At 39.9% G+C, this 141,014-nt stretch overlaps 12 protein-coding genes, 1 long non-coding RNA gene and 2 other non-coding genes across 20 annotated transcripts; 4 read left to right on the top strand and 11 right to left on the bottom strand.

Annotated features, from left to right (window-relative positions):
* Positions 1-52: 52 nt before the first annotated feature.
* Positions 53-5,131, top strand: pcyt1bb (phosphate cytidylyltransferase 1B, choline b). The gene is made up of 8 exons (XM_058415798.1): positions 53-227; positions 2,706-2,805; positions 2,919-3,035; positions 3,824-3,975; positions 4,094-4,172; positions 4,267-4,409; positions 4,518-4,706; positions 4,810-5,131. Exons 1-8 carry the CDS (start codon positions 150-152, stop codon positions 4,927-4,929), a joined length of 978 nt encoding a protein of 325 aa, XP_058271781.1. The 5' UTR covers positions 53-149; the 3' UTR covers positions 4,930-5,131.
* Positions 5,132-5,233: 102 nt separating this feature from the next.
* pdk3b (pyruvate dehydrogenase kinase, isozyme 3b) lies at positions 5,234-12,956 on the bottom strand. The gene is made up of 11 exons (XM_058414889.1): positions 12,718-12,956; positions 11,088-11,229; positions 10,470-10,541; positions 9,644-9,828; positions 9,031-9,120; positions 8,842-8,919; positions 8,228-8,304; positions 8,027-8,128; positions 7,786-7,899; positions 7,588-7,701; positions 5,234-6,663 (listed from the first exon to the last, which is right to left on the bottom strand). Exons 1-11 carry the CDS (start codon positions 12,818-12,820, stop codon positions 6,523-6,525), a joined length of 1,218 nt encoding a protein of 405 aa, XP_058270872.1. The 5' UTR covers positions 12,821-12,956; the 3' UTR covers positions 5,234-6,522.
* A 1,526-nt stretch (positions 12,957-14,482) lies between these two features.
* LOC131369276 (organic solute transporter subunit alpha-like) lies at positions 14,483-18,933 on the bottom strand. The gene is made up of 8 exons (XM_058415833.1): positions 18,293-18,933; positions 17,585-17,736; positions 17,424-17,497; positions 17,124-17,282; positions 16,876-16,987; positions 15,558-15,704; positions 15,120-15,225; positions 14,483-14,781 (listed from the first exon to the last, which is right to left on the bottom strand). The coding sequence occupies exons 1-8, from the start codon at positions 18,363-18,365 to the stop codon at positions 14,612-14,614; spliced, it is 993 nt and encodes a 330-aa protein (XP_058271816.1). The 5' UTR covers positions 18,366-18,933; the 3' UTR covers positions 14,483-14,611.
* A 3,262-nt stretch (positions 18,934-22,195) lies between these two features.
* taok1b (TAO kinase 1b) lies at positions 22,196-40,138 on the top strand. The gene is made up of 20 exons (XM_058415222.1): positions 22,196-22,809; positions 28,673-28,901; positions 29,066-29,137; positions 29,573-29,674; positions 29,765-29,810; positions 30,409-30,505; positions 31,399-31,512; positions 31,601-31,692; positions 31,778-31,871; positions 31,997-32,078; positions 32,757-32,924; positions 33,021-33,224; positions 33,473-33,610; positions 33,792-34,028; positions 34,129-34,257; positions 34,754-34,957; positions 35,106-35,345; positions 35,548-35,760; positions 36,064-36,246; positions 36,318-40,138. The coding sequence occupies exons 2-20, from the start codon at positions 28,770-28,772 to the stop codon at positions 36,822-36,824; spliced, it is 3,054 nt and encodes a 1,017-aa protein (XP_058271205.1). The 5' UTR covers positions 22,196-22,809; positions 28,673-28,769; the 3' UTR covers positions 36,825-40,138.
* LOC131368958 (protein ABHD15) lies at positions 38,967-43,885 on the bottom strand. Its single transcript, XM_058415223.1, has 2 exons — positions 41,767-43,885; positions 38,967-41,113 (listed from the first exon to the last, which is right to left on the bottom strand). Exons 1-2 carry the CDS (start codon positions 42,684-42,686, stop codon positions 40,459-40,461), a joined length of 1,575 nt encoding a protein of 524 aa, XP_058271206.1. The 5' UTR covers positions 42,687-43,885; the 3' UTR covers positions 38,967-40,458.
* A 101-nt stretch (positions 43,886-43,986) lies between these two features.
* coro6 (coronin 6) lies at positions 43,987-57,471 on the bottom strand. Of its 2 annotated transcripts, none has more exons than XM_058415225.1 (11): positions 57,222-57,471; positions 52,653-52,852; positions 49,342-49,464; positions 48,156-48,285; positions 47,863-48,041; positions 47,216-47,335; positions 46,988-47,092; positions 46,754-46,899; positions 46,045-46,102; positions 45,702-45,929; positions 43,987-45,426 (listed from the first exon to the last, which is right to left on the bottom strand). In XM_058415225.1, the coding sequence occupies exons 2-11, from the start codon at positions 52,848-52,850 to the stop codon at positions 45,310-45,312; spliced, it is 1,404 nt and encodes a 467-aa protein (XP_058271208.1). In that variant the 5' UTR covers positions 52,851-52,852; positions 57,222-57,471; the 3' UTR covers positions 43,987-45,309. The 2 variants fall into 2 exon arrangements, with proteins under 2 accessions (XP_058271208.1, XP_058271207.1); XM_058415224.1 differs by having other exon boundaries at positions 43,988-45,432; positions 57,222-57,469.
* A 2,345-nt stretch (positions 57,472-59,816) lies between these two features.
* ssh2b (slingshot protein phosphatase 2b) lies at positions 59,817-91,889 on the bottom strand. Of its 3 annotated transcripts, none has more exons than XM_058415220.1 (15): positions 91,680-91,889; positions 85,655-85,698; positions 70,446-70,564; positions 70,252-70,316; positions 70,000-70,121; positions 69,847-69,912; positions 69,693-69,758; positions 69,405-69,599; positions 67,861-67,954; positions 66,879-67,007; positions 66,703-66,749; positions 66,449-66,595; positions 66,087-66,287; positions 64,698-65,580; positions 59,817-62,033 (listed from the first exon to the last, which is right to left on the bottom strand). In XM_058415220.1, exons 1-15 carry the CDS (start codon positions 91,740-91,742, stop codon positions 60,738-60,740), a joined length of 3,537 nt encoding a protein of 1,178 aa, XP_058271203.1. In that variant the 5' UTR covers positions 91,743-91,889; the 3' UTR covers positions 59,817-60,737. The 3 variants fall into 3 exon arrangements, with proteins under 3 accessions (XP_058271203.1, XP_058271202.1, XP_058271204.1); XM_058415219.1 differs by having other exon boundaries at positions 59,818-62,033; positions 64,698-65,583; positions 91,680-91,887; XM_058415221.1 differs by lacking the exons at positions 85,655-85,698; positions 91,680-91,889 and adding an exon at positions 76,033-76,213 and having other exon boundaries at positions 59,818-62,033; positions 64,698-65,583.
* Positions 91,890-94,141: 2,252 nt separating this feature from the next.
* nsrp1 (nuclear speckle splicing regulatory protein 1) lies at positions 94,142-98,487 on the top strand. The gene is made up of 7 exons (XM_058415226.1): positions 94,142-94,210; positions 95,762-95,849; positions 95,936-95,992; positions 96,176-96,304; positions 96,419-96,626; positions 96,807-96,909; positions 97,323-98,487. Exons 1-7 carry the CDS (start codon positions 94,188-94,190, stop codon positions 98,011-98,013), a joined length of 1,299 nt encoding a protein of 432 aa, XP_058271209.1. The 5' UTR covers positions 94,142-94,187; the 3' UTR covers positions 98,014-98,487.
* Positions 98,488-99,590: 1,103 nt separating this feature from the next.
* LOC131369241 (uncharacterized) lies at positions 99,591-100,543 on the bottom strand. Its single transcript, XR_009207247.1, has 4 exons — positions 100,452-100,543; positions 100,209-100,264; positions 99,835-100,002; positions 99,591-99,726 (listed from the first exon to the last, which is right to left on the bottom strand). It is a non-coding gene; the product is annotated as an uncharacterized LOC131369241 (long non-coding RNA).
* On the bottom strand, positions 100,090-100,166 carry LOC131369671 (small nucleolar RNA SNORD65). Its single transcript, XR_009207319.1, has one exon. It is a non-coding gene; the product is annotated as a small nucleolar RNA SNORD65 (small nucleolar RNA).
* Positions 100,336-100,411, bottom strand: LOC131369668 (small nucleolar RNA SNORD49). Its single transcript, XR_009207316.1, has one exon. It is a non-coding gene; the product is annotated as a small nucleolar RNA SNORD49 (small nucleolar RNA).
* Positions 100,544-102,785: 2,242 nt separating the features above from the next.
* On the top strand, positions 102,786-118,374 carry nup98 (nucleoporin 98 and 96 precursor). 3 transcript variants are annotated; one of them, XM_058415344.1, is made up of 33 exons: positions 102,786-102,947; positions 106,306-106,412; positions 106,615-106,710; positions 106,845-107,030; positions 107,117-107,253; positions 107,352-107,459; positions 107,541-107,703; positions 108,054-108,211; positions 108,314-108,442; positions 108,542-108,668; positions 108,749-108,841; positions 108,936-109,079; positions 109,219-109,349; positions 109,554-109,741; positions 109,830-109,949; positions 110,091-110,368; positions 110,472-110,585; positions 110,662-110,800; positions 110,902-111,079; positions 111,233-111,391; positions 112,062-112,289; positions 112,485-112,614; positions 113,253-113,670; positions 113,899-114,131; positions 114,301-114,570; positions 114,678-114,835; positions 114,921-115,061; positions 115,367-115,518; positions 115,631-115,852; positions 116,184-116,425; positions 116,567-116,721; positions 116,826-116,937; positions 117,088-118,374. In XM_058415344.1, exons 2-33 carry the CDS (start codon positions 106,334-106,336, stop codon positions 117,288-117,290), a joined length of 5,391 nt encoding a protein of 1,796 aa, XP_058271327.1. In that variant the 5' UTR covers positions 102,786-102,947; positions 106,306-106,333; the 3' UTR covers positions 117,291-118,374. The 3 variants fall into 3 exon arrangements, with proteins under 3 accessions (XP_058271327.1, XP_058271326.1, XP_058271328.1); XM_058415343.1 differs by having other exon boundaries at positions 108,314-108,454; XM_058415345.1 differs by lacking the exons at positions 116,826-116,937; positions 117,088-118,374 and having other exon boundaries at positions 108,314-108,454; positions 116,499-116,625.
* Positions 118,375-120,075: 1,701 nt separating this feature from the next.
* LOC131369321 (olfactory receptor 52N5-like) lies at positions 120,076-121,196 on the bottom strand. The gene has a single exon (XM_058415907.1). It carries the CDS (start codon positions 121,114-121,116, stop codon positions 120,178-120,180), a length of 939 nt encoding a protein of 312 aa, XP_058271890.1. The 5' UTR covers positions 121,117-121,196; the 3' UTR covers positions 120,076-120,177.
* Positions 121,197-126,938: 5,742 nt separating this feature from the next.
* On the bottom strand, positions 126,939-127,877 carry LOC131369324 (olfactory receptor 12D3-like). Its single transcript, XM_058415910.1, has one exon. The coding sequence runs from the start codon at positions 127,875-127,877 to the stop codon at positions 126,939-126,941; it is 939 nt and encodes a 312-aa protein (XP_058271893.1).
* A 6,998-nt stretch (positions 127,878-134,875) lies between these two features.
* Positions 134,876-135,814, bottom strand: LOC131369316 (olfactory receptor 4E1-like). The gene has a single exon (XM_058415887.1). The coding sequence runs from the start codon at positions 135,812-135,814 to the stop codon at positions 134,876-134,878; it is 939 nt and encodes a 312-aa protein (XP_058271870.1).
* Positions 135,815-141,014: the final 5,200 nt, after the last annotated feature.

Raw genomic sequence — 141,014 nt, 5'->3', positions numbered from 1 at the left:
CTATGTTCTGTATTCAAGGTGAACTTTGAACTTTGCACATTTGCTCCATTACATGGCTCACTCTAGCTGCCTTCACATGTGTGTTCCGACTCATTGGTGTATTGTGGCTGTGGAGGTGCCAAGCTGGGCCTGGACAGAGCCTCTACAGCATGTCAAAGAATAGACGCAACGGATCCCGTGGCCACCAGGCTCATGGTCATCAGAAACGCAGACCTCCAGCTGCCAAGGTAAGTGCAGCTTAGCTATAGTTTAGTTGTAGGGGAACAAGTCAGATAGGGAGTTGCTGCTGAATATATAGGTAGTTAAATGTGAAAGTATGCAAAGCTGTTACATGCTGTTACATACAGATGTTTGGGCAGAAAGTATATATAGCTGTTAGGGTAAGAGTAAAAATATATACAGCTGTTATGGTAAAAGTGAAAACATACAGCTGTTAGGGTAAGATTGAAAATATATACAGCTGTTAGGGTAAAAGTGAAAATCTATACAGCTGTTTGGGTAAAATAAAATGTATACAGATGTTAAGGTAAAAGTGAAAACATACAGATGTTAGGGTAAAAATACAAAATATATATAGATGTTTGGGTAAAAATAAAAAATATATAGATGTTTGGGTAAAAGTGAAAATATGTACAGATGTTTGGGTAAAAGTAAAAATATATACAGCTGTTTGGGTAAAAATGAAAGTATATACAGATTCTTGGGTAAAAGTGAAAATACAGCTGTTAGGGTAAGAGTAAAAATATCTACAGATGTCAGGTATATACAGCTGTTTGAGTATATATATATATATATATATATGTATATAGATGTTTGGGCAAAAGTGAAAATATATACAGATGTTTGGTAAAAGTGAAAATATACAGATGTTCGGGTAAAAGTGAAAATATATACAGATGTGTGGGTAAAAGTGAAAATATATACAGATGTTTGGGTAAAAGTGAAAATATATACAGATGCGTGGGTACAAGTGAAAATATACAGATGTTTGGGTAAAAGTGAAAATATATACAGATGCGTGGGTAAAAGTGAAAATATACAGATGTTTGGGTAAAAGTGAAAATATATACAGATGTGTGGGTACAAGTGAAAATATACAGATGTGTGGGTAAAAGTGAAAATATATACAGATGTTTGGGTAAAAGTGAAAATATACAGATGTTCGGGTAAAAGTGAAAATATATACAGATGTGTGGGTAAAAGTGAAAATATATACAGATGTGTGGGTAAAAGTGAAAATATATACAGATGTTTGGGTAAAAGTGAAAATATATACAGATGTGTGGGCAAAAGTGAAAATATACAGATGTTTGGGTATAAGTGAAAAAAACCTGACGGTGCCGGATATTTCATTTAAGTGCAAACACACGTGGCCTCTAATACACAGTCTCTGTACTTTGTGTGTGTTTGTGTTTGTGACTGTGAGAGATATTTGCACATCCCCATTGGCAAATGCTTATGCTTTATATTATAAAACTTGGAAAAAGTACAAAGCAGACAACCCACAGTGTTTCCAAAACCTTCTTCCGGTTACTCCACTCCAAAGGTTTTGCCCTCTTTCACCTGTCAACACACCTACACCAAGTCACCAAGTCAACAAGTACAAATGCATTTGTTTACAATAAGAATATTATTTATTTATTATCATTATTATTTTTGCTAGTAAAGTGTGTACAGTGCTCATAACCTGTAATAAGATATATATAACCCTATAATTAAGTGTGTACTGTGAAATGCATATACAGTACCATACACTCTCCAGTGCTTCCAATACTGCTTGTGAAGCGTGTTTCAAACTAAAATAACTGCACGCTATAAATATTATGTCATTATAACTCTTGACTCTGTGCTTCACTGGTCATTCCGTGAGCGTACTCCGAACAGCTGATGGTCCAAAGGCCACAGACAACATCACATAGATTGCATACACATACATTCTGTTTATTTATTATGCATTTATGTAGCAATTGCTATTGCAGGTTCTTATCTGAAGTCCAGATAGGACAAGATTGATAGAAGTGAACACTTCATGTAGGTGAAGCAAAGATTGTTCTGTCTGTGTCGGTATGGAGAGCGACGTTACTCACGTTACAACATTGTTCCAGGCGATGAATCAATTCAAATGATTATTATTTTATTATATGTACAGTGAACTATATTGCCACATTGTCTCTCTCTTTCTCTCTCTCTCTCTCTCTCTCTCTCTCTCTCTTTCTCTTTCTCTCTCTCTCTCTCTCTCTCTCTCTCCAGAAATTGACACTTAACAATAACTATTATGTAAAGCATTCTCTGTAACTAACACATGTTCATTTGTAATTTTCCTGAAAGCGTTTCAACAATTTCATGCTTCTGAAACTTTATTTTTTTATACAAAGACCCAAAGGTGTGCTTAATGGTACTAAGCTTTTGTTACCCCATTTATTTATGGTGCTGATGAAAAATGTCTGGATGCATTCTAAGAAACAGAATATTTTTATAGTCAACAAAATGAATGTTTAAAATATGGTTGAAATTATTTTTGTTTGTTTTGCTTGATATACTAAGAAAATCCAATAGTTCTTATGACAGGGATCTATGTTGGCGAACAGTAATCTATTTAATATTTCCTTCTAATCATTTTCTTTTAAAGGATACGAATAATTCTTACAGTGAATGTACATTACAGTGAAACTGCATCTGTTAAGATCTATGTGTCTTTCTTACAGACTCTAAGGGAACCAGCAATCTTTGCTAAAGATTCAGGCACTGATTCTGAAGTCCCCCATGATAAGGTTACTTTAGCCCAGGCCCGGCGTGGCACGCCTGGTAAGACATCCTTTTGTGCGTTCATAAGAAACAAATCAAACTTTCAAATGAAAGACTGAAATGATGAAGTGTTTAGAGAACACAAGCCTTATGTTTTTTATTTTCTTCCACAGCTCACCGGCCTGTGAGGGTCTATGCTGATGGCATTTTTGATCTCTTCCACTCTGGCCATGCCCGTGCCCTTATGCAGGCAAAGAATCTGTTCCCCAACACATGCTTGATTGTTGGAGGTGAGCTTCAGGTGCACAGGTACACTCTTAGACACACTGATCATAGAAAAGAAAACATCCATCTTCTATATCTCATACGGCAAGCTGTGTATGTGAGCAGCAGCGTGGAGCAAAACTCTGACTTGAGTCATGTAGTATAGAGGGAGGAAGGCAGGAAAGAAATAGATTCCCGGATATACTATTGTAATCATACCGGGTTTTACCCCCAACCATGATATAGCATAGGGAAGGAAGAGGAATGGCATAGCGCAAAGCATGTGTGTGTGCGCAGGGAGGATGTTTGAATCCCTGTCAAATTATTAATAATACTTTTACAATACTTGCCCATCTTACTTGTAAGGCATGGTTTGATGAGGCAGGTGAACATTTAGTGTAGGCTTTAATACGGACAATCCAAAAATCGTAGTCATTGAGTCCTAATGTGACTCAAAACACAACATCCATTTTCATAAATGATAATGGCAGAATGGAAAACTGGGAAACCAGAAAAAGATCCACAAAAAAAACAATGCTTAGAACTGCTTGATACACTTCACATCGAGAAGAAGTACAATGAATAGGCAAACTTAATTTATATTCAAGACTGTTTAACACAAAACAGGTGAGAACCATGGAGTAGATAACCAGTGACAGGATAGAGAACAAAATCAAAACAAGGCCACATTTCAAAACAAACTGTAGCACAAACGCTGTATAGTACAGAGGACAGTGGCAAGCAGATGAGAAAACTAGAAAAGAAATTGGAGACATCACTTAAATATTTTCCGCTCACCATTTGTGTTTTTCAGTTTGCAGTGACCAGCTGACACTCAAGTACAAAGGCTACACAGTAATGACCGAAGCCGAACGCTATGAAGCTCTCATACACTGCCGCTACGTAGACGAGGTGGTCCGTGACGCCCCGTGGACCATTACGCCTGAGTTCCTGAAGAAACACAGGGTCAGTAGAAAGTGACCCAGTCATATTCCAGTTAAAATCCAAATCATTTCTTCATGAATACTTTGTTTAAATGTTCTTTGCTGCAGTGCAGACATTAACCAATAGCTTTGTTATGCAGATTGACTTTGTGGCCCACGATGATATCCCATACACTTCTGCAGGATCAGAAGATGTGTATAAACATATCAAAGCAGCAGGTATAGCCAAGCACAACATAGCAGAAACATTTATTACAAGCAATTAGCATAATGTATTACGTGAACTGTGTTGAGTTTTTTCTGTGGGTTTTAGGAATGTTTGTAGCCACACAAAGGACAGAAGGGATTTCTACCTCAGACCTCATCACGCGCATTGTCCGCAATTATGATGTCTATGTGCGAAGAAACCTGCAAAGAGGCTACACAGCCCGGGAACTGAACGTCGGGTTTATCAACGTAAGAAGACGGAAGGCATTAGGCATCTAATTCTGTGCTGTTTGTTTGCTGCATGATTTTCTAGACTTTTCTGCAACATAATGTGTCACTTCCTGTCTAACCGTTCAGGAGAACAAGTATCGTCTGCAGAACCAGGTGGATAAAATGAAAGAGAAGGTGAGAACCGTGGAAGAGAAATCTAAAGACTTAGTGCACCGTGTGGAAGAGAAAAGCCACGACCTCATACTGAAATGGGAAGAGAAATCCCGCGAGTTTATCGGAAACTTCCTGGAGCTCTTTGGCCCTGATGGACCATGGGTAAGGGTGTGAAGCATCATTATAATCCGTTATGAAGTGGAAAATAGAATCAAAACAGATTGAATTTTACTTTAACAAACACTGTGCATTCTTCTCCCAAAAGCATATGATCCAGGAGCGGAGCGGCCGTGTGCTGCAGGCTCTGTCCCCGTACCAGTCGCCCCACACCTCGCCCAGCAGCAGCCCCACAAGAGGACGCTCTCGCTCACCTCCGGCTCTCTGATTCCTACCACACCCCTGCACCTTCTTCAGCCAGCAGCAGCAAACGGGAAAATTTCCATCCACCATCATCCACAACCACACAACTCACATACTCAAGAAGTGTAATTCAACACACACATTCTTACCAAACTTGTCAAAGCCTGTCTGCTGCATTCCACAGTTTAGTTTACAGGCTGGTTGCAAACTACACTACAGTATTTGTATGTCATATTTTATATATATATATATATATATATATATATATATATATATATATATATATATATATATATATATATATATATATATCAAATAACTTACAGAAATAATGGTTCGATCTGTACTGTAATGGTTTTCCTGACTCTTCCAGAGACACCATAAAGCTTATGTGGACAATCCTCTGCTTAATCTTGTAACCATTATTTTATTACCAGTTATTTATTATAAAAAAAAAAGGGATAGCCCATGTGCATTCTTACGCAATATTTAGCGGTAATAAAAAGTCAGTGTCTTTCGAAAAGCATTTTTATGTCAAATGTTTGGAGTCACACTGGCCACAGCAATACATATAAATGAATTAAATGTATTTCTCCAGCATTACCCATGACACTGTATTGTACTGATTCCTGTGTGACCCACTTGCATAATTAAAGTTTTTTTTATAGACAGAGGACCTAAAATGAGTAAGTAAAGCTAAAAACCATGACGCTGTCAGCAGTGTGGCCAGGGAAAATGGGGTTCTTGAAGAAATTGTGACATTTTCTACTGTATACAATTTTGACTGTACATTTTCTTGAACTAAAATATTGCAAATGAAGTTGGGTTACACCCAAAATTACAAAATTATAAAAAAGGTTCTTTTCTGCTACAGTGAAAGACACCAACACACTGACCGCTAAAAGCAAATGCTATTTATTGATTTGGTTTGCATTTAATTTAATATGTACTGAATGAAATATTTTGAAAACCTTATTTTATATCTATGGCTTTTGGTGGCATTTCCATCCATTATCAATTGTTTAAAAATATTTAAATATACAAAAGTTGATTCAAATCTATAATCATTTCATATAAAAACAAATTAACACACATAGTGAATACAAAACAAATACAGTTCAGATTCTGTTAGATCTTTGCTGAAAAAAGGCCTTTCAACATCTATGTGATTTTTAGCTACAGAAAGAATTTTGACTCATTATATTCAGTATTTCTTGACCCAGGGCTCAGCTATAAACAATGGTTTAAAAAAAATAAACAAATAAGTAATGTATTAAAAAAGTCCATCAAGAAGTGAGTTGGTGCGGCTCAAAGCTCCAGAGTTCCTGATTGTCTGAGCTCACCTTTCAGTGAGCTTCGCATGTCTGTGTAGGTTTCCTCTGGACTCACTGGTTTCCTCCGAACCCCCCAAAACATGCCTTTAGGTGGATTATCTAATGAGGGTGTGAATGTGTGTTTGTTTGTATGTGCATGTGCACTTTCCACTCGATCCAGGCTGTATTCTCACCTACGCACCCAGTTTCTGAGATCCAGATTTTACTCCTTGCTCGGTTTGTGTTAATTGTGAGTAAAACACTCTCCAGGTGGCATTCACTGATACACGGAAAGTGTTAGTCTGTTAGTGTGTTTTGAATGTGGATGCGTCCCGAGGGTCGCTGCTGGGGTTGCTCCAGTCATCTGCCTCTGGCCCTAACTGATAATGTCTCCATGCTGACTTGTTGAAGATTGGCAGTCGCTCGTAAGACTCGCTGGACAGAGCCTGTGGATTATAGATTAGACACATGAGTGTTTCACTTCTAACATGAACTGATCCTCAAAATTCCATGATTAGTGGAAATCAAGTTGCGTCCCAAATAGTATACTAGTGTACTACTTATGCGCCATTTTGTAGTAAAGTGAGTAGTGTGTTCACATGGAAGGTTCCAAGAATAAGTGCACTTCAAGTACCCAGATGAGGCATTTATTCAACCGGAAAAATGAAGTGTGGAATGTTTGATTGCACTTCAAATGCTACTAGCTTTGATCATTTTCAAGAAGAGGGGCGGGGCTACCAGGTACTGAGACTGGATGAGAAAATATTTTAAGATGGCCGATGAAACACTCTGATGGAAAAATTTCTTTCAAAATTGCTGACATTGTGTGATTCATTTTTCAATATTTTAAAAATATCACCATTTTAACCATAGCTAAAGCTAGATGTGTTGTGTCTGAAGTCATGTACCATCGATTGGGAAACAGCTTATCCTTCAAGTTAGTAAAAAAATTCCATTTGGAGGCGATACGACCATTCTAAAATGAATACATTTAGAAGCTAGAGTATATAATGCATGGAGTAAGTGCATAGTGTGTAGTACATCATTTGGGACACAGCTTCAGTGTTTAATCAAGTATACCTGCTTCAACTTCTTTTCATGTATGTACATCCGTATAAATTACAGAACATCAGAGATGTTATATTTTATATCATCTTAAAAGTTTTTGGGCCTGAGACTTAATAAGTAACTTAGTAACTTTTACATTTAATACAACTAATACATTTAATATAATAATATTACATAAACATATTTTTGTATTTAGATAGATAGATAGATAGATAGATAGATAGATAGATAGATAGATAGATAGATAGATAGATAGATAGATAGATAGGGTAAATATCACAACATAGTGTAACACAACACACCTTCAGATAGATGACTGCATGAGTGCCTACTCCCTCTATAGAGTAGAGGCATAGATCTCCCTGGAAGTAGCGTGCATACAGTCTGGAGATGGGCAAACCATAGCCAAAGCCAGCCTGCGTTAAGGAAAAGTGTGTTACCTTTGATATCACACATGCTACCTCACAAACAGCAATACACTGCATGGTGGGCGGAGTTACCAGCGGCACAGCATTTTCTGAAGGATTCAGGGTTGGCGTCGGAGCTGTGGAGTACATGTAGTTGAAAAGGCGGTTAATCTTCCTCAAGGGTACGCCCCCTCCACAATCACTAATCTGGTAACGACAAAGAAAAGTATAGACGATTTTTAAAACTGGTGTTACCTTTACATATGAAGATCCATTGAACATTATGAATACTCTAAAGTGCTTGTGTTGTGCCAGTATTTCTTATGTCATATACTTTTATGGAGAGATCTTCTTTTCCCAGAGTTACACAGACTTTCACAGGGGGAAGTCCTGCTTCGTTGTCCTCATGAAGCTCCACCGTAGCTCGCATGGAGTTCTACAAATAAGGGTAGTATTTATTAAGCGTAGTTAACATCACTGTCCAACAACAGACCAGAGTAACACCAGACCATGTAACCAACCTGAGTGCACTTGCCTTGAAGAGCTCAAAGAGCATGTGGAACAAATGCGACGGCACATACACCACCTGGATCGGCTTATCGGGGTTCTTGCCTTGAAGGTTTCACGTCACAGGGATACACATGGGTAAATGTTTAGAAGAACTTTGCTCATTTAAAAAATATTTATTTTTAAAAAAAGTTAGAGACAGAGTAGATCATAAAAACAAGTTCTAAAAAAACATTAAAAATGTACACGTATGTCAAAAAATAATTTGTACCATACTGACTATTCTCTTTAATACATTTTATAAAAAATGTTATTTCTTCCTTGACATGTTTTTCCTCAATAATGATGTTTATACAACAAAATAGTGAGGAACTGTTATGGTGTCATGATGTTATCTGTTCTACTAATTTTCTCTCAAATATTGCAAAATGTCAAAATGGTCAAATCTGATTGGTTTTCCCAGACCAATGCAGAATCAGGGTCTCATCAAGTTGTAGCTGTATTAAGATCCAGATAAGATCATTGTTGTCATTTCAAAAGAAGAGAAAAGTGCAGGACAGAGCTCATACAGTATATCACATGTTAATAAAAATTATATGATAATCAGTGTAATAATTATATATTCATGTATCACAAGCTCACTGTTGAATTCCTGGATGTGTAGCTCAGGCGCTATCATGTAATACTTTTCACAGAGCATCTTTGCAGTCTCGTATGCATCTGAAACAGGAAGACGACAGTCACATGTAAGAAGTCAGATACGAGAACTACACAACTATCAGCGGATGTTCTAGCGGTTTTAGCTCGGTGCCTTTAGTGAGAAGCTCATACCTCTTACTACCTCGACTACGTTGCAGGCTGGGTCAATGCCTCCGATGTGCTTGGGATGGGCGTGGTTGATGCCGTCACTGAAGAGGAGAGCTACAATAGGATCTTCTCAGTATGTGATGTCATAATACACAAATACATGTAGACTCACTGGCTACTTTATTAGGAACACCAGCACATTGATACTGTTATCCAATCAGCCAATCACATGTCAGCAGTGCAGTGCTAAAAAGGGATTGTAACACCCATAACAGCTTTTATGTGAATGGGAGCTCTCTGGTTCAAGCTGAAAATAACCACTCTTTACACATGTCCTGAGCAGAAAAGCATGTCAGAACACACAATTCGTCAAACCTTGAGGTGGAATCTGTAGCTAAGGCAGGCACAGGAAAAACTAAACCGCTTGGGACTGAAAGGAAAAGCTCAATATTTGGGAAGAACTGTGATGTTTTTTTTAATCATCATAATATATATAAGATAAGCAGGTGAACAGGTGTTCCTATTAAAGTGGCCGGTGAGCCATTACATTACACTATATGTTTTAATCACGCATTCACTTCGTTTGTTTCGCCCTACTGAAGCAGCATGCAGTTGCCAGGTGTATGAAAGCACATACTATGCTGGTTGATGAGCATGCGGAAGGAGATGCGGCTGGTGTAGAAACGATCCAGGAAATACTGCACATTGCTGCTGATGAATGGGTCGAAACCAAACTTCTCCTTGTATTCGATCACTCCCTGGGCCATGGTGGGAACCACATCGTTGTGTCTGTTCCGGATCTGGATAAGGAGGTCTAAGAAACTTGATTTAAACACGAAAGGAAAGGAACCGTGATCCATTTGAAGGCTTTGAGTTAAGCAGGAGTATCTAAGTATTATGTCTTGATGGTGAACGGATTTTTCTACATGTGTCAGCGTGAAGCATTTTACCTACATAAGAAACACCTGTGAGGTAGTCATTTTATTTCACATAGATCTTTACATATATCTTACGATCATACTGCTCTAGAGTATGCAGCAGAATCGATGTCGCTCCACTTGACTATTGGTATGTTTGAAATCTACTCAAACTCAGTCAATAAGTTTACATGCAACCAAATGATCTGTTAGTAACAGGTCTGATAGCTCATTCAGATCCAAAAGCATTCATGTAGACACCTCGATCGATCTGACTGAGCTTGATCTGAATTAAAATTGTGTGAAATCATATGATAAATATGAGTATAAATAATGCAAATGTAAATAAAAATTTGAATCAAATTGCAATGCTTAGTGTAAATTTAATAAGCAAACATTTTACAGAATACTTATGAATTTACGAAGGTTCTACTCAATCATACGCGATATAATCGTATAACTAAAAAATATATATTGTCCCTTTGGTACTTTGGTTTTCCTTAGGGCTCTGTCAGCGAGAAAGCACCTGATGTCATAAATACTCACTCATTAAGGGTGTGAGGATCCTCTGGGCTCCGGTTTTCATAATTTAACAGCTCCTCAAAGCTCTGGCTGTACCTGAGCGATCAAATAAACCATTTTGAACATACAGACATAATAAAGCTACTTCACTATAGGATAAAATAGTCACCGGATTATACTATGCGCACATACGCACATAAGCACGCACAATAACAAGAACCTCACAGGGATCATCTATGGCCTTCTCAATATACAAGCAGCAAATTTGAACTTGTCCTGCTTGGCTTTCAGCTGATTATTGAAAACATATCAAGGTCTAGCTCTAATCTGATAGCGCTGTAAAATTGTACTTCCCTCTAGATGGCGCTCAAGGAATATCCCTAGTGTCTATTCCAAGCGAGCACCTAGTATAAACCCTACAAGTTATGTTTTCAGCAGTATCTACTAGAATATCTGAGTTTACAATATCAGGAATATTGCTGGTCATCATCTCCAGACAATAGGATATTGCGCTACTCAAGTGTAGGATAGGTGTACATCTCAGCCATTGTGAGGTTGTTGACAATTGTGTACAAGCATGCAGTAGGGGAACACTGGATCCCACTTATCATCATTCTGCCCTCATTAAATCCCGCCTCTCACCAGCTCTGGACCAGCTGGACAGATGGCTGGTTTATCAGATTGCCAGGCAACAGAGTGACTTCTCTCATTGTATTGGCCAAACGAACAGGCAGTTCTTTCCTCAGGAACATATAGGAGGTTTTTTCACAAGCATTCTCTCTACCTGAACAAGAGAAAGAGTGCATGTTGGTTATAGTCTAATTTTCTCAAGTTACATTCCACGGTATGTGCATCTGTCCCCGTGCTGCCCCTCTGTTTCCCCTCAAAGGTCAGTGCCCAGTGGTCTTGCCAGGAAAGTGTTCCACATTAAATGTTGGTATCAGCATACACTTTTACTATCTTTAGTTTAGTCATCTGCCAAGACCACATACAGAGAAAGAATTTAGATTAAAAACAATATCACTTTCATCTACACACTAACATCACGAGGGTGGTAAATGTCTTGAAAGCATATTCTATCCCCTTATTATTAGGGTTTATTTTTATTATAAACAGATAAAATCAACATGACGTATGATTCTACTCTTATATATAGCTTTCTTTACCACAGTAGTTTTCAGTAAAGTAAGCCTCTATCACAGTCATGAAACCATGCAGGGCAACAACTCTGCAGGAATGGACTTGATAAATCCTCCATGTGGCAACTTGTATTTTATGCAAATGAACCTCTATTACTTGGAAACAGCTTGAAGGTGCAAAGGTAGCATGTTCTGGGAAAACAACTTGTGGATTTTACAGGTTAATGATGTGTAAACGCTGGCTGCATGTTATTGAGAACTGTGATTCATGCATACAACCAAAGCATACTTAAGAGCATACCTCATATAGAACAAGCATATTTTCAAGATTTATTCCAGATTTGATTCATTCAATACACAGCGGAATACAGGATAAAATGTTCAGTGAAATTATGTGAAAACCTGCAACTTGTAATGATAATTTTAAAAGCTTTGTCATACGTAAATAAGTACATATTTTCATTTCTAAAACTTGCACTTCCAAAGATATACATTTATTGACTTTTAAATTATATTTCAGGTAGTTGTAAGGTTGAATAAATATTTTTCTAGTACACTAAAGCGAAGGATCTCACATATTTTAAAAACAAGTGAGTAAATATATTAAATCATTCTAGCCATTAGGCCTTTTTTTCCCCCACACTTCCTGAACGTAAGTAAAATGGCAGTGGGTTTAAAGTTAATATTATTTGTGTATTTTTTTATTTTTTTGTCTTGAGTTTCAGATTGACATCTTTCATTTCAAAGAACCGATCCATTACTCTTACTACTATGATAACTAAATAAGCCCAAGAGTGCTAATAGTTGATCTCCACCAAGATCATACTGTAATGGTGATAAAATAAAAAAAAAAGCAAACTTATTTGAAATTTAACACAAAACCCACCAGACTAATATGCCATCATGTAACAGCATTTTATCAATAAACCTAAATGTCTAACTCTATGCTCTTTGCATTTCACTGCCTGCATGAACTGTGCGTAAAAATAGCTTCACATGCCTAGGACCCCATAGGATTCATGTACAGTATAATAAGTCTATAGTAAAGTATTTTAAGTCTACACCACTCCTAATATCCCTGCCTGTTGGCTTTAACTCTTTATAGGACAATCCTGTGCGTCATCGCTACTCACCGAAATCCAAAAACTGCTTGATGGACATCGGCGAAGGAGAGAAGCGTGAATAATACTCGATTTTGCGCGTGACGTCTTTCAGCAAAAAGTTAAACAGCTTCATGGTTACAGCATATTCGGGACATTCAATCACTAAAAAACAAATATATTACTTTCTGTTTCCATCCCGCGAGCGCGATTTAATAATCCTTTACACGTGATATGACACTGTGACGCACATGGCCAGAGGTGGCGCTCTTCACTAGACTCCTATACTGTACACACTCTATATATACTGTACACACTGCTTGAAGAACTACAGGACCTCAGTCTCAGTCAGAAAGGGTTCTGTGCTTTTCCTTATCACCCACAGCTTTGACAAATCACGGGTTTATCCCAATGCATTTGATCTAATACATTATGGTTTCCGTATAGTAACCGGTCATTGTCATTTAGGGACTTGGACAGTGAAAGTGCAACATAGCCTGAATTAAAACATGTGTAATTGTTGATATGTTGATAAGTTTTCTGTAAGACTTTTTCTCGAGGGTAGAGCTGTAGGACTCCATCCTCCCAGTCTTATCGACTTATTTGCATCTCTACTTGAAATTTCTCCCTCTTGAGTACTGGTCTAGCTAAATATTGCTTTGGATTTGACTGAGAGTTGGTAAAAACAAAATCATGTTTTCCTTTCTTGTCACATTCATGTCACAAGCTTGATTCTTTCTTCTGAAAAAAGAAGAAGAAAGAAACACCATTCATGCAATGCGAGAACGAAGATAATTTGATGGTTATTGTTCATGAGCTTTAATATTGCCTCAATCTCAGCTGGGACTCTTGTCTTGTCCGTGTATCAATTACACAGACTTTTAAGGACCACTCTTGTACCTTTACTTCACGTATAGAACAATATGTTAAATGTTAGAAGAAGAATTGTCATCTCGATTATTCTACAATCATTTATCTCATTTCAGGAACATTTTGCATTGACATTTCGGTGAATGTTTAGTGGAAACTGAGTGCAGACACACACACACACACAGTGTGACATCTGATAGATGACATTTGATGACATATATAAGTGTTTCCTTTTCTGCTGCCTGTCTACTTATAGAATATAAACTTAATGTAATGTCTTTATAAGGGAAATTACTTTAATCAAGATAGTACTCTAGTAGCAAAAGGATTAATAAAATTGTCTTTCAGATAGGTATAGCTTTTGTCTGTTTAATGCATAAAGAAACAAATGTATAAATAGCAAAAAGCATTTCATGGCCATTTGTATTGAATTCTGTACTACTGTGAATGTCTGAATTAGTCAAAAGAATAAAAAAGCCAGATTTCTGTAGTATCAAACTCGCCAGGTTAATGTTTAGTGCTAATAACTCAGAAAGCTCTCAGAGGCTGCTTTTGGCCATTTGGAACTTGGTGCAAAGTCCTTAAACTTCGGTGTATTCTGGAATCTTCATTACTTTAGATTAATGTTTGTGCCAAATCAATCAACCAATAAATAAATATCAATGTGAGGAAAAGCCAGAAGAATTGGAAGTATCTTGGTAGTAGTTCCCGTTTCAGTACTCTCTTGCTAAAGATGACAGAATCAGTAACGTCTGTAGTTACAAACATTTAGTAAGTTTTCCTTTAAAGTAGTTTCCCTAAAACATAGTGACTGCAGCAGTTTTTAGATCTAATGCACTTGTGCCTGAAGCACGTCATCTCTCAGAAAATGGCCAACAATTTAATAGAAGAGGTAGAGGTGAAAGGAGTGAAAGAGTCTTCTCCGGTCTCTGTATATATATATTTTTTTATTCTACTTATATACTAAATATACACCAAACATGAAGTGATATATGAAATACTGTAATACAAATAAACAAATACAAAAGGCACAGAATTATAAATATATTCTTTCACATCAGGCAGCATGTTCCTCGTCTAAGGCAGTGTTTAAGCTGAGCATAACATCCAAGTTATTTTCACTCTCTTTAGGTTCCAGCTTGACAGGCTCGTACGAACGTCTGTACAGTGTCCATGACACCAGCGTGATGATGAACATCTCCATAATCATCAACTGCTGACTGAGCACTAGACAGAAACAGAGGTTGTGGTGTTAGATTCATTTGGCACACATATTTTGGAGTATTTTTTCAATCGTCTACACTACAGCATTGCCAAATTATTGTCATATAAGAAGAATAAATCATTCGGGGGCTTTCTGCTATGTAAAAATAATCAACTTCATTGTGGTAACAGCAATCCGCCATTATTTCATTAATTATTTTCCCTTAACTGCACACCACGTTACGCTGAATATGCTTTATAAAATAATATAATCGATAAAGTAAGTTCCTTGGCTTTTTTGCTTAGGGTTTTACAGTTATTATTCATCTCGTCTAATCACTAATTACGAGAAAGATACTTACTAGATCCTCGGGCTGCAGATGAGAAGGGCGGTGAGCAAGCAATTGTTCCGTCAAGTGACAGGATATTAATAATAGCTGACTGCAGCTGACTCAGGACCAAAACCAGCTAAAATCACATGTACACGAGGATTAATTCATCTGATACTGGAAACATTGCACAAATACTGTAAGACAAGTTAAAACTAGCATAAAAATTCTCAGAATGGTTACCAAACCACATCGTAACACATGTTCAGGTATACCACATAACTTCACAAAGAGGATAAGAGTAAATGAGGCAACACTACAGTAGCAGTTAAATTATCTGGTTAAAACTGATAATGTTCAGTACTTAAGACCCCAGTGATAAGGTTACTACTACATTCACACGACTACATAAACTTTAAAGAAGACAATAACTAGAGTCACTGTCACAGAGCAGTCAGTAAACATACTCACCTGATACATGGCATACTTGGGGATGATCTTGATGCTGCGCAGTGTGTTCCTTATGTGCATGAACATGATGCCTACTGGCCACAAGGAGATAATAGTCAGGATTCCTATGAATGGGTTTATCCATATAGTGGCACCTGTTATATCCAGCTGTGTGCAAATTTAGACAAGGAAAAACAAGTAAGCATATATCCATGTACATGTACATACATATATAACACATGCTGTACATTACAGTGCATCAGTTAACGTTCAGAACAGACATGAGAACGGAGAAATTAATGTGATTTAGTATTTCAGAAATGGATGAACTCCTGAGAATTTCCTGTCTAAAAAGTATGAAAAAGTATCCAGTGAGTGGCAGAAAAAATGGCTGAAACAACAGCTATGGTGGCGGTAGCTCAAGTGATTAGGGCTCTGGGTCGTTGACTGGAAGATCAGGGTTCAAGCCCCCGCACCCCCAAGCTGCCACTGTTGAGCCCTTGAGCAGGGCCCTTAACCCTCTCTGCGCCAGGGGCACTGTATCATAGCTGACCCTGTGCTCTGACCCCAACTTCCAAGGATGGGATATGCGAAAAAAGAATTTCACTGTGTTGTAATGTATATGTGACAAATAAAGGCAAATTAACTTAAGTAACTACTCTATGCATGTTCTGCTCACCACAGTTGTAAAGAGTAATTATATGAGTTACAGTACAGACTTCATGTCAGTCTCTTCAGTCTTTTATGACCTGTAACAAAGAATTTCCTCGATTACACCTTGTTATGTATTGACTTGTTTGCAAGCCATGGACTTTCAAGAAGTTTCTAGCTGAAGAATGAAATCAGGGTCTAGTTTTAAGCTAAGGAGGGACACTGGATGCTGCTGCTTTAAACATCACTGGTAAAGCAGATGGCTGTTATGCAATACAGCATGCTCTTTATATGCTTTTGCACAAGGTTGTCCATATTGTTATATTATAATCACTTGAAATCAAATATGTCAATAAAATGTCAGAATCTGTCATGATAAATCTGATCATCTGATGCTTATGATCAGGAACAACATACTGGCTATGCGGTATAATTTTTCACCGGGTCATCTGGAGGCATTTTCTGTCTAGATGGCCTTTGTGCAGAGTTTGTTGCTGCTACTTGTGTGGTAGGAGGATGCTGTAGTACACCCTCTTAATATTTTCACAGTGTGGAAGTGCAGTCTGACTCATGCACAAACCATTCAAGTAACAGACAAAAGTCTGGTTTTGATTTTAGAATTTTGGCTTCACATTTTCATGCAAGAGATTTTGATTGTATGCATGCACTGGGTAATGACTTTACATACATTAGTAAGATCGAAGATTCCATTGGTCCACAAAACAACGGAGAAAACAGAGAGGGCCGTCTTCATAATGGCATATTGCAGCGATCCCAGCTTTAGCAAAAACAGCATACGCCTAAACAAAATTAGTGATATTAATGTTTCATAAATGTGTACAGCATGTCATATGTCAACAAGATGTTTATATAAGCATGTGACTTCTTTTAGACAGAAGTGGCTCTTTGGGAACCCCAGATTTGACCAGAGTTTACCGTGTGATTGGCACTCGGGGAAGGCAGGGGCAACAACAGCAACACGGTCCCGTGCTGATCCTGAACGTCTTCTTCTCCGAATAGCTCAAAAAGGCCTCGTCACCGCCACACTCCTCCAGCATGAGGATCAGAATCTTATAGATCACAACTGCAAAATATCTACACGCAGAACACACGTCATTATGGCTACTGTAGTAGTAACAGTCCTCTACAAATAATAAATCATAATGACCCGCCAATAAATATTACATTCTCCAGGTCAGTGACCTCGATTCTAAGGAGTCAGAGTGAGTGTCTTACGAGTTAGACGTCATATCTGTGATCATGGTGCTTCTTGGGATCCACATTCCGAGGCATGACATAGTAGCAATGACCTGCAATGAATTGATAGCAAAATATAATATATCATACCATATCATATCATATCATTGTATAAATGATTACACCATTAAAACACTTACTGGTGCAGCACCGCTGACCCAAATGATGGTGGTTTTCTTTGGGTAGGATACGTTTTTGTAGACGTACACACACTGCTCCAAATACAGAAGTAGTGACACAGTAGCCATGAATGTCAGGATGGAGTATAGAACAATCCCAAAGACATCCAGCTCTGTGAATAATAATCAATCAATCATTTATTTATTTATTTATTTATTTATTTATTTATGTATGTATGTATGTATGTATGTATGTATGTATGTATGTAAATTGAATGACAACATTTTTTAAACTTTTATAGAACAGCAGTAGACATAATGCCATTATGGCAGAGCAAATTTGTGGCTTTCAGAAAAGAATATGGTAAGGATTATGAATATGTTGCACAGTAGAAATAACAAACTTCAACAATAACCCTGAATTTAATTTGCTTATTTTGTGTCCTGTCATCTTTTGTCCTGTTTTATTACAGTATGACTTAATGCTATTTTTATTTGTTAAAAATTGTGTATTAAAATTCATCTTTATAGACTATATATACATTACAGAGTTGCAACGTGCATCTTTAATTCATTCATAAACATTGATAAAAAGAATCTATTTTATCAAATGAACGTAGTCTGAGTGATCAAAACTAATAGCCCATCCATTTCAAAACCAATCACTGTGAATTACTTAATAATAATAATAATAATAATAATAATAATAATAATAATAAAAACACTTACGGTTAATAACATCCATAGCCATAGGTGGCTCAGCTAGGCATCTGGGATCAAATGTTCCATTCAGATCATCCATGATTAATACTGAAATTCATACAACACTCAGAGAAAAAAAACAACTTCCAGTAAGTGTGGTGAAAAAATGCTCTCAGCTCCAGTGTTAGCTAACCAAATAAAATTCCAAGAAGCTCCTCCTCATCAGATACCTGATGTCACTTCGTGGGCCAATAAAAAAACACAAGAGCCAGTGTACACGTAAATATACAAATCCCTACCAAAAATCATCACAATGTATGTTTCCTCTGTTCAGTTATAAGGGACATGACATTCTTACTAGTTACACTACAAGCTTCCTTACATGTCTTGGTTAATATGTCAGGCAGGTTGAGTCATCACATAGTTAAAGCAATGAACTTTGAAAGGGAAACTAATTTGCTGAAAATCCGGTGGCTATAAAGGTTTCATATCATAAAGGCAAAGATGGTGAATTTGAATGCTACCATTATGTGTTATACAGATGGTGAAATGGTGTTTCTCCTTGGCGGTTCAGAAAAACTCAAGGCTATGTTTCAAAGAAAACACCAGCCTGTGTTAGTGTTTCATCATTCTCCTTGACCACTATGGTCAACTTCTGTTTCTCTTAGCTATACAAACATGAACTGACCGTATAGCTGATTTTTATAAACACTGGATTCAGCCCAAGTGACTAAAATATATAAATATATATATATATATATATATATATATATATATATATATATATATATATATATATATATTAAAAACTGGATGTCATAAAAGTCTTTTCAAAATTTAGATTGGAGAATTTCTTCATTCATAAATAAATTGCATAATGTGGTTTCTCTATAAACTCATTACATTTGCCAGCCAACGTGGTAGTTTGCTCCTTCCCCACATCAAGGTTTAGTACATGGTTTTAAGGTCATTCACCCTTTGCCACTCCTTAGGAGTAGCTCGTTCCATTTCTAAAACATTGCTGCTCACCAGAAAAAATAGTGGCACCCTTACCACGCATCGACTTTAAAGATAACCGGGGAATCCGACACAGTAAAAAGTGGCCATTGATTTTAAAAGTAGACAAAGGTCAATGTCATACCCATTACAACTATAAAATCGTTTATGTTTGCTGAATGTTTTATATCAGTTCAATTCAGTTTATTTGTATAGCACTTTTAACAATGGACATTGTCTCAAAGCAGCTTTATAAAAATATAGAAAGGTAACAAGTCAAAATGATGAAGTTTAGGGTTAAGTTACTATTTATCCCTAACATTTATCCCTAATGAGCAACCCTGAGGCGACGGTGGCGAGAGGAACCTTGAGAGGAACCAGGCTCAGAAGGGAATCTCATCCTCATTTGGGTGACACTGGAGAGTAAATAATGTCCTTTCATCAACAGTTTATAGTTGGATCAGAATATCAGAATCTTTGTCAGGGCTATTTTGCTTTCAAGCATGTTGGCTATCTTGTTGAAGGTCCCCTAAAAATTCCCCAAACCAGTTTACTTCCAGGTATTATCCCTTGCTTCAGTGGATAGTCTTACCTGGATATTGTACACTTGTGCCTTAGAACTTAAATGACTCATACTGAGCAATCTTTCAACACATTTAAAGCGGTTTAATTTAAGAGTATAACCATTTATATTTCCACTATTGGGTGTCACCTAGAAAAGAATGGGTTCCTTTTAGAGTTTGGTTCCTTTCAAGGTTTCTTCCTCGTGTCGTCTCAGGAAGTTTTTCCTCACCACTGTTATCTCAATCTTGCTCACTAGATATCTATCTACTATCAAATATAAATCTCTCTTTTAATTTCTGTAAAACTGCATTGTGACTCTTGTTAAAAGTATTATACATACTAAACTGAACTAAATAGTTAAAATGGTGGAAGAAGCAGTAAGGCTGCTATTTGACAGGACCAGAGCCCCTGGTTCGATTCTGAGGTTGAAGTGCAGTAAGTGTGAAGTATGAGATGTCCTCCTCATGTCCAGTTAAGTTACCTCTGGGTTCTCCAGTTTCCTTTCACTTCCCTCAAAAAAACAAACAGTAGGTGCATCGGCTAAGATAAATGTTACCTAGAGTGTGTGTGTGTGTGTGTGTGTGTTACCCAGTGAAGGTCAGGGGTTGAAGCCTCAGCACCACCAAGTTGGAATTGTTGGGCCTTTGGGCAAGGCCCTTAACCCTCTCGGCTACAGGGGTGTTGTATCATGGCTGAACATAGCTTCCTAATAGGCTGGGATATGTGAAGAAAAGAAAATTCACTTTGCTGTAATGTGTATGTGACAAAGAAATGCTTCTTCTGTTCCTCATAACTCATATCCAGTGTTCCTAGAATAGACTCTGGTGGATCTGGATCCAAAAGTTTTTTCTATTTTTCCACCAAAGTTTGGTGATGACTCTGCAAAAGACAACTCATTCAAGTAAGTGATTTATTACCAGGGTTAGTAAGTGGGATAGTCAACAAAATTCAACCAGCTGTTCTGAACTCTATCACTCTAGTGCTGGACTCTAAAGTAAGGAATTATGTGTAGCTTTATATACATTGGATAAGACTGAAGAGTGTAGAAATAATTTCTTCATGAAAACGTGAATCTACGATGCTGAAAGCTGATTAAGTAGTTGGCCTCTATTTTCATGACAATGATTAAGCTTAACCATGTTTAATTAAGAAAATACGGACTGAATATGCTGAGGTAGCTTTGGTAATTATGCCAGTGGGAAACTAGCATTCAGACACAATCAGATCTTGGGGAAAATAAAATTTCTTCATATAATGTCGGTCATCAACATTAAGGTCCCTGACCCCACAATGAATCATAATACATTGTATGTGCACCAAGTTCCTCCTGTGACATTATTCAGTGGCTGTTAATGGTTGTTGAGAATGTCTTTATCACTTTGTTTTATAACGTTTCTCATTACCACACAGTCATGAATGGACATATAAGGCTTCTCTTGTCTTCCTTCCTAGTCTAAAACAAAAAAACCTTACTAGCTGTTAAAAATTTTGAGGACCAAAATTAGATATTAGACCTACATCTTAGATCATATCAGTTGATCATATCATTATTCAGTGGATTCATTAGAACTCCATTCATAATACATAAACTACTTTTTGCCTTTTTATTTGGTTCGGTTAGATCTCACCAGTTTTACTGTAGACTATTCAACCCCACCAAATAAATCTACATATTTAAATTGTTTTAGTTTATTGGGTCAGAATGGGCTCGTTGATACGTTAACCTAGAGCTTGAGGTCATTAAAGTATCAAAAAACCTGCCATAAATTTTGTTTAGAAAAAAGAAACACCCCCATTAGCTGGCCAGTTTGTTGCTAACACTACTGTTGCCCTGCGATAGGTTGGCACTCCGTCCAGGGTGTATCCTGCCTTGATGCCCGATGACGTCTGAGATAGGCACAGGCTCCCCGTGACCCGAGAATAAATTGGATAAGCGGTACAGACAGAGAAAGGACATGAAAATGAAATATATTCTTGTATTTACATGTTAAATGATCACTCAGATAGAGAAAATGGCAGGATGGTCATTATTTGTTTTGTTTTTTTTTCCTCACACAGCACTCAGTCGCTGTCTGGGTAATAAAATCACAAGTCTCATTTTCAGTCAGGGATGATTAATCTAATTATCTAAGGCTTTGCCGAAAGTCACAAGAATTGTCAGATTGACAAAACAAATGAAAAAAAAAGAAAGAAGGAAAGTTGCCAAAAAAAAATATATGCCCACATATTAGCGTGATGGCCACGTGTTCCTATACTTTTGGTCACCACTACATCAATGATTATTCTCCCATTACATGGCGCACTGTATCGGCTGTGGTTGCTTTTGGCGCCGCCTGGTGGCTGGCAGCGGAACCGCAACCAGTGAAAGTGAGGAGAATAAAAAAATCAGTGCCTGGCTGCTGACAGCTCAACGTAATTCCCATGCATGTGGAACTTTTCTAGTTAGAATAGCTTTCGTGTCCTTGGGACCATGACAGCTCTGTTTCAAACAGTGTGGTTAGGAAGCGTGAGTGGATTTTACTCGTGTTTTGTCACAGAGGGGAGGAGGATGTAAAAAAAAAAAAATAGCAGCCGCCATCTTTTGGAAGTGACTGGGAGTGGGGAGTTAACGTTAACATTAACGCTAGCTTTCGAGCTATTCACGTCCACTGGCTTGTTTTTTTTTTTTTTTTTTTTGGTATTATTATAATTATCTCAAGCAGTCATCACATGAAGCGCAAGAATAAACACTAACGATTTCGGACACTATTAGGGTGAACGACTTGGCAGCGAGACAAGGATTATCGAGGGGCTGAAGGAATAACAAACCCGTCCACAGTTGTGTCAAATCTCTGCTCCACTCCTCTGTGGCTTCACAGGCCAGTTGTTTGCTGCCTGCTCTTCTTCCCTGGATAAACTGCGTTGGAGGCTAGCCGAGGTAGCAAGCCTAGCTAAGATTTCCCTCCCTGATTCCTGTTTTCTGTCAAAACTGGCCTGTTGGACGGGTGAGCTTTCTCTAAACACTTCTAACACTTTTGTGCACCATAACGTTGAATTGTGTTGCTGTGTGTGTATCTCTCTCTCTCTCTCTCTCTCTCTCGTTGTTGTTGTTGTTGTTGTTGTCATCTTACTGGACGCTGAAATCAAAATAGATTAGCTAATACATTACATTCAGCATGCTAATGCTAGCCATGCGGACACCTCAGTGAGCTAAATCGCTGCCGCTAACTTTTATGTAGCCGTGGAAAAGATAATCTTCACACTACGCTAACTAGTCGTGTGGTCAAGTTTGGATTAATTAAAGAGCCACAAGGTCAGTCCGAGGACTTTTAATCCGTGTGGTAAGGTGAGATGAGATGACATGGCATGACTTGACGTTTGTAGTTTAGTGTTTGAGTTAAACTGCTAGTTAACTAGTTACCGGTCCTTCGTTATGGAATAAACTGACTGAGTGAACCGGGTGAGGTTTGTTACATATATATATATATATATATATATATATATATATAAACGTGTTGGATTAAAAGGTTGTTAACAAAGATGTGCTGTTCTGTCACGGTTAATCCACCAGCACACCTGTCTAGGTAAAAATCTGTGTTAAAAAATTAAACTAGTTAGTATTTAGAAACGCTTGTAATCTGACAGGAATTAAACTAGCGACTAGTGACAGGGTTGTAAATGGTGGTTGCATTGCTGAGGCACTCCCTGCTCGTTTCTCTGGCACTTGGACACGCTTTCTGTCGCATTGAAGCCTGGTCATGTTTACGTCTAAAAGAAAAGAGAGCGAAGCGTGAAATTCCGCCGCTGAGAAGCCTTATAACGCGTTATTACGATATAATAAAACCCCAAGCGCAGTTTGACGTAAGCACAAGGGGTTTAACATTGAGCAGGCGCTGCATTCCTCATCTCTCTCTCTCTCTCTCTCTCTCTCTCTCTCCCCTCAAGCGCCTTGCCAGCTTTTCAGCATTACTGTTACTCACAGTTATTCACAATTATTCACTATTATTCACTATTATTCATCATGAATCTCTACTACACATCAGACAGTCCGAGCTTTAGTCTTAACAAAAAAACCTTCCTGAGCAGACATGCATATTGTCCAGACCAGGGGCAAGACATTTAAAGATGCAATAGCCATTTTGTTGTTTGTTTGTTTGTTTTGTTTTCATATGAAAACAAGATCAAAAATCTTTTACGTCAAAGCGTCAGCACAAGTGGCTGAGAAAACAGGTCCAGAATGCTTGTTTCTGATTAGATGAGGCTCTGGTCAGTCATTTTCAACTTGACAGGACGTTGGACATCCTGGGGGCGGAGCTTCCTGAGCATGTATGGGAATTGAGGCAGGATGGGCTCAAGAAAGATAGAAATCAACACTACCTCCCTAATTATTAGAGACCTAATAAAAAAAAAAAAATGACATGACTAATCCCATCCTTAAATATAACAAGAGCCATTTTTAATAACCTCTAAGATATCTAGAACATAAACAAACTTCCATTAAGTCTTTAAAGAGCCCCTGAAATCATAATAGCTATTATTATTTTTTGATGATGATTCATATCTAGTCCAGTGTTGCCAGGTCTACTTAAAATGACCAGCCCAGCAACTCCTTAAAAGACCTGCAGAGTTCTTTAGTTCTATTTGGATTGGATTAGTTTATCACAGAGACGTCAGTAATGCATTCGATTAAAGTCTCGCATCTGGGCAACAAAAAATATCCACAGGAAAAGCGAGTTTCTAGTGGGTTTTATTTTCTCCAAACGTAGATGTGTGCGTCACGTGGTCATACACGCAGTCGCGCTTCACTGACCGCTCGGACGCTATGTTGGGAAAGAGTCGCTGGAGTGGTGAAGAGACGCTGGGTCTTATTTCAGTTTTGGGGTGAACTAAAGTTCCAGCAACAATTTGAAAGCACTGGAAAACAATAATCACGATGTGTACAAGAAGCATCTGGTGTTTGGGCGATTGGGAAACTTTCTATCTGGGGTAGGGTCACTGATGAGCGTTATGTCACTAAATACAGCAAATTAATTATTTGTCTTCTTAACACAAGGCAACGTCATCATAGAAAATCACAGACGTGATTTGTGCCATGGAAATGTATAATTTCTACTGAAATAGGAAATCAAGGCAGGACACATCAAGTGGCTCTGCCCCCTTTTATAAATAGCCAATCGCTTGGCTTGGGCTAAGCCGTATTTGACATTTAGTTGGGGCGGGACAATTAAGATCCTAGAGGACCTTTGATTGGACAGACATCTGATGAAAAGCTGCATTATGATGTCATCAAATTTGCTAATCCCTATAGGTGGTATTGAGAGACTGTTTATTTCTGAAAGCCACAAAACTTCATTCTGTGGGGATTTTATATTATCAGACCACCACTGAGATTAAGGAACAACAGTAAATAATTAGTCCTGTAATTTACAGAGAAAAACATCAACATGGTTGATCGCGATGGAAATAAAGTCCCAGAGGAGTGTATGTAATATAGGAAGCTACCCCAGGATCCCATGTAAATTTGATCCTGTCCATATGGAGCTTTTGCACTTACTCTTTACCTTTGTAGCCAGCGATCTTGGAACAATTAATAATCAGTGAAGGTCTTGGTGACTAGGTTGCCCAAAAAATAACCAACTTGCAGCTCGTCAACTCAGATTGAGTGAGAGAACGACTCTTTATACACCATCTGGGTTTCTCTGTTATGAGACGAAGTAAAAGGTCTCTCCTTAAATGTTTATTTAGCTAGCTCACCAAACTACTGTTGGGTTAGTTTAGATTAGGAGGCAGTGTGCCGTATCTCAAACGCTATTGGCTGTTCACGCAGTTCAATATGACGTCACTCTCACTTCAAGTCTCAGAGGGAAATATGTAAACATAAGGAATCATCACAACTAAGAACGGATATCCATCTTTCTGTCTCCTGATTGGCTGTGGCTCCTGCCCGTCACTCTGTAATTGGACTTCTTCAGTGCCAGAATCTGAGGTTTGAAGACATGTGACTTTTCCGAGCTGATGTATGAAACAGATTTCCTTCTAAATACGACTCTTGAATGTAACCAAAAAAAAAAAAAATCCTAAACTCTATTTTGCGCTTGTAACAAATGTGGAAAAAAGCAAACTATTGTTTAATCTATTATATAGCCTAATATTTTGTCGATGTGATCATGCTGGAATCTCTTCAGGACAAACGAATCCAAGGCGGCGTTGCCAAAACAATTGATGAAAAATCCAAGAGGCCAAAAGAATTTCTCATCAGATTATTGTGATGGAGCTTTTAAGGTCATAAGGCTTGCAATCTGTTCATCGTAGCAGTAAGAATGCTAATCATGTACCTTTTTTCCGTTCCTACTGCTTGTTATTCTTTCACTTAACCTTTTTTTTTTTCCCCCCTTCCCAAATTGTTGTCCTCTTGTTAGGCTGTAGTGTGACAGCGGGAAGAACTGGAAGGATAGATGAATGGTGGAAAAGACGGAAAGCAGAAATCTGTCAGAAAGTTCTAGATGTGTGAATGTGTGTACAAACTGTATGTGTATGATCGGAACGCATACCACAGATTACTGAGATGCCTCCTCGGCTTGTAAAAGAATACCGAACGATCAACCATGAATTCCGAGCGACACGACAGTGCCTTTTGATTTCTCGAAAGGTGTTATTTACAGCTTTCACATCGCTTGGTTTTTCTGAGTATTTATTTGTTTTTATACCTTTGACTGCCAGTTCTACAGGTAGCTTATACACAGGAACTCCTTCATCCTCTGATGGTTGATTTGTGATTCTGTGTATCTGGGTTTGACCATTTGAAGGATTCACAACGTTCACAAATCTTTGCTCCCAGGATCCACCGAGGTCCAGAGAGTGTCTGACCGATATATGTATATATTTTTTTTATCACGTCCTAAATATCCTCCAGGTTATTTGTACAGTAAGAAATGAAACAAAACCTTGCAGGTCAGTAAGTACAGTACAACATTACTGACATATTTTAGTAATGATAATCAGCTAGTCTCTCAGGAAATTAAGCAAATAAATGAGCAAGATGATTCTGTACATACCTGTACTGATATATACGTCATACCTGCATTTCGAGCCGTGATTTGTCTGAAATAACTAAAAACTCCACAAAAATGATTGTGCGCACATGAGGGGAGTCATTATCTGTGTATCTCTGAAGGTTTGAGTCTGACTCGAAGGTTTCAGTGAATCATCGACCATCTTTTTGGGATCGACTCCGATGTGAAGCAAAATGGACGGCAGCCTGATGACAGACGTTCATTAATAAAGAAAGACAAAAAAAAAAAGGATGTTGGTTTATGTCGCTTTATAAGAATAGTTCAACCTACCAGCCAATCATAGCCGTCTGTGAGGTTGTGAATGAACAAATGAACAAATTCTCTGATCCACTGAAACAGACCGAGGGTCTGAGCTCCAAAGTTAATAGAGCTAAACCGCCCGTTTTCCACAATGGTGTCGATTGAACGTTTCAGAAGAGCTGCTTTCACCTGTTTGTATAATCATCGGAGGAAGAATCTTGTTGAAATCAGTCAGTTTGTTTCAAAAAAGAAGAAAGAAAGCAAAGTGTTTCGTTGTCGTCGTTAAGTAAACGAGGTGTCGACTGAAAAAACCCACATCAGTGAATTTCCCTAATCGATTCATATCAGCAAATTTCCATAAGCGTTCTTGGATTTTTTTTTCCTGTGTCTAATAGAGCAGATGAAGGTTTGGGACTGTGTGATTTTTTATTTTTTTTTTGGTAGTCACCCTCTCTGTCTTGTGACTCCAGCTACTCACATGTCTCACTGAAAGTGCTTTTAGTGCCCAACACACACACACACACATACAGAGATATTCATTATTGATACCAGGACTCCTCTTCACTCTTGCTGTTATTTGCACACAGAGGATATAAAGGTTGAAGTGTTACATGAACAGAGCAAGATGGTAGAGTTGCTCTGAAGGTGTGTTGGGTATCAGAGACCGCGAGAACCGCTGCATTTGTCTTGCACTCTGTGCAAGGAGGACCATCCTGTCTGCATCAGCCCAGCATTTAAAGCCGCATAATGAACAAGAACAGACGGCACGCCTGCGTCACATGCCTGCTGCCGTAATAAGCTGGCTCATTCGAACAGACTGCTAACTCACTACCATGGTTGATCACAATTTAACAGATGACTCCATTTAGCCAGCAAAAAATGGGGAAGGTCATATAATTTTTGTTCATTCAACCACACTATACACTCTTCGATTAAACAGGAAACAGCGTCAGAGCGATTAAAGGCGACCTGGTCACAGCACTTATACGGCCACGTCACCTGGACCAGTCTTTGGTCGTTATGCAAGGTTTAGAGGATTAAAGGGATCATGTCATGTCCAGTCTTCCACAAAGTACTAAATATTATCCTGTAGAGAAAGTACTCACTTATATACTGTATGTAAATACTTTTTTTTTTGTAGTTGCTGTGAATCAAATGATTAAAATGATCTCAACAATTATTTTTCACTTTCAAAAAGTTGCAAGGACTCTTTTTCTATCCATTTAAAAGTCGTGTAAATGACACTGTCCTAGGTTAGAGATCAGGTCGTATATATTACAAACCTATTCACAGATCATTATGGATGTAGGAGGACTATCAAGTTAATTTCCACTCTTTTTTTAATGATCTGGTCCATAGAGTGCTGATGAATGGTTGTGTTTGAACTCCTAGAGCTCAGTAAGTGTTGTTAATCATAGCTCACACCCTTTGTGAGACGGACGGACCCGTGTAGGATTGTACCATGTTTCTCAGTATATTTAAAAAAACCCACTTCATTAAGTCACACTGATTAAGACCATGTGTTTCATTAATAAGCGTGTGTGTGTTTCTACAGGTCCCTATGCACACGCTGCCATTCTCTGGCAGATGAGTCTTCATCGGGGGCTTGCGCGTCGCAGTCGCACGGCCAGATAGTCCCCTGCGAGCGCAGCATGCCCTCCACCAGCAGGGCAGGGAACCTCAAGGACCCCGAGATCGCGGAGCTGTTCTTTAAAGAAGACCCTGAGAAGCTCTTCACTGACCTGCGCGAGATTGGACATGGCAGCTTCGGAGCTGTGTATTTTGTAAGCTTCCATCACTCTCTTGACAAAGTTTTATTCAGGGCTTATAGGAATGGTTTATAATAATACTAATAATAGTAATAAATAATATGATTGTTCTCAGTTCTTGAATATGCGAAGATTACTAGTTGTCTGATTTTTTTTTTCCCCCCTGTGTCTGGCTGCAGGCACGTGATGTGCGGACTGCAGAGGTGGTGGCCATTAAGAAGATGTCCTACAGCGGAAAGCAGTCCAATGAGGTGAATCATTTTGAGCTTAGCAGTGACATCTGTCTGGTTTCTTTCTTTCTTTCTTTCTTTCTTTCTTTCTTTCTTTATTTAATGCAATGCTGCAAAGCTTTCCACTCTGCTTGGAAAAATAGAAAATCTCAATATAAATTGAAGCAATAACAGCTTCTCTGTAGTTTTATATTAAAGAAATTTCTTGGTCTGTGTTTTGTTTCTTACTTTAATACTGAATACTGTTGAGGATACAAGATATCTCATTAGCTGGGTGCGGTGACTACATTGCAAGGACTGAATTCATTTCCTGTATTTAGCTGCACTCAGATATATGTCTGAGTGAAGTGATGAGGTCATGCATAGCTCCTCAGCTGCAGGATTTCTCTTTCTTATAGCATATATCTGAGTGGCTAACCATACTGCCTTTTCTGTTTACATTCCGTTCTCCATCAGAAATGGCAGGATATCATTAAAGAAGTAAAATTCCTCCAGAGAATACAGCATCCTAACAGCATAGAGTATAAAGGATGCTACCTACGAGAACACACAGCATGGGTAAACCCTCTTTGTTCATCTCCTTCTCGAAACAAAGTCATTTATCCGACTTTATCTCTAAATATGTCCATTCTCGAATTTCTTCTCCAGCTTGTGATGGAGTACTGTTTGGGTTCAGCTTCCGACCTCCTTGAAGGTAAGCTGCTAGGTTTGACCAGAAAAATGTGAAACATGAATTTGCAGCAATTCCTCCTCCATGCCGTACGTAACTAGAAGGCTTACTTGCAAGTTTTCGCATATTTCTGTCAAATCAACCTCAAGATCAAGATCATTTCTTTGAGCTATTTGACAGCTTTGAGATATCTGGGGGTATGTAAAATTCAAATGACTCTTTAGTAGCGTAGAGCATCAGCAAGCCTTTGACCTTATTAAAAATGAAATATTAAAATGGAAGAACATGAAAGGAACTAGAACAACAGCTGTGTTTTCATATCTTTATCTTTAAATGTGCAGCATTCATAGGTAGGAGTGGGAACAACGTAATCTTGTAAGAGTAAAATTATCAGAGTGTTGTGTAGAACCTGGCAAAAAGGAAATGTTTATTTCATATTTCTAAATATTTGTTCATGCATCACACCACAAAATACATTTTTTTCGCCATGAAGATTTTTAAAATTGACACATCCCCGAACTCTATTCACAGGCATTACAATAAATATCATTAAGATTCATAGTACAAGTTTACTAATATAGAGTTTTCACATTTAGTTATTTGATTCATTTGTATTTTGCAGTTCACAAAAAGCCCCTTCAGGAAATCGAGATTGCAGCTATCACCCATGGTGCTTTGCAGGGGCTTGCCTACCTTCACTCTCATAACATGATTCACAGGTAGGTGAACATGTGCAATTTTACAAAACATGAATGCATTACTTGGATTGGGCAGAGAATACAATCTAAATGAATTCAGGATCAGATGTAAATCGTGCAGTGTTAGTTTTCTAGTTTTCATTTCAGTGAAAGCTTTCCTGGGCGCAAAAATAGTCGTGCGTTATTTATTCATACCGCTTTAAGCCTTAAACATTCACATCTGCAGCAATTTTAGTCACCTCCTCCTGGTTGTCATAGTAATAACTTCTCAGTAAGTCACTATAATAAATCCAGCCAGTGTGTATCTGCATCATATCCTACGAGGTAAAGGAGAAGCAGTGCATGCTCTTTGCCACGGATCACACGCGCTCCACTGCTTTCACTCCCCTTGGTAATTGCTACACCAAGTTGCTCCATATTTGCACAAAGTTAAGCTTTTCTCAGCTTTGTCACATGACTGAACATGCCTACATCTAGTCACATAAGGTCGCCGTCACTCATGTCGCTAGAAGTCGGCAGCTCTCTTTGAAAACGGTTACTTTGCTGTATCATTATTGTAGTAGATTCTTATAGTGTGTTCACTGATCAGTGATCCTCAATACATCTGATATTATTAAGTAGCTATTCTTGTCAACTTTAAACAAAAATTCCCTGATTTGGGAATGACTTTGTTGCTAGCTTAGTCAGACAGAAATTATACAGAGAGCTTGCATGAGGGCGTCTGACCAGCTGAGGACGTTCAAGAGTTAAATAAAGTTCTGCAGATCGCTATTTGTTGTTCTAACTTCCCCTCAGTGTTTCCATACTGATCCACATCACTCCTTCAGTCAAGACCATGCTTCATGTTTTAACACCAAACACAGATAAAGATACAATTCAAATGATCCCTTGTACTCTGCTCTTGCACTTCTCAGGGATATCAAAGCTGGGAACATCCTGCTGACTGAACCTGGCCAGGTCAAACTGGCAGATTTTGGTTCTGCCTCCATCGCTTCTCCGGCCAATTCCTTTGTGGGGACGCCATATTGGTGAGCACAGAGCATAATGCCTGTGGGGATTACACTGACATTATTTAAATGCATCATTTCCATTGTCTTCTTTCCTTCCTCCTTTCAGGATGGCTCCAGAGGTGATCCTGGCTATGGATGAAGGGCAGTATGATGGAAAGGTAGATGTCTGGTCCCTTGGGATCACCTGTATAGAACTAGGTAAGATGGCTCTTGGCTAGATTTTACATACGTTATATAACCGAGTTAAGAGTGAAATCCTTGATCTCGTCTTTGTCTCTTCCAGCTGAGAGGAAGCCCCCTCTGTTCAATATGAATGCAATGAGTGCCTTATACCATATAGCGCAAAATGAGAGCCCAGCACTGCAGTCTAGTGAATGGTGAGTCTCCAGTGTACAAAAACAGTAACAGTTCTTGGCATCTATGGTGCACCAGCAGTCCTCAAGCTTGTTGGATATGAAAATTTGAATGTGAAGGCAATTATGGTGTGTTTCTGTTTTTTTAGGACGGATTACTTTAGAAATTTTGTTGACTCTTGTCTTCAGAAAATCCCACAAGATAGACCCCAGTCAGATGATCTGCTACAGGTGACCACTACTAGTAGAATTTCAAACCAATTTGCTTACACATTGTTCTACTAATTGTGCAAACTTGATTGAGGTAAATGCTACCATGCTGAGCAATACAATATATAGAATATACAAAACAATACATAGAAATCACTAAAGGATCCAGCTACATTTTTAAGACATAAAATACACCATGGGGTGTAAAAATTAACCCCATACTGATACATAGAATTTCAGGTCTTTTATTGGATCAGTGCATCATTAGCCATGGACGGTTCATTCCAAGGGATAACCAATTAAATCAATCATGATTGACTTAAGACCAGTACAACATAATGTTTGAATGTGAACATTGTATTATTTTTTTGTTTGTTTATTTTATTTATCTGACAAAACGGGAACATAAATTTTATCACGCCTGTCTTTAATTTGTCCGTTGTAACTTTATTCAGACATTTTTCAAACACTCATTGGTTTTAATCTTGTGGCCTTGTTTCACGTTATTCAGTAAACACCAATACTGTTCCTATAAGATTTATTTCAAACTCAAAACCAACATAATCTCAATTAAATCAGTCTGCTTAATTAACAAGATGACTAGATTGGTCAGCATGGTCAGTGGTGTAGAGAAAATAACATTTAATTAGTATATAACTAAATAACTAGCCTAGTTTAACTTACCTGCTTTGCACACAGCATGCATTTGTTCAGCGAGAGAGACCAGAAACTGTCCTGATTGACCTGATCATGCGAACCAAGGATGCAGTCCGGGAGCTGGATAACTTGCAGTACCGCAAGATGAAGAAGATCCTCTTTCAGGAGGCCCACAATGGGCCAGCTACTGAGGCCCCAGAGGGAGATGAGGTCAGGCTAGTGCACTAAAGTATTGCTCTGTGGTGAATGCTGCTTAGACTTTAGGGTCTCAGGAAGTTATATGTGTGTGTGTGTGTGTGTGTGTAGGAGCCTGAGCATGGGGCTGGGCGTACAGGCACGGTGAACAGTGTAGGAAGTAACCAGTCCATCCCCAGCATGTCAATCAGTGCCAGCTCTCAGAGCAGCTCTGTCAACAGCCTTCCTGATGCTGCAGATGATAAGAGTGAACTGGACCTGATGGAAGGAGACCACACCGTGATGTCCAACAGCTCTGTCATACACCTCAAACCTGTACGCTCACTTCATTCTTCCTCATTACATTGACTTTAAGTGTTTTAAATTTACGATTTGTCCTGCATTTGATACACCATTTCGATCTAGTAAATGTGTCATCTACCTCTCATTTTGTTCATTTCTATCTCAAATAATAGCTTCACACTTCACTTCAGGTTTGTGAGAACTGAGATATTAGTCATGTAGTCAATGTAGTCAATTTCTGATGCAAGTCGGTCTCATCCTTCCTTTGTTGGTGTTGACAGGAAGAGGAAGAGGTTTACCGAGATGACCCGGAGGCACGCAGTCATCCCTCCGAGGCCCAGGCAGCTCCAGCACAGCCGCCCCCACGCAAATACCACCGAAACCGCGAGCACTTTGCCACCATCCGCACAGCCTCACTGGTGAGTCACTGCTCCCTTGTTCAGTCATGCTGGAAGAGGCTTTTGTATTCCTCTCAATAGAGCATATGATTTAATGATTATGTAATGAGGAGCTTCTTGATTATAAGAGCAGGAAAAAAATCAAGACAGAGAGGATGGGATATTTGTACTGGGTGTGGCTCACTAGGTCTTTGCTTTCTAGGTAACTAGGCAGATGCAAGAACACGAACAGGACTCGGAGCTGAGAGAGCAGATGTCTGGCTATAAGCGCATGAGGCGGCAGCACCAGAAGCACCTGATGGCCCTGGAGAACAAGCTCAAGGCTGAGATGGATGAGCACAGACTGAAGCTGGACAAGGAGCTGGAGACTCAGCGAAATAGTTTTGCGGCTGAGATAGAGAAACTGGTCAAAAAGCACCAAGCAGCCATGGAGAAAGATGTAAGCAGGCATCAACTCAGATCAGTTTCTGCACATTCCTGTTCAACTGACCACAGAGGTGTTATGTGTGATTTGCATATTTTATTTCATGTTTTTAAAGGCCAAGTCATTTGCTAATGATGAGAAGAAATTCCAACAGCACATCCAGGCCCAGCAAAAGAAAGAGCTAAGCAGCTTTCTCGAATCTCAGAAACGAGAGTATAAACTACGCAAGGAGCAACTGAAAGAGGTTAGCAGCAACTAGAGCAAAAACAGGAACATATAGTCTCTCACAATGTTCTATTTTGCGATCCTTAGTGTGTAGTAATTGCACTGATCTGTATGTCCTTGTAGTTACATTATATGCACATGAATGCATTATGCTAAATTGCCCACGAGGACCAAAACAACCCTGTCCGTCACGTTTCCACGTCGACCTGAACAAATGTTAAGCAATTTCATGCCACGTTTATCTTCGGAGCAGTATGGAGATGTTTATTGATATCTTAACCAAGATCTGGTAGTGTACTTTTGTTGTGATGATCGTTGTAAGGTGCGTTGTAAAAAACTGTCGTTCAAGAAGATTCCTCAAAACCGGTATGCAAATCCGCCTTCAATGTAGGCAGCATGAGAGGATTTGTACGTTTAAACACTAACATTAACCGGGTATAAAAATGGTTTAATACTAAAGAAACAGAATATGTCTAAGCGATTTAAAATACTGTGTCATTTACATGGCACCTCAGGAGTTGAACGAGAACCAGTCCACACCCAAGAAGGAGAAGCAAGAATGGTTGTCCAAGCAGAAGGAGAACATCCAGCACTTTCAGGCTGAGGAGGAAGCAAACCTACTCCGTCGACAGCGCCAATACCTAGAGCTCGAGTGCCGACGCTTCAAACGCCGCATCCTCATTGCCAAACACAACGTAGAGCAGGACCTCGTGCGAGAAGTACGTCAGCATCTACCGTAAAAAAGTTGCAGTAGTGTGATAACAGCTGCACAACTTTCTGTGCTTGTTTTAATTGATATACTAATACAGAAATGATTTTGTTACCGAGTATGATTTCATTTTTTATTTTCCTTTGCGATATTTCCAGGAGTTGAATAAACGTCAGACCCAGAAGGACCTGGAGCACGCCATGCTGCTGCGTCATCATGAGTCTATGCAGGAGCTGGAGGTGAGGCAGTTAGGCACCATCCACAAAATGAGGACCGAGCTCATCCGCCTGCAGCACCAGACCGAGCTCACTAACCAGCTGGAATACAACAAGCGCAGAGAGAGAGAACTGCGCCGCAAGCATGTCATGGAGGTCCGGCAGCAGCCCAAGAGCCTAAAGGTTGGTGGGACTTCAAGGCATTAGTTCATAACAGCTGCCATTTTATTAACACAAATTGGCTTTTTCTTTATTCTAAATTTCATCAAATGTCCTTGTCTTGCTGTTGTTTTTGTGCTGTCTGTTTTCTCTCTCTCTCTCTTTCTCTTTTCCCCCCTTTCTCTTCTTTTTTGCTGTTGCTTGTCTGCCTACATTTGTGTCTTAGTCCAAAGAGCTACAGATCAAGAAGCAGTTTCAGGACACCTGTAAAATCCAGACGCGGCAATACAAGGCCCTGCGGAACCACCTGCTCGAGACCACGCCCAAGTCAGACCACAAGGCCGTGCTGAAGAGACTCAAGGAGGAGCAGACGAGAAAACTGGCCATTCTCGCTGAGCAATATGATCACTCCATCAATGACATGCTCTCCACGCAGGCAGTAAGTAAAGATGAAGGTGCAGCATTATAGAGTGTCACAGAATGCACAGAATTGTGTCTGAATACGATGGTTAACATTTTTGTTTGTTAACATTTTGTAAATCGATTGTTGAGTCGCTGGGAATAAAATGTGTCCAGTATGAAAATGCCACTGCTTCAAAAATGACCTTGCCATGAACTGATATATAAGTGCAGGGTCAACACAAATACAGAGGAGAGTAACAAAAAATTACATAAGACACAGCTAGTAATGAATACAGTTTTGTCACCTTGTCTAAGTCTATCCTCTGTCATGTTTTCTTAGTTGCGACTGGATGAAGCCCAGGAGGCGGAGTGTCAGGTGCTGAAGATGCAGCTTCAGCAGGAGCTGGAACTGCTGAATGCATATCAGAGTAAAATCAAGATGCAGACCGATGCGCAGCATGATCGTGAGAGGAAAGAGCTAGAACAGAGAGTCTCACTGCGCAGAGCCCTCCTGGAACAGAAGGTATGTATGTTAAGCATGTTTTCAGCGTAAACATAAGCCAATATTTTAATTTCTTTTTTTGTTAATCTCAGATCGAGGAGGAGATGGTGACCTTGCAGAACGAGCGTTCAGAGAGAATCCGCAGCCTGCTGGAGAGGCAGGCGCGTGAGATCGAAGCCTTCGACTCAGAAAGCATGCGTCTAGGCTTCAACAACATGGTGCTGTCCAACCTGGCCTCTTCCGACAGTCACAGCCACAGTTTTCCAGGTATGCCAGGCGCATGGGGTTCACCACACAGTGCCGGCTCACAGGGGCCACACTGGGGCAGCCAGCAGAGCCACCATCACCACCACCACCACCACCATCAGCACCATGCCAGCCAGAGCGGCTCCATCCAGCAGCCCTGGGGACACAGCGGGCATTCTCCCTGGGGCCATCATGGTTCAGGCGGCAGCCAGCGGTCCAGTGGTGGCGGGGCACGGAACAGCCCTCAGGCGTCACGGAGAACCTCAGGTGGAGGTCGCAGCGAGCAGGGAATGAGCAGGAGTGCCAGCATCGCCTCTCAGATCTCCAACGGCTCGCACCTGTCATACACATAAGCCAGCCCGCTCTAACACTCCACCCTCAACACACACACACACACACACACCCTGAGAGGGGCATGAGGTACACCAAGGTCAGAGAGGAGACACAGAGCCCTGAGTGGTATTTTCTTTCTCATTCTCCCTCTTCCACAATTTAATTTTTGCAGTTGTGAAAATGCTTCACTAAAAAAAATGCACCTTATATTTCGAATCCTCATTGGAAAAGCCTCACAGGTTCAGATATATGTGTGAATATCATCAATCTGTAGAATGCACTGTATATGGAGCAAAGTCATTTTAACAGTGCGTTAATATGAGAAATGGAACGCGAGTGTGTGTGTTTACGAATGTGTTTAGGATAGAGAGGCTTTTTTTTGAACGTATATATATATAGCAGGGGCACATCATGCATCGTTTTTTTGTTTTAACGTTTTGCACATTGATGCCCACGATGAAAGAACGCAAACCATGAGGACACGCTAGAAGCACTATTGACCCGATGTGATGGCGAGACGGAGATGTACCTCGGTGTGCTTTGTTTACATCGTGGTTTCAGGGTATGTAATCGATCATGTCACAGCTTAATCAATAACTTGTAAGCACACGGCCCCTTGGTGTGAATGCGCAAGATGCCCTTGTATATGGAAAGTTCTTTCTGTTAAGTGCATTCGATTTGCTGAGACAGGAAGTTACAGCAGGGTTTTATCGTGAGATGCTTCTTACGAGGCTTTTTTTTTGCAATTTGATTCCTCAAAGAATGTATAGCCTGTTCATCTTCTCAATGAGAACCATTGCAGTGAAGCAGTATGGTTTGGTGATCTGAGATGATCGATTTTAACGCTAAGGGTTTTAAGGAAGGAAACAAAAAGTGGCACAGGATGCAGAAGGAAATGGTAATCGTCAGTGATTTAGGAAGCCAGTTAAGTATTTCTCCAAGTAATTAGTTTTCTTTGGCCACAATCTTGATTTTTTTTTTCTTTTTTCTTTTCATTAATGCTGTTCCTTTAATAAAATTATTAGCAGCATTGATTGCTTTTAAAAGTTAAACACTAAGAGCTCTGAAAGATGGTTTTGTTTCGTCTGTGCTAGCTAACAGGGTTGGTGAGAAACCTGAGAACTACCGATACTTGCTAAGGTTTTTCTTTTTAACAAAAGTGGCACACAAGATGCGAAAGGAAATAGTGATGTTCGAAGCCAGAGAGTATTACATCTGAGAGATTCTGTAAAAACTACATCATACAGTCATAGTGTGCCTCACGCTGAACGTCTCAGCTCGTGTACAATCGCACAAAAACGGAGCCACACGATTACATTTTATTTCGTTTCAGGATATTTTTGTACCTTTTGCATCGATGTGAGAATCCTAGAGAGAAATGTAGCAGTGATCTTATTTATATGTCCACACTAATTCTTAATACAAGCACAATAGCAACTGGGTTCCATGAATTGCCTTGGAATCTTGTTGCTTTAGAAAACGGAAGCATTTATTTTACCGTGTTGCAGGTTGTTTAATGGATTTGAAATGCTGAAAAAGGAAATAAGTTAGAAATATCTTGAAAAAGTGAGCATAGTGATGGCTGATATGGGTAGAAAACGAAGCTGTGTGTGTGTATACTTTCTCCTTGCTTATGTAGGATGAATAGAAAATATCTGATTATCAGTCAGATATTTGATTCCTATTCAAAATGCCAAAGTTACTTTGATCCCAGCTATGCAAAGAGGAGGTTTTTAGCAGCTGCAAAGACAAAACTAATCATCATGTGCTGCTCTGTGTCCTCTCTGTGTCTCAGACCTACGGTGTGTTCTCTTCTGCCCCTCTCCCGGCTTGGCGTCAGGGCAGTATATGTGGGTTTGGGGGTGGGAAGGTGTCTTTCAGGCAGGCTTGTGACCGGTGAATGTTTTTGCTGGGTGAGTGCGAATGGGTGCCGCTGCTGTCACCTCTGATCACCTTCACGCTCATCCCAGAGCCCCGGGCAACTCCTGCCCAACATCTTCCCTCAAGCATCGTTTCTAATTATGTGTACAAACAAAAGATTAAGAAAAACAGAACGGCAGAAAGCATATATAACATGTTTTTGGAAAATAGTGAGGAGACAACTTTAAGCGGGATGTATAGAGAAAGTCTGTGTATATTGTACAAATAGAAAATGTTTAAAAAAAAAAAAAAAAAAAAAGCTATTATAAATCTATGAGCCCAAGAAATACCCAAATTTAAAACCCAGGTATAAAATTAGCTGCTTGAATATGTAGGGAATAACAAAAACCCAGCTGTGTCTAAACATATATTGAAAGCAGGAGATATCATGTTAAAGGAAAATCCAACACCTTGCATCCTCCCTGACGCGAATAGCGTTTTTGCATTTTCCACGTTGTTGCTCGTCAGGCTTCTGCTGTTCATTTTACCGATGGCAACGGAGACCTTTTGGTGAAGCTTACTTTATCACATGATCCAAGGAGGTCTGCCTCATGTTCTAGTAACTGCCCCCCCCCCAAATGCATCCCAGACTCTCAGTCCCTGAACGCTTGTCTTTGCGGTCATTTAGCGAACAACTAGTGTTGTATATGTTCTCTAGTGTTCTCATGGCATCGCTGGTCATGTAGAGATGTCAACAAACTTTAATTTAGCTTATATGTTACAAGCCGACTGAGCCATTGCACTTTCAGGCCTCAAAGGATTGGGGCCAAATTAAAAAAAAAAAGAGAGAGAGAGAGAGAAGCTAACATGCCAAAATCACTTCACAACCTCATAAATGCTCGATTGGAATCCGGAGAGCAGCCACAAGACCCAAAAATATAACAGCTTATTCCACCTGGACACTGGTTAAGGTCGGTCACTCTCCTTTAAGCTCCAGCAGCATGGAGAGGACAGAGGTGCGTCTTCTTGCGGAAGTGTAATCTCATGCGTCCCATGGCAGCCCGCTACGTCCCCCTGTTTTAATGATCCCTTTAAAAGCGTGAGAACGAGGGAAATGGGCAATAACAAAGCAAAGGGGTATGTATGTACAGTTACAGTGTGTTCACCAGTATTCCTTCAGAATTATCAATTATTTTTCCTTTTTTTTTTTCTGCTTCAACATTACCATAACAATCCATATATAACCTGTATTAAAATGTATAGATTGTGAAAAGCTGAATGTCATAAAGATTATAACAACCAGTTGTATGGCTATTCACACGAAGAAGAAAAAAAAAATCCAATTAAAATGTAAACGAAAAATCTGAAAACTTTATGGGGACAAATGTAATGTTTTGTTTGTAATTACTCCTTTTGTTGGCAGAGGGCTACTGGATTAAAAAGAAATCATCTGTAATAAAGTAATTTTAATATACACTGGTCCTGATGTATTTCTTTGTAGTTATGGGAGAAGATTAGAAAGTAATTTCGATGGATGGATGGATGGATCATTGTGTGTTAATCCAGGAAATGAAATATGTTTACTCCAAATTTCTTTTTTGAACAGATTAGAATGAAAATAAAAGTTTAAAATCTTAATAATAAGCACTTTATAAACACTTGACAGTTGTCAATTACATTTCCGTTCCCATCAACTTTTCTAATCGCCGTTTACCTCTTCACTCTCACCCAGGTTTCGGTCAAACCTTGTAATTTTTCCCCATGTCCATTTCCACCTTTGTTGCAATTCCCACGTCATCGAGTGTACGATCTGTTCCAGGTGAACGCCTCTTGCTCTTCGAAAGTGACCAGTCTTGATTGAGTTGAGAGTTGTCTTTGTGAACCCAAGACAGGTCTCTCTGTCCTCACCATGGTTGGTCTCCTCCTCCTGTGAGCCACGGCACCTGTTTTTTGCCTGAGCCCTTGGGCACTATCCCATCCAACAAACCCTTCCATAAAGCATTTTCTTTCCTCAGCTGTGAAGAACTCGGTGACGACCTGGAAATATTCCAGTACTGCTTCATGGCTCCATGAAGCATCGTTCTGAGGATCCTGCTGTAAGAAGCCACAATGGCTTCCCTGGGACGTCAGAGCCAGAAAGAAATATGGGCTGTACTGGAAGATGGACATGGGTAAGCTGGAAGCTGGAGGTAGTAAAGGGTCATCAGTGCTGCATAAGCAAAGCACAGGAACAGCAATTTCATCAGCATCTCGCAAAGGTTCATTACGTTCCCAGTAACCTGCCCAGTTAGTCTGTATAGATCCAAGCTCCATGCCCTGATCCAGTGTGTCCTTCTGACTGGTGTCTAGCAATCTGACTGAGCAGAATATCGACTTCTCCATGTCTTGAAGAGAACGACAGCTGAAGATTTCCTTGACATCCATTACTGAACTGAGAGCAGTTGCGTACCTGTGTATAGGGACAAAGTTGTTGAACTAGGGTTACCTTTAAAAACCAACAGCTCTAGCTATAGAAAAACATCGTTTTCTATTTATTATCTCTGATGTTGTTACTGGGTTCGGCTCAAGAGACTCTGCTTGGGCGGGGCTTATTTAATTTTATACACATCTTTTTTCAGCAACATATCACTGAAAATGAGGCCTTGCTAATGTATAACTTAGAGATCAGGTAGTGATGGAGGTTCTAGGAGTAGCTTTACTACACATGAGAAACCAGTGAAAGCTGCTTAATAAACAATGCTTCAGCGAGTCTTCAATTCCACAGTGTACGTCTAAACATATGGGGAACAAAACAACAGTGGCATATGAGTGAGAATACTCTCAAGGCTGCGCTGTACAGATTTTGCAGCCAAAGATTTTCAATGGTGCCTAGAAAATGGGCTTTAGAGGAATTAAAACCTGCTCATTTTGTTATGAAAATGACTGGATTCTGCTGGCAAATAAATACCCCCATTTCCACCTTACCAACAAGGAGTATGACAACATGGGGACTAAAAAGTTCCTGTTTATATTTTGCACAAATATACTAACATTTATTTCCACCCTCAAGCCTTCTTTTCAAGCTTAGGTGATTAAAAAGCGTAATCGTGAATGTTTAATTACCTGCTGAGTTGCAGCTTGCGGTAATACAATGCTGCCTCATGATATAATTTTGGGAAAGGCGTCTCAAAGAACTGTTGTCCGTGGAACACTGGGGATATACAAGCGGCTGCTACTAGGTAAGAAGATGAGCCACGCTCCCCAAGGTACGACAGTAGCAGACCAGACCCGGAACCTTCACTGACGGCAAACAGATCCGAAGATGGATGGCGGCTCTGAATATACAGTACAGCCTGCACCAGATCAGAGGGATCTCCAAACTCCTGGTAGCGTGGAGTAGCAAGCGGACAGCCCCCGTGACCTCGACGATGGAAGACCACGGGGTAGAAACCCTGCTGCAAAGCCAAGCCACACAAGCTTAGCAAATTTCGTGTGATCTTCCCCAAAGCGTTAGGAATCAGAATGATAATGGGTGGAGTGCTGGTATGGCCGCCTGGAGCTCTTTCTCCTGGATAATATTCCCTCTTAGCCTGAGCATCCTGGTCTTTTATCCTGACTACCCAATCCAGGGCTACAATTCCGCCATCTTGTATCAGTAAATGATCTCTGGTGAAGGTGATTCCACAGTGTCCCTGTGCATCTTCCTCAATGGGCAATATGAAATTGAAAAAAAACTGTAAATGAGGGTCTGCTTTTGGCCACCTAGCCAATGGAGCACGTGCGAGAGCTTTACAGTTCTGTATGACGTAGCTTGCCAGAGCTGTCGGTTTATAGATCAGCTTGATTTTTGCATCCTGGTCCCCAGTGGCGTACAAAACGCTAGGGTTCGGAAGCTTCAACATCGTGCAAATGATGATCCATATTCCCCGAGTTAGCTTCCTCGTTCCTTCCTCCACAAGACAGTGAATCCACTTTGATTGATAAAGCACTGCAACTGAGAACAGAAGCATGGAAGGTGTGAAGCAGAAGAAGAATCCCCACATGACTTCTTTCTAAAGCCCTGGAAACAGTAGAAAGCGAGCGCTGTTTTATCCTGGTCAGGTCCATGCAGCTAGAGAAGCTAACTGTGGGAAGTGTTGAAACCTAAAACTCACAGGGATGAGCTCTTCAAAACTAATTTGTCTCCTCCTTGTTTATTGTTCAAACAGGATACTTGTAGCTGAAGGATATGAAGTGGAAATCAGATGAAACACGTCTTGCTAGCTTGAATGAGGTCAGTCCCTTGACGTTTCTCATTACAGAGCTAAAAGATGTGACCAGTGCAAACCACTAGAGAGCTGGAGCAGGGCAAGGACCTGAAGGGTACTGCATCTACACAACCTTTGGACCTTGACAGTTTGTTTATGTAACCAGAAGGTATTGTGATCTTGTGTAAGCTGATGTCAGTAAAAAATGATAAGGAATGAATTTGAATTTAATACTGTACTACGGTTGTTGCGAGACTTAACAAATGATTAAGTAAAAGTTTAATTCATCGTTTGATTAATTGCAACATGTTAATCTGGTTAATCTCATACACATGCAGTAGAATTATATATCCCACACCTTTAGTGGTTCATGAGGCACAACCATTCTGTAACCTGGTAAAATAAATGTGTTGTACATAGGGCTTTTTTCTGAAACAGATACATGTAGAGACATTTTTCTTAGTTATTACATCTCAGATGGACACAGTGTTATTTTACTGAACTACGTATACAGTATACACTGATCAGGCATAACATTATGACCACTGACATGTGAAGTGAAGACTGATGATCTCCTCATCATGGCACCTGTTAGTGGGTGGGCTATATTAGGCAGCAAGTGAACATTTTGTCCTCAAAGTTGATGTGTTAGAAGCAGGAAAAATGGACAAGCGTAAGGATTTGAGCGAGTTTGACGAAGGGCCAAATCGTGATTTCTAGACCACTGGATCAGAGCATCTCCAATACTGCAGCTCTTGTGGGGTGTTCCCGGTCTGCAGTGGTCAGTGTCTATCAAAAGTGGTCCAAGGAAGGAACAGTGGTGAACCGGCGACAGGGTCATGGGTGGCCAAGGCTCATTGATGCACATGGAGCGCAAAGACTGGTCCATGTGATTGCTAAAAAAGTTAATGCTGGTTCTGATAAAAAGGTGTCAGAATACACAGTGCATGACCGGTCAGGGCTGTTTCGGCAGCAAAAGGAGAACCAACACAATATTAGGCAGGTGGTCATAATGTTATGGCTGATCAGTGTACATACATATGAGGAGTGGTGTGTGTGTGTGCACATGCAAAAACAACTAGAAATATATTTTTTTTTTTTTTACAAAAAGATGTTTTTATTGATATCATTCTCACAAATCCTTTATAGAACACACAAAACTCAACTTTTTTTTTATATTCTTTGGTTTTGATATCTTACTAGTTTTGTTTTCTTTAAAGAATATTTACATTTTGAGAGCCCATGAGATCTTTCATGTTGGTCAATCATGGACGAGTTAGCGTAGGAGCTGGGCAAGTGGAAGGGCCAGTTTTTTAACACATCACTGTAGGAGCCACAGACAGAAGACCTCACTGTGCCTGAGGATTAGTCGGGGTGTAAAACCTCAGGATAAGATATAAGATAAAAATTTGCTTGTTAAGGCGACGATACAATATGTACAACAATAATACTGAATATGTAGGATACGGTCAATTCCAATCAATATGTGAACAATTTTGTTCAGATTCTGGTGAAGGCCTGCTAATGATGTAGAGAACGATTATTTTAGGGATCAAATTCACAAGCAAAATACCTTGTTAGCTGTGTATTGCATTAGAGTTGTACTGTTTTTCAGTAATAATCAATACTCGTTTCATTTCACATCTCTTTTTTAACCCAATTTTGATTCCAGTTTGGTCATTTCGCCAATTCACAATCTAACTCTCTCTCAACCTGTGACTGATACTACCTAGGAAGGGTTGGAAGGTGAAGTCTACTATGTGAGGGTGTTCATACCGTGGCTCCTACAGAGGATTTGACTGTTAGCCTGATTAAAACCTGCATAAATATAGACTCACCAGCCACCTTAAGAAGAACTCCTGCGCATTTATCTACTCAGCCAATCCAGTGAGCAGCAGTTCTGAAGGAAGAAACTTCATGAAGAGGAGAATGGTCAGACTGGTTTAATCTGACAGTTACTCAAGTATCCATTCTTTACTACCGTGGTGAGCAGAAAAGCATCTCTGAACACGTCAAACCATGAGCAGAAGATCGCATGAGGTTCCACTGAATCGGCACAGGTGATTTTCCAAACCTGTACCTGCATTGCACTGTTGAAAATAATTGGCTGATTGGATGTGAAGGACGATGGGTGTTCACATTAAGGTGGCTGGTGAGTGCGTATCATTTTTACTGAAGCTGGCTCGAACTTGCCACATGTATAGCAAATGTGCAATAATCGCCCCTTTATATTCTACATTCGGGAACGATATAAGGCATTCGTAAGTAAAATTGTACTATTGCTTATAGCCTCGTTAAGCGAAGTCATGAATGCACTTGGGTGAATGCTGTGGTAATGAGGAATATGTATGTGCATATATGGAGGGGTCAGGGTGGCTGGGCAGTGTGTACAAGGGGTGATTGTGCTTTACTGAATCGCTCAGACAGTGCCGTTGGTGTACTTGGAGAGCTTATTCTCTAAGTCACAGATTCGCTTTTCTTGAGAGAGAACGGCGGCCTTCAGACTCTGAATCTCCTCTATAAGTTTTTCCAACAACTGAGGCTAGCAAGAAGAGTACAGGAGGAATAGCAGAGAAGAGAAAAAAATGATATGGAGGGACAGTCGATAGAAGAAAGAAGGAGGGGGGGTAGAAGGGGTTGGGGTAAAGGGATAAGAACAGAATAAAACAAAAAAGTCAGGAAACAAGAAATGGAAAGCAGGTAGGATAATAAAGCTCTGAAGGAAGGTTCTTTTTGAAACTGAATTGGGTAACAGGGTGAAGAGATGATGAATGGAATGGAATAAGAATGAGAGATGAACAGTGAACTCACTGGCAAGGTGCTTCCGTCGACAGACGACATGCTCCTGCGCGGTGCTGGCCTGGTGTCCAGAACATTCTTCTTAGCCACCTTCAGCTCTCTGTTCTTTGGGGGAATGTAGCCATCCTTTAGCGAGACTAGGATAGGGTCTTCATCTCGCCCTTCCAGCCACTCTTCAGGCTCCAGCGCAGGATCTGGACCTGCTGTGTCCGGATAAAGGTCGTCCTGGAACAGATCTGACTGGAGAGGAAGAAAGAAGAATCATTAGAACTATCCTAGGAATGTAAACTCTCTATTTATATGATTACATTAATCACGCTTGTCTTGTGAATCATACTGGAACAAATGTACGTACCTTTCTGGGGACTGTCATCATGATAGGCTCACACTTCCTCTCATGAAGCTTGTATAATCTGAACACACAAAATCACCAGACTGAGTGCTAAAGCTTCTAAACCAACATACCTGACATCAACACAAGATCTTTTTTTTCAGTTTCTCTTAAAGAGTACAGTGATATCATGGCCATGCAACCAGCCAATCGTGTAGCAGCAGTGCAATGCACAAAATCCATGCAAGAGCATCAGTTAATGCTCATATCGTCACATCAGAATGGGGAAAAATGTCATGTGGGCTTTTCACATTACACATAACAGTCTCTCGTACAAAACACAAAAATATTTAATGAGCATTAAGTTATTTGGGAGGAAACATCTCGTTGCTGAGAGGTCAGACGAGAAAGACCAGACTGAATAGAGCTGACAGAAAGGCTACGTTAACTCATTGACTCACTGTAACCACTCTTTGCAATCATGGTGAGCAGAAAAGCACATCAGAATATATAATACATCGAACACTGAGATGGACAGAATTAGGTTCCTCTTCTGTTAGCCAAGAACAAGAACATAAGGCTACAATGGACCAATAAAACTCCATCTGGTCTTGCCCTGCTGCTACATGATTAGCTGATTGAATAATTGCATGGATAAACAGGTGTACAGATGTTCTTATTAAAGTGGCAACATCTAATTCAACCTATATGTACTCACTCAGCTCAAGCTCACCTGGCAATCTCACACTTGCTCACATCAACTCCTCTCTTGGGCATGAAGCCCATGCCTCGCTGTGGCTCCTTGCTACTGTATGTGCTGAGGTAGTGCACATAGGGTGGCTCGTCTGTGATCTCAAAATAGCGAATGCTGCTGTCCCCCTGGAAGTAGAGACGAGGAAGTGAGACTCAGCCCTGGGAAACACTGCTGAGTATTGGGATTAATATCATGCTTAATGGCTGCACATACCTTACCACACAGATATACCAGACTGGTGTCGGGATCATAAAACGGCAATAAGACCCCATTACTCGTGTCCAGCTCCAGAAGAGCGATGGGTTCCTCAAAATTTGTCTGCAATGGAAAAAAAAACATTGGAACATTGGATTGAAAATGAACAGTAATGCTATATGTTGTTTTTATTTTTTTGTAGGACTAAAAAATCAATACAAATAAAAGACAGATTTGTCTTCCTACCGGGTCCCAGAGGCCAAGCTCCCTCTGGCTCATCCTGGTAAAGCCTGTAGTGAAGATGTTACCCTCTCTGGTGAAGATGGCTCTCATGGGCCTAATGCCTTCATGTGGCGCCAGTCTCTCCTGCAGGGATAAAAAAAGACATCAGATTGACATCTCCAACTAAAAACTGAAAATTCTCTAAATGCTGGAAAAGCGGTAATACAGGCAAAGAGGGTATAAGCTATACAGGGAATGCAGAGAAAATTCCACAAATCTGAGAAGAGAAAGTCTAGGTTATATAAAGGCACGGTGTATGACTGGTACATTAGAAATCTGGAGATTGGGACAGTGGACAGGTCCTGTACCTTAGAACCATGTAAAATGGCTGAGAATCATGGGAGATGAAGCTATTGTCTGGTGCAAATCTGGATATGGCCAGCGTAGTGTAAGGAGTAGCTTGATAATGAAAGGTTCCAGTCTCCTTGTCTTAATGAAAAACAAACGCTGATTTGATATTTTTTAAACATACAATCATTTGTACACAGAGAAATGTCTTTTTTAATAATGTGAGATTTTGGAATCCTGCTTTATGGTGATCTCCAGCTTTCGTGCTCAGCCTTGTATTGTCGATATCCGAAGGAATTATCTGGATCTTTCTCTATACTCACAGCCACCACCTCTCTCTTGCGCGGGTCACAAACACGAAGACGCCGATCTTTGCAAGTTGTGCAAAACAGGCTTCCGTTGTGATTCCAGCTGACGTTGTAGATGAGGTCTGGGTGATCTTCCATTGTGATCAATGGCTCTCCGGTGCCCACATTCCAGATTATGATCAGATTATCACTGCCTGTGAGACGCACACATAATGGACATCATGGATCAAAAGACAGATGCTGACACCTGACATGAAAATGATTTGCATGGAGCATAGAGATGCATAGGAGTGGTGGAGCTTACACACCTGCAGTGAGAAGCATGTTGCGGGCAGTGGGGTGCCAGCTGACGATGCCCACGCGTTTGGAGTGGCCCTCCAGCACCACAATGGGCTCGCTGATTGGCCGAGCTAGAGTATGGTCTGGTATCTGCCACACCTGTCACACAGTATCACTAAATTAAGTATACACATGTAAATATTACAATTAAACATTTAGGATCTATATTTTTCCACTTGTTTCCATCTAATAACGGGATGACAAAATTTCACACCGTGGTGTAAAAACCTGTGTAGACCTCATCTTAACATGATCTGATCTCTTGGCCTATGAGCTCAGAGAAAAAGCGTACCATGAAAGAATCAGGTCACAGTAAGGCTAATTAGGAGATAAATATATGATCTAAGCTTAGCTGAAAATAACCACGTGTTACATGAGAAACTTCTTGTAACAAGACTATAGATCCATTACACAGCCAGCATAGATAATCCCCTGTGCATAGATATAATGTAATGCTGTAAAGCAAACATGCCTACAGTTATTTTTGAGAATATTGGCTGGTATGTTTATCTGCATGTCTCACAATTTCTTCTATTTTCATTGGAAATCCCTGACAGCTTTCGTTCTAATTCTTTTATATATATATATATATATATCAGGAAAGATATTGGAGTTAGAAGATGTGTCCAAACTTTTGACTGGTAATGTATATATATATTACTTTTCTAACATAGGAATGTTTTTCTATTTTGCTGAAATAATGCAGAAAATATCAAAAAGACAAAATGTGTGTTTAAAAAAACTGGTGCGTAAGATTAAACATAGTATGTACATCTATTTTATAATGTTAACGTCATCCCTAATATTTCAGAAATGCTATGTCAGTGTTCTTGAAGTATCAACACACCCTCACACCCTCAGCATATGGCAGCTGCAGCGAGTTCTCTGCACCAGACGTGCATGCCATGCATGTTTGTAATGTACTATTACATATCCTATATATGTATATGTATATATCACTCTGTATAAAATAGCCCACATACTTAAACATTAACAGCCATATCATCATGACCAAACACAAACGAACATCTTTTATGTACAATGTGCATAGGTTAAAAAAGGGGGATTAGTATGTACTGCGTGTATGTTTCCATGAAACATACACATTAGAGAGAGTATATGAGACATATAGATGAAGGCAGGATGAAGGTTTACCATGGCAGTGGTGTCTTCAGAGCCGCTTGCCAGGATGTTGTCATTGTGGGGACACCAGTCAATGTCCAGGACAGGACCAGAGTGTCCCACCACCAGGGGGTAGTTCTTATCCACACGTCCCACCTGTAATGTGTAACAGCAGCGTTAGCAATGTTCAACAGCAGAGAACAATGTAGAGCAAAATAAATCCAGAGTGTCTATCATCTTGATTCCGACAGCATTTAGCATTTTATTTTGTCCCTAAATGGAGTCACACAGAATTCTAGAAATGTTCAAATGTCTCTTGATCACGGTTCTATGCAAACACTTAGAAGGGTCTGTGTGGACACCTGACCATCACTCTCATGTCTTTGTATTCTACTGCATTATAATTTCTCTTCACTTGAACTACAAGTCCCAATCCTGCTCCAGCATGACAATGCCCCTGTTCACAAAGCCAACTCATGGTGTGCCAAGGATGGAGTGAAAGAAATCTTCAGCCTCTTCTCCACAGAACACGTTTGGGATGAACTGGAACGCTGACTTAACCCCGGACCTCACCTGACATCAGTGTCTGATCTAACTAATGCTCTTGTAACTGAATTAACACAGCTATGTTCCAACATCTAGTGGAAAGTCTTCCCATAAGAGTGGAGATTATTATAAACAGCAAAGTGGAGGACTGCATCTGGGATGAAATGTTCAGCACCTTAGGTCAGGTGATGGTCAATAATGAAGACTATAAAATCTATGCAGTGACCAGTATTCCTCATGAAGCTTTGCACACTTCGCAAAAAGCATTATAAAGAAGGGAGTTTCACCCAGGATTTTTCATATTCACATGTTGGCAGAGGATTGTGTTTTGCATGAAAACTACTTGTTTTGGGAAATTTAATTTAAAGTAACTTATATTTTAATTCAGAAATAAATTCATACTTAGACTTTAAATACACTACATACATTTGTCTTAGAAGCTACTATTAACCATAAGCCTTCATTAATGCCTTTAAACCTGTGGAAAAACTTGTATTCTTTAATGGATTCTTTAACACTGGCACTATACAGAAACCTTGCAGTAGTTCAAACTAGCACTTACAATTCAATAAACTGAAATAAATTATAAATCGGTAACATTTTTAATCTGGTATCAGTTTTTGGTTCTGTCTTCGCCCTTGTCCTCACTTTATTCCTCTGAGTGTAGACGCCTGTTCCTTGCTTCATGCTAATGAAGATATCAGTTTAAACCCTTGTGTAAAGCTAACGTTTAACTGTGAGTTTATTTGTTAAGGCTTAGGTCCCATTTGTGGTTTTGGCTTTGATTCAAACCACATGGTATAAGACTGTACATCTGGTTTTATTACACTTCTAAAGCAAACTGTCCTAATTCCAGCGATTCCAGGTTTGTGTGTCTGTGTGTGAGTGAGGTCCTTTCCTGGGCTGCTCCTGCTGCTGTATGCTCCTTGCTCCCCTGGTGTGTATTTATAACCCTGTGACGAGGCGATGAAAAGGCAGTTTTTACACTGACCTTTCTGGAACTGGGCCGGGTGAGAAAGCAGGCAGGGTATTTATAGGGTGTCTGTTAAGCCCTGCTGCTACATGCTCATGTGTCTGTGTAATGAGTCTGCATACTGCATTCCCAAAAAACAAGAAGAACTGTATTTATATTCCAATAATACCCGGTCATCAGCCTTACTTAATGATGGTCTTGATATGGACACAAGGTTGCGATCACAAAATAGCAAGCTTCCATATATGGGATTGTAGAACAGTTTCTGAACTCGGTGATACTGACTTATGATGTTCTTATAAAGATATACAATATCAGTATTTGGCAGACACCTATATCCAGAGCGACTTACATTTATCTCATTTATACAACAGAGAGTTAAGGGCCTTGCTGAAGGGCCCAGCAGTGGCAGCTTGGTGGTCCTCGGATTTGAGCTTACAACTTTCCGATCGACCTTAACCACTGAGCTACCACTTCCTTAAGTGCTCGCTTACAGATTTCTCACTGAAATAACCATCTGGTGTTAACAGGATGGAGGTATGTGTGGTACAGCCTACAGATTACACATTAGACCTGAAGGAGTGCTGGATGACAGGCATGCGTTTCAGTATCGACCTACTCTTTTAAGAACTTCAGAACTGATTCATCATTCTGTACTAGGTAAAGTTGAGAGGACTTTATTAATCCCAATTATAGTTGACGCTAAGGGACCTAACCAACAGCAAAGCTTTTGTTGTACATGAGCATCTACAGCAGCATTCTGTCACTGCTTCCTGAAAAGAGAGTCTGGCTATTGAGTGAAGTGCTCCGTCTTTAACACAACAGTATCTTTAGTAGAAATCAACACTACCCCTCACATGCTCAGCAGAGCTTGTGCATAGCATCTCCTCCCCCTCCTGACCTGCTGAATGGTCTGCCAGAACATCTTTTTCCATGACCTCTACAAACTCTTCCCATGCCACACAGACTTTTTAATCTGCTACTACTTTTGCTGGAGCCCTTCTGACCCTCCTGTACACCTCAACTGAATCACGTCCACCAGTGCATCCTAGGATTACCACTATGACGCCATGTCTTCTGACCACAGCTTTATGATCAAAGCATTTGAATCTGTTCCATTTGGACTCGATCTCCTTTTTCTCAGCCGGTACAAGGGAGAGGTTCTTTCGTAGCTTTGAATTAAATTCATCTCTCACCAAAGCATCTTCCCAGCATCCGGGATTTACCCAGTGAATGCGACTCACTTTTGGACACAAGGTGCACAAGCTAATGGACACCCCACCATAGCTCTCACATGCATGTTGAACATTTTAAGGATTGAATCTCTCTTTGATGTTATAATAACCTTCACTCTTCTGGGAAGGCTCAAGATTTTGGAGAATGTTTGTAGGGATTTGTCCGTTCAGCAAGAGCTAAGGTCAGGGCTCTGAGCAGGCTACTCAAGTTCTTCAGCCTGGCAAACCATGTCTTCATGAAGCTTACTTTGTGCACAGGAGCAGTGTCATGCTCAAACAGGTTAAGCTTCACTGACGGGAATTTCTAATGCTTCAGAAGGCAAAGACATCCTAATGTAATAGCAGGCTTCCAAATTTGTTACAAGAGTTTGGGGAAAAAACACACATTGGTGCGATGGTCAGATGTCCACTAACATTTGGCCATATAGTGAACATAAGTTTACTATTTTTTTTTTGTACAGCAGACAGGTTGTGCTTAGAGTTGTTAAAACAGAGACAATAAACTGTGCTGAGCGGTCACCCTGCAGAATCAAATTATTTATTTTTACTAATATCTACTGTACTCCATTACAACTTCTCATTCAACTTACCTTTGAAAGCGGCAAAACCAAAAAGGCTCCTCCTCCACTGGACTCCACTATAACTGCCAGGAACTTGGGGTTGACTGCACAGAACGAGCTGTCCCACGTCACCTTGGAAACCCGAATGTCATCGTAACTCTGCTCCGGCTTCGCAGCTTGACCGAAAACATGCCGGAACTTACTCTGGCGCACGATACTGCGACTCATCACTAGGAGAAAAAGAACGGAAAAGAAAGAGCGTTAGATCGAAAATGATGTTAAACTTTTGGATTAATGGAGCCATTATATCTGTTATACAAGCCATTAATACTTCATAAACATCAGCCCACGATTGACTAATGTCCCTCTTAGACACAAAAATCGGCACTGCTTATGAGCAAGCTCAGCAAGAATAAGAAAGCATAACTCCCAAACCACCAAACAACCAGTTCCAGGATCCTTTGCCATCAGGTTGGTCCATGGAGACATTCTGTTTGAACTGAACAGTACAGTGTGATGGTGTGGTGAATGTTTTCCTGTTAAATATTATGAGATCCCCAGGAACATTTGGATAGCATAGTTGCAGTTTATCCAAACACAGATGGACACTTCCGGTATGATGATGCACAATACCAAGCCACCACAAGCCACTGAATCACACTTACAGCAGATGCTCTTATGCAGAGAAACTTACATTTACCTCATTCATATCCGAGCAGTTGTACTTGCTAAAGGGTTCAGCAGTGGCAGCATGATGGCCCTAGGATGTGAACTAACAACCACATGATCCGAAGAAAACCAAAATATTTAATCCATGCCTTTCTCTGTCAGACTTGATTATTGCAATAGAGTGCTTACTGGTTCCACCAAATATACCTTTAGACTGCTATAGCTTATTGGAGCTGGCTTCAGACACAGGAGCAATCTCATGCTGAAACTAGTTTCAGCCTCTTAGTTCCAGTGAAGGAAAATTATAATGCTACAGCAAACAAAGACATAGGTGTGAGGATTAATGAAGACCAAAATGCCTCTTATACAGGTTTGCCTAATAACCTGGCACATCTTTGTACAGTATATGTTCTTTACAGTATAAACAACTTCTCAAAACTTCTTAATGAAACACACACTCATCACTGTGAGCACAAACTATCCAACTCTGCAGGTTTGAAAGTGATTCCTGTGTAAATACAATTGTTCGTTTTATTTATGGGCGGCACGGTGGCTTAGTGGTTAGCACTGTTGCCTCACAGTAAGAAGGTCCTGGGTTCGAACAGGCATGTGGAGTTCGCATGTTCTCCCCATGCCTGCGTGGGGTTACTCCAGTTTCACAGTCCAAAAACATGTACATTAGGTAGATTGGTGATTCTAAAATTGCCCATAGGAGCGAGTGTGAGTGTGTGTGGTCGTCTGTCTATTTGTCTGTGTGGCCCTGTGATGGACTGGTGACCTGGCCAGGGTGTATCCCTGCCTTTCGCCAAAATGTGTGCTGGGATAGGCTCCAGCAGATCCCTGTGACCCTAATTAGGGATAAAGCGGATATAGAAAATGGATGGATGTTTTATTTATTAGTTGAATTTAGGTGTTTTTTTTTGATAGATTCAGAAGATTTATATTCAGGTTTCATTCACTACTAGCAAGACTATAGCATGAGGAATGTAAAGGTTTGTATAACTAGACAAACTAATTACAGCACCAAGATTTGTGACAAACCAAAGTAAATGTTGTTTAATGGAAAAATTAAACTCATAATCATCCTCCTGTGTAGTGTAAAATCAGCCTATTTATGCTATGCCCTATGGGATGCCCTTTTAGGATGCCCTAATTTCTTGAGAAGATCAGGATCATTATCTTGTCAAAACAAAGCGAGATCTCAAGACATTTTATAAATTTAATCACGCAATTCGATCGACTCGCTTTGAGTGGGGATTTCTGCAGAATCCCTTATTCAGCAAAAATGGAAAGAGCAGAGGGATGTTTCTAAGTAACTCACTATGAATAAAGCAGGCATGGCATCCCGCAGTGAAGGCTGTGAATTTTCTGTTTGTGTTCAAGAATGTCTCAAAGGAAAGTGTCATTCTGATCGTTTCAAAGACAAATATAAAGGTTTACATTCAGTGTAACATTGAGAAACTTGTTACTCTACTTTACTCTGATGCATTAATAAGTTAAAATCTGTGTGTAGGACAAACAGCGTGACTATAGACTGTAGTGTGTTTATGTAATAAGTACACACTGAGTGCCCAGTCACCACAGGGGGATTTTACCGGGCAATAAAAAAGTCAAAGGTTCTGTACTTCAGATTAATTACTAGTACTTCTGTTGTGTCTTACCATTTCTTCTCATTCTGTATTAATGACCTCTCCCCCTTTCTCTCTCTCTCTCTCATACAGTCATGCATTCCCATAATTGCACCTCGCCTGTAGTTCCAACATTTGCTTCTGGCTTGCCGTGTGTACTGAAGGTCCAGGGAACCTCAATTAAACACAATGTTTGGACCTGACACTTTAGGCTTAAGTTACAATTAGTAATTTTGTCAGAACCGAATCTGTGTAAATATCGGAGAAACATTCATTGTCAGCAGAGAGAAATCAGGGCACAGCACACAGCAAGTGGATTTGTGACACGAGCAAATGTTTGCGTTAGTCGTGAAAGTTGTTAAGTTAGATATAAGCATATCTAAGTATATATGTTATATAATAACTACACAGTTATATAATATTTTGGTTCAGAAACATCCCGGTCATGCTGATACCGATGTCAAAATTACTTACGGTCATCAAATGAACTCCTGATTACACGATTTAGATGCGAAACTACGCTTTAGCTTTTACTGCTGTTCCTTACGACATTTCTTCATAATGCTTCATTTTATGTTTAAAAAGCTTTTAGTAAACTTACACTTTGCTCCAGACTTTCCAGTCCGGCTTTACAATGAGGCGGTGTGTGCTTTTGTGTTATGCTGTTGCCTGGTTGTCACACAACTGTGGAAACCCATCATGATGTTATTCTGGGAAGCTACACAAGACAGTTGACAAAAACAAACAGGCACGCATCTATCACTAACAAAATCCCACCCTCTGCATGCTTCACATGGGATTAGTAATGAACAAGCTGTATCTGCTGAGTGATCGTAAACTTCTCCCTAATTTATACTCCTCTCACTGCATACAGCGCTGAAAGGTTAAGTTGGTTACTACTGACATAATAAACTAGATCTGTGTATAAGGTTAGTGACAGGATGGACTAGTTTTAGGCTGAGCTTTAATCAGTTTCCTGCCAAATGAGAGAGAGATATCACTTGGATTCTGCAGAGCAAAAGCAGCGACACACTTAAAAACTGTGACACACTTACGAAGGCCTCATTAATCAGACTCTGCCTGTGCGTTTTAAGCTGCTTGTATCCGCAGAAGCTCCTCGGACCCCTGCTCACACCGATGCCACAAAGGGGGAACTGATTTGATTCACAAATGATTTGTTTCCTCTACAAATGATTCTTTCATTCAGTTTCATGAATGAATCACTCGCCAAAATCACACTGTGAATAAACAGCTGCATTTATATGTTTGTATGAATTGTAGCTAATATTCAACGTAGCTAACCTTTATCACTTTTACTTAGTCATAGTTTCACAATAACAGCGCATACTGAAGTGCTTAATTCCCCTTTAAATCCACAGCAATAGATATCTTTACTGTTGTGGAATGATTGGTTAGTTCTCACTGTTGTCACTTACACTACAGCAGCTATAACCGCTTATACTCCTAGAAATGTCTCTTAGAGTTCATAAGACAAAAGTGAAAGCGAAAAATCCCTCTGTCCTGTAGACTTTCTCATAGCAGAAAACCTACTTAGAGCTGACACTGGAGACTCCTTCCATAAATGTTAAACAGCCACCTCCTTACAGAAGGCGTCACCGGATCAACACTTATGTTATTGGGTTTTTGTAATGTTTTAGTATTAACTTTCTTTCGCTTTCACGTGTTAGAAAACTCTGCTAAGAGTTGTTCTTATAGATGCATTTTAGATAACACCTTCTGACCAAACAGATTCAGCAGAACAGTAGAAAGCATGGCATGTGGGTATGTGTTTCATCCCTGTCCGTTTCTCTGTGAAGTGAATCAAAGCACGCGCCCCGATTCACTTTAAACCGGAATCGAATCTGGATATTGAGTCCATCGCTAGAGCAAAGGATATGGTCACTTTCCTAATATGGTAATGCTGAACTGCCTCTTACTCCCCCTGGTCCCCCCCACATGGGGTCTCACATGTGGTCAGTACAAAACAGACCCGCTAAGGAAGAGCCACACAATAACACCCCCTGTCCCCAGACAACTGGACATTCGCCATAAATATTCCTGTCCTAAAAACCCCCAGCCTAAAAACCTCCGCGTGCACAGCGTGCTCCAGTGTGACAGCCCGAAAAGAAGTGCGCAAGCACAGGGCCACGAAGCCCCGGCACGCGCTGGCGCAGTCTTACGCACGAGCCGTGACATGGCATTATGAAAGAAAAAGGTCTTTTATACCTTTTAGAATAAAAACCACGCAATATTTTTACAAACAAAAACACAACGCTTACCTCTGTATTTGTGTGATACACACCTGGTTTTGTTTGTCAAATGCTCCTTTTCCTACTTTCTGCTTTTTTTTTCTTCCCAAACGATGAAACTCGCTCGTGACTTGTTTGTTGTTGTTGTTTTTTTTTTATTCCAGGTGAGAAAGTTTATGAACTCGTACAAAAAAAACTCCCTGTGTTGGTGTCCAGGCTTCCACTGAAAGAAAAGAGAGAAATAGATAGGGGCTGAAGAGAGTGGGTTAGGGAATGGAGAGAGAGAGAGAGAGAGAGAGAGAGAAGGAGGGAGAGAGAGAGCGCGCGCGCAGACGAGGCGGTTCTACACCGGGCTATTTTCGAAGCGCCTCCATCTCTCGCGACGGAGAGGTCACGTGCACTTCTTTGAACTTACCACATTTTGGTCCACAATTTATTTGTTTTGTGGTGTTTAATCCCAGTCCAGTTTGCTTTATGGGCTCTAGAGCTAGCTGCAGTTTTCTGTCACCTCACACATTCAACAAAAGTGGATAAATACTCTAATGGCTACCAAAGAAACCATTTTACATCCTGACAGGGAAAATCAAGTGGTCCTAACTGGCTTCATGTTAGCTCTGTGTCTAAAACTATCGGTCTATAACTAAACTAAACTATAACTAAAGCTAGCGGTCTATAACTATCTGCGGTTTTCTGTCTCCTCACAAACACTGCTACCAAAGTTACCTCTTAGATTAGACAAAACAAGTGAATAAATACAAAAATGGCTACCAAATAACCATTTTACATCCTGACAGGGAAAATCAAGTGGTCCTAATTGGCTTCATGTTAGCTCTATGGCTAAAAAGCTAACTGTCTGTCACTAGATAACGGGTTATTTGTCTCCTCACAGATAAAACACGAATGAAAAAAACTAACTAAATTTGCTACCAGAGATACTTATACAAAACAAGTAAATAAATACTCAATCGTTCACCAAAGTAAGCACTGAAAATAGAAAAGACGTGGTCCTAATTGGTTTCATGTTAGCTCTATGGCTAAAAAGCTAGCTGTCTTTAACTAGCTGCAGTTTTCTGTCTCCTCACAAACCTGAGTGAATAAAAAACTTTGCTACTGTAAAAAGCCTTTTAAATAAAAACAGGGAAAAAATTCTGTTTCTTGAACAATTGTGAATGACAATATCTATAATTCAATGCTAATTTCTGTGTATTAAATAAGTTATTTGTGTGAACAAGTGGCTCCTCGACAGTAAAATTTCCCCTTTCAGTCCACTTACATTGTGAATACCTGAAGGTCATTTGAAGCTAGTTCACATAAACAGTGCCGAGTAAGGGTTCGAACCGTACTCGGATCAACTCTAGAGACGGTCTTGAGTACGGTTTGTTGGTGGGGTTTTTATTGTGGTACCATTGTCTTGTTAAAATGAGTTGATCCTAATTGGCTGACTGAATAGTTAGTTGTCTATAACTACCTCACAGATAAAAACTGAGAGATGAAATGTAAGCCTTTGTAAAACTGTTCTGAAGCAAAATATCCACAAGTCTCGAGTACGATTTGTGGAATGATTGGTTAGTTCTCACTGTTGTCACTTACACTACAGCAGCTATAACCGCTTATACTCCTAGAAATGTCTCTTAGAGTTAATAAGACAAAAGTGAAAGCGAAAAATCCCTCTGTCCTGTAGACTTTCTCATAGCAGAAAACCTACTTAGAGCTGACACTGGAGACTCCTTCCATAAATGTTAAACAGCCACCTCCTTACAGAAGGCGTCACCGGATCAACACTTATGTTATTGGGTTTTTGTAATGTTTTAGTATTAACTTTCTTTCGCTTTCACGTGTTAGAAAACTCTGCTAAGAGTTGTTCTTATAGATGCATTATAGATAACACCTTCTGACCAAACAGATTCAGCAGAACAGTAGAAAGCATGGCATGTGGGTATGTGTTTCATCCCTGTCCGTTTCTCTGTGAAGTGAATCAAAGCACGCGCCCCGATTCACTTTAAACCGGAATCGAATCTGGATATTGAGTCCATCGCTAGAGCAAAGGATATGGTCACTTTCCTAATATGGTAATGCTGAACTGCCTCTTACTCCCCCTGGTCCCCCCCACATGGGGTCTCACATGTGGTCAGTACAAAACAGACCCGCTAAGGAAGAGCCACACAATAACACCCCCTGTCCCCCTTTGTAAAACTGTTCTGAAGGAAAATATCCACAATTCGGTGTTACACAACTGAGTAATAAAGTTTGTGTATACAACTAATGATTCATCAGTTCCCATGTTAAGTCCATTTGTATTGTGAAAAAAGGTCATTTAAAGATAGTTCACTAAAACACCCTAAAAATGACCCACAAGTGAAATGGTCTTGAGTACGATTTGTTTGTGGTTCAATTTGTGGTCTAATTAATGAACGAGGTGAAGAAACCTGGGTATTGTTTCCAGTGTTTGTTCTTCTGTAATCCCATACCTTTCAAATCACATATCACAAATTGGGATGTTCTTGTTTCTATGATAATAATAATAATAAAAAAAAAAGTGAAAATTGAAATACACCCAAGCCTTCGTTTTAGATTCCCAAAGCCGGGTAATAATGTTGAAGCCCACGAGTAGAAATCTTTTGTGACAGAAATATTCGTGATCGTTTTTTTTTTTTAAACGTTCTTTAATTGTCACAGTTTAAGCAGAGTAAAAAGAAAATCCAGTTTTACAAGAAACAGAAAAAATGGACTAAATTGCACATTGCATCATACAGGCGACCCTAAATACACACGCAGCCAGCATGCGTCCAGATTACAAACCACAGATTAAAAAATGTAAAACATAATAAAAAAGATAAAGTGCATATTCAAAACTCCCTCGCATTTGTTTATATATTACTAAACAAAAAACCCGGAAAGGAGAAACTGCACTTAAGAAGTGGAACACAGGAAAGAAAAGGTGTGCACACACATTGACATATACAGTCATACACATCCATTAAAAATGAATCTATACATACATCCACTAAGCCCCAGAGATCTACATTCTACGTACCACACGACTTATCCCATTCTTAATCGAGCGTTTCATGCACACTAATCAGACATCCAGAACAACTTTGCACTCAGTTACATTACATACACAACTGAGTGTATTTTAACGTTTATTCATCCAAGGCTTTCACACACACACTCACACACAAATTAAATCCCCAGACAACGGAGAATCGATTTCAGTTCAAGAGCGTTCTGCAGTACGAGTACGATACTGCAGGCTAAGAGGAACCTCTACGTTTATCACTTGTGTGTAATAAACCATTTGACAGATTATTGTGCAAAGTGTGAGTCAGTCGTCAAAAATTTGAACAGAATTTGTTACCGATGGGTCCGGGAGTTGAAAAGCTGCCCCATCAACCCCATCACAAAGACCAGTAACTTCTCTAATCTTTAACTTTGTGCTCCTTATTGTGTATCTGATGATAGGCTACAAAGCCACCCGGCAGTCTGGTTTTGTAAGGCCCACTGAGGTATGTGTGGAGAAAAATAAACATGCACGCAGCACAAACACACAATAAAAACAACAGCCTGGGTCACATGGTGTGATAGTAGGAGTTTGAGGTTCGTTTTTTAAGCCTCCTCAAGGGATGAGTCCTCCCGTACTGTTGCCGTGTCGCCACAGGTATTAAGGCAGGCGCTGGCACTGGAGTGTACGCTGGATCTGGGACCTTTGCTTGCCTACAGAACTCATTAGACGACGGTGAGACTGGCAGTGGCATGGAGACCTTGTGTTCTTCTCCAGTCTGGCAGTTTTCCAACCTTTTTTCCAAGTGCGATCCAGTAGAAGGGAGGCGAGATGTGCAAGAGGGAGGGAGAGAGGGTGTTCGCCTGGGTAGAACCCGCTTCTTTTTTGAGGTATCATCGTTAAAAGAGTGAAGGCGTGGCTTCGCAGTGCACGGGGATGATGATGAGGCGGGACTCAGCTCCAGTTCGCTCAGATCGTTAGCTGACAGGTCGAGGGAGCCTAGCTTAGCCAATGAGGCCGATCTCTTGATCAGTGAGGGTGGGGTCAGACCGGCTTGACGCATTCTTGCCTCTACCTCTCTGGCTCGCTCTTGGACGATCCACCCTCTTTTTTGTTCTTTCCCAGCCCATGGGTGGCTGAGCCTCCTGTCTGACCTGCTGCTCAGCTGGCAGAGGAACGCACTAAGCTGTCTCAGAGTCTCCCATGTCTCCCTCAGATGGTCTTGTGATAGGCAGTCAGTGCTTGTCTCTTTCTCGGTCACACCCTCTAGCTTAAAGACAGCTTCCGAAGAAGAACTGGATGGAGTGGAATGGCTTTGCTTCAAGTTTGAGATGCTCGTGTCCATCTCTAGGAATCCAGTGTGTCCACGCTCTTCTTCCCTGAGTCTTATTTTGCACCCTTTTCCCATCCCTTCTACTACAGGTGAAGGTTCCTCCTTCTCTACGTTTAACTCCGCCGTTTCCTCAGGCTGATGGTGGTGGGCTGGCACAGTGCTCAAATCAGGGAAGAGGTCTAAATGAGATGAAGTGTTCTCAGATCTGTCTCCACCGCTGGTGCTAACAGCGGAGCGCTGTGAAGGACAGCCGAGAGCACTTGATAGCAGCGGTGACGATGAAACGTCTTGCTTTATCTTCTGTTCTAGCTGCCTGGTGGCTCGCCGCACTGTACCCTTTGACCGATCACCTTGGAGGGCCTCTTCGAGTTCCACTTTCTCTGCTTCCGGTGAGTTTTTGACTAGCTCCGCCTCCTCCTCCTTTAAGCTACTGGAGTCAGGTTTGCTGGCAGAAGGAGGGGGAGGAGTTATGCTGGGCATTGGGGACTCCAGTTCTGAGTCTGTGCTATAAACCAAAACACTGCAGTTCTCCTGAAAAAGAGAAATGAAAAAAAAAAAAAGACTCATTAAGGCTCGAGATGAGATGGTGTTACTATAGGCGCATTTCCACCTCAGGAACCTTTTCAGGAACTCAAGAATTCAAGCAGGTTTGAAAGTAGCTTCTGGAACTACTTCCAGTAACCATTTCAGCTTCAGGTTTGATTGACTAAATATGAGCTTTGCAGAATGACTACGCTACAATAATTAGATATTCAAAATGCCAGGTAACAACCACATACTTAAGCTTGATTATAGGATACCATGCAGCCCGTCAGCAACACGATGACCCTTGAGTCGTTTTGAAATGAGCGCAGATTTGAGCACAAAGATTGACACATCCGATTCATGAATCTGAAAAGTGAGTTCATGAATCAACTTCAGCTGCGTGGAAGCAAGCTCCCAACCGCTAGTTCCTTATGTACATGTCATACGCATGCAGCATGCCCCAAACTGCCCTCAGACGGGTGATAAATAAGAGAAAGAACAACATAAAGACATGTTACTACACCGAACTATTTTGCACCACGATGCGATTTGAAGCTAAATGCTTGTGTCTGAGATTGCTGAAAATAAAAGATGTCCTTTTTTGTATCCTAAGAAATGGCATGAAATAAAAATCAAAAAGGATTTCAACAGAAAAGGAAGTGGTTTGTCTTCAGACTCTTTTCTTTTGTGCTCTACAAATTCTAAATGGTAAAACCCTTACAAGATGTTGTTTAACTCACGTTCTTCTACAGAGAGACAGAGTGTCACTTTAGCTTCTGTCATTAGAGTTAAAGTGGAGCTGATGGAAGAAAACAGTGATCTGTAATTGAATGTAAACCTGACAAAATTTCTACCAAATATAATCCTGCTCAAATAATCAACAGCAGAAAATTTTCACATTCACTACAGAAGTCATAAAACAATAAGAAGCTATTTATGGAAAGGCATTGGGGTCAAAATTCGAAAAACTGCCCCACTTCACCTGCAGATGGCTGTGTAAACTGTTTATTTACAGACTTAAACATTCTGAGAGTAAGTATATTTTGTACATGCTTCTGTCATGCCGTCTGAAAAAGGCTTGAATCATAAAATTGCACTTTGTTTCAAAAGCCACTTTATTAGGAACATCATACTAATACTGTGCAAGCTTTGCTCTCTTCATTTCACAGAGTCCTATGGACGTGTGTTGATATGACCACATCACATACTTGCTGCAGGTTTGTTCACTGAATGCTCAGGCTGTACATCTCCTGTTCTACTACATCCCAACATTCCTCTAGCGGATTCATATTAAGTGACTAAATGGTGGCCATAAAGGAATGCATGTGGTCACCAACAGATGCCTTTTCTCCTCACCATGGTCACATAGAGTGGTTATTTGGGTTAACCAGTCGAGTACTGAAGACATGTCCATCTACTCACTGGAGGTTTTTATTTTTCGTACTATTCTGCATAAACTCTAGAGACTTTTGTGTGTGAAAATCCCGGGAGAGAGCAACCATGCCTTAATCGAAGTCACTGAACCACATATTTTGTCAAAACTGTAGCTCTTAACCTATATCTGCATGAAGTTTTATGCTGCTACGTGATCGGACATGAGCATGTTCTTAATAAAGTGGCCGGTGTGTATAGTTTCTGTACAATAAGGCAAAATCAATAAATGGCTCTCTAAACGAATCTTCGGCTTCATTTATTGTCTTCAATTGGTGCTTACATTAACGGTCCTGCCCCCTGTGTTCTCGTTCAGGATAGCTCCAGGACCTTTTAGTTCCTCAAAAGGTTCTGCAATTTCGGTGGAAACAAGCCTTAAGTAAAGAAAAATGGACCAGAGGACGACTGACAGCACATGGACCACCAACACCATGATGGAAATGGGGAACCCCATGCAGCATTCCTTTTCACCACAGGGTGGCAGCCAATGACATGAGTTCAAACTCAAAGCATGGTTACGGAGGGGTATGGGGTGTCGATACACGTGAGTTTAACAGAAGGCTCGGACTTACTCTCAGTAACACTACTCCTTTGCTGTAATCAAAAATTGTAACAGTGATTTAAGCATCATTTTTAGATTCGGTAAAATCCATTATTTTAAATAGGCTTGTGCAATATTATGACGACGTAACAGACCAGACGTAATCGTAAAGAGAGAATATTCAGTTTGCAGTTGCAGTGATATTAAATGATTTTCTTTTTTAAACCGTCAGAATACACGAGGCCTAGATGCTAATTTAGGTTTTCCCTTGGTTAGTTTTGCATTTATTTGCTTGTCTAGATGACGTGTGTGCTTGGCGTCATTTAAAACATTGTTTTAAATCCATCTGTTGTGACTTATAAGTCGAGAAGGACGTGTCAGACCATCGGCATCGCTGTCTTTTTCGAGAAAGGCTGCAACAGAGCTTTCACTGTTTTGTGTTTTGTAGAATACAAACTGAAGATGCTTTGCTCTAATGCCAAAAGGTGTTGAAAACATTTTATTTATTAAAAAGACCTGATGCATGGAACTGACTAAATAAAATCGGTTTGTAACTTTCAGATGTTTTATCTGGTGATTATTCGGGATCGGGAAAATCAAAACCACAGAAAAATCAATATCGCACAAGCCTCGTTTGTATCAATACTTGAAAAAACATGGAGAAGGCAAGCATGAATAGTTGTAGTGCACACAACTACCTTTTTCTGTTCCTCCTCCCCTTTGTCAGGGTGCTCAGGAAACACGAGCTTCGACTCCTGGTTTGGACTTTTATCTCGGAGCGTCTGCTTAGAACTCCCACGGCTTTGCGCCTCTTGAGAGAGGCCGAGGAATTTCTCTCTGGCACTGAAGAAATCGATGCGGTCGGAGCTCAGAGCTGTTGGAGATGAGGCAGAAAGGCCCGCTTCCTGTATTGTGGCACTGGGGTGTTGGTGGTGGTTATTGTCCTTGGCGTGACCTAGCCCTGCACAGTCCACGTCTGCGTCAGGCACTTGCTGGCTGAATTTTTGCCTAAGCTCAGGCACCTGTGTGTGCTGCCCTGCAGCTGAGGAGGAGTTTGGGGCTTGTCTGCTTGGCTCGGGGGTTCTACTCCTAACACACCCTGTTTTGTTCGGAGAGCACACCTCTGGCTGCTCGTGAGTGAGTGCTTTGGCCTCTGCATCGGGGTGAAGCGTAGGCGACGAGGCAGGGTGAAGAAAAGCAGCGGGTGGATGAGGCCGGCTCACCGGGACCGTTTCCGCCATGTTTACGGGCGCCGAATGGGGTCGGGCGCCAGGCACTACTGTAGCTGCTCTGGGTCTAGAAAGCAGGCATGGATCCTCGGCAGCTAGGCTTTCTTCAGAGTTTCCTAGCCCGTTTGCGAAAGGTGCATCCTGCTCGCGGTGCTTTTGACCTGCTGCAGGGCCCAAGGCAGGACTGAGAGTCTGGAGCAGCTCCTGCAGTGATGGCGACGTCTGGCTGCTGCCCTGGTTGCGTGGGTTGGAGCGGCCCAGCGACTGCGCCGCAGGAGTTTTAACCAGCGGCTCATGGTGCTCAGACAGGTTGCTGTCAGAGTGGGAACGCCACAGCTTGTTGTGCCTCTGCCTGCTTTGGGGCCAGAAGGAAAGAAAGAGGACGAGTGCAATAAATGTAACACCACTAAAATGCATTTATGTATTTTATCTTTATACTGATTTATTTCAAACACGTACATAGCACACTACCGTCTTCTAGCATGCACAATATTCTTTTTAAAGTAGATAAGCTTTAGAGCCTTTAGTTCTGCTTTTTAAACAGCTGACTCTTATCTGTAAGATCAGATGTCCTATAAACGACATATTTCAGTTCAATTGAAACTTATTTTCTTTCTTTTTGTCACTTGATCTGCAAAAGCCCTAACAGATAACATCCAGTGGCACTCATACATTTGTTGCAAACATGCACCCACTGCGTCCATGCTATATAATGCATGTCAGTCATGTTGTCACGAATGTCAAGGTGAACAGATTATGAACGAACAGGTTGTCATATAATGTTTATGTAAATATATTTGCTTTAGTTATTCCGTCAGCCTCCTTTCTGTTTTGTTTGTATGCAAATAAAGTGGATACCTGGCCAACAGGATGCCCTGGTACTCCTCTAGCTGCCTCATGAAGGAGGGGTTAGGCTTGGTCACGGCACGGCGCTCTTTGACGTAATCAAAGGCTTGCTCCAGGTCCCAGCCGTACTCCTTCATGGCGTAGGCAATCACAGTGGAGGCAGAGCGGCTCACGCCCATCTTACAGTGCACCAGACACTTTGCTCCTGCTTTCCTGAAAAGAGAAGTTTATTTGTTTGTTTATAGATGATGGATGCTGATAGAAAGAAAGGAAGAGGATTAAGACCCAGACTTTAAATCAAGATGGCTGCTCATGACGTGATATGTGGCGGTTAAACATCTCAGATACACGGTGTGAGCAGCAGTTGAACTTACTTGGCTCTGGAGATGAACTTGTACGTGTCGTTCCAATACGCCAGCAAATCCGTAGCCTCTTCATCGTACACGCGGATGTTGTGGTACTCAAACAGCCCGGGGAAGAAGTTATCAATCTCACGTGTCACGTTCAGAATGTACTGAACCCTGAGCATGGAAAAAAAAAACAAAGCAAACAATTTTGTTGACATGTGCATTTGCGATAACGAGCTTAATGCAGCATGGATGTGACGCTTGCTTCTAGCAGTTTTTACCCGCTGTTCTGTAGCTCTTCTAGATTAGACGCGTTCCATTCCGATCCCTTCGAAGAAACCCAAAAAGTAGAGTTAAATGATGCCAAATGACTGAGTGAGAGATTTAACAGGGATTTTCAAGGATTCCAGAAACGGGAAACTGAAGACGCAGAAGTGATCCGGATGGAAAGAATTACCAGGTAGACGTGCTCAAAGATCTCAGTGGGGCTGTCCATCTGACCCAGGATGACGATCATCTCATTATCGATGTACTCTTTAAACTCTCGCAGGTTACAACCCATCTGCATTTCCAGCTCTGTGCGGATCTGACGGGACAGAGAAAGAATCAGAGGAAGTCAAGCTGTCGGAACAATGTGCAACTAATTTATTTTGTCTGCATACCTTTTCATGACTGAATGACATTTGAAGTATGACTTTAAATAAATGCTAGTCGTTAATGGTAGAATTTATTTATTTATTTTTGAATTAAGAATAAAATCATTCAGCTGTGAGCTATATAACAGCACACTGAAGCAGCTTTATTCAGTGATGTCATGTAAAAACCTGAAATATAAAAAGGTACTAATATAATTGTGAAATTTATTTCCTTTCATTAAGAAAATATTTTTTATCTCGTGCTTCCATGCCTTTTTGACTAAAACTAATAACAGCCTTTATAACAGTGATAAACTGTTCATGCTTTGAGTAGCCATGTTGATTTGACATCGCATACAGAACTCAGGGCCGAGGAGACATTTCCGAGTAGGAAATTCCCAGTTGAAAAGGATGGATTTTTTTTTAATGTTTAAATTCATCTCCTTAATATAAATTAAAAATGACAATGTGATACTGAAGTTCACAAAAAACATTTCCTTTAATTTTTAATATTGTGATTCTGTCAAAGTGTGAAATGTTTTAGACTAGTTTATCACACTGTGAAAAAATTCACCACTAATTTAAATACAACATTTAGAATTTGTCAGTCCTGCTAAATACATGATAGAGTGTCCCATAAGTCCAGCATCATAGGGTTGATGTCTATTTTTTATTTATTTACAGCTCTTGTCTGAGCAAGAAAGAAAGAAACCAATTAAGGCTATTTACAGGAAAGTCAAAGTGAATATATGAAGTGAAAATATATATATATCCACATGTATGAGGAAATGTGTTTGCGCACACCTCTTTGGAGGTGACGTTTTCCAGATCTTTCTGCATCATGATCTCTCTTAGACGTGTCTTGATCAGTCGTTCCGTTCTCTCTCGCTCCGTTGGCCTAACCACACGGTATAACACATGGTATTTATATATGAGCAGTATATGCATTGTTAAATCATTTCTTTTGCACAAACTCATCCTCACTAAAGCAGAACAAGCAGCACATAGGAAAAAAAACCTCCATTACCATATTCATACATCAGATAACACAATAAATGCTGAACATTGCAGCCTGGCTGAGATAACATGCCCACAAACAGGAAGTGTGTGTGAGCTCATGTGCATTTCTGCAAAGTGGTGCTAAAGGAACTGATCTTTGCCCTCTGTGCCCTTACTGTAAAGAAAATCAAACTGCAAAGCTACCAGACGTTAAGGCTTCCTTTATGACGTGTTCCTAAAACCGCAGTCTCGCACATGGCTGCACAAGTACACAGTAAACATGCACACGTCTTACTTGCTTTTAGCAAAGAGACTGTATAAATTATCCACTCACAAATAACTGAGGTTATTATATAGGTGTATTATCAGTTAGTACTGAGAGCACAAGCCTGTTTACGGGAAGTAAGTGAATAAATTTAAGCTGTTTTTGCATGAAAAAACTTCCCTCTGTGCAAATTCTGTGTTTATATATAGCCTGAACTGGGGACTCCATTTACATTTACATTACATAAAAAACAAATTTTTATTTCTAAACTATGAGCCTTATTGCCTTTTCCTTCAGTCAATAAAATGAAAACCGGCCATTTTCTTTGTTTGTTAGTATTAAAAATAGTTTTTCAATAGCGGTAAGATGGTCCATCTGTGTGTTTTCGGGCTGTTTTCTTTTCATTTAAAAACAAAAATGGCTTCATTTTGAAGAAGGTGGACCGACTTGTGATACTTCAATGCTGAAAAGCATCGTTTCATATAATGTCAAAGTAAGACCAAATAAGAGACTCATTAATCTCTTCACTATTCTCAATGTTTAGCTTGCTCAATTAAGCTATTGTGAGGTTTGTTTAGATTCAGTGGGGGAATCTAAACCAAAAAAAATTGTGCTATATTTCCTCTTAACACAGTTTTTTAGGCTGATGGTATCCTATGTCTGTGACCTAGTGAACCGGTGTTGATGTATTCATAGATAAAGACTTCAAAGTACTCTTGTACGTCACGCTAGATAAAGGCGTCTACAGAAATGTAAATATAAATGTAAATGGAATGTTATTAGATGAATGACTTCAGTCTGATTCCTGTTTCATCCATTTCATGAGGATTTTACTTAAAGATTATTATTCACTCACCCATTACCTTTCTCTTATTATTTTAGAACACAGAAATGAGTGATTTGGAACAGTTTATATGGTGAGAGTAAAGGCAAAAGGCGGCCTTCGTATCAGGTGTTTGTGAGAATAAATATAACTCGCTGATCTGTGTGTGGCACTCAACACTCAGTGAGCGCTCTTTAAATGAGTCCTGGCTATAAATAACAGCTAAAGGGGGAGGTAAGTTGGAGGGATAATTGCACATACACATCAGAGAAGAGCACGGGTGAGTCGGCACGGTGCGACTGCACATCCTGCATGGCGTTCCACTCATTGATGTGGGTCTGGTCTGAGGACACGCGGCTCTGGTAGTAGCTGACCCACGTCAGGAAGAGGCTGCCTGGGAAGTAGTTTTGGCCGCGTGCTACCTCGCATGCCTTGTGTAGAGACTGCAGAGCTGACCTGAAGAAGAGAGCAGAAAGAATTACTGCTGGTGAGGAAAAGAGAGATGTTTACTGTAAATCGATGCATTTCTTGTCTTCGCCGGAGACTTACCACATGGCCTGGACTGAGACGGGTTTAAAAACGTGGATTCTGTTATCTGTGGACACACTGAACCCCCTGTGAGAGGAGACAGCGAGAAATTCAGCACCGATATGTTATAGATGAGTTCAAACACTAGAAGTTTATGTCTTCACAGCTCACTTACCCATCTCCATCCAAATGGATCAGTGTGTCACTCCACAGAGGAAGCACCAGGCCTATTGAACAGGAACTACACACACAAACACAGTATTACACACAGAATTTCAGGAATTCTCTGGTATATATAATTTGGCCTTGTATGTATTGACACACTCACGTGTCTGAGGGACTGAAGTCCATGCCCAGCACTACACTCTCCTCAGTATCTTGCCGTCCATTTGTGGTCACTACAACCATGTAGCGTGTGCATTGAGGGTGCACGCTTTCCAACCGCACCGCCTGCCAGACACCACTATGTCAATATGACCATTCATTCTGATCTGAGCATTTATGAATAGGATTATCCTTCCACTAATAAACGGTAATATGAACTGCTACTAAAACGCGTCTACAAAAACGCATCATTCACCAGACGGATGTTGTCCTCCGGCCGGAGCAGAGTGAACATGGTCTGCAGGTGCTGCTGAAGATCTCCTAAACACGACACAATACGCAGGACAAATCAGACAAATCATTCAGCCAATCAAACAAATTCTGATTCGGAGCCATGCGATTTATAAGGTCCTAAGACGCGTGCATGCGTGTGCATCTGATTTCCGATACCTGCATGTTTGTTACGCTGCCCCGTGATCCGCGAGGAGCAGATGGACGATGAGGACGAGCCATTTCCCCTTGGGAGGAAGAGTGCGGCGCCTTTCACTGTTAGAAAGCTCTCGCTAATGCTGAGGGAAAAAAATTAGAGAGACAGAAAACAATGCATCATTCATTCGCTCGTCTTCAGAAACCGCTTTATCCTGATCAGGCCTATACTCAGAACATTGTGTGCAAGGCCAGAATACACCCTTGATGGGATGCCAGTCCATTATCTCACACACACACACACACAGGAGCAATTTAGTGTAACACTTCTACCACCATGGTTATGGGAACATGTAAAAGGATCTCAGGATCAAATCAACCTGTTACTACGCTGATCTACATCTTCAAACTTCTAAATAATCTAACCCAAGGTCTTTCCTATACGTTAGGGCTTGAAGATATGATCATATTTCACTTCACAGTATTTATAATATATACGTTAATATCATAATCATGTGCAATATGGTCCTAATCCTCTAGCACCTTTTTTGTACATTTTGTATTCTGTATCTTTCTTCTTCTCAGTATAATCTTTTAAATAAATCACCAAACACTACTGTATCTGCAGATCATCCCACGTATGAGAATCCTGATATTTTTAACACATTGTCCACTCCGACTACATGCAGCACGTGCTTTAGGAGATCTGGCCCCACGAAGCTCGGAAGCGGTGCAGTTATATCGATGCAGTGCCCTTGAAGATAAAACTGCACCATGTCTGTTCTGATTTGCTTGTTGCTGCACTGACTGCACTCAAGAGGGAGAAATTAGAGCTCTGGGGGTTTTTTTTGGGGACATTGCCTCAGACGCTAGACACTCGGGGTATACACGAGAACAAACTGTTCCCCTGCAGCTCTCTTTCGTCGTCACTGCAACAGCTGTGATCAGAGTGAGACACGGCCAGCGAGGTTACTGAATAGAAACTGCTAAAGCATGCATACAAAGAGTAGAAGGTTTTCTCTGTGTGTGTGTGTGTGTGTGTCAATATGTTAGAAACAATGAGTGTGTGTCTCTGTATGTTAGAAACAATAGGCGTGTGTGTGTATGTGGTTTATGCATTGTATTTATAAGCAGGTGCCATTTGTAATAAAGGATTTCTGCATTAAAAGATCCCAACAGGTTCGAATATATTTTTCCCCATCAAAAATGTATCTTTCATTAACCCCAGAACTCATAGAGCAATTGAAATTTCCGTGTTCTCACTGATACAACACTGTCACCATAACAAAATATAAATTTCGGTATCAGTGCCAGGTGTAGTGTCGCAGTTAGTCCAAAACAGTCCTTTAATAAATAATAATTATAATGATTTAATTTTAGCGTTAATGCTCACCTGTCTGATTAATTAAGCTTATATTGGGATAATATATTGTGTGGTCTAATGAGGTTTATTTCATTAGCATGTGTATGGGCGATTACAATCGTTAAAGGAAATACAGGTGTGTTTAAGATGTTTACTGCAGCAGAAATGGTGTCTAGTGCAACTGAAATGTTCAAAAGTTAAGCTACTTGGGTTCTTTGTATATATATATATATATATATATATTATATTGCTCTATGGTGTCTGTGGAAAGAAATTCAGCATAATACACTATATTGCTAAAAGTTTTGGGACAAAATCAACTCCAAATCATCGAATTCAGGTGTTGCTTTTCAGGGGTTGGACTTGACCCCTTAGATCCAGTGAAAGGAACCCAATGTTTCAGCTTCATACCAAGACATTTTGGACAATTTCATGCTTCCAACTTTGTGGGAAGAGTTTGGGGATGACCCCTTCCTGTTCCAACATGACTGTCAGTCCACAAAGCAAGCTCCATAAAGACATGGATGAGCGAGTTTGGTGTGGAGGAACTTGACTGGCCTGCCCTCAACCCAATAGAACACCTTTTGGGATGAATTAGAGCGGAGACTCTTCTCATCCAACATCAGTGCCTGACCTCACAAATGCGCTTCTAGAGGAATGGTCAAAAATTCCTAAACCTTATGGAAAGCCTTCTCAGAAGAGTTGAAGTGGTTATAGCTGCAAAGGGTGGGCCAACTCCATATTATATCCATGTGCATGTAAAGGCAGGCGTCCCAAAACTTTTGGCGACATAGTGTATCATTCAGCAAATCAGCCACCGAGAAGACCATATCGGTAAACCGCTAGTAAGTAAGTAAGCTCCTTTTTTTTTCCCTTTTATGACTGCAATGCTCTTCAAATTTATATACAACAAATAAGTACCTGAATTCGTCGTTTCACTGAATATGTACTGACATCAAATGTCAGAGCACTGATCAATAACCAAATTAAGACTATACTCTAATTGTTAGGGTATAAAACCCTGAAGTGCATGCCTACAAGACACTCATCAGTGTGCATGCATCATTAATCTGCATCAATTCATACCAAGATTTTATCACATTCCTTTAATACTAGATTATGTAAACATTTATGATGTTATGTGAGTAGAAATGAATTAATTATGCCTAGATTCAGGAGTATCAGTTAATCAGACGATCTATTTAAGCTCAAATTAAAATGAATCTCAATGCCAAGTTGCTTGTTTTAACTGTTATGCAGTCGACGGGTTTAATCACCTTCTGCTTAGAGGTTTTGTTATGTCTTCTTCTGGAAGGTAAAGAAATAAAGATCTCAGTTCTTGGGCTTGTCTTTTTTTTTTCACGAGTTGATGATATGAAATTTGTTTTCTTTATCCACAGTGCGTCTCGCCCATATGAGTCAAATCTGATTCACCTGTAGGCAAAAGCGCTACGTCAGCTTCATGCTGGTTTGTTTACCTGCAGCGCTGAAGCTAACAGAATTAAAAAGTTTATCATATACCATAGAAAACTGGCTAAATTTGGAAGATTTTGTCTCTTTCTAGAGCAGTGTGAGATAATGAGATCCAGTCTGTACTTTTTGGATTATAAAATAATTGTCGCTTTGACGTTAACCTTGTTTACTTACGTTAAAGAAATTCACATGAATATACTTGATTTGTTTGTGCCTTAATTTCGCGTGTACAGGATACTGTTGTGGCTCTTTACCTAACAAACCGAACAGTGTCGGTAAGTTTTACTTGGTCGTGTGGAAGGAGCAGATAACACGGTGTAGCACGTCTGATTAAACACTACTATATGGTGTGTATAGCTTAGACAGGAAGTGTATGGGTTTTGCATGCTGAAGAACTTTCTAGAAGTCATCAGAGAGAAGAGCATATCGCTGAAGCAAAAATCTTCGATGTGATGATTCTTGATAGATTACAAGAAAAGTTTGCAAAGGTGAATAAAGACGAAGGGAGTCGAGCTACACGCCGGGTATACAGGAAAAGGGTGGAGAGGCAGATATGTGGTGTCGAGAAAAAAAAAAACCCCAATGTTTTCAGTGCATACTAACACCACATGACCTGAATAAACAGAAGCAGTGGTGGATTTCACAGCCTTGAACTTGACACACCTTAGTTTGCAGGAAAGGCACTATTCATAGTCACATCAACAAAAAACGGACTCTGAACTCTCTCTCTCTTTCTGTGTGTGTGTGTGTGTGTGTGTGTGTATGCTTTTATGTCTGCACAAAGATTAGATCAGATCACCACAATGTAAAAATGAGACACTGAGGTAACACTAAGGTTTCGGGCTAGCATAGAATTAATTATTTGCATTAACAATTTTGTCACAGAGAAATGTCTCACAAGAGAGAGAGAGAGAGACAGAGAGAGAGAGAGAGAGAATATTAAAGTAAACCCTGCATTAAAAACTAAACCTTTCCTGATTACAGCACTTCCCCTCAACCGACAACAGACAGAAGCGATTAAAGTGCTTGAGTTTCCAAGCAGTCATAAATAACCACTTCCCAACATACACCTTCTACCACTTCCTCATGACACTGCTGAATGTTTAATAAGTGAACACCAGACAGGTGGATGAGTCAGCAGGTGTAAGGGGATTCCCAATATAGCGACTACCTCATTGTTTGGTCCGTTCCTCAAACGTACCGTTGGTTACGTCCTCGTGAGGCGGCGGTGTCCCGGGAGAAACTCACTTTTTCCCTCCATTTACTTTGTGTGTGTATATATACATGTGAGATACACATATGAGGTCATTAGGGAATTAATCGTTTTCCCAAACTGCTTCCTGGTTGAATGTTTCACGTACGCAGATCCGGGAGGGTCAGAGTTCGTCTGTGTGATGGTTTAAACCAATCTACTAAAACTGGTAATAAACTGAAGCGGTGATTAGTTGTGTTTGAGCAAATCTCTAAACTGTCCTGACCTGCTCCAGGCCTCCACCCTGATCCTACGGGTTCCTTATGCCAGATACGAAATATGTGAACTTTATGGCAGAAGCTTGAGGAGGGATTAAATTTTTTAGTCATGTCATTCATTTTGGATTCTTCTTTTACACTGTACTAATTCAAATTCAAAACTTTCACTGCATCTTAGCAACTTTGAAGATATTGCCATATATATCCCATATTGCCTAGTATTGTACAGGACACCAAAACAGCTCTGATGCATTAAAGCATGGACTCCACAAGACCTCTGAAGGTGTGTTGCAGTATCTGAGACCAAGATTCCTGCAGCAGATCCTTGAGGTCCTGTAAGCTGTGAAGTGGAGCCACCGTGGAGCGGACAGTGTCTGTCCGGCACGTCCTACAGATGCTTGATCGGATTCACATGTGAGGAATTCGGAGGACAAGTCAACTCTTGAACAGTTTTTGCAGCATTATCCTGCTGCTAGGGAAAACCACTGCCATGAAAATGTGTATTGGTCTGCAACAATATTTAGGAAGTCAAAGCAACATCCTCATGAATGCCAGGACCCAAAGGTTTCCCAGCAGAACATGACCTGGAGCATCACTCTACCTCCATGAGACTGTGTTTTTAAATCTATTTTCTATTTTTTTTAAAATTATTAAAAAAGTCTACATACCTAAGCAATAATCACAGTTTCTATAGTCATCATATCATTCTACATTCTTCACCGCTTTATCCCGTATAAGGATAGGTCGAGACAATCCCAGCAAAACACGGACCGCTACCCAAGACAGGAATCCACTCCTTCTCCACCTATGGGCAACGCAGCAACACGCCTACTAGCTTGTTTTTGTATTCACTCACTCCTATGGGCAATTTAGAATTACCAATCAACCTAATGTACATGTTTTTGGAGTGTGGAAGGAAACCAGAGTACGCCTGTTCGAACTTGGGAGTCGAACCCAGGACCTTCTTGCTGTGAGGCAACAGTGCTGACCACTAAGCCACCGTGCTGTCCTATATTATCATGATATTAATATTATACAGTCATATCACCCAGCCCTGACTGGGATATGACTGTCTGTCCTTTCTCCTTCCATTCACATGTAGTGTCTTGCATTAAAGCCTCACGAAAGGCTTTCAAGGAGGACGTGCTACACAACATAAAGAGCCTTTTGTGAGCAATATAAACGAGTATTTGTTTCCAGTCGACAGCACATGGATACTTAATAAATCGTAAGTCACAGTGAAGAACAGAATCACAAACAAAGAAGCAAATCTTGAACAAGTTGTCTTTTCTCATGCACACTTACAGATAGTTGACTGTGCCGGATGGGAGCACGTCGCTCCGCACCATGGCGGTTTATTCTGCTAGAACGCTTCCCCTACATCGCTCTGTAAGACTCCACAGACTTGCTGTGACCGCAGCAATACTTAAACGTGTGGTGAAGTAAAATGGTGCTGACTTCCTCGTACACTCGTGTGTGATGTTTTGTTTTTGTGTTGTCAGGGCTGAGAGGCGACGTGATAGAGTGGAGAAGGGAGGGGCCGAGCCGCTCTGCACGCGCTCGTGAGGAGTGGGCGTGGCTTCACCTCTGACGTCAGAAAACAAACAAACCTTCGTTCCTGAGAGCAATTAATCAAACGCTAGGAACTGCACAAGTCATGGTGTTATTGTGTTGCTCAGAGGTTTGCACACCCTTACAACAAACTTAAACACTTGTTTGATACAACTTGTGTGCAGTGCGTGTCTTTTATTTCCACTAAGAAGAGAAAACTGATTTTTCATTATTATTAGTAAAAAAAAAGCTCTTTAATAACCTTGTGTGCTTTCGTTTCCACTTTTGTGTCCTTGAAAATACTTGTAATTTGATAGCTATATCACCTGTACACCTGTTCATTCAAGCACTTATACAGTCAAAATGCCAATCATATGCCCAATGCAGGTTTCTGTTCTTGGCTGATAAAAGTGATGGAAACATGGTGTGATTTTCTGCTGTTGTACACATCTACCACAAGGTTTGAGGTGTTGTGCATTGTGAGATGCTTTTCTGCTCAGTAGGAATGTAAAGAGTGATAATATCACAGGCTTCCTGCCAGCTTCCTTCAACCTTACTGTCAGCTTCCTTCAACCTTACTGTCAGCTTCCTTCAACCTTACTGTCAGCTTCCTTCAACCTTACTGTCAGCTTCCTTCAACCTTACTGTCAGCTTCCTTCAACCTTTCTGTCAGCTTCCTTCAACCTTACTGTCAGCTTCCTTCAACCTTTCTGTCAGCTTCCTTCAACCTTTCTGTCAGCTTCCTTCAACCTTTCTGTCAGCTTCCTTCAACCTTACTGTCAGCTTCCTTCAACCTTTCTGTCAGCTTCCTTCAACCTTACTGTCAGCTTCCTTCAACCTTTCTGTCAGCTTCCTTCAACCTTTCTGTCAGCTTCCTTCAACCTTTCTGTCAGCTTCCTTCAACCTTTCTGTCAGCTTCCTTCTGCGGAAATGACCGTTTTTTTGGTTGTATCTCAGATCAGCAGTTTCTGAAATGTCCATGTCACTGTTAAACTCTAAAAAAAATTAAAATCACATTTTCTTCCATTCTGACTTATACATTTCCATATACTATGAATTTAATATTGACATTCATGACATGTGATGGAAACATGGTGTGATTTTCTGCTGTTGTAGACATCTACCACAAGGTTTGAGGTGTTGTGCATTGTGAGATGCTTTTCTGCTCAGTAGGAATGTAAAGAGTGATAATATCACAGGCTTCCTGCCAGCTTCCTTCAACCTTACTGTCAGCTTCCTTCTGCGGAAATGACCGTTTTTTTGGTTGTATCTCATATCAGCAGTTTCTGAAATGTCCATGTCACTGTTAAACTCTAAAAAAAATTAAAATCACATTTTCTTCCATTCTGATTTATACATTTCCATATACTATGATTTAATATTGACATTCGGATAAATATAGCAAGCTCATACCCACTCCGGTTTGAACTGATCTCTGTGATCAGTACTTCATTTCATTTTAAATGAGTCGAAATTGCACTGACGGAAATCTCTTAGCCTTTTACTAAATCAGAGGTAAATTTTCTCCACCAAAGTAGGAAACAACTATCAGAGCTCCAACAGCACCATTAGGCATCATATGTTTTTTGTCGATAAATTGTAAAATAAAGCTTTTCCTCCTTCCTCCCATGGAAGATGCAAATGCTTCCATTCATTTGTACACAAATAAAAATCTTCCCTTTCTTTATCGACATTCGGAATTTTCAGAAATGTGTGCAAAATTCTGAAAATTCCGCATTTTATAATCCGCATGTAACGTCAAAATTCCTAATCCACATCCGAAGATTTGATCATATCTCAGTAATATATACTGTATGTAATAAAAGTAAAACAACGTTCCTCAGCCTGATTTCTTCTCACAGCTTTCTAAAAGAGGAGTCAGGACATGTGTTTGAAAGGGCAGCGCATCTCGTTTCTGCTGTCACGTGCTGTTTCGAACGATAGGTAATAAATAAAACACGACACAGACGTGTTGTTATAGGAAAATAATCCATGCCGGGCCGGTGTGGCGTGATGTGGTGTGATACGCCATGACATGAAAGAAAGTCACTCAGGTGTCTTATTCCTCTCATAATTTTCACTCCATTCCATATTTCGGCATATTTACGACTGTTAATAGTGGAGGTAGAGTTCACTAGTGCAGCTTGTCAAATATAAATTGTGGACACAATATTGTCGGAATAAGAAACATTTCAAAATAGTAGCACGCAAAATCGGGGGTTAGAGACAATATCTGTAGTGAGAAATTGTAAAACAAATGAAGAAATCGATAGATGAGATCTGATCAAGTGATTAGGTTTAAAATAGTAGATTTTAAAGTTTCTGTCAAAGAGGAGAAACTATCATTAGATGTTTAAAATACTTCAGCATAATACTTGTTACTCATTATGCATGGTTATCGATAACTGTCCTGCTGAAGTGGATTAGAGGTTGTAACTCGTAATTTATGACCTCCGACTAGGAAAAAAAGCAATTAAGAAGAAAACGACAATTAAAGTTGGGAACCCGGGATGGCCTGCTCAACTCCCGGGTTCAGCAAGTGACGTCAAATCAAAATGTTTATATTTACGGCATTTAGCAGACGACTTTATCCAGAACAGTTTACACTTATCTCATTTACACAACTGAGTAGTTGAGGGTTAATGGCACGGGAGTAGCAGCTTGGCAGGGGTGGTATTTGAAGTCATGATCTTGGAAATCACCAGTAATCTTATCCACTGACCATCATCACATCCAACCTTTAAATTAGTTATCCTGTAAATACAAGCATTAGCTTTAGTTCGATCAACGTATACACATATTTGCTCGTTAAATCTGAATGAAATGACGGAACTCTGAGCTACGGCTTCCGAAGAAGCAATGAACCGGAGCGAATATTAATCCTGATCATGAAAGGTGTTATCCATGAGGTTGACAATGTAGTTACAGAGAGCAGTCTACTACTCGGTCATGACCTTCCTATGCTCCATTATCTTCGTGAGGTCAGAGCGAGGTCGTCCTGAGATCTGGAATTTCACTTAGCATGCAGAAAGCTTTCGTTCAGACGAACCTTACAAGACTTATATTTCTGCATGGAGCATAACTTTCTTTTCTTTTTTTTGCACATGCTCCCGTTCGGACTGGACTGACGAAATCTGAAACCCGGGGTGAAATCTATTGCCTCTGGAAACATCCTGGCTTCATCTTCCAAGACAGTGCCATGTCCGTGTCAATTTAAACACACGGAAATAACTGTCTGAAATACGACCACTGATTTCCAGTCAAGGAACATGCGTGTATACACACACATACACATAGACCATAATCAAGCTCCTGAAAAACAGCACACCTTATCATCCAGGACAACACGTTATCACCTAATCAGCACACTCAATATCCACCGGAAGGATTGATCTCTCATTATCTCATGATCAGCTCCTTTCAGAAATGCTTTACTGGATTATTTAACTCCTCTCATGAGCTCTGGTACACTGTATGGCCAAAAGTATGTGGACACCTGACCTTTGTCTTATTCCAGATTTAGTCCTCTTTTTCTGTTCTAATCAGGTCCACTCTTTCGGAAAGACTTTTCAATAAATCTTGAAGTGTGATTGTAGGATTAATGAGCTCAGGTACTGATGGATGTCTGGGGTTCAGTCGGTGTTCCAGTTCATCTTCAAGGTGTTCGGTGGGGTTGAGTCAGAGTCAGGGTACAATACTTGTGTTTTTGAGATACTTGAATTCTTCCTCTCCGACTTTAACACACTGTTCAGGTTCAGGCCTTTCAGATCCAGTGAAAGAAAACTGTAATGCTAAAACGTTCCAATTTTGTGGCAACAATTTGGTAAAGAATCACACACACACACACACACACACACACACATATATATGTGATGATCAGGGGTCCACATACTTATGACTCCAGGAATTGTTCTGCTAAGCTGCTGTTATATACAAGTTTTGTACGAAGCATGTGTAAAATGGAGAGAACAAAATACTGACGTTACACAATTAATCACTGAGTCTAGAGTTTTTAAAAAGTATGGATAGAAAGTCATGGGTGTCAGAGAAAGAGCAAAAAAGGGAATTAGAGTATCACCAAGATCTGTTCTGCTGAGAGAAAACTGAACTACATTAATCCCAAACTCACGTGACATGCAGCACTTCAGATGAATTTCCCAGTGCACATTGCAGAATGTAGCTCAGTTATCTTCCTCTGATATGCATCTGAGTCGGTGTTTTCTCTTGGGCAATGCAGATACCTTATGAGATGATGGCTCGCAGTCCACACATTTACATACAGTTAGCTATCTCTGACATGTCGCATTACGTCGTTCATAGTTTCCCTGACTGCCATGCTGCATATTTCTGCTCCAGTGGTTATGCTTTTTTTCTGGTAAGCTTGTCACAATTATTATGATTACATTATTTTATTACATGATTACGCAATATATATCCCAGTCATATATGTTTATTAAGGGTTTAGTGTGAGCACTTTCTTTAGTGGTGAGTCGGCGAAATTATCTGGGCTTGTGAAATTGAACGGGAAACATGTCAGAGCCACGTTGTAATTGTTATGAAAAGTTTTTCGGTAGCTTTCAAACAACACCATCCGTACTCCTCTGTGATCTAGACTGCCTGAGATAGAGGACATGAAAAACGGTCACTTTAGCCAACTTTGGAGCTCTACATGTGCTAAAAAGCTCAAAACTTTAAAGATTTTATTTATTCGCTCCAAATTTTGGGAAGAATTAAAAAATATATTTATTTAATTATCTTTTTTTTTTTTTAAATGTGATGAGCCTTTAGTTCATTTTGTAAACCTTTATTTAATGTTTTGCGATGTATAATATGTTTTGTAGCCATTTTTTAAGAATTCATTCATGAATTTACTTAATTATACAGACATAAACTCACATTGTTTGGCACTGTTCATGACACAGAAATGAAAAAGGAGGGTATTTTCAGTCACGATTTGTCTCTGAGAATGGAATCGTGAGTACAGTATCGTGAACCATGACTGCAGTGTATCATTATACACTGATCAGGCATAACATTATGACCACCTGCCTAATATGTAATGTGTTGGTCCCCCTTTTGCTGCCAGTACAGAACTGACCCGCCGAGGCATGGACTCGAAGGTGTGCTGTGGTATCTGGCACCAAGATGTTAGCAGTAGATCCTTTAAGTCCTGTAAGTTGTGAGGTGGGGACTTACAGGACTTAATGGATACTTTTGATAGATACTGACCACTGCAGACCGGGAACACCCCACAAGAGCTGCAGTTTTGGAGATGCTCTGATCCAGTGGTCTAGCCATCACAATTCGGTCCTTGTCAAACTTGTAAATCCTTACTCTTGCCCATTTTTCCTGCTTCTAACACATCAACTTTGAGGACAAAATGTTCACTTGCTGTCTAATATATCCCACCCACTAACAGGTGCCATGATGAGGAGATCATCAGTGTTATTCACTTCACCTGTCACTGCTCATAATGTTATGCCTGATCGGTGTATTAAGATAGCTAATGTAGCTGGTCTATAACTTTCTAATACTTTGCCACATACTAATATTACAGGCAAAAAATACTAACACTATTACTACATATATTAATAACTTATTATCATATGATCACTTCTAGCGTTTTTCCGGATGATGGACTTTTTAAAAAGCAAAAACGTGATGTCGTGATTACTAATGCCGTTTTAATAATGACTGGTCTCATAAATGAATTTATCTAAATGTTCACGATTGTATGTAAATGCATTAATATTTAAGACAACTATGTAAGACTGAAGCTCCTAATATTAGGGTCGTTAAATAAAATACTTCACATAAAGCAATAAACAGTACTACTGCCATTTCTACATAAATATCAGAAATCGTAATGTTTTAGAAATACATCCTAAAGCTGTGAAAATCAAACAGTAAAGAGATCTCGTGTTAACGTGGCCTTTTCCTATGTAAAGTCGCACTGGAATGTATTTACATGTCTGATTGTGTCCTCTGGGTGGAGTAGCGAAAGAAGCGACGTTTTCTACATTGTTGCTTCTGACCTAGTGACCACTCTGGAAAACCTTTACGCCACACATGCAAAAAACATAGGACAAAAAAAAAAAATTCTGCGTTTGCGTGACACATTGCATGTGCATGGAAAGAGGTGAAAATGGTGTGAGAGAAGGTTACCGGTGTTGTTGCTTCAAACGTGTAAAACGTCTCAAATGATGTTAAGAGCCAAAATAACGATGTCTAGATGCAAACAAGGATACAGGAAAAGGATACGGTAAATATTTTATTTTAGTCTGTAATTAACTTCTGACTCAGATGGTGTGTTGAAGAATCAGGAAAGAAAACGTGATATTTAAGGGAAGCCCGAAAGAAAATATTCAAATATCTGATGAGGTCACAGACGCTATGACGCTTTTGAAATCCCTCAAGAAAAACACAGTAATCAAATTCTCTTGAGCTGCAAGGCTTTACCCGGAAGCGGGAAGTGTGTGAACTTTGCGGATTTTCGAGCTCGGCGGAACGTCAGGGAAATTTACGGTGGCCAAGAAGTGCAAAACAAAATAACAATAATAAAATAAATAAAAATAATAAAAGATATATAGCTTGAGTGACAGATGTCTCGTCCAATCAGCGGTAAGAATTCAATTCGCAAACTATAGCTACCTTTTCCGGTTTGTCTGAATTGTTGTGTTTTCGGATTTGTTTTTTTTGTTGTTTTTTTGTATTTGTTATTGTGTATTTGTATTTATTTTGTTTTTGAATTTATTTTGTTTTTGGATTTATTTTGTTTTTGGATTTATTTTGTTTTCAGATTTGTTATTTTGTTTTTGGATTTATTTCGTTTTTGGATTTATTTCGTTTTTGGATTTATTTTGTCTTCAGATTTGTTATTTTGTTTTTCAATTTATTTTGTATTTGGATTTATTTTGTTTTTGAATTTGTTATTGTGTTTTTGGATTTATTTTGTTTTTAGATTTATTTTGTTTTCAGATTTGTTATTTTGTTTTTGGATTTATTTTGTTTTTGAATTTGTTATTGTGTTTTTGGATTTATTTTGTTTTTGGATTTATTTCATTTTTGGATTTATTTTGTTTTCAGATTTGTTATTTTGTTTTTGGATTTATTTTGTTTTTGAATTTGTTATTTTGTTTTTGGATTTATTTCGTTTTTTGATTTATTACGTCTTCAGATTTGTTATTTTGCTTTTCGATTTATTTTGTATTTGGATTTATTTTGTTTTTGAATTTGTTATTGTGTTTTTGGATTTATTTTGTTTTTAGATTTATTTTGTTTTCAGATTTGTTATTTTGTTTTTGGATTTATTTTGTTTTTGAATTTGTTATTGTGTTTTTGGATTTATTTTGTTTTTGGATTTATTTCGTTTTCAGATTTGTTATTTCGTTTTTTGATTTATTTCATTTTCAGATTTGTTATTTTGTTTTTGGATTTATTTTGTTTTTGAATTTGTTATTGTGTTTTTGGATTTATTTTGTTTTTGGATTTATTTCATTTTTGGATTTATTTTGTTTTCAGATTTGTTATTTTGTTTTTGGATTTATTTTGTTTTTGAATTTGTTATTTTGTTTTTGGATTTATTTCGTTTTTTGATTTATTACGTCTTCAGATTTGTTATTTTGCTTTTCGATTTATTTTGTATTTGGATTTATTTTGTTTTTGAATTTGTTATTGTGTTTTTGGATTTATTTTGTTTTTAGATTTATTTTGTTTTCAGATTTGTTATTTTGTTTTTGGATTTATTTTGTTTTCAGATTTGTTATTTTGTTTTTGGATTTATTTTGTTTTCAGATTTGTTATTGTGTTTTTGGATTTATTTTGTTTTTGGATTTGTTATTGTGTATTTGGATTTGTTATTTTGTTTTCAGATTTATTTTGTTTTTGGATTTATTTTGTTTTTGGATTTATTTTGTTTTCTGATTTGTTATTTTGTTTTCAGATTTGTTATTGTGTATTTGGATTTGTTATTTTGTTTTTGGATTAATTTTGTTTTCAGATTTGTTATTTTCTCTTGCACTTCTCTGCCACTGTAAAAATCACATGGAAAATTGCATCATAGTGTGAGCTTTGTTAGAAACAAACTAGGCAAGTACCATTACTGATTCTGAAACACGGGTTTACGATGTTGTGTTATAGATTTAACCGACTCGTGTGTTCGCATTCACTGATCTGATCAACTCAAATATGAACTCTTAAAGTAGTAAAGATAGATAGATATTTTATTTACTGTTGGCCGTGTTGTCAAGATGTCGTTCCTTTCTTAGTACAAATTCCACAGTGAGGAGCCATTTTTCTGAGGAGTTTCAGTGGAATGCAGAATTACCTGCAACTGAATTGGATAGAATTCTCCTCTCTTGGAGAGACAGACCCTGACCCTTACCAGGATAAAGTGCTGATTGAAGACGAGTAAATAAATGTAACAGAAACAGAAAAGTAACAGAAAAAAAGCCCTCACATGCGCCCTAATGTACAGTAATTTTATTTTTGCACATCAAAATCATCCATTTTTCCTGATTCTTATTTCAGTTCATTCTTCTGTTTAATTTTATTTCTTAAATTTCTGTACTGTACTTGTACACTGCATATAACTGCGTATTAACTGCTGAATCTTGAAATTAATAAGATATCCACTCCTTTATACGAATTAGTGTTTGCTTCATTCATTTAGTGCAAGAAAATTCTTTCCAGATCTACTTAGAGCAAATAAAAAAAAGTGTGTATTTTGAAAATGTTCAGGTAAATACAGCAGTAAAATATTCTGAAAAGCGTTTCAGTTCAGTCATCTAAACCTGACTTCTCAACACCGAAGTCACTGAAAACACCGAAGCGTATGTTATTGGTAAAAAACCCGGGGCAGGAAATTCCCAGTTCACTGCAGTCTGAGGAAACCTGAGTGAGACTGGTCGGACTCGCTCGCTCGGTATACGGTGATACAGGAGGGAAGCAGTGGGGTGTGATGTCAAAATACATAATACAGCGAACATAATGCACCAGGAGTCCACGTCATAAACAAACACACTTGCTGCGGACACTTTTTGCGGTTTAGGAAACACGTCTGATGCCTGGTGGTGGCACAAGAACACACCCAGACAACCAGACAGCAGCAGCATCGGACCAGGTTCCTACCCAAACTACAGTCTGCCTTATTATAACCACATAAGAATTATATAAGAATTGATACAGAACAAAACAAAGACTTTTTTGAGATATTAATCTTTCATTTCTTTTTCTATTGACCCTTGTCACTTTGAAACGCAGACACTCAGAAACCTAACCTAAATCATAAGATCTATAAACTATATTACAGGAAGTGAAACTGCAACATAATGCAAAAGGTGAACTTTCTGTTCCTGGCAGATTTTTATGTAATTACCTTCTGGGCTGAGATCGGCGATCATCCTCCCCGCTGCCGGACTCCTGATCGGAAAAAAAACTATAATTAAAACCAGGCATTACGCTAATAGCATTAACATATATATATATATATATATATATACATATAACATATATATATATACATTAAAAGACACCTTGTCTTTAAGACAATTATGAGCTTGTTCTATTTGCATAGCATGTCATATCTGAATAAAGCATTCATTTCAAAATAAAAAAGTTTATCACTCAGTATCATGCAGGAAAAACTTTATATCGGATTTTCGCTTATTTAAACCTTTTTTTCCGACGTTAACAGAATGTACAATTTTTTGCTGTATATAAAAATAAAGAACCCAGACTTCCTGGCTGATTTCCAAACCATGAAAAACCTTTCGAAACTCTCTGGGACTTTGCATGAAGCCTATTTGCATTGAGAGTCCTGTGGGACGGACGGTCAGTCTGCACCTGAAAGGATGACGTGGAGGCTGAGCCGGACGCCTGACCTCCTGCACTCTGGGTGTGTTAAACCGAGCGGGAAGTCTCCGTCTCCGGCGTAGAGACGCGCTCGGATTCATACGGACATGCACGGAATGACCCGAATAGACGGATGATACTCGGGAAAGATCGGGAAGTGGATGGATTTGTTCATCATGACTGAATTTAGAGCTCAGGCTACAAATATATATATATATATAAATACTTCACTAAAAACAGAACTTTCCTGGTTGTAAGACCCAGGTTGAGTTAATGAAATATTTCTAAACGTTATTTCTGGCTAATACTTTTTTTTTTGAAGCAAAGTACGGACAGTAGACATCTGATATTAATATAAATTGATGTATTTTTTTCTAAACAATTTTTGCAGCATATTGTTATTAACTGATATTTAGCATTCGGTTCTTGACCGTTCATCGTAACACAATTCACGATGCGTCTTTTTTACGATATGATTGTTTTACTTTGCCAACTTTGGCGGCTTAAAGATGACAAATAAAAAAAGAAAGAAACAAGCTACTGAAAAACTAAAACAAACACATGCACCACACTAACAAACAAAAAATTACATTTCAGGCCCCTTGTCTACATAATCTGTTTCCCTGAACTTGTTGCCAGATTTTGGTTTTTTTGTCCATTTATATATACAGCATATTGTAAATAATTGAAAATTTAACACAAATCTCGACCATTCATCGCGAAACGATCCAAATAAACATTATGTTGCGCCTTCCACTGTTGGATTCTTACGTTATCTTGCGTTGACGTTAAACAATGCCAACTTTAGAAGTTAAAAGTGAGAGCCATCTTAATACAAAGGAAAGAAACAAGCTAACTAACCTAACTAAAAGAAACAAACAAAAACTAACAAGCACATGCTCCAAACAAACAAACAAAAAACTAAATTAAATTTCAGGCCCCTTGTTTGCACAATCTGTTTCCCTGAACTTGATTTTTGTTGCCAGATTTTGTTTTTTGAGTACATTTATTTTACAGCACATTGTTAATAATTGAAATTTAACACAGATCTCAACCATTCATCGCAAAACTATTCAAATATCTACTTTCAAAAACATTAGGTTGCGTCTTTCACCGTTGGATTCCTCCGTTATCCTGCGTTGACGTCTAACGATGCCAACAAACAAAAACTAACAAACACATGCACCAAACAAACAAACAAACAAAAACAAAAATTACATTTCAGGTCCCTTGTCTACATGATCTGTTTCCTTGAATTTGCTTCTTGTTGCCAGATTTTGTATTTTTAAATCCATTTTTTAACAGCAAACTATAATTATTAATTGAAATTTAACATGAATCACGATCATATACACCATACAACAATTCAGATATCTGCTTCCACATCGTCACGTCATGTCTTCCAAGGTCCGATTCCTACACTGTCTTATACTGATGTATAACGATGCCGACTTTGGCAGCTGACAGCGATAACCATCGTCAATGTAATTTAAAAAAATTAAAATAAAAAAATAAACTAGCTAACTAACAAACAAACAAAAATAAACAAACACATGTTCCAAACACTAAAATTAAAAAATAAATAAATAAATCGACAGATCCCTTGTCTATACTTATATGTTGTTTTTTAAACAACTTTTGCCATATATTGTTATACATTGAAATTCAACGTACATTTAACGTTCGTCGTAAACAAACAGAATCTACAACATGTGCACCAAACAAAAACACAAACAAAAAACAAAAAACATATTTTTTTAATAATTCATTTTTTTAAAATATTGTCTTCATTTTAAATAGCATATTATTAACCGCACATCTTGATGGGTCGTTTGTTTCAAGACCCCTCACACGACTCCAGCAGGCTACGAACTCAAAACTTGTCAAAACCTTCGACTTACAAATGCTACACGTGGCTGCAGTTGACTTGTATAAACTGGAAATGTTGACTGATGTTTGTGACGAATTACATCTTTGTGCTTTTACATCATCCAGCCTTCGCGTACAGGTTTACGTCGCCTTAAATAACAACACTAGGAAGTATTTAGGGATTGTTACAGTATAATAACACTAATACCCCTTTACACCCCCATACCGGAATGCAGTCTGTTGACTATATTAAACCATACATACACCTCGCTGCTGAAAGAACAAATCGTCGGTATATATTTGCCTCCAGCAGCGAGCGATGCCAGCCTTAACCTAGTGCTTTGCATTATGGAAATGGGGCGACCTTTGAAATTAATCTTCGCTGCAGTCGTTTATTCCCATCGTCGCGTTTTTATACTAATCCCCGTCTTTTGCCTTATTAAAATTCAACTCAAACTCTGCAATGAATCTCCTGCATAAAATCATCATCTTGCAATTTTTTTTTAAAGTAAGAAATGTAACACGATCCTGAGTGTAATTTTTCAAAAAAAAAAAAAAGAGTTTATGAGTTTGTTATTCATGTTCGGCACATTGGGCAACGATCAGCTCACATGTCCAGGGTTGGGCCACGGTGAGGACAAAGTAGACTTTTATTCCAGTCTCTTTATATAGGTACGTCAAGGAAACGCTGAGCCTTGCGCAACGAACCTGAGAGACGATTTCGCAAACAAACCATCTCGCTGACATCACAGCCCCAGCCTGGACGGAGTGGACAGGTCACTGTGGCTAGCTGCACAACTTTGAAATTTTTTAACAAGTTTGCGCTTTACATTAACTTTTATTGTTTCTGTTGTAAAAAATACAAATGAAAAAAATATATAATATATATATATGACATAAAATCTGCCATATTATAAATATTTCATAAGAATTCTACAACAACTGATCTAACTGATATAAAACGTGAAATTCACATGAATCAGACAGGAATTTCATTGTATATAGATGTTTAAGCACTCTATGTACATGACAATACACTTGAAACTATTTTGAAAATTATTCAAAAGATTATCTCTTCTGAAATATCTGCAATCTACACAATTTATTTGAGTCTTTTTCATTTTTTGAGTCATTACCTGAGTCTTTTTTTTAGTCATTTTCCTGAATCGTCCTGAATCCTATTTCTCAGTTTCACTATCCTGAATGTTAAAGCTGATGTGTTTTAGACATGTTCTGAGCTTGAATAAAATCTGAAAATCTCAGCTGAAGAAACCAGTCAGTTAGGGTTACTAAACAGTTATAACACACAATTGCCTCATAAAATGAAAAGGAAAAAAAAAAAGAGAAACAAACGAGAAAAAAATAAATGATCAGTTCCCTTGTTAAGACGATCTACGTGCCTGGATGTGTTTGGTTTTTTATTTGTAGATCCTTTCAGAGGAAAGGGTGTTTTGGGTGTGAATTTGGGTCCGTCAATGTTACGGCAGAAACTGGCAAATTGGATGTGTGCATTTGTATAAAGACATAACTATAGGATAATTAAATAGTTATAACAACTTTAGCAGCTGTAAGTGAGCTGAGTCAAAGAAAGAAAGCACACTGTTTACCCAAATTTAACTATGATAACTACAATAAGAAGTTACGGAAGCTTACTGCGGTATCCATCAATGAATGGAAAGAAAAAAGAAAACTAACAAACACATGCACCAAAAAAAAACCCCACAAACAAATATGAAATATAATGCTTCCCAGAATGTGCTTTCCTGTAGTTAGAGTTTGCTTGATCTGTCGATTTTATTGCAGGAATCATGAGTTTGCGAGGATAAACACACCGTCATCGCTACGACACAAACAGCAATGAGTTCATGAAGTTAGTTTAATCTTTTATGTATAATATCTAAACTAAATGACAGTGATCGCCACTAATTATCTCTGTTATGCACTATCTGTATATACACTGTATATTATCTCTGTTACTGACTGCACATACTGACATAGCCTTATTTACTGATGCACATATCATCCATCCATCCATTTTCTATACTCGCTTTATTCCTAATTAGGGTCATGGGGATCTGCTGGAGCCTAACCCAGCACACACTGGGCGAAAGGCAGGGGTACACCCTGGACATATCACAGGGCCACACATATAGACAGACAGCCACACGCACTCACACTCAATCCTATGGGCAATTTAGAATTACCAATCAACCTAATGTACATGTTTTTGGACTGTGGGAGGAAACCGGAGTAAACCCGGAGTAAACCCACGCAGGCAGGGGGAGAACATGCAAACTCCACACAGAAAAGCCGCTGCCTGTTCGAACCCAGGACCTTGTTGCTGTGAGGCAACAGTGCTGCCCATATATTAACATATTTATCTGCGCTTGTTCATTTGCACAATTTCTACTATTTGCACTTCTGGTAGATGCTAAATGGCATTTCGTTGCTATGTACCTGTACTTTGCAATGACAATAAAGTTTTATCTACCTATCTATCTGTCTATCTATCTATCTAACCAAAACAAACCGACAAACAAAAAAACAACCAAATAAGGAAATAAAACACTGTGGCAAGCCAGGTTTTTTTCAATCTCGCCTAGCTATGGACTCGTGCATTTTTTTTTTATAACTTTATAGCTATAATAAATAATAACACAAAACAACTTGGTTTCAACTCTGACGATCACGATCTCCACCACTCACCTCATCTGAAACCAAACAAAACCATCCAATGAAAACAAGCGAACAAATACAAAATAATAAAGGACAGGGCCCGGTCCTTGCACGCCTCAATGTTTCACTGGACTGGTTTTTTTCACTGTTCTCGGTTCTGGTTTTGTGTTTCTGGGGAAACGCGGTTTGGGTGTTTATGGTTGCGAGGACAAACACAAGCGTCAAGACTATGGCAGAAATAGCTATGGATTCATCATGCATTTTGTATAACCTTGCTTGTTTTCCATTTAGTCTGAGAACTTCACCCGAGCGCTCATTCACTTTTAATTAGGAAATGTGGGCCACACTGATATCTCAAACTAATGACACTAAATCTACCGGCTGTCTAACATAACCTCTCAGTACAGCCGACATGTCAGCTACTTCCTTTCAGCCTTTTTCCCTCTCTTTACTCACATTACTCTACGTGGCCCTTCTCCTTTATATGCTAAAACATCAAGTTTGTCCTAGGTAGGTGTGATTTTTATGAGGTTATTTACTAAATACAAGGGGCCTGCCTAGGCCTGGTCTTTCAACACAACCCTGTGTCATTCATATGCTGTGTTATAACACTTACAAGACACACACGCTGTTTCGAAGCACGTTGCTAAACACGTTACGTAACACGTTACTAAAACCTCATTCACAGAATAATTGGAGTGTGTGTGTGTGTGTGTGTGTGTGTGTGTTAGACATTCAACTGCCTCTGTAATGTAGCCCCAATCGGTGTGTATACGTTCAACCTGTTCATTACAAAAACCCCATAGATCTATTAAACGCTAACAAAACGTGTTATAAGATCTCCATTTCATAGCAACAATGTAATTCCAAACCAATATTTTGCGCATGCGTGTTTGCTCAGACATAATGGACTGTAGTGAAAGAAGGAAAAAAAAACAGCGGAAATGAGCCCAAAAAGGTGTCGGGGCTAAAAAAGAAGGCAGAAAAAGACGAGAATTACTCACCGAAACGCAAGGGCTGGATGTTGCGCTCGGAGTAGGCGACCTCTGGACAGTTACCAACGCCATTCAGGCTCCGGGAAACGGATACCTGAGGAACACTGGCGACGCCGAGACGGACATAATTGTGTCAAAAGACAAAATCAGCTGCGAGCGGATCCAGCTCGTCCGTTGCTACTGCTCGGTCGCTTCCTTTGTGAGGAGGATCTGCGCATGCGCCGAGCCGCCAGCTGTCAAACCTCAGCGGCCTATCTAACCAGTGTGAACATGTTTTCTCATGAAAGAGGGGGAAAAAAAGAAGAAGAAGAAGAAGAATGAGGGAATTTAACGTTCTCATGAACCCATTGAACCTATATGACAAAGAATCTTGCTGCTATAAAATGTACAGGGTGGGTTTTTTTTTTTTTCAATCAAACATGCAAAATGCCCTTATGACCCTATGACTATTCAAATGTGCAAATCTACAGTATCTTGTGTGTTTATTGAAGCTATGTTGCACTGAGGTTTATATAAGGGAATTTACAGCTTCCTAAAACACACACACACGCACACATTGTGGTTTTTAGGAAGTATCCACTGCCATCATTTTAAACACATTCCCACCGTTTAGTATATTAAACTGCACACATTTGATATTAGTTACTAGCAGTTGATCATTTTCAGCGTCTGACAAAATTTGGTACTCAGTATAAAAAACTGGAAACAAATTGGAAAGTGGATGTGGCGATGTACATAATGCCTCCATGATTAGTCAAGAATTGTGAAGATTCAAAATACAAAATATTCTCCTGAAATGAGCAGTGTACATTTGTAGATTTAGTACAAAGCAAGTTCCCGAAAGACATGGATGAGTGAGTTTGGTGTGGAGGAACTTGACTGGCCTGCACTGACCTTGACTGAGTCCTGACCTCAACCCGATAGAACACCTTTGGGATGAATTAGTGCAAGCTAGGCCAAAACTGGGACGTCTGCCTTTACATGCACATGAATGTAATATGGAGTTGTCCTGCCCTTTGCAGCTATAACAGCTTCAAATCTGGGAAGGCTTTCCACAAGGCTTAGGAATTTTTGACCATTTGTCTAGAAGAGCATTTGTGAGGTCACAGATTTTGGTTGTGGTATGTCACAGTGGCTGTGATTAAGATATATTAAACCACAATAATCCATTTGCTGTATCATGACTATACATATTTACACTCTGACATTTTTACAGATTCAGAGGAATGAAAGTCAGTGGTAGTTAGACTGAGTACATGTGTGTGAATGAAAGGGAGGGAAGTGGAACAGTAAGATTACAGGGTGAAGAGGTGAAGAAGGTGCAGGTGTTTACGTACTTGGGGTCAACAGTCCAGAATAATGGAGATTGTGGGAAAGAGGTAAAGAAGTGAGTGCAGGCAGCTTGGAATGGGTGGAGAAAGGTGATAGGATTTCTGTGTGATAGAAAAATATTGGCGAGAATCAAGGGGAAGGTTTACAAGACAGTGGTGAGACTGGCCATGCTGTATAGTTTAGAGGCAGTGTCACTGAGGAAGAGACAGGAGTCAGAGCTGGAGGTAGCAGAGCTGAAGATGTCGAGGTTCTCTTTGGGAGTGACATGGTTGGACAGGATTAGGAACGAGTACATCAAAGGGACAGCTCATGTTGGACGTTTGGGGGACAAAGTTAAGGAGGCCAGATTAAGATGGTTTGGACATGTTCAGAGGAGGGAGAGTGAGTATATTGGTAGGAGAATGTTGGACATGGAGCTGCCAGGCAGGAGGCAAAGAGGAAGGCCAAAGAGGAGGTATATGGATGGAATAAATGAGGATATGAAGCTAGTTAGTGCAAGTGTTGAGGATGCAGAAGATAGGGATAGGGAAGAAGAAGATTTTTACAGGTTTAGATAAATAAATAGACACATTAAATGAAATTTTATAAAGAGATTGCAGCTTGTGTTAAGCGTGTCTTTAGACAACATTCGTATCGCATGAATGTTGATTATATTTCACGTGATATACATAAATAAATTAGCAAAACTTGTCACACAAATGTATAAGGTCCTCACTCTTGTATGTATGATTATTTTAGACATGTCTGTGTACAATGGAAAGCAACGTCTGGCGATAGAGAACGATCGCCATCTGCTGGCATTATTTCCCATTCAAAACGCAATAAATGATCATCACAAAGGGCAAATTAATTAAAATCATGTGTCAAAAGTATGAAAATATATGATTATTGTGTTTGCTTAAAGTGATTATCTTCAAACGCACTACGTACTCAAAACACTGGGTTCAATCATAGCTCTGCCCTTTCATTATCCCTGACACTTTCACAACGATATTTCAAAGCGTGGAACTTGATAGAAAAACTATTTTTTGAATTCATGCACAAATATATTTATTGTTTTTTTTTTTGTTTATTGATATTAAAATTTCCCCTCCAAAAAAATCTTCCTAGCTATGTATTTTGAGATTATTTTAGCGAATCTGCGCCACTAATTGTTCATATGGCCTAAAAGAGAAACAAAACAAGATGGCGGCCTCCGGTGGTAAACAGTAAGTACAGTAAACGTAAAGTAATGCAGGGCTTTTTAAACGTGTTTTTTAATGTATTAGCAGTTTACATACGCGTGCAATGACAGTTGCGTGCATATATCGTAAAGCTAATTATTGTGCATAAGAAAACTATTTAACTGGATATAGCGATAGCCAAATGGCTAGCTAGCTAGCAAACGAAGCCCAACTACACAACATAGCAAGCGGTAGCTCCGCGTATTAAGTTATCTTAACCGGGCTTTACAAAGTCTAAATGCTATTCAGGTTGTTTAGTTCACCTGTTTAGATGTTTTGATGATCTAATGGGAAAAAACCTTTCCAGAAGAGTAGAGCTTATTATACTGTCAACTTGAATGAGATGTGCAGAAAGCAAGCACATATAGGTATGATGATCAGGAGTCCACAGACTTTTGGCTGCAAATAAAGTGTATATATTTTTGAAATCGTTAGATATTTGGCTCATTATTCATGTGTGTACATTAATAATCTGGCTTTGTATTCCAGAAAAATTAGCCAGGTCTATACAACATTATCTATAGGTCTACTTGTGTTTGAGTTTTTGACCACATGCCTAGACAGTAAAGAGATTTTCTTCAACAAGTAAGAACACAGTGGAAACAATTTCCTGTTGCATTATAATACAGAGAAGTGAAAGCAAATTAGATAAAGCTACAGTGCAAATAGAGGGCAAACTTCTACCCTCCTGAAGGCGATTCAGGAGCCTCCGGACCAAAACCAGCAGACTAAGGAACAGTTTTTTCCCCACAGCTGTCTCCTTACTGAACTCTGTCCCCCGTTGAACCCCTATGCCCTTCCCTCACCTCAACACACTCCTCATCCCCCTTTATGGTTGACTGTATTTACTTCATCTAGCCATGTCACTTCTATTAAGGCAATGCATCTAGCACACAGTCACATACTGTATATAATTGTTCATAGCCTCAGCCTATTTGCACGATCCATCCTGTTTATATACTCATAGCACATATGTATACTATCCATATTACTCTGTATATTATGTCCACAGCACACATACCTATATATCATGTTGATAATAATGTATATATCTACCTGTAATTATCCCCATAATACTGCTCCTATCTGGACATCTGCCCTTATCTGTACATATTGTGTTACCTATACATAACCATAGGACCCTGTATATCATGTCCATGGCTCATACATCTGTATATCATGTTGATAATACTGTATATACCCAACTGTAATTATCTCCATAGTACTGCTCCTATTTGTACATAAGTCCTTATCTGTATATATTAGACTATCTATATTACTGTATTTAAAGCATTTGCTGCTCATTGCACTTCTGGTTAGATGTTAAACTGCATTTCGTTGCCTTGTGCATATGAAATAAGAATAAAGTTGAATCTAATCTAATCTAAAATAGATGATACAAGACATTAAATACAGAAAGTAAACAAGTAAAAAGTCTGTTGTGCTCTTCCTGTATGGGAAGGAGGCACGTTGTGTGCATTGTAATATATGTAGTGGGTTTGATTTACATGACATCTCTGTTGAATATTATTACAGGTATGGGCTCATTTTGCCCCAGAAGAGTGCTTCAAAATCTGCCCCTCTCATACGACCTTCTATTTTCGCAGACGACTCGGACGATGAAGTAATAACACTAATGTTGTTTCTCATTCCTTCCCTTGTATCTGGTATCCTGACAGTACATTAACATTATCCTTAATTCATTCCCAGACGTCTGTTGGGGAGAGCTTGCAGAAGGAGGCGATCAAAAAGAAGATGATGAAGCAGGTAAAAACCACCAGAGTCAGTCACTGGTTCCCAACATCAGTCCCACTTTAACTGTTGCAGGGCTGTTTATCAGCTTGGTTAGTTGAATCAGGTGTGTTGGGACCAGGACTGGGAACATGTTGATCAGATAAAGCATCCTGAAACACAGTAAGGTGTGTATTAATGTGTTATAAATTTGTTCAGACGCGACTCGAGATGCAGAAGGCCCTGGAGGAGGACAGCAGCGTTTATGACTATGACAACGTGTACGATGACATCCAGAAGCAAAGGCTTGAGAGCAATAAGAAGCTTCTGAGTGGCACAGACAAAAAGGTGTGTATTATTACAATAGTGCAGTCTGTATTTAACATTTAATTCAGTAAGCTGTGCATCTGTTTAATGTGCTCCTGTAAACATCTTGATCTGGTTTTGGTGTTCTCCTTTTAGCCCAAGTACATAACCCAGTTAATGCGTGCCGTAGAAGAAAGGAAGAAGGAGCAAGAACGACGTGATGACCGAAAGATCCAGAAGGAGAGAGAGGCAGAGGGGGCACAGTTTGCTGATAAAGAAGCGTATGTGACCTCAGCCTACCGGCAGAAGCTCAAAGAGCGCCAGGAAGAGCTTGAGAGAGAGAAAAGAGCAGCAGAGATTGAGGGTAAGATTTTCTTACACCAGATCATTTAGATTATTACTAAACAAAGGGAATCATTCAACATTTTTAACCCTGATAATCTTGTGAGGGGGGAAAAAAGACTGATTTTACTCAGTGCTCCTTTAATAAAGTCTGAATCAAATATACTGTATAGATTACACATCAGATTTCTTTAATCCACAGCTGCTTTGGACGTAAAGAAGCAGAAGGACCTGAGCGGATTTTACAGACACTTTCTGAATCAAACAGTCGGTGAAGAGCCTCTTCCTGATCGCAGCGCAGACAGGTAAGAACTTAGACACGATAAGAGCCTTTAAGGACCACCCTCATGGCTGTTTTAATCGTAAATGCAGGGAAGCGTAGATGATGCTAGGGTTGTGCCCTTACCATATTATGATACATGTGATCCTCCCTAGTTAGAGTGGCTGTAACTCGCCATGACTGATTTGCACCAAATTTGCATAGCTGCAGGTGCTTTTAAAAACCAGGCACTTTAATAGGAACACTTGTAGATCTATCCAGTCAACTGGTAGCAGAGCAGCGAAGGAGATTATGATTAGCTAATAACTACACAACCTGCACAGCTGCTTTACTGACTGATGATCCACAATGAAAGCAATATTACACTATGCTGCATGTAGTAATTCCCGTGACTTCTTGCCAGTCATTCCTCTAACAACCTTCTGTTACTTGTTACAGGCAAGAAAAATCAAAATCCCCAGTTAAATCCTCGCCACCCCGAGCAAACGAGAGTGAGGCAGAATTGAATGAGGAACAGAGTCCGTCTAAAGCAGAGTTCAGCAAAAGCAGCACCAACAGCAGTCACTCCAAACGGCAATACCGCCAGAGGTCTCCTTCGTCCGGCAGTGAAGGTGAAAGGAAGAAGGAGAAGAAACGAGAGAAAGACAAACGCAGTCACAGAGAGAGAGAAAGAGCCCGGTCGAGGGATAGGGAAAGAGAAGACCGGGACGGCCACCGGAAAGAAAACCGCGACCACACGAGGGAGAAGGACCGACACCGGGAGAGAGACGGAGACAGAGGACGAGAACGAAGGGATAGAGACAAAGACAGAGAAACAGAAGACAGACACAGCAAGAGGAACAGAGCAGACGGGGAACAGGACAGACCCAGAGATCGAGAACATGACAAAAAGGAACGAGAGAAGAAGGTGCAGGGAGACGGGAAAGAGAAAGACAAGGACACGCAGGTTCAACAGAACAAGGATGAGACACAGGCTGAAAACGGCGCTCAAGCTAAAGCAGCCCAAGAGCCCAACAAATTTGCGAAACGCAGCAGTGAACAGACTGTGAGCTCGGCCAGAGACAGATATCTGGCCCGACAGATGGCTCGCTCGGCTGTAAAGACCTACGTTGAAAAAGAAGATGAATAATGGCTATATGCTCAGCGACAGACTTCGCGGCAGAGATATTTGGATGTTAGTAGCTAAAAAAATTAAGATGAACACATCGAACCACCATTGCTAAGATAACGTTTTCATAAAATCACATTTACATTTTCCAAATATAATCACATTTGTCTTCACATTTTTAGGGCTAATGTAGCTCACAAGACTCTTACACAGAGTACACAAAGTTTTCAATAATTACGTAACAGTCTTTATGATTGCTGTTAATGACGCTGACTCAATTGTCACGTTCATGGAAAATAGAGATTTCAAATTTAAGTTAAGTCAAATGATATTATTTGAACACTTAGTTCATGTGATTTATGAGCTCACTTCTAGTTATGGCAGAATTCATCCAAATTAATAGAAACCTGGTATCTGTTTCATGATCATTTACACACTGAATTGTTCAGTTTTCTAAGTTTAAATAAATCATTCTGCAGCCCTAAACCGTTGCTGTTTGTCTGTGAAGCAATAATGAGTCCCTCTAGCATTTAGCAACAGCATAAATGAAAAGGAAAATCAGCAAATGCTGTGATTTTTGTTGGAATTTAAGCCAAGACGGCCAGGTGACATCAAAATGAGCCTACAGAGAATGCCTTCTCAGCTCACGTGCATCAAACGTGAACACAGCCATCCTAGAAAGTAATTACATGTCTTCACTAAAATTAATAAATTTAATAGAATAATCTTCTGTAAGTTCACCAATTAAAGTAGTTTTGAAAAATGTTGCAACAAAATCAAGTATTCATCACAACAAACCTCCCAAAAAACCTGGATGAAATCGTGGAGGGACTGAGCACATGTCTAAATCTAAATCAGCAGCTGTAAAGGAGGCTGTGTGTCCAGGAATCATTTGTATCAAATTTTCATTATGTACATTAGTCTCTGCAACTGGGGAAAAACTAAAACCAAAGGTCATTTGGTAGGTTTGGCCCAAGTGGAAGAGAAAAAAAACAAAACAAAACAAAACAAAAAAAAAAAAACAAAAAAAAAAAACTCTTCCAATCTAAAACATCCCTTCGGGTTATGTTGTAAAGAAAATCCAGGTGTCCCCATTACAACTACTTCAGGGAACCACATGAACCATTCTTCTATACCCACTTTATTCCTAATTAGGGCACACCCTGGACAGGTCACCAGTCCATCACAAGGCCACACAGACAGCCAACCATACACTCTATGGGCAATTTAGAATTACCAGTCAAGGTACATGTTTTTGGACTGTGGGAGGAAACTAGCGCACCCCAGAGTAAACCCACACAGGCACGAAGAGAACATGTAAACTCCACACAGAAGAGCCCTTGCCTGTTCAAACCCAGGACCTTTTTGCTGTGAGGCAACAGTGCTAACCACCAAGCCTCCATGCTAACCCATGGATGAACCAGTTCTAGTTAGTCTTTGTAAATGTGGGAAGGGCAAATGCATATAGATAACCAAGCCAAGGCACTCAAACTCATTAAAAATATTTATAAATTCAAAAAGTATTCCTCACAAGTCCCATCAGAACAAATTTGGGGGGGGAGGAAAAACTGCACTGAAAGCAAAGACATTGAACAGAATTTCAAACAGAAGATTTTATTCAGGAAAACACCAAGTGGATCATTGCAGACACTCAAGCAGAATCGCTTTAGGTGGTCTTCAGTTGTGCAAGTCAGGTTTTGGTTCTCCTCATCTCCACCATAGACGACTCATCTGCTACAGATAAAAAAAAAATAAAAAAAAAAGTTAAGTAAAATACTACAGGCGGCACATTTTAACAAAAAAAAAAAAATAAATAAAAAAGCTGAAAGATTGAATGCTTACCAGTAATAATGCTCAGGTGCCCATGAGGTCCCATTGTTGATTGCTGACCATTTTCTGTGCTTGGGACCAGCACTACAACCAGTGGCTGGAAATCAAACCGGGCCTTCCACATAGTAAGTGAGAAACCTACCACTAAGCCACCAGGGCCCTCATGAGCTCCTATTAATCCTATTTAAAAAAAAAAAAAAGGTAAATGTTTGATTTGATTTCTTAAAGATCCAATTTAGAATGAATAAATTTATGCAGGAGGCACGTGTTCAGAAAACCGATGATCACCACTGAACATTCTGCCGGTAATTCCAGCTCGTTTTCAGTTTAGGTTTTCATCATGACACCAAATTGAAAATTCCCCACCACAACGAAAGATCACGTACCTGTCTGAAGCCTGAGATTCAGCGAAGTACTGAAGCACCAAGATGTCCACCATGTTCTACAGGACAGACAGAGCTTGAGAACAGAGACAGTGTATAGCTCGCCTATGGTACTTCATTCATTCAGGTCTCTCAGATTAATAGTGAATGAAATCGTCAGTTATCGCATAAGACGGCACTTCCTATTCAAGGTTTTCATCACAGAGACGAAAAAGTTTGCTCAAGAAATTAAGCAGGAAAACTCACCTTGGGCTTCAACAGACTGAAGAGCTAATACAGGACTCATGGCTGTGTGGGGAGGCTAAAGCGATTAGCATCAGAGCATGTTGATTCCTAAAAAAAAAAAAAAAAAAACCCTTAGTACACAACACAAGTAAATAACATTACACTTTAGCTATAATCATTTAAGCGTCCCCATTTTGTACCACAGTTAGATGTTAGCAACTTGCCTCAGCTTCTGGAGCCACGTGGTTCAACAACCCGCCACAAAAAAAACAAAACTTTTAAATCAATTTAGACTTCCGGAGGAGGGAAGCCCATGGTGCATGGGAAGGTGGACAGTAATATAATTTCGGCAATAAAACAAGCACCCATTAGCGCCATTAAAAATATTAGCACTTTTCAGCAGAGTCATCCCCATCGTGCTCAGGAAAAGAAAGACTGAAGCAGCGCCGCGCGTTGCAATATATTGGTGGCTGAGTGATGACGTTTTACACAGTTTTGGGTTACGTTATACACACACCCCTTCTGTCTACGTTGGAAGTAACTAGCGTACAGAAAAACGTCTTGGAAGGAAGTAATCTATCAATCAATCAATCTATCTATCTATCTATCTATCTATCTATCTATCTATCTATCTATCTATCTATCTATCTATCTACGTTGGAAGTAACTAGTGTACAGAAAAACGTCTTGGAAGTAATATTACTATCTATCTATCTATCTATCTATCTATCTATCTATCTATCTATCTATCTATCTATCTACATGTCTGTCTATCTATCTATCTATCTATCTATCTATCTATCTATCTATCTATCTATCTATCTATCTATATGTCTGTCTATCTATCTATCTATCTATCTATCTATCTATCTATCTATCTATCTATCTATCTATCTATCTATCTATCTATCTATCTACATGTCTGTCTGTCTATCTATCTATCTATCTATCTATCTATCTATCTATCTATCTATCTATCTATCTATCTATCTATCTACATGTCTGTCTATCTATCTATCTATCTATCTATCTATCTATCTATCTATCTATCTATCTACATGTCTGTCTGTTTATCTATCTATCTATCTATCTATCTATCTATCTATCTATCTATCTATCTATCTATCTAATTTCTTTGACATTTTTGTATGAAATTCCTTACCCTTGCATCATGATAAATTAAAACATACACAAACAGATAACTATTTTGGTTAGTTAGATAGATAGATAGATAGATAGATAGATAGATAGATAGATAGATAGATAGATAGATAGATAGATAGATAGATAGATACAGTATGCTTTCCACTCATAATGGATTGCACTAATAAACAATATTACAAATACAGAACAAATATATATATTGAACAGGGCACAGTGGTTTAATGGGGAACACGTTAACTTATGGGGCTGGAGGTTTGATTCTCACCTCTGTTCTGTGTTTGCGGAGTTTGCATGTTCTCGGCATGCTTCTAGGCTGATTCGAGTCTCTAAATTAGCCGTAGTGTGTGATTGCATGAGTGTGTGTGTGCGTGTGCCCTGCGATGGGTTGGCACTCTGTCCAGGGCGTATCCTGCCTTGATGCCCAATGACTCCTGAGATATCAGAGGATCAGCGGTACAGACAATGAAATGAAAAAAACAAACAAACGTTAACTTATGGGGCTGGAGGTTTGATTCTCACCTCTGTCCTGTGTTTGCGGTGTTTGCATATTCTCCCTATGTTTCAGGAGTTTCCTCCCTAGTCCAAAAAACATCCAACATAGGCGGATTGGCGTCTCTAAATTGTCTGTAGTGTGTGAATGGGTATGTGAGAATGTGTGCAGTTCTGTCCAGTGCACCCTGTCCAGTGCTCCATGCCTTGTCCTCCAAGTCCCCTGGGCATAGGCTCCATGCCTGGTGTGTAGCCCAAAGGTGTTCAGTGAGATTCAGGTGTAAACTAGGTAAACATGTAGCACATGTGCACAAGGGCATTGTCATACTGGAACAGGTTTAGATCTGTCAGTTCCGAGAAAAATAATCAAATTGTGGTTTTCCAAATTTGTGGCAACAGAACCACATGTGGGTGTGATGGTCAGTTCTCCAACACCTTTAGCCATATAGTGTGTGTGTATAGTTACAGTGCATAATTGATCAAAATCGTCAAAAGCAATGATTTTAACTTGATGCAGACCTAACATAAATTTAGTATATGCATTGAAAAGAAATGCGCGTGCACAGTTTCGATAAAAAAACTTTTTAAACTTATTATTATTATTTTTTTTTTACAGAATTTGAGACGAAAGTGTTGGAAAGGGTGTTGTGTCGTGAGTCTCTGTGTCGAATCTGCGTCTCTGTATTCTGTAACCAGTGACGCATTTGGCGTTGCGTTGTTTCCCTCCATGCAAGTTCTTTAGCGACATGTTCTTCAAAAATGCTCCCTCGCAAAACTGAGATCTTCTGAAAACCATTCGCGACGAGAGGAACTCCCGAGTCACTGGACACACGTTCTGATTTTTTTGAGACAGAAAAACACCCGGTGAGTACTTTTAGACTAGAAATTTATATATATATATATATGTTCGGAATTTGAATTGCCCTGTCTCGCGCACTACCACGTTAGCCGTTATAGCTATGCTATTTTTCCCTAGCTAGCTAGCCGACTTATGAACGTTACTATACGACTGATTAAGAATAAAGCTTTCGATTGACTATGTATATATATGATTATTATATTTTAAACGTCTACCTATATATATAATATACATATGCGCACACGGTGAGCATCTTAAACGTTAAGGTTACGCCGTTTCTTGTTTTAAAAAAGTTGCTCGTGACACACAAGTTAACGATTAGCGAGCTAGCTTTAAGCTAACATGCCCGCAAAGCGTTCCTCACTGTTTTCTACAGCACGCACGTGAGCTAAAAGATAACATTAGTAATGAAATTATTTTAGAAAATTAAACTAATCCAGCTTTGAAATCTCCGCTGTGGTTGAGCTACGCCTTAGCCTAGCCGGATATACTAGGTTTTGGTTGGTAGCTGTGTGTACACGCTAGTTTCTACAGGATAAATCCGGTTTTTAAGGCAGACTTCACGGTACTCTCCAGATCTCTCTCTCTTTGTTTGTTTTTGTGTGTGTGTGTGTGTGTGTGTGTGACTAAAACTAATGGCATTCTGACTATTTACATAACTAGTAAACTAGATTTAAATACAACACAGGCCTTGACCCAGGACTAGGCCTGTCTCTGGCGCCCAGAAAACCAAAATATCACTTATCTCAATTTAAAGCACTATTAAAACAAACAAAAACTTATTTAAAGACATTATTTAAAAGACTTATTATTATTATTATTATTATAGTTTTCACCTCAGCTAACACCGTGCCTGCAGTCTTCCTGTAGTTTTATTTATTTATTTATTTTTTGTGCAATTGCAATTAACCACGTTCATTTAGTAACAACTCTGAGCTTTGACACAAAATATTAATCTGCAGGAGAAATAAAACCTGAAAAGCATCCTCCTAAATATATACACTGTGCTGGCAAAAGTTTTGGGACACCCCTCAAAAATCATTGAATTTTGGTGTTGGTCTCAGCCCCTTAGTTCCAGTGAAAGGAACTCTTATTGCTTCATTATACCAAGCTCCATAAAGACATGGATGAGCGTGTTTGGTGTGGAGGAACTGCACAGAGTCCTGACCTCAACCTGATAGAACAACTTTAGTGATGAATTAGAGCGGAGACTGTGAGCCAAACCTTCTCGTCCAACATCAGTGCCTGACCTCACAAATGCGCTTCTAGAGGAATGGTCAAAAATTCCCATAAACACACTCCTAAACCCTGTGGAAAGCCTTCCCAGAAGAGTTGAAGCTGTTCTAGCTGCAAAGGGCGGGACAACTCCTTATTAAATTCATGTACATGTAAAGGCAGATGTCCCGGTTTTGGCCTGGCTCACAGTCTCCGCTCTAATTCATCCCAAAGGTGTTCTATGGGGTTGAGGTCAGGACTCTGTGCAGTTCCTCCACACCAAACTCACTGATCAATGTCTTTATGGAGCTTGCTTTGTGCACTGGTGAGCAGTCATGTTGGAACAGGAAGGGATCATCCCCAAACTGTTCCCACAAAGTTGGGAGCATGAAATTATCCAAAATGTCTTAGTATGCTGAAACATTGAGTTCCTTTCACTGGAACCAAGGGGCCGAGCCCGACCCCTAAAAAACACCTGAATTAAATCATTTGGAGGGGTGTCCCAAAACTTTTGGTCATATAGCGTACTTGAATGCTATTGCCATTGCACATGTCACTGAAGGTAGTTCAGTCATTTTAGGGCCGTTTTCGTTTTTTATAGCATGTATTGTGCAGAAGTGGGAAATGTGGAATAGTTTCTTTTTGAATTAAACATGTAGTGATGACTAGTAATATTCACCACTTCGATTCTTTGATTTCATCCTGGAAATAATGCATTCTTTCTCCACCATTTATAAAGTATCTAAAAAAAAAAAACCCTCTAGAAATCTGTATTTTAAAAAAAAAATCCTTTTTCCTAAACCAAACAAGCTTTTTAGGTACAGTTGTTTAATTTCATTAAAACTAGTGGTATTAGTATTTAAAAAACAAACGAGTTTAGTTTGTCGGAGGAAATTTTTCAACTTTCTTTTCTCATTTTCTGTACTAAACACAAAAAACAGGTGAAGTGAGTGACCATAACTTGGGTCAATCCCAAGTATTTCTCCAGTTATGCGAAGAAAAAAAAAAATACTTTTTTTTTTTGACGATGCTTTTCTAAGCCATCAGAAAGAAGAATTTAACTAATTGCTGTTCTTTCTTAGCTATTTTTGAGAGACTTTTCTATCAAATCTCTTAATGTCACTTTCACGTTGTTGTAAGCTGAAAAAAGAGAAAGTCGCTGTAGAGAAAGGTGCCTTTAAGTCTTTCAATTTTTCCCTTCAGGGGTCTCCACAGCAAATCATCTCTCTCCACCTATCCCTATCTTCTGCATCCTCAACACTTGCACCCACTAGCTTCATATCCTCATTTATTCCATCCATACACCTCCTCTTTGGCCTTCCTCTTTGCCTCCTGCCTGGCAGCTCCATGTCCAACATTCTCCTACCAATATACTCACTCTCCCTCCTCTGAACATGACCAAACCATCTTAATATGGCCTCCCTAACTTTGTCCCCCAAACGTCCAACATGAGCTGTCCCTCTGATGTACGTGTTCCTAATCCTGTCCAGCCGTGTCACTCCCAAAGAGAACCTCGACATCTTCAGCTCTGCTACCTCCAGCTCTGACTCTTATCTCTTCTCACCACTGGTCTCACCACTGTCTTGTACACCTTCCCCTTGATTCTCACTGATATATTTCTATCACAAAACGTGCCTTCAAGGTAAACTTAATATATGTAATATATCGCACAAAAACAGAACTTTTTGTTCCAAGTTATACTTAAAGAATTTTTATAGGTAGTTCAATAATTATCAGAAGGTATCTGTGTATTTTGAATGAGCTGTCTTTGTCCTGTATAGTGAACATAACTGTTGATATACTGTTTTATCCAGTTATCATTAATAACAGCATTACAGATGTGCCAGATGTGGCTGTCCGAAGCAGATACTCATTACTCATACCCATGCTTGAAGTAAATATCTCTAGTCATTTGATCTATCATGTATCATCTAACATATGTAACCTTTTAGTGGTAAATAATTTTCTGAGCATTACGATCGCAACAGAATTTTGGTCACGGTTCCCGAACAGTAGGTTCGAGTGCTTTTAAATATTTCTCACAAATTAACTTCAGCTCATTTTTCCATGCATGTAAAGTTGTACACTGATCGCGTGGTTGGTTTTATGATCATTTTGTAATCGATTGTGTATTTGTGTCTGTGGCAGACTTATGCAGTGTCTATAGCAGCACAAGATGTTCAACAAGTCGTTCGGTACTCCCTTCGGGGGAGGGACAGGAGGATTTGGGACTTCATCTACGTTTGGACAACAGAGTAAGTATTGAGGATGTCATCTGTGACTAATGTTTTTTTTTTTCTCTGGTGCAAGGTTTAGAAGAGGGATTTTTTTTTGTGTCAGTGATTTTATTTCCAACTTCTGAGCAGTTTTTAAATGTCATGTTTATCAAGGGAGTAAAATTGCCTGATTTCCTGTGTTGGTCAACACTGAGCTGAAGTGATCTCTTTTGTTTTTCAGACACAGGGTTTGGAGCAACAGGTGGTTTTGGTGCTTCTGCATTTGGAACCACAAACAACACTGGTGGTCTCTTTGGGGCGACACAGAATAAACCTGGTATGCTTATTGCTGATACTGGATTCAACTCAGTATCAAACTGGTGGTGAATGAATCCAGTGAATGAGTCTGGAGTTTCAGGATCTGAAAGAGATATGATGTAATAAACAGAGATGATCTTTTGCTCTACCTAGGTGGGCTTTTTGGCTCCAGCACGTTCAGTCAGCCCGTCACTTCGTCCACAAGCAGCGGATTTGGCTTTGGTGCAACAAGTGGCGGTACCTCAAACAGCCTCTTTGGAAGTACTAATACAGGAGGTGGAGGTCTTTTCTCCCAGCAAGGCAATGCATTCAGTGCCAATAAACCCGCCTCTTTTGGTAGTAAGTTCAGTTAAATTAATTCGGTAAGGATTTACACAGATATGTAGGTATTTGGTATTTTTCACATCGTCAAATCTGCTTCGCAGCATTCGGGACTAGTACCAGCAGTGGAGGGTTGTTTGGGACAACTAACACCACCTCCAATCCGTTCGGAGGAACCTCATCTCTGTTTGGATCCTCGGGCTTTACTGCTACCCAACCTGGCACAACTATTAAATTTAATGTAGGTTTAATCTTGTTTGTTCTTCTCTATGACTACTTTTTTCAACTTGATAAACATTGCCGTTTTTTAATTTTTATCCGTCTCTGAATTTCTTCCAGCCACCAACAGGAAGTGACACAATGGTGAAGAGCGGTGTGACGACTAGCATCAACACCAAGCATCAGTGTATCACGGCCATGAAGGAGTATGAAAACAAATCTCTAGAGGTCAGGAGCAGTGGGTTTATTTCATTCAGTGTTTCTAGTTTTTAATCGGTTCAATTTAATAATGGCATCTCTGTTTTTCAGGAGTTAAGGTTGGAGGATTATCAGGCTGGGAGGAAGGGACCCTCCAACACAGGTGGCCTCTTTGGGGCTACAGCCACTGCAACTCCAAGCACTGCTACCGGCCTGTTTGGCTCTTCGGGTACCGGCTTCAGCTTCAACCAGACCAAGCCATCCTTCAGCGCTGGTATGTAAAAAAAAAAAAAAAATAATAATAAAAAAGGAGGAATAAGTTATAACTAATTTTGGTAGACATTTTTAATGGTTATTCAGTATATGATGTACAAGTCACAGACATGGGCGTATCCTCATGATGTATGCATATGAGCTGTACTTTTGTTAAGGAGCTCAGTGATTTTACTACACTGTATGTAACAGTTTCTTTGAAGTTCTTTTAAACACTTCATAAGTGTTTTGATTTTGGTTTCATCATGATATATCAAGCAACGGTATGCATGTATTTGTGCTGAATTCTATACACTTGTATGTATTGCTGTGGCTCAAAATGAATAACTAACATGACTAATTGTTCCGTAGGTACAAGCAACTTTGGGGCGACACCAGGTGGTTTATTTGGCCAGCCAACGCAGACTAATAGTCTCTTCAAGCCCTTTGGTCAACCCACCACCACCCAAAACACAGGCTTCTCATTCGGTGGCACCAATACCATGGGCCTGGCCAATACCAGCAGCATGGTTAGTACACAAAGGGTTGCAGGTTCATAGATGATAGTGCTGATGTTAATGTTTGGAATTGTCTAATAATCTGTGGACTGTTCTCTAATTCTCTGTGAATAGGGTTTGTTTGGGAACACTGCTGCCTCACAGGCCGGAGGTCTGTTTGGAAACACAGCCAACACCAGCACAGCAACTGGCTTCGGCACAGGCACTGGACTCTTTGGGCAGCCCAACGCCGGCTTTGGGAATGTGGGTACACAGGTGACTGGTGAAAAACTTTTTAGCAATTTTTTTTTTGGTAAATATGTTACTTGAATGTTGTCATTAATGTTTTTTTGTTCTTTGCAGAATCTGTTCGGTAACAAGCCTGCTGGTTTTGGCACCACCACCACAAGCGCTCCTTCCTTTGGCACAGGCACTGGCCTGTTCGGCAACAAACCCACACTCACTTTGGGCACAAACACAAACACCTTTGGTGAGTGTGAGAATTTATTTGTAATCTAATAATTTGTAATAAAGCAGTTTGATTTCTAACAGCTGGAGGCACTCTTTTAGGGTTTGGAGCCAGTCCTGCTGGAGGTAGCCTGTTTGGAAACAAACCTGCTACTGGTGCACTAGGAGCAGGACTCGGAACAGGTTTTGGAACAGGTATAAGCTACATCATTTTGTGCATAACAGTTTAGACTCTTGGGGAAATGTATCATCTTTGTATTGAAAGGAGCATCTCATCCCATCCTTTCAGGTGTAGGTACAGGGCAGACGTCTCTGTTTGGAAATAACCAGAACAAGATCGGCTCCACTCTGGGGACAGTGGGAACGTTTGGGGGTACTAGCTTCAACACAGGAGCCAGCGCTCTGAACTTTGGAGCGCCGCAGCAACCCGTCGGTGAGTATTACTCTTTCAAGTACCAAGATATAAAAACATTTGCTTGGTAGTGACTAGGTTAGTGTAATACGTTGTGATAACATAATGATTGAGCATTTTATATTACAAGCTTGCTAAACCGTGATGTTTGCTCTTTCAGCTCTGACGGATCCCAACGCCGCAGCCCAGCAAGCAGTGCTACAGCAGCAACTGAATGCACTTAACTATTCACCTTTTGGAGACTCTCCCCTTTTTAGAAACCCGCTTTCTGATCCCAAGAAGAAAGAGGAGGTAGGTGGCCATGCGGAAGGCTCTTACATGATTTTTTTTTTTTTTTCCCCCATTGTTAGTTGTTGAAGCAGAGAATGTCATAAAATTGGATGTCTTAAAGAAACTAGTTTGAAGAGGAGCTTTAAAGCCTGATCTGTGAGATGCTGGCAAATTTGTGAGGAGATTTTAATGGGTTTTTTTTTTTTTTTTTTTTGCTTTAATTAGCGCCTGAAGCCTACAAATCCAGCTGCCCAGAAAGCCCTGACGACCCCCACACACTACAAACTCACCCCTCGTCCTGCCACACGTGTGCGCCCTAAGGCCCTTACCTCTTCAGGTTCTGGGAAATCGCAGCTTTTCGATGGGCTAGACGATGATGAACCGTCTGTCGCCAACGGAGCTTTTATGCCCAGGTAAGGGACATTTATACAAAGAGAATTTGCATTATTGTCTAAAATGGCTTGAAGTTTTGTTAAAGTGTTTACACTTGTTCTGTTTTAGGAGGAGCATAAAGAAACTTGTGTTAAAAAACTTGAATGGAAGCAGTCTGTACAGCAGCCCACTGAACAGGGAGGCTGATGACTTGAACTCGCCGTCAGAATACCCGCAGAACGGCCTTAGGTCAGATTTTATATTGTTATCTTATAACTACGTGATTTTTATTTGGCCCTTTATAGATCGTTACCATACTGTATGCATATTTGAGAACTTAAAACGTTATTACCCCAAAAATTCTCATTAACATTTCAAATCTGTCTCCAGTCTGAGAGCAGATGCAGAGGAAACCCAAGATATAGAAGGAGGAGCAGAGGATGATCTGCAAGTCTCCAAGTTCTACACCAACCCCATCGCTAAGCCCATCCCACACACCCAGCCCAGTCCATCACTGCAAGACACCATCTGCGAGCTGAACATGAGGAGAGCCGTCAGTGTCCGTAACGGCCTGGACCTCAGCAGCGAGGAAATCTCTTTGGGAGATGAGAGTGTTCAGGAAGAGAGAGATGAAGAGCTGGAGGCACAGAAACCCCCTCACCCAGCTGGTAGGTGGTGATCCTAGTCTTCCAAGCCTTTTAAATCTTTGATGTTAATCTAAAGAACAATCATGGATCCACGGTTGACTTTCCCTCCATTTCGTGTCTGCAGGTATCGTTCTCACACGGGTGGGCTACTACACCATCCCGTCCATGGAGGAGCTGGGGAAGATGCTGAATGAGAATGGGGAGTGTATTGTCGAGAACTTCACAGTCGGAAGGAAAGGTACACTAGGGATCACAATTCCTAAAAGAGTTATTTTACAATACAGATAAATATTAACATTGAACTTGTGTTCCAGGATATGGGTCAGTTTTCTTCCCTGGTGAAGTGCATTTGACCAACCTGAATCTTGATGAAATCGTGCACTTTAGACGAAAGGAAGTAATCGTCTACCCTGATGACAAAGATAAGCCTAATGAAGGAGAGGGCCTCAACAGGTTAGCATATTTCTGATACTTTCCCGCATTTCAGTGGCTATTTTGTTGTTACTTGCTCTGTGTTCTTAAATAATAAAATCCAAATTAAATGTCATCTACAGACGAGCAGAAGTGACTCTGGATGGCGTTTGGCCCAACGACAAAACCACCCGCACTCAGATCAAAAGTCCTCAGCGTTTGACCGAGATGAACTACGAGGAACGTCTGGAGAACGCCTCGCGCAAGCAAGGGGCTCGTTTCCTGGAGTACAGGCCTGAAACTGGCTCCTGGGTATTTGAGGTTCGGGCCCCTTTTTTCTTTTTGGTTATTTCTTGATGCACGTTAGGAATTTTGCGTCTTTTGACGTTTCCTGACCTGCTTTAGGAATAAATTGTCACACTTTTGTCACCGTGTATCAAATAAAGTTTTAATCCTGTTTCGTCTCTTCTCCAGGTTGCACATTTTTCTAAGTACGGCCTGCAGGACTCCGACGAGGAGGAAGAAGTCCCCCCGGCTAAAACTGACACGAAGAAGTTGAAAACGGCGATCCCGGCAGGACTGCAACAAATTCCACTGTCCCAGCAGCATCAGCAGATGGCGCCACAAGCTCAGGTAGACTGAGGAACACGCCGCGACAGACACACTGAGTTCATCTGTACCTCTGCCTCCTGTGCTGCTGATGCCGATAACTAAATCCAGGAGTGGACATCTGTCCACAACAATTGATAACATTTTATAATTAGAATTTATCACCATAACACATCTATAAAACTTTTTAGTGGCTTGGCCTGTTTTCTTTGCAGAGTGTAATTGGTTTGCGGTTATACATATATAGAATATATTTTCAAGCTTAGTCATGGCGTTGAGAATTTATCCAACATCTGAAGACGTTTAATAATGTCTAAGATTTTTTTTAGTGGCTGTTTGGGGTGGAGTGTGAGTGAACATTAGCTGATGAATGTATTTCAAAGGAGTTTTGTGTGTTTAAGTTGTATAAGTGTAATATTTAGAAGTGCTACTGTGAAATTGTTTGAATGATTGCAAATGACTCATTTAACCACCCTCCAAATTCAGTGGCTTAGAATTGAAATGGAGGGCCGTGATTGTGCATGTCTCATTTTGTTTGTATGCTAACAAATAAAAACACAATATTATTTGTCAATACAATAGCATAAAGTGTCTCTTTTTATTTTGGTGTTAGCAGTAACATTTCAAATGTATAGTTATTAATGTCTGCCTATATTTAAGCCGTCTCACAGTCTGTCTTTGCACATACGTGTAGAGTACGGCTGTACTGGAGCTTCTGAGCCGTGTGCCGGAGCTGGACAGTGACATGGCGGATATTACCCAGGAGCCTCCAGCAGATGGAGTGTTGTTTGAGGAGGATGACAGTGTGCTGGAGGATGACACGAGGATGGCCCTAAGACCGGCCACCCCTTCTGAGCCAGAGCCCATCTCTGCTTCCAGTCAGATTGCCTCCTCGTTAGGAATCAACCCCCACACTCTTCAGGTTTTATCGGCGTTCACATGATACACTGTTCACATTGTTCACACATTCTTGAACATGTTTGCTTAATTTTCGATCAGCAAGTCCGTTCACAGAGTTAAACCCAGAATGCTATTGCTTTTGTATGTTGAAGTCCTGACCTGACAGTGGGGTTGTATATTTAATATACCTTCCCTTCTATTCCTGTAAATTGCACAGATTATGAAGGCATCCCTATTTGTGGGTGATGATGACTGCGACCTCTTTCATGAGCAGCTCCCTTCAAAACTCTTGGAGGAGGTGTCGTCTCCCCGGCTTTTACTGGCTAAAGCCCAATCCAGGCTATCAGGTTAGCGGGTTTTTACACACACAAACATCACTACTGACACAGTTTATATAGATAGCAAACACTAGTGGCAGTTTTTCCTCACGCAAATCTTGGGAGTACATTGCACAGTAGTAGGTGTGAATAACAGCCCTGATAAGTGACATTAAGTATGACACATCCAAATAATTACCTTGGTCCAATCCTGTGGTGCAGGTTCTCCACACAGAAAGGTTCTTTCCCATTTAACTATGGAAGATAAATGTGTAACATTTATTAAAATAAAAGAAAATTTGTGGTTTCATCTTATCCTTGCTTTTACTTCTGGTGTTTGCATATGGCTAGTACATTTTGCTTGTTGTTAGCTGGCTAATCTGCCTATTCCGCTAGTGTAACACCTACCACATAACATGCCAGTCAAAAAAACAGTTTTCCCTCAGTTTAACTTTTGTTTAGTTTATTATTTTATGTATCTGCGGTTATATATTCCACATTGGGCAGTACTAGGTGCTGAAATCCTTAAACCTGTAATTAGGGCTGGACTGCTTTGGCCAGTTTTTTGTTACACAACTTTGCAGTCGAAGACACCCATCATTATTTATTTTTGTTATTATAGTGTAACTTGGTGTGTCGCTAAAATGAATTTTTCTTTTCTTCGGAAGTGGGCGGCCTTCTCCAGAGCAAATTCACCTCGGCTGGAGCGCTGTTGTCCCAGCTGCCAGAGGTTCCTTTCGGAGTGAGCCCTCAAAAGCTGAGTAAACCACCAGTCCCAGAAGCCCCATGGCCTTCGCTGGGTACCTCGATTATTTTGCCTCCTCCTGTCCCTGAGGTCACGCTGAGGACTGTGGGAGCACGCAGACTGGGTGGCCCCGTGCCAATGGCTACCTCGGTCACTCTGGGAAAAGGTCGTCTGCTGTTGGATGCAGCGCTATACATGGGCCGCTCTTTCAGGGTGGGATGGGGGCCTAACTGGACACTAGTGCATTGTGGGAAACCTCTCGTCACGTCTGAAGAGTCGAAGGATCAGACCAAAGACGTCCTGGGCTTCAGCTTCTTGCCCAGACCTACCAAGATCCGGCAGTGAGTTGAGCATGAATGAATTTTAATCAAGTTTACTAAACTGTTTAAAGTTTGGTTCATTTGATGTGTGTATATATATAATTTGCCATATTATTTATAAATGTTTATTAAAAGACAAATTTTCCCCTCTATAGAATGAATTCAGAATCAATTAAAGCTGCATTTCTGTATTTGATAAACAGGTAAACAGTCTGAATTTGTTTAATTGTCTCACAATGTTTGCTGCAGGATCACTCAAAGCCCCTTTAAAGTACACATAGAGCAAGTCGTGGGCATGGAGCCCAAGGAGACATCACAGAACCTGGCAGTGTACCACAAACCTCTTGAGATCGGGCTCAAGCACAGCACCATCAGCACTGATGATATCTGCCCTTTCATCCAGCCAGAGAAAGGCGTGAATGCTCTGCATGATTACGCCAAGTGGATTGTAGAGGTCTTGAAGCAGGCGGGAGCTGGAGACGGTAGGACTATCTCTCACAGCTCAGAGTACTAGCTCATTATGAGAGAAGCAGTGTTAACATGGTGTGATTTAATTTTTTTTAATGGATCAGATTGGGGGGAAAAAATGTCTAGCTCAGTCAGAATTGAGTAAACCTTCTGAGGGCAGTCTCTTCCTTTTGTTTTTATCAGTTGTACTCGGTCACTGGCAGCAAGTGTGGACTCTGTGTGAGGCTCTATGGGGACGTCTTGGAGAGCAGGACTTGGAGCCTGAGAGTGGAGGAGGCTATCGAGAGCAACATGCGAGAAGGCACAGTTTCTCACGCTGGCTATCTGAAAGTGCAGCCCAACGAATCGAGGAGGAAGTGTGCCAGAGTAAGACACAGAGCCACGTTGATGCCATCTTCAGCTACCTGACTGGCCACTGTATCAGTGAGGCTTGCAGACTGGCCCAGAAAAATGGTAAGGTTAAAAAAAGAAAAAACCCAAACATCCCTAGCATGTCATTGAAACTGTATTCCTACATCTTTTGTGTCTTGAGTTTAGTTTAACAATTTGTGTGTCTGTAGGAGACCATCGTCTGTCCCTGCTGCTGTCCCAGGCCGTGGGTTCTCAGCTCAGCAGAGATCTTTTGGCTCTGCAGTTAGCAGACTGGAACAGAATGCAGACAGACTCTTTCATCCAGGAGGACAGATTGCACATTTTTGCTCTACTTGCAGGCAAACCCGTAAGGCTATAAAGCGTGTGTGGGTGTCATGTTTTTGATTAGGATTGGATACACCGTTCTGAGTTTGTCGGATCTCTTGTCTCAGGTTTGGGAGACCACAGACTGCTGTTTAAATGTGTGCTCTAAGCTGGACTGGAAGCGCTGTTTGGCTGTGCATCTGTGGTACATGCTGCCTCCTACTGCCTCTGTAGCAGATGCTCTCACCAAATACGAAACTGCCTTTCAGGTACAAGTCATACATAATAGTTGTGTTCAAAGTAATCCATCCTTTTAAGAAGAAATCTAGTGTCAAATGTGTAGGGTTGAGAGAAATGAGGACAAATTTAGAATTTCTCTTTGTCTAAACTGCTGTTTGAAGTATACTAAAAACAATCTATAAAAAAATAATGTTTTATGGCTAAAAATACCGTCTAAACCAGGGGATTGATCACTGTGCATGATCTGTATGTTGGAAGTATGTTGAGTTGCTGATGGGCTGAATGTTATGAAACCAAATTCTTTCTTTTTATTAAAACAAATGCATGTTTTCAGGGTTTGGAAGATGGAAGAAGATATGCCTGTGCTCCTCTTCCTCCCTATATGGATGATGTAGACCTGGAAACATTTGAAGAAATGGAAGATGCAGAATCTAAAAAAACCCTCTATGACATCTGTTTCCATCTACTCAAACTTTACAGCGATAAGTAAGTAGATGTTATGCTTTTTTAAAAATTTTTTTAGAGATGTACAGACCTTTCTTCAGATCTATTCTGTAATTAATGAATTCTGTTATTTCTCCAACATTGATTTGTTTAGGCACTACAGCCTGCAGCAGCTTCTGGACCCCACTACAGTGACTGCAGAGCAGCTAGACTATAGGCTAAGTTGGCACCTTTGGAACGTGTTACAAGCCCTGAATTACACCCATCTGTCAGTGCCAAGACAAAATCTGCTACACACTAGCTATGCTGCTCAGCTCGAGAGCGCAGGCCTCTGGGAGATGGCTGTTTTTGTTCTGTTGCACATCCCTGACTCACAGTGAGTAACCTGGCTTTAATTTCGGCAAATTGTATCTGCTTAGTAATGAACCTGTTGCTGTTAATAGTAGGTCTCCTGAGGCCACAGGATATGAAGTGCTAAATAGTATAACCGAGGAGATAATGGTAGAGCTGTAGAGGCTTTGCACATCACATGGGTCTTTCTAGCATACTAAACTCAGTCCAACCCTCAATTCATTCACATTACAGAAACTTAAAAAGCTCAAATGAATCAGTCAACAAAATTGTTAAATCAGACTTGCATTAACTTGTTCATTCAAAATGACTGCATGTGTTTTGCTGAGCATTGTTGTCTGTAAACGGATGTGCAGGCTTCGAGAGCATGCCGTGCGGGAGATCCTGAACCAGCACTGCACCCTGGAGGAGACTGAGGAGTCTGCAGAGAAGGAACGCTTCCTCACCAACAAGCTGCTCATCCCCATGCAGTGGATTCATGAAGCCAAGGCCACTCGGGCACGCAGGGACGGAGACCGGCATCGTGAAGCTCTCCACCTCTATCGGGCCGGACACTGGAACCACTGCCACCGGCTCGTCATCCAGAACCTGGCTTCAGGTTTGTGCATAAATATGTGAAGCAGTAGTAGGGATAGCCTAGGATTTGAAAGGTTTTTTTTTTTCTCTTCTAGTGGCTAGCTCTGGAGGTCTTTACCTCTAATCAGAAATATCCTTATTCGTTGTTTCTGTACTCTTCAAGACTGCATCATTAACGATAATCACGAGTATCTGAAGGAGTTTCTGGAGGGCTTGGCAGTGCCTGAGCGCAGCGTGCAGATACAGGACTGGGACACATCAGGACGCGTCTATCTGGACTACATCCGTGTTATTCAGACTCTGAAAGCCATTCAGAAGGTACACCACAATTCTAAACAAAGGTTCATGAACTCAAACATTAACCTGGATTTTGGTGTTGGATTCTGTCATTTTGACAATTGTCTGTTTAAAAATCTGTTTAGATGGACAGCCCAGGATACGAGCTGGAGCGGCTACACACTGATGTGACCTCCTTGTGCAGCAGGATTGAACAACTTCCTTGTTTCAAAGCCAAAGACAGACTGGCCCAGTCAGGTTAGTGCTTTTGGTGTTTACATGTGTGTGTAAATCGGGAGGATGTGTGTGTATGTATAACACACAGATTTTCAGATTTCAAGTTTGTGTTGGACAGTTGCATGTTTTGTATATTTATGTGACCGCCTGCTTGTTTTGCTTCACGTACAGAAATGGCCAAACGTCTGGCTAACATCCTGCGTGTGGTGTTAAGCCTTCAGCACGGTGGAGAAGGCACACCGGATCCTCGTCACATCCCCCTGTGTCATCTTGCACCCCACATCGGACGCTTACCCATGCCGGAGGACTACGCTCTGGAAGAACTTCGCAGCCTCACCCAGTCTTACCTACGTGAATATGTCGCTAGTCACTGAGACTAGTGACAACTCCCAGAACTTCAGGGCTTTCTCGGCACTCTCAGTCTCTGAGCACTCTAGTTTCACCTCATAATGTCACTCAACACATAAACCTTCACTCATGAGTCATTTTTGTGTATGATTTGTACGCTTAGATACAAGTGTGTGCATTTTACTGAGTTATTCCTGATTTTTGAGGACTCTCCGTGCATGTTAGTGGTGGTGTTTTTCTTGCTCCTGACGGAATGCTTGTTAAACCTCGTTGGCTGGCGATCATTAGAGAGAGAATACACGTTGCAGTGTTTGACATCGCCAGATTTTCTGCAATATCATTTGCTATTCAACAACAGCTATCTTTAGTTTAGATTTTAAAGATTTTGGTTGATGCAACATTATCTGATCTGGCAGCAGATTTAGGAATTTTCTTTCCTTTTTCCTTTTTTTTTTTTTTTTTTTTTTGCTGTAGAGTAACTCATTGTGAGGATACAACTCGAGCATATCCGCAGTTTATCGGTGGTTGTGCTTGTGATTTTGAATAAAAGTGCTGGTCTTTTTAAGGTGGTGATCAATTTGAGATGGAATATAACTTCCATCACTTCATATATCCTCATATGGCACCAATCAACGATGACGGTAAACCTGTAAAATGGCCATGAATATCTATATTTTTGTAAAATTTTGTACATATGCCAAACAGCAGCAGAAACTGCGTTGTTAAACTTTTCAACAAACGTAATATAAATGAATGGATAGAGCTGCAAAGCGGGTGAATGTGAGGATGTATTTAACAAGTGTGAGCTGAAATCGTCCTGCTGCCGTTCGTTCCTCGGTAATGTTCAGTCGGCGCAAACGCTTGCGTCTGTTTTATAAGCGCGTCATTAAAATCGATCCTGCTACAACGCTGGTTTCCTCATCAGCTGTGTTTTTAATTCTCTTTGCTATAGTGTGAACTGTCTGACTGTGATGCTTTGTTTCTTATCCGCAGCTCTGTTCACGTAACGTGTGGATGTTTGTTCAACATTTTTGCGCTCAGCATGTTTGTGCAGATTACTTTTCTAAAAAAGAAAAAAAAAAAAGGCAAATAAAATAAAAATTAATTATATTTTCTGTTTAAATGGCTGCATTTATATTCTGAAGAAGCGAAGGCTTGAGAATGATCACAAGTCCTCAGACATATTTTGAATATTTCTAATAGGAAAGGACTAAAATGCTCAAAAAGCGAGAAAACAAACGTGCTCGTTGTCCGTATGGTTTATTTAAATCCTGGATGATGTAGTATAGTCCAGCCGTATCTAGGACAGTCCAGCTGTCTGACCCAGATCTTACAAATGTCTGTTGGTTCAATGATTGCCTTCATTTCTGTTTGGAAATCACATGCTAAAGGAAAGGTGCTGTATGAGATTCAGTGTTTCTAGACCAGGAAAATACAACTGGAACAAAAGTTTTCACAATGCAGCTAGTCTTATTATTTTATCACCTGGAAATTGGGTCTGTGCTCCAACCCAAAGCCGATCATGAGTTTAATCCATAAACTACCAGGCAGTTTATTATAGAGAGCTGCATTTTCTAAAAATAAAGCAGAGAGATGTTCTAAAGTTACATGTTGATTATTGCTCATTGTTATTAATATCATGCTTTCTCTCACTTTCTTTGTCTCTCACATTTGAATTTAGAGATTCTGTTCATAATCTATAAATGGAAACATGTACAAATAGCCACTATTAAACCTGCGTAACAATTTCTTCCCTCATTAAACAAAGAGGGGGAAATGAGTTGCATACAAATACACACACACGCACACACACTCCCTGACTTCACACACCGACACCCTGCAGTTCCTCAGTCACCGGCTTTTGTAGACAAAGGCATTAAAACTCAAACGAAAGATCCGTTTGAAATTCACCATAAAACACATTATGACAAATATCAGAGATGATGTTAAAGATAAAAAAAAAAATAATAATTTGATTAGATTAAATATAGATAAACAGTAAATATAAGAGTATGTAATAATGGTGAAAAATAATACTTTCCCTTAAACTTGTATCATGATAAAATATTGTCTCTTAGATATATATTTTACATCTATGTTTTTTTTCCTATGCATCAGGCTGGTTTCTCTGTGTAACACTGCATTTACATTTCAAACAAAGACCGCCTTGGTCGAAAGGCTGTATATGACAGGGTTGAGGCTTGCAGGGTAACAAAAATGAACATGCTGACCAGAATTTGAAGTTTCTGATCAATCGACAGTGCAAAACATCTGCATGATACAGAGATAATCCAAAGCATGACAGGAGTAAAAAAAATAAAAATAAATAAATAAATAGAAAGTTAAAGGATCTGATTGGGTAACAGACACAAGACAGTTTAAACAGAGAAGGATTGTCACAGTAGGGGTTTAAGATTGCTGGAATACAATGAGAAAGCATAATATTGAGGGACAAAAAAATTAAGACTTGGATTATAGCAGCTACCTACAATATTATTGAAAGCTTTATATATACTTAATAAGACACACACACACAAAAGCTTTTCATACTAAATATTTTTGCTAGAAAAAGGAAATGTTACGGATATTTAAAGATGGTATATCGAATGAAAATCTAAAAATCTGAATAAAAGTAATAGACAAGGTAATACTTAATGTCACTTTATCAAGGAACATAATGTTTTAGAACAATACATATATAAAATATGAGGATTTTAATAATAATAATAATAATAATAATTATTATTATTATTATTATTATTATTATTATTATTATTATTATTAATAATAATAATATATATCAGTCCATCACTGCATGCTGCTTGCATTCCTTTCATTTTTGTTTTTTAACACTGCATTTATATAGTACAGAGATGCACACATTTTATATTTCCTATGTTTACTAAATAACAATCATCCTGGAATCATTTTCCTCCTCTGGACAATCTGCTGGAGCCCCTGTCGTATTTCTTTGGTCTGAAGGCCGTATATGACAGGGTTGAGGCTTGTAGGAACAATATGAAATAAGATACTGGCCAGATTTCGGAGTTCCTCATAAGCTGCAAAGCGGTGCAAAATAATTACAGTGGAGCCACATCCCAGGAAAATGAGATACACAATCAGATGGGTGCTGCATGTTTTTATAGCCTTGCTCTTCAGTGTGCTGCTTCGATTTTTAAAACAAACGTATGCAATCTTTAGATAAGTAATGCTGATACATGATATTGACAGACTCCAAAGCATGACGGCAGAAAGCAAGCCAAAGACCTGATTTAGTAACAGATTCTCACATGACAGTTTAAACAGAGAAGGATTGTCACAGTAGGGATTTGAGATTACTGAAGTACATTGAGAGAGCCTAATAGACAGGGCCAATACAGCCCCTACTGGAATGGTAGCAATTAGCCACGCAATTACAGACAACTTTACAACCATTTTGTTAGTCATTATAGTGTGGTATCTTAACGGGTTACATATGGCCACGTACCTGTCGAAAGCCATGATTATTAATATAGTGTGTGCGCTTGTACTCAACGAATGAACCCCAAAGGCTTGAAGTGCACAAGCGACGTAGCTGATATACCTTTCAGATTCAACCAGAATGTCTTTGAGTAAACCAGGCAGTACAACAGTGGCACTGAGCGCATCACTCACAGGGAGGTTACAGAAAAGAAGGTACATTGGTTTGTGAAGAGCTTTCTCCATTGCTATCATCATGACAATGCCAAGATTAGATACCATAATGAACACATAGATCAAGAAAAGAAGAACGAACACCGGATAAGCCGAGTAACGTGTGACCCGCAATCCTTCGATCTTGAGAATTTCATATCTGTATGAACCGTTTTCCATCGTCGCCTACAAGCCTGTAGAAAACAAACAGCTTAATGACATTTTCATTCTTGATCAGTTTCTCAGTTTCACCTTTAGCAGTAAAGTTTACATCATTATTTTCTGTAAACAGCTGTAGAATTATCAGATGATGGGAGATGTCTGTTACATATATTTTCCTGCTTGACCCCACCTTTAAAAAAAGTAGGCTTCTGTTATTTGGCTTCCTCAGTAACTTGCTGTGCCACTGTCATGGCCTGTTCAACTTTTATAATCTGTAATGTTTCCTGTTTCCTGGCAACTCTCTGACATGCCAAAACAAACAGTCTGATAAATACACTAATAAAAAAGTGTCACGTGGGCGTTAAAAAGAAAGTCTAATATTACTGGAGGAGAGCTACCCAGGACAATTACACACAAGTCTGTTATTGCCCTAAACCCCAAGTCTGTTTCTGTATGTGTGTTTTGAAAATTGTGTCTTGTTTGTAGTGTTGAGTTATTAAGAGAGTCCTGTTGAGCCTCTTTTAAAGTCCAGGATTATTGTTATTATGATTATTAACAGCCAGTAGATCCAGAAACTAAATATCATAGTACATTTAAGTGTAGAATTATTGCACATCATCTACTACATACATACGCAGTAGCAATTTGTGACAAAGAAGGGCTGAACACACAGGAGGCTGGGTTACTGAAAACTGGCTCTTTTATTTAAGGTTCTTATGGTGGGGTGAGGTGAAAAAAGTCGAGGTTCAGAGGCGACGAGCTCTGGAAAGCAGAGGGAAGCATTCGTCAGTTTACTGTCAAATTAACTTGCTTACCTCAGGGTGTGTGCTGTATGCTTTGACACTCTCCCTGGCACGTATTTGTTTCTCGGTCAAGGGAAGTGGATACTTCGACTGTTTCCAATTTTTTCTCCTGTAGCTTCAAGCAGCTCCCGGCTGATGCTATAGTTTAGATACTGGGTCGGTCATCATCAGATGATACTCTGTCAGGCCCAGATGATGCTTGAATTTGTTAGCCATCAGCCCGGCCTTCTGGAGCTCTCTTAGGACCTCCCCAAGGTGGTACAGGTGGTCTGACCAGGTGGTGAAGTGAACTACTACTCCGTTAATGTAGGCAGCTGCATATTGCCAGTGGGGTCACAAAACGATGTCCACAAGTCTCTGAAATGTGGTTGGAGCCCCATGCAGGCCTAAAGGAAGTTCTTGGTATCATGCCGTGGCAGGTTCCTCACATGGGATGCTCCATGGGATCTGTGGGAGTAACAGCAAACACAGACACCAGCTCAGCCCATTTCGTTAGCAAATTGATGATATAAAGTTGGGTGTGTCTGTTGAGGTTGCCAGGTGAAGAAGAGCTTGAAGAAGGTAAAACCACTGGAGGTTTGAAGTGTCTCCCAGTCAGTAAGAGGACGTAGGGCAGGAGGAGGTCCCGGTTCCTTCCTTACTCTACCACCCACCGGAGCATCTGCTTCAGTGTCTGATTGAACCCCTCAACGAGTGTGTCTGTCTGGTGGTGGTAGACAATGTCCCCACCAACTTATTGGCTTGGGCCACAATCAGAGGTCAGGCCAGAATTATAGTGCTGCCAGAGTTGAGAAGGGTCTGGCTTGGTCTGCATGGGCTCATCCATGGTGGGTCCACAGGTAGGGTGTCTCTTGTGGTGCTTCCTCTTCCCATGGTGGTCCATGTCCAGGTGATGGAAGGTTTAAGCCCAGCATGGTCCAGGCTGGTTCTCTTGTCTGTCTTCCCTGCCAATTTCCAAAGTGGCCAAGGCACACTCGAGGGTCTCTGTCATCTCTCTGAGAGTGTTGGAGCATCCCAACAGCTTTTTGCTCCTCTGGTGGCAGAGCTCACAGGAACCGGTCCATCACATTTGTTCTTCTGCTTTCCACAACAGGGGTGCTAAAGTAGTGCTGTCCTTTCAACACCAGGGTGGTAGTCGTGCAAGCAGTGTGTTTAAGCTGCATGTGGCCACCAGTGTGTTCCATTGTCCATCGTCACAATCCACACTGCTCACAAAAATGAAGGAAACACTTAATAATCACACTATAACAGCATGTCAGTTACAATTCAGGGATATCAATCCATTTGGTTAGGAAGCACAAATGATTGTGAATCAGTGTATTCTTTTTTGGTGTCAATGAAAGTGACAATAGGAGCACTTGAGAGGACAATCACACCCATTTTTCAGGTGGTAGCCATAGACAATTGCTTTCAATTTATACTTCCTGTCTGATTTGTCTCTAGTTTTGTGTTTTGCTAGGGTCAAAACTTTGTCACTACCTGTAGCATGAGGCAGTACCTTTAACCCCATCAGGTTGCACAGGTAGTCCAATTCTTCCAGGATGGCACATCCACGTAAGCAATCACTAGGAGGTTTGGTGTGTCTCTTGAAGAGAGCAGGACAAGGCAGTAGAAAGGCAACAACCCAGCAACAGGACCGGTATCTGCTCTTTTGTGCTAGGAAGGACTCCATGAGTATGTCATGAGGGCCTGACATCATCTAATGCGACCTGTGCTCATAGCCCAGCCATGTGCTGCATGATTTGCATTTACCAGAGAACACCAGACTTGGCAGGTGCCCCATTCTCTTCACAGATGAGAGCATGTTCACACTGATCCTATGTGACAGGCATGAACGAGTCTGGAGATGTCGTGGGAAACATTATGCTGCTTGTAACATCATCCAGCATGACAAGTTTGGTGGTGGGTCAGTGATAGACTGGGGAGGAATATCTTTGGAAGGACGCACAGACCTCCACATGCTAGCCACTGGTACTCTTACTGCTGTTAGATACCGTGATGAAATGCTCAGAGCCATTGTCAGACCTTACATTGGTGCAGTGGGGCCAGGGTTTCTCCTGGTTCAGACAATGCCCAGCCTCATGTGGTGAGAGTGTGTAGGCAGTTTCTGCATAACAAAGGCATTGATGTTATTGACTGGCCCTCATATTCCCCAGATCTGAATCTAGTTGAAAACCTCTGGAATGGCACATATCAAAACATCTGAAGTAGCACTACAGATGGCCCAGGAGCTGATCCAGGTCTGGGAGGGGAATTTCCAGGACATCATCTGCCAGCACATCAGGAGCATGCCCAGAGATGCATGCAAGTTAGATCAGCCTGTTATATAAATATGTCACTTTGATTTTTGATGTGATTTGGAATCCACCCTTCAGTGAGTTGATTATTTCGGTTTCCACTGACTATTGCCACATTCACAATAAATTACACAATATACACTATATTGCCAAAAGTATTCGCTCACCTGCCTTGACTCGCATATGAACTTAAGTGACATCCCATTCCTAATCCATAGGGTTCAATATGACGTCGGTCCGCCCTTTGCAGCTATAACAGCTTCAACTCTTCTGGGAAGGCTGTCCACAAGGTTTAGGAGTGTGTTTATGGGAATTTTTGACCATTCTTCCAGAAGCGCATTTGTGAGGTCACACACTGATGTTGGACGAGAAGGCCTGGCTCTCAGTCTCCGCTCTAATTCATCCCAAAGGTGTTCTATCGGGTTGAGGTCAGGACTCTGTGCAGGCCAGTCAAGTTCATCCACACCAGACTCTGTCATCCATGTCTTTATAGACCTTGCTTTGGTCACTGGTGCACAGTCATGTTGGAAGAGGAAGGGGCCAGCTCCAAACTGTTCCCACAAAGTTGGGAGCATGGAATTGTCCAAAATGTCTTGGTATGCTGAAGCATTCAGTGTTCCTTTCACTGGAACTAAGGGGCCAAGCCCAGCTCCTGAAAAACAACCCCACACCATAATCCCCCCTCCACCAAACTTTACACTTGGCACAATGCAGTCAGACAAGTACCGTTCAACTGGCAACTGCCAAACCAAGACTGGTCCATCAGATTGCCAGATGGAGAAGCGCGATTCGTCACTCCAGAGAACGCGTCTCCACTGCTCTAGAGTCCAGTGGCGGCGTGCTTTACACCACTGCATCCGACGCTTTGCATTGCACTTGGTGATGTATGGCTTGGATGCAGCTGCTTGGCCATGGAAACCCATTCCATGAAGCTCTCTGCGCACTGTTCTTGAGCTAATCTGAAGGCCACATGAAGTTTGGAGGTCTGTAGCGATTGACTCTGCAGAAAGTTGGCGATCTCTTCGCACTATGCGCCTCAGCATCCGCTGACCCCGCTCCGTCAGTTTACGTGGCCTACCACTTCGTGGCTGAGTTGCTGTCGTTCCCAAACACTTCCACGTTCTTATAATACAGCTGACAGTTGACTGTGGAATATTTAGGAGCGAGGAAATTTCACGACTGGATTTGTTGCACAGGTGGCATCCTATCACAGTTCCACGCTGGAATTCACTGAGCTCCTGAGAGCGACCCATTCTTTCACAAATGTTTGTAAAAACAGTCTGCATGCCTAGGTGCTTGATTTTATACACCTGTGGCCATGGAAGTGATTGGAACACCTGATTCTGATTATTTGGATGGGTGAGCGAATACTTTTGGCAATATAGTGTATGTAAAGACTTTCAACCTGAGATGTTTTAACGTTTTTTAAAAATGTCACTATTAAGTGTATTTAGTGTTCCTAGTAAAGTGGTTAGTAAGTGTATACCTGTTACATGTATTGCCTGTTACATTTATTTATTTATTTGTTTGTTTATTTATTTTATTATTTATTTATTTATTTATTACTATTTGTTTGTTTCTTCTTCTTCTTCTTCTTCTTCTTCTTCTTCTTCTTCTTCTTATTATTATTATTATTATTATTATTATTATTATTATTTCCACTTCCATATGACACCAGACTTCACTTAGGTATCAACTGTTACAGTGCATCCTGATATTAAAAATTCATCTAACACTATATTTAAACAAATAAACACAATTCCAGATCAAATTCTTCTAATTGTTTCAGGTTTATTAAAACATTTGCTGTAAAAAAAAAAAGCAGCAGGATGTCCAAGTATTTTCTCTGCAAATATCTATAGTAACCTTGTACTATATTGATTAAACGGTCAGATTTATAGTGTGTATATTGTGTTAAATTTGCTGCATAGAATTATACATTTTAGAGATTGTTGGTAATCATTTACTAATCATTTACTTTCAAATGCATTTCAGTTACTAGGCATATTAATGATTTTTTTTTATATATAAATTTGGCTTTACATGATAGTCTTTTGTCTTCCGCAGGATTGGATCAGTAAAAAACTGATTTCAAAACTGATAAAAACACAGAGGTGTCCAGATGTTAGTAATGAAGGTACACAATAGACCACTTTTCATAAGAAGAAAAAAATGATACCTGAGAAAAAAAAAAACAAAAAGACTAAAGCTTTTCATAGTAAATATTGTCTTAATGCTGTTTACTGCTCTTTATAGTATTTTTTTTAAAGAAACCATTTAATTAGGTTTTTTCTGCTTTACACTGATTTCTTTAACTGTTGCACAGTAATATATTTTTTTGTAAGAAAACATCTTCACAGACAGTATATATATCTAGTGAAAATCTGAATAAAAATAGCAGACAAGTTAATACTTCATGCAGTGAGGTTGGTGGCTGGTGAGGCACTGACTCTTTCAGTCATATTTACAAATAAATTAATTCAGTAATATAGAATGGCCTAAATTTCACCATTCAGTTGGCTGCTTGCACATTGATATAATAATAATAAATAACATAGTTATATATATATCTCATGGTGACAATGTATAACAGTGTATAAATTTATCCTTGCTATATATTTTTCTAGTATAACATGGCATTATTGCTTCAGGCATTACTTACATTTTTCAAACACTGCATTCATATAAATATATAGAAATACATATATTCTGTACTTCCTATGTTTACTAAATAAGAAAATCATCTTGGAATCACTTTCTTCCTCTGGACAATCTGCTTGAGCCCCTGTCGTATTTCTTTGTTCTGAAGGCCGTATATGACAGGGTTGAGGCTTCTAGGAACAATATGAAATAAGATACTGGCCAGATATCGGAATTCCTCATAAGCTGCAAAGCGGTGCAAAATAATTACAGTGGAGCCACATCCCAGGAAAATGAGATACACAATCAGATGGGTGCTGCATGTTTTTATAGCCTTGCTCTTCAGTGTGCTGCTTCGATTTTTAAAACAAACGTATGCAATCTTTAGATAAGTAATGCTGATACATGATATTGACAGACTCCAAAGCATGACGGCTGAAAGCAAGCCATAGACCTGATTTAGTAACAGATTCTCACATGACAGTTTAAACAGAGAAGCATTGTCACAGTAGGGATTTGAGATTACTGAAGTACATTGAGAGAGCCTTATAGTCATGGCCAATGCGGCCCCAACTGGAATAGTAGCAATTAGCCACGCAATTACAGATAACATTACAACCATTTTGTTAGTCATTATAGTGTGGTATCTTAACGGGTTACATATGGCCACGTACCTGTCGAAAGCCATGATTATTAATATAGTGTGTGCGCTTGTGCCCAAAGAGTGAACCCCAAAGGCTTGAAGTGCACAAGCGACGTAGCTGATATACCTTTCAGATTCAACCAGAATGTCTTTGAGTAAACCAGGCAGTACAACAGTGGCACTGAGCGCATCACTCACATGGAGGTTACAGAAAAGAAGGTACATTGGTTTGTGAAGAGCTTTCTCCATTGCTATCATCATGACAATGCCAAGATTAGATACCATAATGAACACATAGATCAAGAAAAGAAGAACGAACACCGGATAAGCCGAGTAACGTGTGACCCGCAATCCTTCGATCTTGAGAATTTCATATCTGTATGAACCGTTTTCCATCGCCACCGACAAGCCTGTAGAAAACAAACAGCTTAATGACATTTTCATTCTTGAAGCAGTAAAGTTTAAATCATTATTTTCTGTAAACAGCTGTAGAATTATCAGATACATCTACTAGTTACATATATTTTCCTGCTTGACCCCACCTTTAAAGAAGTGGGCTTCTGTTATTTGGCTTCCTCAGCAACTTGTTGTGCCACTGTCATGGCCTGTTCAACTTTTATAATCTGTAATGTTTCCTGTTTCTTGGCAACTCTCTGACATGCCAAAACAAACAGTTTGATAAATACACTAATAACAAAATGTCACATGGGAGTTAAAAAGAAAGTCTAATATTACTGGAGGAGAGCTACCCAGGACAATTACACACAAGTCTGTTATCCTTTCTGTATGTGTGTTTTGAAAATTGTGTCTTGTTTGCAGTGTTGAGTTATTAAGAGAGTCCTGTTGAGCCTCTTTTAAAGTCCAGGACTATTGTTATTATGATTATTAACATCCATTAGATCCAGAAACTAAATATCATAGTACAATTAAGTGTAGAATTATTGCACATCATCTACTACATACATACACTGTAGCAACTTGTGACAAAGAAGGGCTAAACACAGGCCGGGGTAGTAAAAAAGTGCTAAGGGGGGGGGGCAGGTACAGAGGCGGCAATCTCTGGAAAGCAGAAGGAAACCTTTGTCAGTTTACTGTCAAATTAACTTGTTTACTTCAGGGTGTGTGCTGTATGCTATGACACTCTCCCTGGCATGTACCTGTTTCTCGGTTTTGGGAAGTGGATACTCTTTGACTGTTTCCACTTTTTCTCCTGCAGCTTCAAGCAGGTTCTGGCTGATGCTATACGTCAGGTACTGTGCTTCGGTCAGCCCCAGATCATACTGGAATTTGGTAGCTGTCAGTCTGGCCTTCTGGAACTCCCTTAGGACCTGCCCAAGGTGGTACAGGTGATCCGACCAGGTGGTGAAGTGAACTATTACTTTGTCAATATAGGCATCCCCCTACTGCCAGTGGGGTCTCAAAATGATGTCCTCAGGTCTCTGAAATGTGGCTGGAGCCACATGCAGGCCCAGGGGAAAAACCTGGTACTGATAGTGGCTCCTGGCATGCTAAAAAGCGGTCTTGAGCTTGGAATTTCATGGTGGACAAGGTGCATCAGTCCAGGGGTGGAGGAGAACACATCTGCAAACTGGTCCAACAACTTTCTCAGGACTTGGTTTTGGGCCTGAGTGAGCTTGGCTCCTCACAATACCAAGGTATGCTCTGTGGGATCTGTGGGGGTAAAAGCAAAAGCTGAACCCATTTCCTTGGCAAATTCATGTGATAAAGTTTGGTGTCTCTGTTGAGGTTGCTGTCCAAAGAAGCGCTTGAAGAAGGTAAAACCAGTGGAGGCTTGAGATGTCTCCCGGTCACCAAAGAGGACCTATGGTAGGAGGAGGTCTCAGTTCCTTCATTCCTTACCGGCTTAGTGGCTTGGGCCAGAATCACAGGCTGGGTAAGAATTATAGTGCTGCCAGAGTTGAGAAGGGTCTGGATTAGTCTGCATGGCAGGTCTGCAGACAGCATGGCTCTTCTGGTGCTTCCTCTTCTCATGCTGGTCCAAGTCCAGGTGGAAAGTCTTCCCTGCCAATCTCCAAGGTGGCTTCCATCGTCTTTCTGAGAGTGTTGGAGCATCCCAACAGCTTTTTGCTCCACTGGTGACAGAGCTCACAGGAACCGGTCCATAACATTTGCTCTTCTGCTTTCCACAACAGGGGTGCTGAAGTAATGCTGTCCTTTCAGCACTTGGGTGGTAGTCGTGCAAGCAGTGTGTTTAAGCTGCATGTGGTCGCCAGTGTGTTCCGTTGTCACAATCCACACTGCTCACAAAAAAGGAAACACTTAATAATTACATAATAACAGCAAGTTAGTTACAATTCAGGCATATCGATCTGTCCTGTTAGGAAGCATAAATGATGTATCAGTTTCATCTGCTTTGGTGCAAATGAAAGTGACAATATGTGTGCTTGAGAGGTAATAGCAAGACAATCCCCCCAAAAGATAATCATTTTGCAGGTGGTAGCCATAGACATTTGCTCTCAACTTACACTTCCTTTACTTTTGTGTTTTTTTAGGGTCTTTGTCACTACTTGAGGCAGTAGCATGAGGCAGTACCTGCAACCCAATCAGGTTGCACTGGTAGTCCAGTTCTTCCAGAGTGGCATATCTATGTATCTATGTCTAAGAGCATGGAGGAGATACTGGGAGATGGGCTGGCACTTGAAGTGAGCAGGACAAGGCCATAGAAAGGCAACTTCACAGCATCAGGACCGGTATCTGTGCTAGGAGGAACAGGAGACTTGATGATAATGGCATGAAGGCCTGACATCATCTAATGCAACCTGTGCTCATAGCTCAGCCGTGCTAGTGCTGCGTGATTTGTGTTTACTAGAAAACACCAGACTTGGCAGGTGCCCCATTTCCTTCACAGATGAGAGCATGTTCACACTGATCCTACAGGGGTTGGACAATGAAACTGAAACACCTGGTTTTAGACCACAATAATTCATTAGTATGGTGTAGGGCCTCCTTTTGCGGCCAATACAGGATCAACTCGTCTTGGGAATGACAGATACAAGTCCTGCACAGTGGCCAGAGGGATTTTGAGCCATTCTTCTTGCAGAATAGTGGCCAGGTCACTACGTGATGCTGGTGGAGGAAAACGTTTCCTGACTCGCTCCTCCAAAACACCCCAAAGTGGCTCAATAATATTTAGATCTGGTGACTGTGCAGGCCATGGGAGATGTTCAACTTCACTTTCATGTTCATCAAACCACTCTGTCACCAGTCTTGCTGTGTATATTGGTGCATTATCATCCTGATACACGGCACCGGCTTCAGGATACAATGTTTGAGCCACTGGGTGCACATGGTCCTCCAGAATGGTTCGTAGTCCTTGGCAGTGACGCGCCCATCTAGCACAAGTATTGGGCCTAGGGAATGCCATGATATTGCAGCCCAAACCATCACTGATCCACCCCCATGCTTCACTCTGGGCATGCAACAGTCTGGGTGGTACGCTTCTTTTGGGCTTCTCCACACCGTAACTCTCTCAGATGTGGGAAAGACAGTGAAGGTGGACTCATCAGAGAACAATACATGTTTCACATTGTCCACAGCCCAAGATTTTTGCTGCTGACACCATTGAAACTGACGTTTGGCATTGGCATGAGTGACCAAAGGTTTGGCTATAGCAGCCCAGCCATGTACATTGACCCTGTGGAGCTCCCGACGGACAGTTTTGGTGGAAACAGGAGAGTTGAGGTGCACATTTAATTCTGCAGTGAGTTGGGCAGCTGTGGTTTTATGTTTTTTGGATACAATCCGGGTTAGCACTCGGACATCCCTTTCAGCTCTTGCGTCCACAGTTACTCCTGTTGGATGTGGTTCGTCCTTCTTGGTGGTATGCTGACATTATCCTGGATACCGTGGCTCTTGATACATCACAAAGACTTGCTGTCTTAGTCACAGATGCGCCAGTGAGACGTGCACCAACAATTTGTCCTCTTTTGAACTCTGATATGTCACCCATAATGTTGTGTGCATTGCAATATTTTAAGCAAAACTATGCTATTACTCTGCTAATTAAACCTTCACACACTGCTCTTACTGGTGGAATGTGCAATCAATGAAGATTGGCCACCAGGCTGGTCAAATTTAGCCATGAAACCTCCAACACTAAATTGGCCAGTGTTTCAGTTTCATTGTCCAACCCCTGTATGTGACAGGCATGAAAGAGTCTGGAGATGTTGTGGGGAACTTTATGCTGCTTGTAACATCATCCAGCATGACTAGTTTGGTGGTGGGTCAGTGATGGTCGGGGGAGGAATATTTCTGGAGGGTTGCACAGACCTCCACAAGTTAGCCAGCTGTACCTTTACTGCTGTTAGATAGCAGGATGAAATCCTCAGAGCAATTGTCAGACCTTACTTTGGTGCAGTAGGCCCTGGGTTTCATCTGGTGCATGACAATGCCCAGTCTCATGTGGTGAGAGTGTGTAGGCAGTTTCTGTATGACAAAGTCATTGATGTTATTGACTGTCCCTCACATTCCCCAGACCTGAATACAATTATGAACCTCTGGAACAGTATATATCAGAACATTTGAAGTAGCACCAAGGATGGTCCAGTAGCTCACTGATGTCCTGATCCAGGTCTGGGTGGAAATTCTCCAGGAGACCAACTGCCAGCGCATCAGGAACATGCCGAGACATTGTCGAGAGTGCATAGAAGAATGTGGGGTCCACACACACTACTGACTTACATTCTGAGTTGATGTGATGAAATTCATTCACACTGGATCAGACTGTAAATTTTTTTTACCTTGATTTGGGTGTGATTTTGAATCAAGCCCTTAGTGGGATGATTGTTTTGTTGTCCACTGACCACTGACTATTGTCATATTCATGTTCAAAGTAAAGACTTTTAACTTAAAACACTTAAAACAAAATGTCCAGCATTATCAGTGGGCATAAAGAAGGCCACTCTATTTCCTAGATCAGCAGAAAATGAAATGAAAAAAAGGTATATTTTTAAAAGTTTTTTTATTAAGTATATTTAACGTTCCTATTAAAGGAATTATATTATTATATTTGCTTCTTGCAGATGATGTTGTCCTGTTGGCTCCTTTGAGCTAGGACCCATAGTGTGCATTGGGGTGATTTGCAGCCAAGTGTGAAGCGGCTGGGATGAGGATCAGCACCTCCAAATCCGAGGCCATGGTTCTCGATCGGAAATAGGTGGCTTGTCCCCTCCAGATTGGAGGGGTGTTCCTCCCTCAAGTTGAGGAGTTTAAGTATCTCGGGGTCTTGTTTACGAGTGAGGGAAGGATGGAGCGTGAGATAGACAGATGGATCGGTGCAGCAGCAGCAGTAATGTGGTCTATGTACCGGTCTGTTGTGGTGAAGAAGAAGCTGAAGAAGAAGCTCTCGATTTACCAGTCAAAGTTCCTACTCTCACCTATGGTCATGAGCTTTGGGTCATGACCGAAAGTACAAGATCCTGGATACAAGCGGCTGAAATGAGTTTCCTCCGTAGGGTGGTGGGGCTCTTTCTTAGATATAGGGTAAGGAATTCTGTCACCTGGAAAGAGCTCGGAGTAGAGCCGCTGCTCCTCCACATCGAAAGGGGCCAGATGAGGTGGCTCGGGCATCTGTTTCGTATGCCTCCTGGACATCTCCCTGGGGAGGTGTTCTGGGCATGCCCCACCAGGAAGAGATCCTGGGGAAGACCCAGGACATGCTGGAGGGACTATGTCTCTCGGCTGACCTGGGAAAGCCTCGGAATCCCACCAGAAGGGCTGGAGGAAGTGTCTAGCAAGAGGGAAGTCTGGGCATCCCTGCTTAGACTGCTGCCCCCATGACCCGGCTCCGGATAAGCGGAAGACAATGAATGAATGATTATTATATTTGCCCATTACCTTTATTTATTTATTTATTTATTTATTTATTTATTATTACTATTTACATTTGTTTCTTGAACTTCTTCTTCTTATTATTATTATTATATTATTATATACATTATTATTATTATAATTATTATTTCCACTTCCATATTACACCAGACTGGATGCGCTGTAACAGAGGTATCACTAAAGATTTGTCCAACACTATATTTAAACAAATAAACACAATTCCAGATCAAATTCTTCTAATTGTTTCAGGTTTATTAAAACATTTGCGGTTAAAACATTTGCTGTATGTCCAAAGATAAACGAAGACAAACATTTGTAGTATTGTGTTCTATTAGTAAAAAAAAATGATTTCCAAATGCCTTTCCAAATAAATAAAAAAAAAAAAAGTAATTAAAGAAGGTAATAAATGACATGATAGACACATTTCAGAAGAAGAAAAAAAAATGATGATCTACCTGAAGACCACTGATGCTTTAAAAAAAAAGAAAAAAAAAAAAAGACAAGAGCTTTGCATAGTAAATATTGTCTTAATGCTGTTCTCTGCTCTTTATATTATTTTTTGCTTTACCCTAATTTCTTTAACTTTTGCACAGTAATATATTTTATAAGAAAACATCTTTACAGGCAGTATGTATATCTAGTGAAAACCTGAATAAAAATAGCAGACAAGTTAATACTTCATGCAGTGAGGTTGGTGGCTGGTGAGGCACTGACTCTTTCAGTCATATTTACAAATATATGAATTCAGTAGTACAGAGTAGCCTAAATTCACCATTCAGCTGGCTGCTTGCCCATTGATTAATGGTTATTTATGACTTCCTGTTTTCACTGTAAATCCAGTTTTGAGAAATTTGTAAGCTTTTACATAGAATCTTCCATTTGTGATGTCAGAGCGACAGCAGAACAAGCACAAACCCGTGAGCTCACTCACACCCCTTCAGTGAGGCAGAGGCACTGGCTGCCTCACCTCGTGCTTATTCAGTGCAGTTTTATTTCAGATCAGTGAGACTAAATGTTATACACATAAATGAAATACGTTGCCAAGACTATGGAAAGTGAGGATGTATAATATAAGCATCTACCAACATTACAGTATATTGATGACATACAGAGAGATGGCACCAGGCACTCATCTGTATTTAAACAAGAAAAACGCAAATTCAACAATTTTGAATATAAAATGATTGAAATGAATCATACAGAAATTCCATTTATAGCACAGATTACTGGATAAAACTTTATTTAATTTTATTCTTATTTTTTTTTTTTACTTTTCATAAAGCCTTCCCTGACCACACGTCCCTGACTTAATGTCACTTCACAGGGAAGATAAATATATCTTAAATTATAAATGAACATAAATCATAGCTATATATCTTACTGTGGCAGTGTATGACAGTATATAAATTTATCCTTGCTATATATTTTTCTAGCATTTTCCCAGTCATGCTTCAGGCATTGATTACATTTTTCAAACACTGCATTCATATAAACAAATAGAAACAAATATATATTCTGTACTTCCTATTTACTAAATAAGGAAATCATCCTGGAATCACTTTCCTCCTCTGGACAATCTTCTTGAGCCCCTGTCGTATTTCTTTGGTCTGAAGGCCGTATATGACAGGGTTGAGGCTTGTAGGAACAATATGATATGAGATACTGGCCAGATTTCGGAGTTCTTCATAAGCTGAGAAACGGTGCAAAATGAGTATGGTACACCCGCATACAAGGAAAATGAGATACACAATCAGATGGGTGCTGCATGTTTTTATAGCCTTGCTTTTCAGTGTGCTGCTTCGATTTTTATAGCAAATGTATGCAATGTTTAGATAAGTAATGCTGATAGATGATATGGACAGAGCCAAAAGTATGGCAGAAGAAAGCAAGCCATAGATCTGATTAGGTAACACATTCTCACAAGACAGTTTAAACAGAGAAGGATTGTCACAGTAGGGATTTAAGATTACTGAAGTACAGTGAGACAGCCTAATAGTCAGGGCCACAAGAATTATGATTACAATAATAGCAGATACCCACGCTATTACAGATAACATTACAACCATTTTGTTAGTCATTATGGTGTTGTATCTTAACGGGTTACATATGGCCACGTACCTGTCGAAAGCCATGATTATTAATATAGTGTGTGAACTTGTACTCACCAAATGAGCCCCAAAGGCTTGAAGTACACAAGCGACATAGCTGATATACCTTTCAGATTCAGACAGAATGTCTTTAAGTAAACCAGGCAGTACAACAGTGGCACTGAGCGCATCACACACAGGAAGGTTACAGAAAAGAAGGTACATTGGTTTGTGAAGAGCTTTCTCCATTGCTATCATCATGACAATGCCAAGATTAGATACCATAATGAACACATAGATCAAGAAAAGAAGAACGAACACCGGATAAGCCGAGTAACGTGTGACCCGCAATCCTTCGATCTTGAGAATTTCATATCTGTATGAACCGTTTTCCATCGCCACCTTCAAGCCTGTAGAAAACAACAAGCTTTATATTTTAAATGATTCATTTTTCAATACTGTAGTAAATTATCAGAAGTTAAACACCTTATACACCACCTTGAAAGAAATGTGCTGTATTTCACTTTCCACAGCTCATCAGTTACCTGCTGTACCACTGTGGTGGTCTGTGCAACTTTTTATAATCTACAACATCTACTGTTTCCTGGCAACTTTCCGGCATGGCAACTGGAATCTGATAACAAATGGTCAGTTGAGACTTAACAAATATGTCAGATGTTATTGGAGGACATCCACCCAGGGTATTTATATGCATGCAAAACATTTCGAAAGTAAACCTTCGAACCCTTTGTGCTTTGAGAATCGTGTGTGCGTGCTTTTAAGAACCCTCTAGTGAGTACATAGACATAAAATACATTTGTAGGAAAAAAAATAAATCAACAAAGGGTAGACAACAGTCTCGGCCTTCTGATTTTTATCGCAGTAGATGAAGATTTAATAAGAATTCAAGATTCAAGAGTGTGTGAGTGATTGTGCCCTGTAATGGACCAGCACCCCATGCAGGGTGTCTCCCCAACTTGAGCTCTGAGTCCCCTGGGATTGGATCAAGGATCCCAGTCACCCTACACAGAATAGGTGGGTCTGAAAATGAGGGAAAGAAGGAAGAAAAAGCTGTGATCTTGCTGGACATCGCACATCCGTGGAAGCTCACACAGAAGATCATGCCTTCCTCCAGGACACCTGAAGCTTTTTGAACTAGGGAGCCCTCTTCCAAATACATGAGCTCTCATGATTGGCTAGTGTTGCTGTGATTGAAAGGGGAGAAATAATGTATGCCATCATTCCCACTCAGAAAACATGGACAACTTTGGTCTCTTGGAATCTTCGAAGCCTGGCTACAGATGGCTTTGGCATCTCTGGAGTTTTGTGTTGTACAATGTTTTATTAGAGAGTAGAGTAATTAACTAGAGACATTCAGAAAAAGCTGTAGAGGTTCATGTATTAAACATTTTAATGGCCTGTTGTAAGCATATAGCCTCTATGCCCCCTGAAACTGAGGCCTCTGCCTCTAACACTGAGGCCTCTGCCTCTAACACTGAGGCCTCTGCCTCTAACACTGCACACAAAAAGAAAAAGAAAAACACAAAAAATGTCAATACATCAACCTCCATAAAGGTCACTGCGTGTTAATGTGTCTGCAGCAGCTCTTTTATTTAGATTCTAGCAAATAATGTCTAAGAACCTTTCTTTCTTTCTTTCTTTCTTTCTTTCTTTCTTTCTTTCTTTCTTTCTTTCTTTTTTTCTTTCTCTCTCTCTCTCTCTCTCTCTCTCTCTCCCTCTCTCTCTCTCTCTGTCTGTCTCTCTGTCTCTCTCTCTGTCTCTCTCTCTCTAATACAAGCTTATATTTTATATTAGAAAAATATATTCAATAAATCTCTCTCTCTCTCCCTCTCTCTCTCTCTGTCTGTCTCTCTGTCTCTCTCTCTGTCTCTCTCTCTCTAATACAAGCTTATATTTTATATTAGAAAAATATATTCAATAAATCTCTCTCTCTCTCTCTCTCTCTCTCTCTCTCTCTCTCACACTTTTTCTTCCTATCTTTCTTTTTCTTTCTTTCTTTCTTTCTTTCTTTCTTTCTTTCTTTCTTTCTTTCTTTCTTTCTTTCTTTCTTTCTTTCTTTCTTTCTTTCTTTCGTGCTCTCTCTCTCTCACCCCCCCTCACTTTTTTTTCCTATTTTCCTTTCTTCCTATTTTTCATCCTATTTTTCTTCCTTCCTATTTTTCTTTCTTTCTTTCTTTCTTTCTTTCTTTCTTTCTTTCTTTCTTTCTTTCTTTCTCTCTCTCTCTCTCTCTCTCTCTCATTTTTTTCAGATTTTTCTTTCTTCCTATTTTTCTTCCTTCCTATTCTTCTTTCTTTCTTTCTTTCTTTCTTTCTTTCTTTCTTTCTTTCTTTCTTTCTTTCTTTCTTTCTTTCTTTCTTTCTTTCTTTCTTTCTTTCTTTCTTATGTTCTCTCTCTCTCTCTCTCTCTCTCTCTATTCATTTATGTGCTTTTATAAGGCTTCAAGTTCAAGTTCAAGAAGCTTTATTGTCATTTCAACCACATATAGCTGACGCAGTACATAGTGAAATGAAACAAGTTTCTCCAGGACCTGGTGCTACAGAAACATACAACATGAAGATCAAACACAAAACACAACAACACAGAGCTAGGACAGAAGTTTGTCTTAGCCACATAAAGTGCACAGTGTGCAGCCGGGTGCAAACAGAGCAAAGACAAGACAGTGCAAAGAAAACAAAAAATTCATTAAAGCTTTGCCTGAACATGGTCTTTAAAGCTGGTTCACTGCCCTGTCTCTTTGCCCTGACTGCAGAGTACTGAATGATTCATGCTATGTTCTTCAGCACTGTGAGGTCACATGCTCAGCTGCTTTGTCTCTGTGTTGGTGTTGCTGCTAGACCTTTCCATTTCACAATAATCACATTATTGAGCAGGGCAGAAATTTCCTGAACTGACTTGTGGAAAAGTATCCAATGCAGTCATGTGTATAAAGACACCGAGCTCTTCCACTGTCAGTGTTTGCGTGTAGAGGCCTCTGTGCATGGCTATGGGCTTGATTTGGGGGTTTCCAGATATTTTTGGGGTATTTAATGCATATTTCATATACAGTTTGACCTCGGGGTTCGAAAATATTTTCGGTGTACGACTCGATCGTCAGGAATGGCGGTTCTTGTTTCATACAGGATTGCAGTGAATATCGAATAATGAATTTCCATTTAAGGGGTGGTACTATTACTAATTAATAGTAATTTGGTAATTGGTAAATAGTAATTTTTTTAATATTATACCCCCAATGAGGGAATAATAGTAAAAAAAAAAATAAATAAATAAAATAAAACATAGGTTTGACTAACAGGGTAGGATGGTAAACTTACTGCAGCATTCCACTGTATTGCATAGATGTGTATAACATTTGAGTACTGAACAAGGCAAATACGAGTCTTCCTGATCTCACACACACACACACACACGAGTTGAAACAGATGATTCATTTTACATTATTTCACTGAGGAACCACTGCATAGCTAAATTTTGTGCTCAGTTTGAGGAAGTGGAGCTCTGAGAAAGGTTGTGCTTTATTATTTTTTATTCAATTATATGTATTTAGTATGCATTTTATAATATATTCTATTACAAATTACATTCATGTACATTCATATTACAAATGACATTCTTATATATACTTAAGAAAGTAATATATATTTAAACATACATTCAAGGCAATTTAAATACACTTGTCATAGCATATTGCATTATAAAATATATTATAATACATTCATTGGTATGAAGTGTGAAAATTGAAACCTATTAATTGCAATTTTTTTACCTACATTTTAATGTACTTTTTTTTTCAAAGAGTACTGAGAGTGTTAAAAAGACTTTGTTTATGATCATCAGGATCTATCATGATTACGGAAGATGTTTTAGGGCATAAGTGCAATTGAAAATATCCAGCCATTTAGTGACTAAGGTCCTGTCTGAGTCTCAGTGCTAAGAATAAACAATATCATCAATGAATTACTATGTGATCACTTCCATATCATATCATATCATATCATATCATATCATATCATATCATATCATTTAAACACTTCAATTTAATCAGGTTTGGGTTTAAAGGCTAATAATAATAATAATAATAATAATAATAATAATAATAATAATAATAATAATAATAGTAATAGTAATAATAATAATAATTAATTTGCAGGGTCTATCCTGAGTGGATTTACTACTGCGCAAGCTTTCCATGAATAAGTACAAAAGCTGTGGTCATTCAGGAGTGTTCGGTCAAATGTTTCTTCTTAAACTGCTGGTTTTCATGCGTCTGACAATTGTTGCAGTGTTTTATAAAAGTGGGCAATTGATTAAAAAAAAAAACACTTTTAGTCTTAGATTAATCTTAGTGACCCACCAATGACCAGGAGTTAATTGAATTACCACCACTGAGGGCAGCTGCTTAGGGACTGATGTGTAGTCTCTATTTGGCATTAGGTCTGGAGTAAGGGACTGAAATCACATACAGTGTTAAAGACTCTTAAGGATCCCTGGACAAAAATGGGTCACTTATGTCATTTCTTCTAAATAACTATACTCTCTCTAAAATCTTTTTGCATAGTACATTGTTGTAATGAATATGAATAAGGATAAAAGAATCTCAAGACCCAATCTTCCACTCACTAGGTGACTTTCTTGACTTATTTATTGTTTCCTATTGCCATCAACAGTAAAAAAGTAAGTAAAACACATAACCATAACCACAACCATTAAAAAAAACACAATTATTGATCTAAAAGATGGCCAATTGATAGATTTTCTTATTTAGCATTTAGTGTAAGACATAAAAAAAACCCCAAAAATAACAACAAAAAAAGAATTGTATTGGGATTCTGAAATATATATATATATATGAGAGAGAGAGAGAGAGAGAGAGAGAGAGAATTTCTTAAATTTGTTCCTCATTAAAACAGAGATTTTATTTATTATTATTATTATTATTATTATTATTATTATTATTATTATTATTATTATTATTATTATTATATTTATTTATTTATTTATTTAATTTATGTTTTAATAAGTTCACATTTTACAAAGGTCTAGAAATCCTCTCTTGGGAATTCATCAGCTGCTCCCCTCATTAGCCGAATTATTAGATAAACATTCATTATCTTGTGAAGGAGCCCCAGCGGGATTAATTATCTTACACATTTACTGCTTGATAAAAACACCCTAATTTTAGAGGTCATTAATGACAGTGCTACAGTTACAGCTCCCCTGTAGCAACAAACCAGAACAGCTGGTGTGTTAACAGCTCATTAGTGTTCATTAGGACCCAGTGTAGTAGCAGTGGGATATGATGTAAGATCCAGTCTGAGTTTGATGGCATCAACATCCTCAAAGCCTCAAAGTCTCAAAGTCTCAGTTTCCTTAGACGATCTCAGTGCGAGAACGTTTCATCAAATCCAATCGGTTCCCCAGCAAAACTGATTAACTCTGTATTCATATAAAGACTGTGGAAGTCTATATATGATCTATATAGGAAATCTATATGATGCCAAAATGCCACTAAAAATGTTAAAAAATTAAGCAAAATAGGTGATGTTCGTTATTGATGGACATAAATAGGTATATTAG

The sequence above is a fragment of the Hemibagrus wyckioides genome, linkage group LG18 (assembly GCF_019097595.1).
Source record: "Hemibagrus wyckioides isolate EC202008001 linkage group LG18, SWU_Hwy_1.0, whole genome shotgun sequence".
NCBI classification, from domain to species: Eukaryota; Metazoa; Chordata; class Actinopteri; order Siluriformes; family Bagridae; genus Hemibagrus; species Hemibagrus wyckioides.
The sequence above is the reverse complement of the archived record's forward strand: the minus strand, read 5'-3'. Positions and strand labels throughout refer to the sequence as shown.

Coding starts and splice junctions, on each gene's coding strand:
- nsrp1 (XM_058415226.1), top strand. CDS start 94,188: ATGGCGGCCTCCGGTGGTAAACA. Junction 94,211..95,761: donor GCGGCCTCCGGTGGTAAACA/GTAAGTACAGTA, acceptor ATATTATTACAG/GTATGGGCTCATTTTGCCCC. Junction 96,627..96,806: donor AAGAGCAGCAGAGATTGAGG/GTAAGATTTTCT, acceptor TTTAATCCACAG/CTGCTTTGGACGTAAAGAAG.
- pcyt1bb (XM_058415798.1), top strand. CDS start 150: ATGTCAAAGAATAGACGCAACGGATCCCGTGGCCACCAGGCTCATGGT. Junction 3,976..4,093: donor AGTTCCTGAAGAAACACAGG/GTCAGTAGAAAG, acceptor TTTGTTATGCAG/ATTGACTTTGTGGCCCACGA. Junction 4,707..4,809: donor TTGGCCCTGATGGACCATGG/GTAAGGGTGTGA, acceptor TTCTCCCAAAAG/CATATGATCCAGGAGCGGAG.
- taok1b (XM_058415222.1), top strand. CDS start 28,770: ATGCCCTCCACCAGCAGGGCAGGGAACCTCAAGGACCCCGAGATCGCG. Junction 28,902..29,065: donor GCTTCGGAGCTGTGTATTTT/GTAAGCTTCCAT, acceptor GTCTGGCTGCAG/GCACGTGATGTGCGGACTGC. Junction 31,693..31,777: donor GATCACCTGTATAGAACTAG/GTAAGATGGCTC, acceptor TGTCTCTTCCAG/CTGAGAGGAAGCCCCCTCTG.
- coro6 (XM_058415224.1), bottom strand. CDS start 52,850: ATGAGTCGCAGTATCGTGCGCCAGAGTAAGTTCCGGCATGTTTTCGGT. Junction 48,286..49,341: donor CTGAAGACACCACTGCCATG/GTAAACCTTCAT, acceptor ACTGTGTGACAG/GTGTGGCAGATACCAGACCA. Junction 45,433..45,701: donor TCGACGGAAGCACCTTGCCA/GTGAGTTCACTG, acceptor TCTTCTTGCTAG/CCTCAGTTGTTGGAAAAACT.
- nup98 (XM_058415343.1), top strand. CDS start 106,334: ATGTTCAACAAGTCGTTCGGTACTCCCTTCGGGGGAGGGACAGGAGGA. Junction 109,350..109,553: donor ATCCCAAGAAGAAAGAGGAG/GTAGGTGGCCAT, acceptor TGCTTTAATTAG/CGCCTGAAGCCTACAAATCC. Junction 110,801..110,901: donor GAAGGAGAGGGCCTCAACAG/GTTAGCATATTT, acceptor TGTCATCTACAG/ACGAGCAGAAGTGACTCTGG.
- LOC131368958 (XM_058415223.1), bottom strand. CDS start 42,686: ATGTGGGGATTCTTCTTCTGCTTCACACCTTCCATGCTTCTGTTCTCA. Junction 41,114..41,766: donor CGCAAGCTGCAACTCAGCAG/GTAATTAAACAT, acceptor CCCTATACACAG/GTACGCAACTGCTCTCAGTT.
- LOC131369276 (XM_058415833.1), bottom strand. CDS start 18,365: ATGGATGATCTGAATGGAACATTTGATCCCAGATGCCTAGCTGAGCCA. Junction 17,498..17,584: donor GGGTCAGCGGTGCTGCACCA/GTAAGTGTTTTA, acceptor AATTCATTGCAG/GTCATTGCTACTATGTCATG. Junction 14,782..15,119: donor ATCTGCAGCCCGAGGATCTA/GTAAGTATCTTT, acceptor GTTTCTGTCTAG/TGCTCAGTCAGCAGTTGATG.
- ssh2b (XM_058415219.1), bottom strand. CDS start 91,742: ATGGCGTTGGTAACTGTCCAGAGGTCGCCTACTCCGAGCGCAACATCC. Junction 69,913..69,999: donor GACTTCAGTCCCTCAGACAC/GTGAGTGTGTCA, acceptor TTGTGTGTGTAG/TTCCTGTTCAATAGGCCTGG. Junction 65,584..66,086: donor CAGGGCATCCTGTTGGCCAG/GTATCCACTTTA, acceptor CTGGCCCCAAAG/CAGGCAGAGGCACAACAAGC.
- LOC131369316 (XM_058415887.1), bottom strand. CDS start 135,814: ATGGAAAACGGTTCATACAGATATGAAATTCTCAAGATCGAAGGATTG.
- LOC131369324 (XM_058415910.1), bottom strand. CDS start 127,877: ATGGAAAACGGTTCATACAGATATGAAATTCTCAAGATCGAAGGATTG.
- pdk3b (XM_058414889.1), bottom strand. CDS start 12,820: ATGAAGCTGTTTAACTTTTTGCTGAAAGACGTCACGCGCAAAATCGAG. Junction 8,305..8,841: donor ACACATCCAGGAATTCAACA/GTGAGCTTGTGA, acceptor GAAACCTTCAAG/GCAAGAACCCCGATAAGCCG. Junction 6,664..7,587: donor ATGCAGTCATCTATCTGAAG/GTGTGTTGTGTT, acceptor TATAATCCACAG/GCTCTGTCCAGCGAGTCTTA.
- LOC131369321 (XM_058415907.1), bottom strand. CDS start 121,116: ATGGAAAACGGTTCATACAGATATGAAATTCTCAAGATCGAAGGATTG.